Genomic DNA, 122526 nt, shown 5'->3' with positions numbered 1-122526 from the left:
ACTAGATTTATTGGTTTAATATCTTTAACATTATGATAAAAGAATGAGAGATATTATTTCACTTTTTCAGAAGAATAATGAGGGTCACTCCTGGGGACGTTGGTCCTCAGAGCCTTGATACAGCTACTCATCCCCATCACTCTCTGCAAGGCCAGAGGGAACACATCCCCTTACAGTAGAGTCTCTGTTGTATGATTTTTGTGTTCTTGTTTGTAATTTATGCAAGCCTAACACAATTATACTAACTTAACACATTAAAGATGAGAGTGGAAAGGAGGTGACATATGAGAGACATTGAGAAGGTAGAAATGACAGAATTTAGCGATCAGTTGATTTTGGTGGTAAGAGAGGTATACCTAGGAAGGTTTCAAGATCTGTTGTCTGGATGACTGTATAATAAAAGTATTCATTTCAGTATAATTATAACAATAATAGCAACTACTACCTTGGCAAATATAAACTGACGCTAGCAATGGGAGAAACGTCAAACTATTTTTAACATAATGGAATATTACAGTTTGTGAAAATTTTCAGATACCACTTGGGTATCTGAAAATGTGTCTATAGAGTTTGATAGTGAACAAGTTGCTAATAGTTATCATATTTGGGTGGTAAGATTATAAATTACACTTTTTATTTCCTTACTTTCCAATTTTATTTTCTTTCTTTCCTTCTTCCTTTCCTTCTTTCTTCCTTTCCTTCTTTCTTCCTTCCTTCCTTCCTTCCTTCCTTCCTTCCTTCCTTCCTTCCTCCCTTCCTTCCTTCCTTCCTTCCTTTCTTTCCTTCTTTCTTTCTTTCCTTCTCTCTCTCTCTTTTTTTCTTTCTTGTGTGGCTTGCAGGTCCCCAAAGAGGGATTGAACCTCGGCCACGGCAGTGAGTGCCGAGGCCTAACCACTGGGCCACCAGGAAATTCTCTTCAATTTTCTTTTTAAAACTTTATGAAATGCACTTGACCTACAATAATCTGCACATGTTTAAAGTGTATAATTTGATGGATTTTGACATATGTATACACTCATGAAATCATCACCACAAGCGAGATAATTAAACCTTGCCCCACAAAGTGTCCATGTGCCCTTTTGGAATCCTTCCCACCCATTCCTCTTTGCTTACCCTATCCCCCACCAATCCCCAGACAACCACAAATATAGTTTATTTAACTATGGAATAGTTTGCATTTTTTGAATTTATATAAATAGAATTATATAGTATGTACATTTTTGGTCTGCCTTCTTTCAGCATAATTATTTTGGGAATCATTCTTGTTCTTATGGCTGTCAACAGTTCATTCCTTTTTATTGATAGTAGTATTCCACTGTATGGATATACCAGATTCGTTTATCCATTCATGTATTGATGGACATTTAGACTGTTTCTAGTTTTTGGCTATTACAAATAAAGCTGCTATGAACATTCATGTATAAGTCTTTGTGTGGATATATGCTTTCATTTCTCTCGGGGAAAGTCCTAGCGGGGAATTATTAAATATACTATGAACCCTATAAACCAATAAAATAACAAAAGGAAGCACTATAGCTAATAACCCAACAAAGGAAATAAATGGAATTCAAAAAAAAAAAAGTAAAAGAGGAAAAGAAAACAAACTCAAATGGGACAAATAGACAATAAATATCAACATGACAGATTTAAACCTAATCATGTCTGTAATCGCATTATATATAAATGATCTAAGCACTCCAATTAAAAGTTAGGGATTATCGGATTGGATAAAAGAGCAAGACACGCTGCCAACCAGAAATGCACCTTAAATATAAACACACACATAGGTATACTAACACTAATAAAAGGAAAACTAGAGAGACTATATTAATATCAGACCAGTAGATTTCAGAAGAAAGAATATTACCAGGGCCAAAGAAAGTCACTGTGTATGACAATGTGGTCAATTCATCAGGAGGACATAATGATCCTAAACATTTATACATAATAACAGATTTTTAAAATATGTGAAGTAAAACTGATGGAAATAATAAAATGAGAAATAGACAAATCCACAAGTATAGTCAAAGATTTCAATACCGATACTCAGTAACTGGCAGAACAAGTAGACAGAAAATCACTAAGGGTATAGAAGACTTGAACAATTCAACCAACCAATTTGACATAATTAGCATTTATAGAACACTCCCATTCTTTTGAAAGTGCATCCAGAATATTTACTAAGGTAAGCCCATATTCCAGATTGTAAAACAAGTCTCAATAAAGCTAAAAGGATTCAAGTCAACTGAAAGAATTTTTTTGAATATTTATTTATTTGGCTGTGTCAGGTCTTAGTTGCAGCACACGGCATCTTTGCTGTGGCATGCAGGATCTTTCGTTGCGGCATGAGGGCTCTCCAGTTGCTGCTCTCTAGAGCTCTTGAGCTTACTTGCCCTACGGCATGTGGGATCCTAGTTTCCTCACCAGAGATTGAACCTGCGTTCCCTGCATTGGAAGGCGGACACTTAACCCCTGGACCACCAGGGAGGTCCCTGAAAGAAATTTTTTAAATTAACTTTTATTGGGGTATAGTTGATTTACAATGTTGTGTTAGTTTCTGCTGTACAGCAAAGTGAGTCAGAGTTATGAGTTTTATTCAAGGTCTTACTGAGGACTATAGCCCAGCAGACAGCTACTCAGTAGCTCTGAGTAAACTGCTCCGAAGAGGTGGGAGAGAAGCCAGTTTATATGTGATATTTTTGGCACTCAAGTATACATCTTGGTAAAAGATAGATATCTCATGATGTCTATATGATTTTAGTGCTTTCCTATGTGTGGGAAGATGCAAGAATCTGAGTTCATTAAAATTCTTCCTGAGATATACATCTAAGGGGCCTCCTTGTCAAAAGTGCAGAGCATCCTGATATCGTCATTTCCTCTGTCTGAAGCACGGACTGCACTGTCTATGAGTGTCTGCAGCAGGTTAATCCCTATAGAATTGGGTGGTGAGCAAAAATGCTCTTTTGTTTTTCTTTGTTTACAGTACAGACAAGGTTTATCTGACCACAGTGGAATTAAACTAGAAACCAATATCAGAAACATCTCTAGATAATTCCCCAATATATGGAAACTGAATAACAACACTTCGATATAACTCACGGATCAAAAATGAACTCATTCATACTTCCCTGGTGGCACAGTGGTTAAGAATCCGCCTGCCAATGCAGGGGACATGGGTTCGATCCCTGATCCGGGAAGATCCCACGTGCTGCCTAGCAGCTAAGCCCGTGCGCCACAGCTACTAAGCCTGCACTCTAGAGCCCACAAGCCAGGACTACTGAGCCCTCGTGCCGCAACTACTGAAGCCCAAGTGCCTAGAGCCCATGCTCTGCCACAAGAGAAGCCACTGCAATGAGAAGCCTGCATACCACAAAGAGAAGCCCGTGCACCGCAATTAAGCCCATGCACCGCAATGAAGAGCAGCCCCCGCTCACCGCAACTAGAGAAAGCCCGTGTGCAGCAACGAAGACCCAATGCAACCAAAAATAAATAATAAATTAATTTAAAAAAATGAACTCATAAACTCAAAAGGAATATTACATACATACATATATATATATATGTGTGTGTATAGGCCACTCCGCCCAGCTTGTGGGATACTAGTTCCCTGACCAGGGATCGAACCTGGGACCTCAGCAGTGAAAGCACAGAGTCTTAACCATTGGACAACCAGGGAAGTCCCCCAAATACTTTTTTTTTTCCCCAAAATACTTTTAACTAACCAAAGATGAAAGCAGAACATCTGTGGGATGCTTCTGATGCATACTTAGGGAAAACTAATAGCACTAAATATTAGAGAAAAAGAAAGTTCTCAAAACAACGACTTCAGCTTGCACCTTAAGAAACTAGAAAAAGAAGAGCGAATAAATCCCAAAACAAACAGAAGAAAGGAAATAATAAAGATCAAGAGCAGAGATCAATGAAATAGAAAACAAACCATAGAGAAAGTCAATGAATCTAAAAGGTAGTTCTATGGGAATTCCCTGGCAGTCCAGTGGTAAGGACTCCTCGCTCTCACTGCCGAGGACCTGGGTTTGATCCCTAGTCAGGGAAACAAGATCTCACAAGCCCCTCGGTGTGGCCAATAAATAAATAAAATGAGATAAAATAAAATAACATAAAAGGTAGTTCTAAGAGAAGATTAATAAAATCAATAAATCTCTAGCCAGACAGCTCAGAACAAAAAGAGAGAAGAGGCAAATTACCAATATCAGAAATAGAGAGATGCTATCACTACAGATTCCACATATATTAAAAAGACACTAAGGGAATAGTAAGACAACTTTACTCATTTAATAAATTAGGTAAGGGCTTCCCTGGTGGCACAGTGGTTGAGAGTCCACCTGCCGATGCAGGGGACACGGGTTTGTGCCCCAGTCCGGGAAGATCCCACATGCCACGGAGCATGTGAGCCATGGCCGTTGAGCCTGTGCTCCACAATGGGAGAGGCCACAACAGAGTGAGAGGCCCACATACCCCAAAATAAATAAATAAATAATAAAATAAATTAGGTAAAATGGAAAAATTCCTTGAAACCCGAACTAACAAGTTTCACTCAAGAATAAACAGATGAACTAAATACTTGTATATTTATAAAGGAATTGAATTTTTAGTTAAAAAATTTCCCACAAAGAGAACTCACATTTTCAAAAATGTGATTTCGTACTTTTATAAACATTTAAATTTATACATGAAATAGAAAATATTGTCTAATTTTTCCTTTGGAATTCTTCTTTGACCCATGGGTTATATAGAGTGTATTATTCAGTTTCCATATATTAGGGGATTTTCCAGAGATGTTTCTGTTATTGATTTCTAGTTTAATTCCACTGTGGTCAGATATAATACCTGGAAATATCTTGTATGACTTGAATTCTTTTACCTTTATTGAGACTTGTTTTACAATCTGGAATATGGACTACATTAGTAAATACACTTTAGTAAATGTTCTGAGTGCCCTATGAAAAGAATGTATATTCTGCTATTGTTGGGTGGAGTCTTCTATAAGTGTTAATGTACACAGGTTATGCATGTGGATAAGGACTGGAAATGAAATTGAACCAATATAAAAAAAATGTAGACTTTACTGTTCATTAGTGAGTTTTTTTCCCTGTGTAAATTGCTTGAAATCATATGAAGGGAAACTATGGTTTGGATTGGTATAACTACCCTCCTAGATGGTTCCCAAAGATCCTATTTCCTGTTTTTTATGGCCTTGTATAGTCCCTTCCCACACTGAATAAAGGCTAACCAAAAAAAAAAAAAGAATAAGGGCTAACCTCTGTGACCAGTAGAACAGTACAAAAGTGACAGTGTGTGACTTCAGAGGCTAGGTCATAAAAGGCATTGCAGTTTCTGCCTTGTCTCTTGAAACATTCACTCTAGGATGAACCAGCCTCTGTGGTATGAGGATACTCAAGCAACCTTGTAGAAAGACCCGTATGGAGAGGAACTGAGTCCTCCAAGCAACAACCAGCAACAACCTGCCAGTCACATCCAGGAGCCACCTGGGAAGGAGGTCCTCCATCCGGAGTTAAGTCTTCATATGACTACAGCCTCTTAAGAGACCCAAGCCAGAACTGTCTAGCAAAGCCACACCTGAATTCCTGACCCACAGAAATTGTGAGAGATAATAATTGGTTACTGTTGTGTTAAGCCACTAAGTTTTGAGCAATTTGTTATGCAATAATTTTAAAAACCTAATGCTCATATATTTTAAAGTAAACATTTATTCAAAGACCACATTCAAGCTTCCGCTCATCTCCTTTGAGAAGTTTTTCCTAGACAACCTAGCTGAAATAACCCCTGAACTCATTCTATCCCTTTGCTCTGCTTTTTGTTCTTTACATTTATACCCAGAAATTTAGAGTTGTGTGTGTGTGTGTGTGTGTGTGTTTGTGTGTGTGTCTTTCTTCTCCACTAAAATGGAAGCCCCATGAGAACAAGGACTATTTGTTCACTACTGCCCCTAAGACCGAGAGTGCTTAGAACGCTACCTGGTGTATCATAGGCACTCTACCAATAATTGTTGAAAGAATGAATAAATTAATAATAACAAAATCATTAATATTCTCATTTGCCTTAATAGTATACTTGGATTTTATTTTGGGGATGCAGATATGTATAGAGACTATGAGCAATGTGTGAATTTGTACTAACTACTTTTCTTAATGTTTGAATTAGGATCATTTTTACAGCAACATTTTTTGTTGATCCCCTTTTCTTAACAAGGCATTGTGGTAGGCAGCCTCTAAAATGGCTCCCAATGACTTTTGAGTCCTGGTATTCATGTCCTTGTACAGTCCCCTTGCACACTGGATAGGGCTGACTTGTGCAACCAATAGAATATTGCAGAAATGAATGGGACTTCTGATCATAAAAGACATTGGAAATTTTAAATGGAATATCTCATTCCAACTGAATTTCTTCAAACAATTTAAAAAATGAAAAAGAGGCTTTAACCCAAGTTTCTGAGTGACTCATTATGCAAGCAAGGAAAGTCATTGACTGATGGCAGGTTCATTACATCATGTTTGATTGTAGCAGCCAAAGAAATATATCCACAGAAAATAAACTTAAGATTATTAGCCTTTCTGTGAGAACAGTTACTCAGAGCTGAAGACATTGAGAGCAACATCAATAGTCAATTAAGACACAAGCTAAGTCATATCGACTGGTTTTCCTTGACTCTTTAATGTTTTTGTAATAGCTTCTTGAGATATAATGAACATGCCATACAATTCACCCATTGAAACTATACAATTCAGAGCTGTACAACCAACAACAGAATCTATTTTTGAACATTTTTATCACCCTCAAAAGAGACCTTGTACCCATTAGCAGTCCTTACCCATTTCGCCCCCAGGCACCCAGCCGTAGGTAACCACTAATCTGTTTCGGTCTCTGTAGATTTGCCTATTATGAACATTTCATATAAATGGAAGCATATTGTGTATTGTCCTTTGTGCTGACTTCTCTCAGTCAGCATAAAGTTTTCAAGGTTCATCTATAGTGTAGCATATATCAGTATTTCATTTCTTTTTATTGCCAAATAATATTCTATTGTATGGACATGCCACATTGTTTATCCATTCATTAGTTGGACATTGATGTTGTTTTCCATCTTTTGGCTATTATGAATAATATTGCCATGGACATTCATGTGCAGGTTTTTTGAGGACTTTTAAAAATTCTCTTGGGTGTATTCTTAAAACTCTGGGTTATATGGTAACTTTATGCTTAACCTTTTGAGGAAAGCCAAAACAAAACAAAACAAAACCTCTGTGCATTTTTCAAAAACTGGGTATTTGTCTTTTGTCTTTTCACTTTGTTGATGTTGTCCTTTGAAGCACAAAACTTTTTAATTTTGTTGAAGTCCAGTTTATGTTTTTCTTTTGTTGCTTGTACTTTTGGTGTCATATCTAATCTAATAAACCATTGAAGATTTATGCCTATGTTTTCTGTTAAGAGTTTTATAGTTTTAGCTTTTACAATTAGGGCTTGGATTCATTTTGAGCTGATTTTTGTATGTTGTGAAGTAGGAGTCCAATGTCATTCTTTTGTATATGGGTATCCAGTTGTCCCAGCACAAGTTGTTGAAAAGACTATTGTTTGCCAATTGAATTGTCTTAGAATCCTTGTTGAAAATCAACTGGCCATAAATATGAGGACTTATGTCTAGACTTTCAATCCTATTCCATTCATATATATGTACTTGACTCTTGATGAGTACACAGAAGTTACTGATACCAGTCAGTTGCTTATTGAAGAAATCAATGTTGAGTTTGAAGAATTACCACTAAGAGTAGTCTGTGTGGGACAACTACACATGAGAATATTTTCAAAGAAGTTGAGGAAACCCTAATTCAGTATAACCTGCCGTTGAGCTGAATAAGATGTGTTATAATTGATGGTGGTACCAATATGTGTGGAGGAGAAAAAGCTTAGTTGGACAGATTTACAAAGCTTTTGAAAATGTAAGGTGTTTAAAGCCTGTTGCAAATACTTGAATTTATCATGTGTCATCAGACCAACATTATCAACAGTGAATTTCATTTGCTCTTCTGGACTTAACCACCACGTGTCCCAGGAATTTTTTTAGAAATAAACCTGAATATTCTGACTTGCTGTACCACACAGCAGTTTGATGGCTTAGTAATGGTAAAGTATTATTGTGATTATTTGAGCTCTGGACTGAGATAGAAATTTTTTAAATTGTGGTAGAATACATATAAAATAAAATTTAACATCTTAACCGATTTTTAATGTACAGTTCAGTGGTATTAAGTACATGCACATTATTGTGCAACCATCACCACTATCCATCTCCAAAACTTGTTTCATCTTGCAAAACTGAAACTCTATACCCATTAAACAATAATTCCGCATTTCCTCCACCCCAGCCCCTGACAACTGTATTCTCCTATCTGTCTCTATGAATTTAACTACTCTTGGTATCTCTTATAAGTGGAATCATACAGTGTTTGTCTTTTTGTGACTGGCTTATTTCACCTAGCATAATATCCTCAAGGTTCATTCATGTTGTAGCATGTGCAAATTTCTCTTCCTTTTTAAGGTTGAATAATATTTTGTTAATGAATATACCACATTTTGCTTATCCATTCATCCATCAATGGACACTTGGGTTGCTTCCACCTTTTGGCTATTGGGAATAATGTTGTCAGATGGAAGTTTTTGTGAATAAGTGCCCTCAACGACTGTTGAACACTAAATGGCTTGGAAATTAACTTTTACTGAAGACTCAATAATGCTTATTAACAAGTTCAACCTAAGTTACAAGGCAAACTGTTTATATGTGAAATTTTACTGCAGACAAGTCATTTCAGCAACAACTTTTTTTGAATCACAATATCAAGTTGTTTTGTATACTTCCTGTGCTGTTCAAAGTTATAAGTAAAATGTCTATTACCATACAGATTTGCAGCATATATTTTTTCTAAGCTTGAACTACAGTGCCCATGGAGGTTTCTGGACTTTGTGGCAGTGAAAGCATGGAGTCCTAACCACTGGACCACCAGGGAATTCCCAGCAATGAATATTCTTAACTAATATCACATGCCAGTGTATTGATATCAGTATTTGGCAGTACCTATCTGTGTGAAAAGATGTTTTCAAAATTAAATACATAAAACTTTACAACAGATAAACATTAACAGAAGAATATCTGAAATCACACTTGATGATAGGAAATATTAACTTTGAATCCCAAGTAAGTGAAATGTTATCCCCGCTCCCTGCCGAAAAAGAAAAATTATTATTCTCATTAGTAGACTTGAATTACAAAGCTTAATTACTACATTTTGAATTTCATGAAAAATTGACAGAAAAAAATTTTAACCTATTATGTACCTACACGAAATCCTTGATTTTTGCCACTTGGCCTGTAAAGCCTAAAATATTTACTATCTGGCCTTTACAGAAAAAGAATACTACTCAGCAATAAGAAGGGATAAATTACTGAGACATGCAACAACGATAGATGGATCTCAAAGGCATTATGCTAAGTGAATGATCCCAGAAAGAAAGAGAGAGAAAAGAGCTAAAGATCAAGTCTTGAGACACCTCTATTCAGAAGTCAGGGAAAGGGAAAGGATCTCCTGCAAATGAGACTGAAAAGCAGCAGCCAGGAGGGAAACTTGGAGAGTGTGGCCTCTCAAAAACCAGGAGAAGAAAGTGTCTCAAACAAGAAAAAATGGTTAACTGTGTTAAACACTAGTAAGGTAAAGACAAAGATTCAACTTTTGGATTTGACAGTGTGGGAACTGATGGTGATCTTGGAGTTTCAGTGGCATGCTGGTAGCGGAAAAGATAGAGAGGAAAAGGTTAAAAAAATTAAATAATGCATCTGAAAATGTTTAGCTTTGTGCCCGGCACATAGTATGTACAGTAATTATCATTGAAGCAGACATGGATGTTGCCCGCCCATGTCCCTCACCTCTACCATTTCAGGAATATCAGTGTAACTCTGAATTATGCAGATGTTCCTGATTTTATTTGCCTGAAAAACGTCTCTGGCTGCTGTAGTTTGCTCTACTTACATGTAACAGGCCGAAGTTGCTAGAAAGCCCTCAACAGTGATCAACAGGAGTAGTTATATAAATACTCCAGGGACTTCCCTGGTGGCACAGTGGTTAAGACTCCGGGGTCCCAGTGCAGGGGGCCCGGGTTCAATCCCTGGTCAGGGAACTAGGCCCCGCATACCGCAATCAAGAGCCCGCATGCAGCAACTAAAAGATCCCGCGTGTCTCAACGAAGAGGCTGCACACGGCAAGGAAGATACCGCACACGGCAAGGAAGATCCCGCGTGCTGCAGCTAAGACCCAGCGCAGACAAATAAATGAATAAATAAATAAATAATAATAAAAAAAGTACTCCAGCTTCCTTGCCCCTCAGATGTGGTAACTGAGATGTGTTCTCCAGTGTTCCCCAGAAGGATTACGAATGGGAAAACCTGGTACTTGTGCAATTTGAAACAACCATCCCCCAGAAATTTGATTCGTAATCATGACACCTCATGTAACAGTGAAGATTTGGACTGATCATGGTTCTAGATGTTAATGTTCTCCAACTCAGGCTGAAAAATGGCTGCAAAGTCAGGCACTGAGAATTGAAACTGTCTGTATCCACATGGATTACTATCAACATTAAATATCTACATGGATTACTGTCAACATTAACATAATTTTATTATTTCATTGCCATCTTCAACATTACTACTATTCCAGGAACATTGGACCAGGAACAGAAAAATTGCAACTTTTCATTTCAGAAACTTCTCAAAGTCTCATTTAAATGAACAAAAACCTAGTCAACTTTTCAATAGATGACTTAATTTTACTTATTTATTTGGCTGCGCCACGCGGCTTGCAGGATCTTAGTTCCCCAACTAACTAGGGATCGTACCCCGGGCCTCCCGCAGTGGGAGACCAGAGTCCTAACCACTGGACTGCCAGGGAATTCCCTATTTATTTTTATTGAGGTGTAGTTGATTTACATTGTTGTGTAGTTTCTCCTGCACAGCAAAGTGATTCGGTTATATATATTCTTTTTCATATTCTTTTCCATTATGGTTTATTGTGCGACATTGGATATAGCTCCCTGTGCTATATGGTAGGACCTTGTTGTTTATCCATTCTATAGACAACAGTTTGCATCTGCTAACCTCAAACTCCCAACCCATACCTTCCCCATTCAACAGATGACTTTAAATGACAGTTTAAACTGTGTGGTGGGCAGAATAATGGCCCCTCAAAGGTGTTTACGTACTAATCCCTGGAACCTTTGAATATGCTATGTTACATGCAAAATGGAATTAAGGTGGCAGATGGAATTAAGGTTACTAATTCAGCTGACCTTAATATAGAGAGATTATCCTAAATTATTTGAGTTGGTCCGCAGTAATCACAAGGGTTCTCAAAAGCGGAAGAGGGAGGCAGAACAGAAGGTCAGAGGATGTGATTTAAGAAGGAGTCAACCAGCCCTTGCTGACTGTGAAGATGGATGAAGGGGGTCACAAGCCGAGGAATGTGGGCAGCCTCTAGAAGATGGAAAAGAGCCTCTGGAAAGGAGCAGTCTTGCCAACACTCTGATCTTAACACAGGGAGACCTGTGTCAGACTTCTGAGTTATAAAATTGTAAGATGATAAATTTGTGTTATTTTAGGCCTCTAAGTTTGTGGTAATTTGTTAAAGCGGCAATAAAAACTAACACACTCTCAAGACTCTTTAAAACCTTTACCTTGCTGTGTGTTCTAATCCTAACCTATTATACCATGATTCTTATCCAATCCTAATCAAGCCCCCTAAACTGAAAAACCCCCTTAGACCAGACCCCAAAACCTTATAAGTGTTCCAATTTCCCGTTGGAAATGCTACTGAAAACATCAAGGCACTGGTCTCTTTTATCAGTAAGTAATAAACTCAACTTTGCCTTATCAACCCACCATTTTGGGGCTATTTTTTTTGGTGCCAGCGTTTGACCATCGTTTTATCCATATGCCTAGAACAGTACCTGCTATATAGTAGATGTTTCATAAACATTTGATACATAATGAATAAATTATTTGAGTTTCTAAAATAACATAGAATAATATTTATGTAGATATATTTACGACAGTAATTCCTATGTCTAGAAGTGACTTTCAGAAAATCATTTTAAAGACTGAGTGAAACCTTGTACGTGGATGTTTATATGTTTTATTCATAATCATTAAAAACTGGAAGCAACCCAAATGTCCTTCAATGGATGAATGCCTAAACAGGCTATGTTATAGTAATAGAATACTACTCAGCAATAGGAAGGGATAAATTACTGAGACACGCGACAACGATAGATGGATCTCAAAGGCGTTATGCTAAGTGAACAAAGGCAGACTTCAAAGGCTACATACTGTATGATTCTATTCATGTGATATCCTGGAAAAGGTAAAAGTATAGGGACAGAAAGCACATCAGTGGTTGCCAGGAACTGGGGTTGAGGTGAGGCATTCATTACAGAGGAGCAAGAGTGAATGTTTGGGGGTAAAGGAAATGTTCTATATCTTGATTGGGGTGGTGGTCACATAGCTGTATGCATTTGTCAGAACTCATAGAACCATACATTGAAAAGGATAAATTTTACTGTATGTAAATTTTATTATTTTTTAATTTTTTATTGAACTATAGTGGATTTACGATGTTGTCTTAGTTTCTGGTGTACAGAAAAGTGACTCAGTTATATATATATATTCTCTGTATGTAAATTATACCTTCACAAAAATCTGACTTAAAAACACCCCAGAACTCTACTGAGAATTGCTGCTGTAACAATATATACTGAATACTTTGTTCAAATATTGCCTGTTAATAAAAGTCATATTTTTCTTTGAGATTATTTTCTCTTAAAGTTCTATGGTTTGTATTTTCTGATTACACCAAACTGTGCAGTTGACTTACATTGTTCTAGAACATGAAGTTAGAGACAGAAAAGTCACTTTGTTAAAATGGATGCGTCTGATTAAATAAAATGACAGAGTATTAAAATGTTACGAGTTGAGAAATACATAATTAGGAATTTTTTCTCTCATTGCTAAAAGGGAAAGAAATTCCTATTTGCAGAATAATTCCAAAGGAAAGTCTGTTTTTTCCAACCCAGGCCCCCTTTTGTTTTTCGTTTTTTTTTTTGGCTGCGTTGGGTCTTCGTTGTCGCGCACAGGCACTCAGTAGTTGTGGTGCGTGGGCTTCTCAATGCGGTGGTTTCTCTAGTTGTGGAGCACAGGCTCTAGGCACATGGGCTTTAGTAGCTGTGGCTCGTGGGCTCTAGAGCGCAGGCTCAGGAGTTGTAGCGCACAGGCTTATTTGCTCCGCATGTGGGATTTTCCCAGACCAGGGATCGAACCCGTGTCCCCTGCACTGGCAGGCGGATTTTTAACCACTGTGCCACCAGGGAAGTCCCCTCTTTTGGTTTTTAAGTAAGGTCTCATTTATATTGAAAAATTATTGTGATAATTTATGGAACCAAAAGCATATTATCTTTTGGTTAGCCAAGTAACATCTACACCAGAATAAGTAAAGGAATATTCTTGTAAAGTTTATGACATATCTTCAATGTTTTAATACTTCTTTAATTGTGTAAAATGATAATCTTTCTTGTTGTCAGTCTCCATCTTCCCTCCCTTCCTATACAGGCTTGTAAATCTTCCAAGGCAGAATACAAAAGAAAACACGTGAAATTGGCATTACATCTACGGAGGACAATTTGGCAATCTCTATCCAAACTGAAAATACCTTTTGATTTAAAGATTGCAGTCTAATGAGTTATTGGTATACTTATCCATTTTATGAGACTATTAGTTGCGGCTTAGTTTGTAATTTAGTAATGGCTTGGCAACAACCTAAATGTCCACCTGTAGGAGATTGGTTGAAATAGATATTTGCATACAATGGAATATTATACTGCCCCTAGGAAGAATGAGACAGTTCTTTACACAGTGATATGGAAAGATATCCAGGATATTTTAAGTGAAAAAGGAAGGAACTTAACAGTGTATATAGTACGTTATCTTTTGCATAAAAAGAGGTACATATAAGTGTATTTTAATATATATTTACAACATATCTTGGGAAGGCTACATTAGAAAATGTTAAGTGATTGCCTCCGGAACTGGAGTAGTTGAAGGGCAGGGATGGGACTGCCAATTATTTTTCACTATATTTTGTCACAGTTCATTTTGAGTTTTGCATGAAATCATTTCCTAATTTATATAGATAGATAAAAATCTATATAGAGTTTAGCTTAAAAGAATATGTGGTCACTTCAGAATTTTAAAAAGAAAAATATTATACTACTATTGCTGCTGATGAATTACCAGCTTTTAGGGCTAATAAAAACATTTTCATATGCACACTCTTTATAGTTTATCATAAAGTTCCTCAAAATCCTTGAATTTTATTTTAAAAAATCTTTTAAATGCTTGCTTCAAAATTAGTAGAGAGTGAAAAAAACACCTTCATGAGGCTCCTTCATGGAAAGAAAACAGATAAGAAGCAGGAAATTATAAAGTGTTTTCCAAAAAAATGAACCCAAAGTAGTTTCTCTGGACAGTTACCGTACTGGGTTCTATGAGACCCTTTGAAAATCCTGTCTAATCTATAACTATGGCTTTACTCTCAATTAAATTATAGTTTGCCCTGACTGGCAGGATGTTAAGAACTGAAGAAAAGTGTTCGGAATGATATCTTGAAAAGAAGTATTAACAGTAGAAGATGTTTAGATGATCAAGAAAAAGGGCTGGCTTGGCTTCGTCTGAGAAGTTCAAGCGAGGTTCTAGGCGGCCTCCTGCAGAGAAATTCCCAGCGGACTTCCTTTTCCGACCGGACCTGTCGAGGGCCGCCGCACTGACTCCGGTCTTCGACGGCAGCACCGCACCACCGGCCTGCGGGCTTCGACCACACCCTCAGGAGGGGCGGACTGCCTGACCTCCTGAGCCCCAGAACTAGTAGATCCGGCTCCACCCGGCCCCGCCCTTCTGAACCTCGCTAGCGGCTACGCGCTGGAGGGTGTGCGCGCCGAAGTGTGCGCGCGTGAAGCGTGCGCGCGCGAAGTGTGGAGGCCCGATCCTGCCGGTCCCGCCCTGTCAGACGCGGCCGCCGGGCTCAGGAGCTCGGACCTAGGCCACCTGGGCCAGTACCCGGCCAGCCCGGCGTCGTCGGAGCACGTCACCACCTCCAGCGTCACCTCCCGGCGCTGTAGGATCCGCAACCCTCCGCTTTTCTGACGGGGAGGGGCGCGGCGTCGCCACGTGACGCCTCGTCCCCGCCCGGGCCTGGTCACATGGGTGGCGCGGCCGCTGCGTCAGTCACTGTCCTGGTTGCGGGAGTCGAGCGCCGTCGCTGCCGCCGCCAGCGGACGGGGCGGGGGATCCCTGTGCCAGGTCCTCGTCAGCCCGCCCCTGCCTCCTCAGCCAGCCGTCCCGGTCTGGGCTCGACAGTCATGGAGCGGGGCGGAACCTCCGCCTGTACTGTGTGAGGTGCGTCGCCACCGCCGCCGCCTGCGCTTTTCGAGACCTGCCGAACCCCCGCCGCCGCCCGGAGCTCCTCGCCCTTGGCAGTTTGTCGCCGCCCCCCGAGCGGGTTTGAATGCGCGTCCGGTGAAGGTGCAGGCCCGGCGCCGCCTCTGCCGCAGCCGGGAAATGGTTCGGGCCTAGCGGAGCCGGGACTGGAGGTGAGAAGAGCAGACAGACGGACTGAGGGCCGGGCCCGGCCGCGGGGAGGGGCTGGGGGGAGGGGAGGACAGGGTCCGTTTGGGGGCCCGGAGAGACCCTTCGGGCTAGGGCTGCTCGAGACGGCTTCCCTCGTCTTCGCGTTCCACCCCCGACCCTCAAAAATACAAATTAATTAAAAAGGCTAACCCAGTCCTAACAAAAATTACCAGAAATCAGTCTTTGCACTGTTTTTCCTTTCCCCTTTCGTCCATTAATCCATTCCTTCCCTCAGAAATTCCATCAACTGATCTGTTACTTTTTAATACCCTTCTCAATTTCAAGTTATTTCTAGTTAAAGAGAAAATAGGCCTAGGTTCTGGCTATCATTACCCAACTAGTTCTCGCTTTCCTTCTCGCGATCCTGCGTACGTCCTCCTCCACCTCCTCCTCCACCACCTCCTCCTCCTCCTCCTCCTCCTCCTCCTCCTCCTCCCCCTCCTCCCCGCCCCCCCCCGCAAAAAAAAAAAAAGAGGAAAAAAATTTCCGCCTTCGACTGGCGAAGGGGGTTGACTAAAAATGGGAATGTGGGGGTGTAATACTTGAATACCCCCCCATAACTTCAGAATCGGTTAGCTAGTTACCCCGATACCTTGCATTTGGATATTGATGTGTAGGCCTTTTCTCCAGCTGCCTGTGCCCGGGGTTAATCTCGTAATTGACGTCAGTGCTTTGTTCCTTCCACTTTGCTGTTCCTTCCACTCTTTGAGGATGGATCATGGGATATAGGAGTTTGAGTTGTATCCTTATTGCCTTTTCTTTCACAAACGGTATCATTTGTAGGAATGATACAAAGGTGCAAATTTGTACAAAGATACAAATCTGAAATGCTTTTGTATGGAGTTCAAACTAAGACGAAGAGTTCGATTTAGGGTTCTCCCGGTCACTTGCAATTAAGAATTGTGCGATTTCTTTTCAGCTGGCCTGTTGGAGATTTTAAACTAAGGCCAGTCCCTTTTCCAGTTACCACTGTTTTTCCTTACAGAATCTAAGCGATAGTTCCTTGTGAATAGGATGTTTGTAAATGTGACGTTTAAAATGTCTTGTTTTTGAGGGTTCAGATGTTAAAAGCGCAAAGCTTTGTTTCCATATTGATTCTGCAAAGCTTTGTAAAGTGCTCCTTTTATTTAATTGTCCTTTAACTTATCAAAATTGAAATATGAGAACTTTCTTAATTTGACATTTAATAAAGAGCCTCTGTGGCCTGTGAATCTTGCCTAGAATCATCTTTGGTTTTACGTGTATGAAGAAGTGTTGGCAAGTGGCCATCTGGTTTTTAACAAAGCTGGCTTCTTTAAATTGCTCAGGTTTATTTTACTCATTCATCAATGCCTCCTTCAGTCTCCAAACATTAAAAAAAAATCTTAAGAAGTTATTTTAAATTATCTTTTAGCATTAACTTACCTGAGGCAATAAAAAAAAATTTTTTTTTTTAACACCAGCATTTTCATTCAGTTTGTGGTGGCTTGCAGGCTGACGGCTTTGGTTTTTGTTAGCTCTACTGGAACAGTAGGCAGATTTTGCTTTAAATAAAATTCTGTGTCAAGTGGAGGCAAGATAGGATGTTTGTGAGTGACCAAACTTTTACTGTTTGATTTAAAAAAAAAGAGCTTAGCTGTGATTATTCGAAAATGGTCTACAGTTTTGAGGTGTAAAGGTGATTCTACAGTGCTTTGAAGCTGTGTAATTAAGCATTCTTAAAGATAGCATATTTTCATTCAGCTTCAGTTTCTTCTTGTCAGATGATGTACATTCCCTTCTCTGTGCTCTTGAGATACTGTACCCCCTTTGTGACAGTTGATGCATTCTGCTTTGTATTGTAATTTTTTTATAGGTCTGTCATGTCTTTAGAGCAAGAACTATATTTATACCTCTTTGTGTCCTTCCCAGTATTTTATACAATTACTAGGTTGAATTTGAATGTGATATCCAACCCAAGATTTCACAAAAGGGTACTCTTAAAAAAAAAAAGCTGTATGAGCAAGTGATCAGTATTTATTTGTAGGGGAAAAAGTAGCTATCAGCTACAGAAGATGACAGAAGGTGAAGCCTTCTAAAATTATGTATCTTACATTTTTTTTAAGAGTTAAGGTAAATGTCATGGTTTTATGTGTACCTGAGAGGAACAAAGAAAACAGGTATTCTTTTGTGGCCACCTACTGGTTTAGAATGAAGTCCAAAATGTATGAGGCCTTCTCTTCATAGTATTTTTCATAAAAATCAAAGAGGTAGTCTTTTTTTTAATATAAATTTATTTATTTATTTATTTATGTCTGTGTTGGGCCTTCATTGCTGTGCGCGGGCTTTCTCTAGTTGCTGCTAGCGGTGGCTACCCTTTGTTGCGGTACCAGGCTTCTCATTACCGTGGCTTCTCTTGTAGCTCTAGGTGCGCAGGTTTCAGTAGTTGTGGCACGCGAGCTCAATAGCTGTGGCTCGCGGGCTCTAGAGTGCAGGCTCAGTAGTTGTGGCGCACGGGCTTAGTTGCTCCACGGCATGTGGAATCTTCCTGGGCCAGGGCTTGAACCCGTGTCCCCTGCATTGGCAGGCAGATTCTTAACCACTGCGCCACCAGGGAAGTCCCCAAAGAGGTAGTCTTAAATATCGAAGGCACACCTGGACAGTGACCCAGAAATGCAGTGTGTATTATAAAAATTGATAACTTAGATTTGATTTTATTTTACTTTTTTAAAATTTTTTATTGAAAGATAGTTGATTTACAGTGTTGTGTTAATTTCTACTGTATAACAAAGTGACTCAGTTATATACATATATGCATTCTTTTTTATATTCTTTTCCATTATGGTTTATCTCAGGATATTGAACATAGTTCCCTGTGCTATGCAGTGTGACCTTGTTTATCCATTCTGTATGTAATAGTTTGCATCTACTAACCCCAAACTCCCAGTCCATCCCCTGCCCCCCTGTCTGTTCTCTATGTCTTTTGAGTCTGTTTCTGTTTTGTAGATAGGTTCATTTGTGCCATATTTTAGATTCCATATATAAGTGATATCATACGGTATTTGTCTTTCTCCTTCTGACTTACCTTACTTAGAATGATAATCTCTAGTTGCATCCATGTTGCTGCAAATGGCATTATTTTGTTCTTTTTTATGGCTGAGTAGTATTCCATTGTATGTATGTACCACATCTTCTTTATCCATTCATCTGTCAATGGACATTTAGATTGTTTCCATGTCTTGGCTATTGTGAATAGTGCTGCTATGAACATAGGGGTGCATATATCTTTTTGAATTATAGTTTTGTCCAGATATATGCCCAAGAGTGGGATTGCTGGATCATATGGTAGATTTTATTTTTTATTTCAGCTCTCTTCTACAGATAACTTACTATAAAAACTTTCCTGTATAATGTAAAGGATTTCCAGCTTTTGAACCCCCAGTCTTCATTATGGTTTTCCCATTTCCTTTTTTATTTTCTCTGAAAAGTTGGAACAATTATATTGATTTCTGGGAGGGTGTTTGCTAGTCTCAGTTAATTGTGAAATAAGGTGTAGTCAGTGAGTAAAAATTGCTTAAAGCTAACCTGACCTGTTACCTTGCTACTTTTCCCTTTGGTGTAAGGAGAGCACCCCTACTTGCAGTAACTCCCCACACCCAGAGATTGACATGAATAGATTACTCTGGAAAGCCGGTATGGTTTGGCTACCCAGATACTGTCGTGATCTGTTCTGGAACTGGGCTTCCTCTGTCTGCTTTGGGCCTGAATGGGTCTCCCATGATTTTGTCAACTTGGAGCTGCCTAGTGGGTTATGATGTTTCACTTTGACTTTTCCTTTTCTTGTCATCACTAGGGTAGGGACAGTTTTATGGAAAGGTGAGTAGAGTCAATACTCTTCATAGATAGGCCTTCCCACCTCTTTCCAATTGCTATCATTTCTTCCATCTGGAATATCACTTTTCCTGTCTTGTTCCTTGTCTCTTAACATTTCATCATCTTTTAAGGCACAGTGCAAATACCATTGCCTTAAGTTTTGCTTGATTCCCTACCCCAATAGTGACTTATCTCCTTTGAATCCCTGTATCGCTTTGTATCTCTCTTAATATTTGTTATGCAGCTAACTATGGGACTGTAGCAGGCTGGATGACTTTGAGCACAATCAGTGAAGACTCACTAGTAGAATAAAGACTGTGTTATACTATTTTATTGTATATCTCTAAGAATTAAAATAATAATCCAATTTAAGATTTTACTAAAAAAATTAACACTAATTCCTTAATATCATCACATATTCTGGTCGGTGTTCAAATTTCCTCGATTACAGTTTTCGTTTTGTTTTAACAGTTTGTCTGAATTAGGATACAAATAAGGTTCATACATTTTATTGTGTTGATGTGTGTCTCAACCCTCTTTTCTTTCTGTCTTTTTGTTCTTGTTCCTATACAATTGGTTTGTGAAAGAAACCAAGCTTTTGCCCTATGAGATTTCTCACAGTCTGGATTTTGCTGATTGCATCCCTTTGGTTTCATGTAATATGTTCTTCTGTCCACAGTTTTTCCTGTAAATTGGTAGTTACCTCTAGAAGCTTGCTCCGATTCAGGCTTGAATGTTTTTTTTTCAATGGGAATAGTACTTCATAGGTAGAGTTGTGTACTTCCTGTGTATTCTTAAACCTTCAATCTGGCTTCTCATCCTAGCATGCCAGTGAAATAACTCTTATCAGGGCCACCTGTGACTTGTACATTGACAAATTGTATAATCATTGCTTACTCCTTTACCTCTTTCTATACTTGACATTGTTAACCATTGTCTCCTTGATACTGTTTTTTTTTCCTTGACTTTTGTGACTGTCCCTTTCCTGCCTTTCTTACTACTAGCTGCTTCTTTGCAGACTCTTAATTCTCTGCTAATCATATTGATACTTATGAATTTCCACCTTGACCACCTCTTTTCACTCTTCCTGGTGATTTCTTCCATTTTTGTTGCTGTAGCTACCATCCTTAAGTGTTTTAAACTCACCAGAACTCTTTGATCCAACTGAATATCCCTGTTTAGATTGTCCAGTAGGTACTCTGTTTTAGTTAGGAGAGCGACACATACCTAACTGAAGCAAAAAGAAGAATTTTTTGGAAACATACGGGTATCCTGTGAATTCTCAGAAAGGCAATCAAGCCATAGGAGGACAGCTGGAACTCAGGAACAGCTAGATCCAGGGACTCCATATGTGGTCAAGAGTATCTCTTTATGTCTCACAAGATACTCTTTTTTTTTTTTTTTTCACACAAGATACTCTTTGTGTGTTCAGTTAGTTCTTTCTTGCTGCAGGTCAGTTTTTAACACTTACTAATATCTTTTGAGTTTTAAATCTTATAGTTTCTGCCATCAGAGAGACTGACCTGATTCTCAGTCTCAAATCTCAGGAAAGGGACTCGTTAGGTTATAGGTCCAGCTCTGGACCACAGCTCTGGCTAGCGGGCTACATCCCAGAAAGAAGAGGAGTAAAGGACACTCTAAAACATAGTTGTCCAGTTCATTCATTCCATGGCTATTATTGAGCGCACCCACACAGAGTCCTACTTTTCTTATATATATTAAATATTTTCTTTAACATAATCTCACTATCTCTATATACCAGCAAACACTCTCATCTCTTCTATGGAAACAACCCAAATTCATATCTACTTACCACATCCAGAGGTCATTGTTCTCTGAGTCCAGATTCTAAAGGTGATGCTCTTTGTTAATCAGGCCTAGCTATGCTTTGTCACATGTTTGAAAATTGTGGACTAAGTACTGAATTTAACCATCCCCAGCATAACTGATACACAGTGGTAGGAAAAAAAAAAATAGCTAAAAACTCTTATGAGGGGAGGGAAGAGGAAGGTATCATTGTTCCGAAACTTAACACCGTATCTTGCTGGACAGGTACAGTAGAAGGTAAATGATAGAACCAGCAAATTGCATGGGGCTTCATTTGTTGACTTACTTCCTTGCAAATGGAGTGAGTTCTTTGGCAGCCAAATGAAGATTTTCAATTCTGTCCACTAGAAAGATTTTCCTTTTCTGACACTTAGAGGACATTTGAAAGAAAGGAGAGGGCAGTTCTGTGTTACCTTAGCACAAGGGTTGACACACTAAGGTTAGTAGGCCCAATGCTGCCTGCTTTTGTATGGCCTGAGAGCTAAGAATGGTTTTTACATTTTTTTAAAATGGTGGGAAAAAGTCAAAAGAAGAATATTTTGTGGTATGTGAGAATTATAGGAAACTCAAAATTCAGTGTCCATGAATAAAGTTTTATTAGAGCACAGACAACACACCCATCTGTTTATGTATTGTATGTAGGTGCTTTTGCTGATACACTGGCAGAGTTAAGTAGTCCTAACTTTATGGCCTGTGAAGCCTAAAATATTTACTTTGTGGCTTTAAAACAGTTTGTCAACTTTTGTCTTAGCAGATCAAATGGCCCTTAGTGGATATTTGAGTATGAGGATTGCCTTAGGGTTGAGCAGTTAGTTACAAGGTCCTATTTACTATGGTGGTTGTTAGGGGATTTTTTGTTTGATTGTGTGTGTGTGTGTATATATGTATATGTATATATACATATCTCTGTGTGTATGTATGTATAAATGTGGGTATACATGTGTGTATACATATGTGTGTGTACATACCCATTTACATATACATATAGAGATATAAATAAAACAGGTGGAGTCTGCATATTGGTGTAGCTTTAGTTAAGGATTCAGACTTTATCTGTCAACTGTACCCTGCAGGTAGGATCACACTATAGGTTACATTGTAACATGGTTGCTCTTAGTACAGCTATGTGAATGGGGGAGAGAATTTTGAGGAAAGCTGGGAGTGAGTGAGGTGAGAGTAGAAGATGATCAAATAGTCCCTGTAAGTGTTGATTCTGCTACTTCTCAATCCCCTCACCCTTAAATTCTGCTATTTTCCTTGCCTTGGAGGATGTACCACTATCATTGTTTTTTCTAGAAACCTGCAAGTTGTCCTTGATTCCTCCATTTTACATCTCACATCTGTCTGGCCCCAAGATTCTACCTCCTTAACATCTTTGAATCCAAACCCTTTATCTACATTATCAACACTCCTACTATTACTGCCTTAATCTAGGCTTTCATTTCTTACCTGGATTCTTCTCATTTGTTTCCTTATAATCTACTTCATCCTGTACCAAAGTGATTTTTTTCCCCCTCTAAACTGCAAATTCACTTCTCTTAGAACTCCTTAGTAATGTTGTATTTTCTGTAGTATTTTTCTAACTGGGCATTCTTGTACATTAATGAGTTTTATGTAACTTCTAAAGGACTGCTTTATAGCCAAGTAATCCCTTGGGAGTTTGTTGCTGTGTTTAGATTTTGTTTATTATTGTGTTTGTGCCAACTCATAAAGCATTGTACTGATGATGCTCAGACAGGGAAAGATGGTGAGTTAAATTAGATCATTTCATGGTATATGTTAGTATAGGCAGGCCAAACCCCGGCTTAGTATTTAGTATCATATTTTCACTGTGAGATGTATCTGGTAGATCCCATCTTGTAATTAATCAACGTGAAACAGTTTGTTTGCAGTGTGTGTGTTTTATTCCAAACTTCAGCAGTGATTATACTAGATACACATTTAATGTAGTTTTCATTAAGGTACTGAACCACAAATGAACAAGAAAGATTGCCAGAGTTAACAAGTTGGCCTCTTTAAAACTGACATATAAGGACCGCTAGCTGGTATGGTAGTATATATAAGGTTGTATTTCCCTAAATTAGCAAATAAACATTTGCAGTTATTAAATCTGTTTAGTTTTACATATTTATAAGCATTTTATGCACTACTGTTATTGAAGTCAAATTACAGAAGTGGTTTAAAAATATAGGACTATGAGAATTCCCTGGTGGTCCAATGGTTAGGACTCTGCGCTCTCACTGACAAGGGCCCGGGTTCAATCCCTTGTCGGTGAACTAAGATCCCACAAGCCACGCGGCACAGCCGAAAAAAAAAAATTGTGTGTGTGTGTGTGTGTGTGTATAAAACTAGACCTGAGACTACATATTTCCAGGATTGAATACATCATTGGTCTAGTTTATGTAAAACAACATAATCTGTTACATTAGCATTTTATTTATTTATTTATTTTGCCTGCACTGCGTGGCATGCAGGATCCTAGTTCCCTGACCAGGGATGGAACCCGTGCCTCCTGCAGTGGAAGCATGGAGTCCCAGCCACTGGACCACCAGGGAAGTCCCACTAGTGTTATTTAAATTTTTGTTTTGTATTTAATTTTTTAAAGTTGTTTTAGTGTTACGGTTACATAAGAGCTATATAACATAATGAGTTCATACGTAATTTTATATCCATACCAGATTCTTAATATTATAATTTTTAAAAGGTCATCACTCAAGATCTGGGAGATATTAATTTTCTCTGGAAAGGTATCCTATGTCTTTCAGATTTCAGAAACAAACCCACAGGTCTAGTCTGATCCCATGTATTTCAACAGTCTTACCTTTCATTTTGTACTCCCCCAATCCTATTTTCCAACTACTCTTGATCTATCTCTATTCCCTGGGTGTATGCTATGTTCTCTCTTCAGGGCTGTCCCACATGGTATTCTTTCTGCTCAGAACTAACTTCCCTCCCTTCCTCTTCTTCCTTCCCTTCCCTCCTCCTATCCTCCTGCCACCTTTCTGTAGTTGGTCTAGCTGCAATGAAATCTTGGAGATCATGGGTAATTTTTATTTTTATATCCTTAGCCTTAGTGCAGTGTGTGACACAACATATGCCCTGGTTAACTACAGTATTAACGTTGTACCGTATATATAATATTGGTCTATGCTGAAGAGACAGATTTTAAAATCAGAGTTATAAAGCCTTCAGAATCTTCTGAGTTCTGTTTAAATATGTTACAAGTCTGAATTAGAAAATAGTTTGACAATAGGTTTACTCTTATCACTTTATAAATTGATTTTTCAAAGTAAATATTCTCTCTGCCATAATAACTCATTTAATATATAAATTTGTATTCCGTGATTAAAGAGCAATAGCCTTAAATGACCTTAACTACCTTTTAAAGCAATATGCTTATTTACATTTTAATAGAACCTTATTAACAAGAAGTTAGGGTAATTAGGATAGGGGCTAATTTAAGTTCACAAGCTTTGAGTATACGCCTTCTTCATTCAGTACATTAACGTTTTCTCTCTAACCTTTTTTGTAATATTCTAAGACAGTAAATATATTTTAGGAAACCCAGATACTTTATTATCACTTGTCTTCCACATATGCAGATGAAGATGAAATTAATCAGAAATAATTCCTTTTTAGTGTAAACTCTAAAGAACCTTTGCTGTGTAATGCTTTTTAACTTTTGTTTAATTTGCTATATGCATTTTAAGTAATAAAATTGCCTTTATTTTGCCTTTTTGACGTGTGTTATTTTCTCTTGGCTTCCTCAGGTACTATAAATGAAAGCAGTCTTGAAGTACTCTTTTGAACAGATCATTTCTTTCTGGGTGTTGTTACTGAAACACTCAGTTTTTATACCGTCTCAGTTTGCCAAGTATGATTATGAGATTTTACAGTCTAGCACTTGTATTTGGTGAACATTTGAGAGTGTAGGTTTTAAGTAAAAATAGAAATTGATCATTTCTGTACAAGTGTTTTTTTTTTCTTGTACATATGTTGTTTTTTTTCTTTTAGATAAACTCTTTTAGAGAAATTGCTTTAAAAACAACCGAATTCATTTAGTATCAATATTAATGCTTTATTTGGTGATAATATATTGAACGCAGGAAATGAGGTAGTAAATGAGATAACCCCTAGTAAATGAGAGAACCTCTACTTTCTAACCAAGTTGTGAAGTTCATTAGTTTACTCATTTAACTGATTTTCTACTAGGTTATGTTCTAGGTATGCAATGCTGAAAAACAAGCACGTTCCCTGATTATTATCTTAATTGTGATCAGGTACTCTGAAGGAAACAGGAATTGTCTACATGAATTTTTTTAAGCTGGAAAGAGCGCCACAGTTCAAGAAGCCTAAAAAAGGCCCTTGGTGGGAGCTGGGAGGGGAGGGCAGTGAGATATAAAATAAATCTGATGAGATAGGCAGGAGTCACATCGGTAGAAAGTCAAATCCTGGCTTTGAAGGCCATGTTAAGTACCTTAAAGTTTATCCTAAGGCAAGTGGAAAGCTTACTAAAATTTTTAAAGCAGGGGTTGAGTGAAATGATCTGGTTTGTGTTTTAAAAAGATCACTTAAAAAAAAAAATCACTTTAGGGCTTTCCTGGTGGTGTAGTGGTTAAGAATCCGCCTGCCAATGCAGGGGACACGGGTTCGAGCCCTGATCCGGGAAGATCCCACATGCTGCGGAGCAACTAAGCCTGTGTGCCACAACTACTGAGCCTGCTCTCTAGAGCCCGCGAGCCACAACTACTGAAGCCCGTGCGCCTAGAGCCTGTGCTCTGCAACAAGAGAAGCCACAGCAGTGAGAAGCCCGCGCACCACAATGAAGAGTAACCCCCACTCGCCACAACTAGAGAAAGCCCACGCGCAGCAACGAAGACCCAACACAGCCAAAAATAAATAAACAAATAAAATAAATTTATTTTTTTTTTAAAAAGATCACTTTAGCTGCTGTATGAAATATGGATTAGAGAGAGATGAGGGGAACTAGGAGTCCCAATTAGAAGGCTGTAGCATTTGTCCAAGTCTGAGGTAAAATGATGGCTTGTTTTGAACAGTGGCAGTGGAGAAGGAAGGGAACTGATAAATTCAAAACATATTTTGGAGGCCATGGTTATGGAGTGGATGTGGAGAGAGGTTGAAGGGAGTGTTCAGCAAGAGCAGGTGGTTGGTAGGATGAGGATCACTAGAGCAGAAGTTGTTGGCGGTAGGGAAAAGAGATCAAGAAATCAATTTTGGATGTATTAAGATTGATATTCCTCAGTCAAAGGACATGATCAAACAGGCTTGATGTGGAGTATATTTTGGTATTTGTATTATAGACATATAGATGGTATTTTAAGCCATGAGAATGTAGGGAAAGAATGTAGACTTAATCAGAGTCTGAATAAGACCTGTGGCTGAGTGCAGAGGAGCACCAATTTTTAAGAAGTCTGGTAGATAGAATGGGAGAAGCCAGAGGTGCTAGGAAAACTGGGAGGGCTGGGGTTATAGAAGCCAAAAATATATTAAGGAGCCATTAGTGGCTGAATATGTTGAGCAGTAGGTCAACTAAAATGATAGTGTCTGTTGAATTTAGCAACTTGCAAATCAGTGTGATCTTGGCAAGGAGTGGAGTGTGGGAAGTTGGAAACAATGTTGGGAGGTTGGAAACAATGTGGAATAGTGATTGGATATATTTTGGAAAGCAGTTTGTGTATATCAATTAAAATTGAAGATGCTCATTCCCTGCAACCTGGCAATTCCACTTGTAGGTGTCTCTTCCAGGAAAACTCTCACTCGCTGGTACAAAGAGAAGTGTATAAAAATGATCATTACAGGGACTTCCCTGGTGGCATAGTGGTTAAGAATCCGCCTGCCATTGCAGGGGACACGGGTTTGAGCCCTGTTCCGGGAAGATCCCACATGCCGCGGAGCAACTAAGCCCGTGCACCACAACTACTGAGTCTGCGCTCTAGAGCCCACAAGCCACAACTACTGAGCCCATGTGCCACAACTACTGAAGCCCGCATGCCTAGAGCCCATGCTCTGCAACAAGAGAAGCCACCATAATGAGAAGCCTGTGCACCACAACGAAGAGTAGCCCCTGCTCTCTGCAACTAGAGAAAGCCCGCACACAGCAACAAAGACCCAACGCAGCCATAAATAAATAAATAAATTTATTAAAAAAAAAGATAATTACAGCATTGTTTGTAATGGCAGAGAAAGGGGAAACTACCTAAATATCCATCATCTGGAGAGTGGATAAGTAAATTGTGTGGATACACAGTAGTGAAAATAAATGAACTACAGCAACATGTATCATGATGGATTAACCTCAACATAATGCTGAGAATTTAAAAGGCTCAGAGTCTTTAAAGTGTACCCTTTTTAAAGGTTGAAAAATATGCAGAACAATTCAATGTCTTACTTAGGGATACATACATAGTAAAAGTATACACCAAAATCAGAATAGTGGCTATCTCTTGAAGGGGAAGGGAGCATAGGAGATGTGATCCAGGAGGGGTACACAGTAGCCTTCCACTATATTGGCAGTGCTGTATTTCCCAAGGTGGTTCATGGGTAACACAAGTGTTCACTATATTGCTCCTTACACGTTTTTGGGTCACTTTTTAACAAACAAATGGTTGCAGAGAGAGTGGGGAATCACCAAGAGTCCTTTTGGCTGTGAAGGAGAGTAGAGGAGAGATAGAGTAATAGCTGGAGAGATCTATGGGATCAGGGAAGACTTTTTTTTTTTTTTTTAAAGAAGAATATATTTGAATGATGATGGAAGGGATTCATTAAAGAGAGAAAAGTTGAAGTTGCTGGAGAGAAGGCAGTAACTGATAAAGATCTAGGAGAAGATAGCAAAATGGGCATAATTGTTCTTTGATAGAGAGATGCTTTTTCTTTTTTAGCCAGAGGAAAGAAGAGAATGGATGCAATGTTAATAGTTTGAAAGTTGATAGTTGATTTCTCTCTGGTCTTTAATCTTTGTAATCTTTGTTCAGTAAGATAAGGTCATTTGTGGAATGGAAGCTAGGAGGAAGAGTCATAGAACTCCATGAAAATACTTGTGCGGAATAGGAAAGAGCATTCGTCAGAGAAGGATAGTAAATTTCCAGGAAACTTTGAGGGCCTAGTTGAAAGTGATTCATGAAACATGATTATGAGAAATTAGATAATGTATAAAGATATGATGAAGAAAGCAAAAATGGTATGGAATTATCTTTGCTTTCATGTTTTTTACTACCTTTTTTTTTCTTGGTCACGCAGCACAGCACGTGGAATCTTAGTTCCCCAACTGGAATCAAACAACCCCCCCCCACCTCCCCACTGGAAGCACAGAGCCCTAACCACTGGACTGCCAGGGAAGTCCCTTTTCTATGTTATTTTAAACCTGAAGGCTATAGAAATCTCATGACTAACTTTGGGTGAAAGGTCCTTTTATGCAAAACACCATTTTGGGACCTGATGTTCTGTTATTGTTGGCTTTGATCTCCAGGTGTACAACCTCTGTTTGCCTACCTTGTAGGAACTGACCTCTTCAGACTCTCATGGGTAGAGAAATCCTGCCAAATGAGGCCAAGAGGGATTTCTCTACCTATAAGGCTTTTTGCTTTAAGATAGTGTATTTTAAAGTTACAGTTTAATAGCAGTTGTAATAAACTGGATTCTAAAATAATTGAAATCTTAGCTTAAGTCTCATTTTGACTTTTGGAGTGTAAATCATTTAATAATCTGGTAGCTGAATGGCTTCATTTTTCAGTAGGATAGTTCTAAGATACTAATTGAAAAAAAACCATTGTAACAGGTTCTGAACACTTGAAAGGGGCAAGTTAAAGGTCACATTTTACTCTTTAAACTATTTTTGAAGTTTTAAATTTTAAAAGGTTATAAAACTAATACATGTTTTTATTAAAGGGATTATAGGAGATGAATTTCTGGTTCATTGGGAATGCACACTTTTTTTTGAACTGTGAGTACTGTAATTTTTTTTATTGTGATATATGCATAACAAAATTTATCATTTCAGTCATTTTAAATGTACAGTTCAGTGGCATTATTTACATTCACAGTGTTGTGCAACCATCACCATTGTCCATTTCCAGAACTTTTTCATCATCCTAAACAGAAGTTCCATACCCATTAAACAGAAGTTCCATACCCATTAAACGATAATTCCCTATTCCCTCTTATGCCCAGCCCCTTGCAACCACCGTTCTACTTTCTATCTCTATCAGTTTGCCTTTTCTGCATACCTCATGTAAGTGACTGCTTCATCCATGGTAGCATGTGTCAGAATTTCATTCCTTTTTAAGGCTGAATTATATTTCTTTTATGTGTATACCACATTTTGTTTGTCCATTCATCTGTTGGTGAACACTTGGGTTGCTTCCACCTCTTGACTGTTGTGGATAACGGTGCTATGAACATGGTGTATACAACTACCTGTTTGAGTTCCTGCTTTCATTGGCCATATATACATAAGAGTATAATAGCTGGGTCATAGGGTAATTCTATGTTATACTCTTAGAGTGACCATCAAACTGTTTTCCACAGCAGCTGCACCATTTTACATTTTTACCAGCACTGCACAAGTATTCTAATTTCTCCATATTTTTGCCAACACTTTTTTTTGTTTGTTTTTTTAAATTTTAATTTGTTGATAATAGCCATCCTGATGGGTGTGATGTTGTATCTCTTAGTTTTGATTTGCATTTCTCTAATGACTAATGATGTTTAGCATCTTTTCATGTGTTTATCGGCCATTTGTATATTTTCCTTGGAGAAAAACTTATTCAAATCCTTTTCCCATTTTTTGACTGAGTTGTTTGTCTTGGCATTCTTGTGGAAAATCTGTTACAAATGTGAGGTATAGGGACTTCCCTGGTGGTCCAGTGGTTAAGACTCTGCTTCCACTGCAGGGGGCATGGGTTCGACCCCTGGTTAGTGAACTACAATGCCGCATGAGGCGTGATGCGGCCAGGAAAAAAAAAAAAAGTGTGGTATATTTCTGGACTCCCAGTTCTCTTTTCTTGATCTATAGGTTTGTAGTAAGTTTTGAAATTGGGAAGTGTGTGTCTTCCAGCTTTGTTCTTTTGCAAGGTTGTTTTGACTGTTCTGGATCCTTTGACTTTCCATGTGAATTTTAGTATCAACTTGTCACTTTCTGTGAAGAAGTCAGCTGGGATATTGATAGGGATTCTGTAGAAACTGTAGATCAATTAAGGGAGTATTTTCATCTTAATAAATTTTCCATTCTGTGAATAGGATTGTTTCCATTTATTTAGGTCTTTAATTACTTTCAGTAATGTTTTGTAGTTTTCAGAGTGTAAATTTTGCTGTTCTTCTGTTAAATTTTTTTCTAAGTATTTTATTCCTTTTGATGATATTGTAAATGGAATTGTTTTCTTAATTTCATTTTTGGTTTGTTTATAGCTACTGTACAGAAATACAATCCTTTTTTGTGTGTGTATCGATCTTGTATCATGCAATGTTGTTGAACTCGTTTATTAGCTCTAACAGATTTTCAGTGGATTCTTCATGGTTTTCTATGTACAACATCATCATTTTACTTTTCCTTTCAAGCTCAGATATCTTTTATTTCTATTTCTTGCCTAATTGACTGACTAGAACCTCCATACAGTATTGAATAGAAGTGGTGAAAGGACATCCTTGTCTTGTTCTTGATCTTAGGGGAAAAGTATTCAGTCCCTCACCATTAAATATGATAGCTGTGTTTTCCTTGTAGATGCACTTTATTAGCTTGAGGAAATTTCCTTTTTTTTTTTTTTTTTTTTTTGCGGTACACGGGCCCTCTCACTGTTGCGGCCTCTCCCATTGCGGAGCATAGGCTCCGGACGCGCAGGCTCAGCGGCCATGGCTCACGGGCCCAGCCGCTCCGCGGCATGTGGGATCTTCCCGGACCGGGGCAGGAACCTGTGTCCCCTGCATCGGCAGGCGGACTCTCAACCACTGCGCCACCAGGGAAGCCCCCTTCTCTTTTATTCATAGTTTGTTGAGTGTTTTTGTCAAGAAGGGATGTCGCAACTTGTCAGATGCATTTTCTCCATCCGTTGAGATGGTCATTTGGTTTTTGTCCTATATTCTGTTGTTATGGTGTATTACTTTAATTGATTTTTGGATATTAAGCCAATCCTGCATTCCTCACTTAGTCATGGTGTACAATCCTTTGTAATATTGCTGGATTTGGTTTGTTAATATTTTGTTGAGGATTTTTATGTATATGTAATAAGCTTTTTATTGATCTGTAGGTTTTTTTCTTGTAATGTCTTTTGTCTTTGGTTCTCATATCAGGGTACTATTGCCCTTACAAAATGAATTGGAAGGAGTTTCCTCCTTTCTCCATTGTTTGGGAAGAGTTTGTGAAGGATTAGTGTTAATTGTTCTTTAAACGTTCGTTAGAATTCAGCAATGAAGCCATGCAGTCCTGAGCTTCTATTTATAGGCAGTTTTTGGACTACTAATTCAGTCTCTTCACTTGTTATGGGTCTATTCAGGCTTCCTGTTACTTCTTTTTTTTTTCCCTAAATATATATATATATTTATTTATTTATGGCTGGATTGGGTCTTTGTTGCTCCGCGTGGGCTCTCTCTAGTTGCGGTGAGCAGGGGCTGCTCTTCGTTGCAGTGCGTGGGCTTCTCATTGTGGTGGCTTCTCTTGTTGGGAAGTATAGGCTCTAGGCGCACAGGCTTCGGTAGTTGTGGCACACGGGCTTAGTTGCTCCACAGCGTGTGGGATCTTCCTGGACCAGGGATCGAACCTGTGTCCCCTGCATTGGCAGGCGGATTCTTAACCACTGTACCACCAGGGAAGTCCCCCCTTTATTCTTGTATAGTGGGATTTATTTATTTATTTATTTATTTATTATGTTAGCTGTTTGCTGTATTTGGTTACAAGTGAGGTGTTTACTTTTTTTTTTTTAATATTTATTTATTTATTTATGGCTGTGTTGGGTCTTCGTTTCTGTGTGAGGGCTTTCTCCAGTTGTGGCAAGCGGGGGCCACTCTTCATCGCGGTGCGCGGGCCTCTCACTATTGCAGCCTCTCTTGTTGCGGAGCACAGGCTCCAGATGCGCAGGCTCAGTAGCTGTGGCTCACGGGCCCAGTTGCTCCACGGCATGTGGGATCTTCCCAGACCAGGCTCGAACCCGTGTCCCCTGCATTGGCAGGCAGATTCTCAACCACTGTGCCACCAGGGAAGCCCTCTTGTATAGTGTTAAATACTCAACTACATTCAAATAGTTCTCTCATCTAATCCTTACCATTAGATTAGTATGAACATTTTATAATAGACGAAACTGAGGTTTAGGGAGATTATTTGCCTAAATCATATGTCTAGTATGTTATATAATCACAACTAAACAGCAGGTATCCCTAATTGTCCCATTTATAAAATTATGGTGCCTCAGCTGTTTACAGCTCAATTGAAGTTTGGAAGTTACGTTACTTTGTTAAGGTATTTAAGAAGTTAATAAAGAGGTAATTGCCTGTATTGGTTTTTGGTTACTAGATGTTTTATGTTTGAGAGTTTTTATTAGCAAGGATACCACTCTACATCAAGATTATCCAATAGTCTTTGCTTATAACTAAACCACCTGAATCACTACGATTTGAAGAACTGTGTGTTAGGAAATAGAGGGTCATTTTGCGAATTAATACCTTAGCTTCTTTGATATTGATTATGGAGAAATAAGGGAGGACATCCCTTTTTCCCCCAAATATTCTTCCAGTATATAGTTACTGCACATGTACCATATGCTCTGAGTTATTTTTGATGCTCTTCTGAGATTGCTATTCTCTTTTTTTCTTTGCTTTTTTGGCTTCGCCGCACGGCTTGCAGTGTCTTTCCGGATCAGGGATTGAACCTGGGCCCCGGCAGTGAAAGTGCCGAGTGCTAACCATTGGACTGCCAGGAAATTCCCTGAGATTGGTATTCTTAACCTCTCTCTCATTTCCTTCCATTTTCTCCCCAGGAGGTCCCAAGGATCTTCAGAGAAATATAAATGACTGAGAAATAACCGCTTTCAAATTTGTCCAGTTCCGCTATAAATGCAGTTTCACTTGGACAGAGCTGCTAGTAGTGGGTGGATAAGACTTAGAATAACTGCAATGGGTAGCAGAGGCTGCCTATCAAAGCCAGCCCTTTCCTTCCTTTAGTACCTCAGTCCCATGTAGTCCATAGTATAATTCACTTTTAGTCTCTTCAGATACTAGGTAACTGAGAAGTAAAGATACAGATAGCACATTATCTGTAGTATAGACATTTAAAGTTATTTATTTAGATTGATTTTAGTTAGACCACAGAAATAAAGAATGGAAAACTCCAGAGAGGCTAAACAGATTCAGATCAAGGTGAAAGTCAAAAAGCCAGCCAGAGGGACTTCCCTCGTGGTCCAGTGGCTAAGACTCCATGCTCTCAATGCAGGGGGCCCGAGTTTGATCCGTGGTCAGGGAACTAGATCCCACATACCGCAACTGAACATCCCACGTGCTGCAACTAAGACCCAGGCGTAGCCAAACAAATAAATTAAAAAAAAAAAAAAGAGCCAGTCAGAAACAAATCAAGAGACTTGGGGAGAGCATTGACAAACTTTGAAAACCACAGTGTGAAGTTTGCATCTTAGATTGAGGAGAGTTTAGGCATGGCCTTCCCCTAGTTTGGGAGTGGTCCTGAAAGAGGAGGCAGACGACTTGAAGGAGGTGGTCAGTAGAATTAGGATGCAGTTTAGCATAAGATTTAGTCCTAACCTTATATTCCTCAGCTAAGATATAGGGCAGGTTGAGAAAGCATAGTTATTACATAATCAAAAGACTATCACTTTAATAGAAAAATGGGCAAAAGATGTAAATAGGCAGTTCACAGGAGAAGAAATATGAATGGCTAAGTAGGACATGAAAAAGATGTGTGGTTTAACTATCGGAGAAATTGACTAGAAAGCAGTTGACTATGAGCTTTATAAGGTCAAAGACCATGAGTCATTCTCCGTTTTATCTCTGGCTCCTAAGACAGTACCTAGACATAGTAGACAGGCTCATGTATTTGTTAAATGAATGAAATAAACAAATAACGTTGGAATAATTTTTTTTTTTTACTTCTCAGATTGGTGGCACAATTAAAAAAGACTCATAATGCCTGGGATTGAAAATGGCATGGTTAAAGGGCAGTTTCATACTCCATTGGGGCGCTGTCAGTTAACACATCTTTTCGAAAAGCAGTTTAGTGATATACGTTAAAATGGTATAGCATATATCCTTTGACTCAGCAATTTCACGTGGAGAAATTTATCTGAAACTGAAATAGTGTGCGGGTGCACACGTGCACACACACACACACAATCATTATAATGTTTATCATACTAAATTCTGGATACAACCTACCTATCAGGGGCTTTCTGGCTAAATGAAGACTATGCAGTCAATCAAAGAATGAAAATTCATATGTATTGATATGGAACTATGTTCATTACTTATTAAATGAAATAAGAACTGTATGTGTAACAGTTTTCTACACGACTAATGTGTGACTCTTTGCAATATTAAAGGGAAGTTTCACTTCCCTGAAACTATTGGTGACTTCTACTTTCTACTTTACGTTAATCATATTAGAGTTTTTGAGCAAAGAGCGAGTATTACTTGTGTAATTGGAAAAACAGACCCATCAAGGTTTATCTCTTTTGAAACAGGAAGCCTCTACACTGTTGGTGGGAATATAAATTGGTGTAGCCACTATGAAGAACAGTATGGAGGTTCCTTAAAAAAACTAAAAACAGAGTTACTATATGATCCAGCAATCCCACTCCTAGGCATATATCTGGAGAAAATTATAATTCAAAAAGATACATACACCCCAGTGTTCATAGCAGCACTATTTACAGTAGCCAGGACATGAAAGCAACCTGAGTGTCCATCAACAGATGAATGGATAAAGATGATGTGGTATATATACACAATGAAATATTACTCAGCCATCAGAAAGAATGAAATAATGCCATTTGCAGCAACATGGATGGACCTAGAGATTATCATACTAAGTAAAGTAAGTCATCAGAGAAAGACAAATATGATATTGCTTATATGTGGAATCTAAAAAAATGATACAAATGAACTTATTTACAAAACAGAAATAGACTTGCAGACATAGAAACAAACTTATGGTTACCAGAGGGGAAGGATAAATTAGGAGTTTGGGTTTAAAATATACACACTACTATATATAAAATAGGTAACCAGCAAGGGCCCACTGTATAGCACAGGGAACTATACTCAGTATCTTGTAGTAACCCATAATGGAGAGGAATCTGAATATATACATATGTATATGTGTATAACTGAATCCCTTTGCTGTATACCTGAAACTAACACAATGTTGTAAATAACTATATTTCAATAAAAATTGTTTTAGAAAGGTTTATCTCTGTTGGAAAATACAAAAGTGGAAGACTGTTCCTTATTAACATTTACAAGAACAGCCAAAATATTTATTAGGGACAAGAAAGAAGATTTACCTAAATAGAGAGACATCCTTCATATTATGTGTGAAAACTGGATATTCAGATTTCAGTTTTCTTGTGTTTAGCTTATGAGAATAGTAGTTGGCATATTTTGCTGTTAGTTGAGTTAGTTGTATCTCATTCTTTCTATATACTCAACACCTAACAATTCTACTTTTGAGTTTACCCTAAAGAAATAATGAGGTCATCAGTCATATGGCATACATTGTGTTGCATCTAGTTTTCCTCACAAAACAGCATTTATGGAAATTCCTCCAAGGTAACTGGCAATGATCTACCTCATTTGTTTTAAAAAACAATGGTTTATTTAAGCATTTCTTTGTTCTTGGGCATTCAGTTATTTTAAATTGTTTTACCGCTAAAAACAGTGCTGCAGTAAACATCTTCATAGCATATGGCTGTGCTTTTAATTCTGTGGAATATAGTCCCACGAGTGAGGTTACTGGGCTGAAGGATTTGTCTTTTTTCTGGCTGAGTTTGAAATGTCTTCACCATTTTATAACTGTTATCTTAGAAAAGTACGTGGTTTTTAACTGTTGTTATTAAATAAAACATTTATTTAAAAATTTTATTTATTTATTTAAAATTTTATTTATTTATTTATTTAGGCTGGGCCGGGTCTTAGTTGTGGCATGCAGGATCATTTAGTTGCAGCATGCTGACTCTTAGTTGCGGCATTTATGTGGGATCTAGTTCCCCGACCAGGGATTGAACCCTGACCCCCTGCATTGGGAGCGAGGAGTCTTACCCACTGGACCACCAGGGAAGTCCCAAAACATTTTATTATTGAATTGGTTTTGTTAACTATTAAAATCCCATATATCTTTGGGTTTATTTCTTCCCTCTGTTTTACTGATCAGTTTGTTCATTTCTGTGCACTACCATGCTATTTTGATAATGGTGATGGCTTATAGTAAGTTTTAATCTAGTGTGGCCAATTCTTCTTGTTCTCTCCCCAATGCTAAGTATTTAATAGATGCTTGTTGCATATTAAGTTAATAGTACACTTAATAATAAACATTAAATCTTGCTTTAGATAAATTTTGGATGCCCATTTACTTTAGGGAGCTGAGCTTGGCATGTGGATGTTGTCCCCTCCTAGCAGTGTAATAAATGTAATTTCTTTCTGAAATGTAATAAATTGTGACCCAGAGGAGTTGAGGAGAATTGGATATCGGTGTGAATTTGGAGACAGGAGTGCACCTTAGTCCTGAGAGAAATACTTTAAGCCCTAGAGAAGAGACAGTTTGATGGTAAATCCCAAGGCTGAAAAATGTTGGAAAGCACCCATAGTGCTCTAATATGTAAATTTTATCACTCTTATCCTTCCATCTTTTATTTTGAAAAATCTCACACCTATAAGAGAAGTATAATATACATCTGTGTACCCTTCACCTAGATTGTTAACATTTTTACTGCGAACATTTAATTGCTGCTGCTGCTGCTACTCTTCCCTCTCCTCTTCCTGACTCTTTCCCTCCCTCACCCTGTGTCTTTCCCTCCTTCCTTTATCCATCTCTCTCTGTCTGTCTCTCTGTCTGTCTCTCCCACCCTCCACACACATACTATCTATATACATGCTATCTATACATAATAAATATATATTCCAGTGGTCATTGAACCATTTGAGAGTTGGCAAACATGATGACATTTAGCCTGTGTGTTGTGTATGTCCTAAGTAAGAATCAAAGATTTTCTCCTGCATAAACAAATACAGTTATCACATTGCTATGATTATCTGAAATACCATTCATATTAAAATTTTCCCAAGTTTTCCATTAATGACCTTCACAATCATTTTTTCCTCCTCAGATCCAGGGTCTGGGGTATGAAGGATCATGCATTGCATTTAGTTGTGTCCTCTTTCTTTCTTTCTTATTTATTTATTTATTTATGGCTGCGTTGGGTCTTCATTGCTGCATGCAGACTTTCTCTAGTTGTGGCGAGCGGGGTCTACTCTTCGTTGCAGTGTGTAGGCTTCTCATTGTGGTGGCTTCTCTTGTTGTGGAGCACGGGCTCTAGGTGCTCAGGCTTCAGTAGTTGTGGCATGTGGGCTCAGTAGCTGTGGCATGTGGGCTCAGTAGTTGTGGCTCATGGGCTTAGTTGCTCTGCGGCATGTGGGATCTTCCTGGACCAGGAATTGAACCCGTGTCCCTGCATTGGCAGGCGGATTCTTAACCACTGTGCCACCAGGGAAGTCCTGTTGTGTCATCTTGAATGTAGAATATAGACATAATCTCCAGTGCCTGCCCCTGTCTGTTTGTCTCTCCTTTTGTTCTCTGACATTGTTTGAAGAGTCCAGGCCAGTTCTGAAGAATGTTTCTCAGTTTAGGTTTGTCTGCTTACTTGTGATTAGATTCAGGTTAAATATTTTTAGCAGGTAGAATACTGAGGTGGTGATATGTCTTTAGTGCATCACATTAGAAGGCACATGATGTCAGTTTGCCCCACTATTGATATAAGTCTGATCACTTGATTATGGGTAGTGTTTACTTCTCTACTTCAAAGATTTTTTTCTTTATACTTGATATTCTGTGGGGGTGATACTGAATATTCCATTGCCTCCCAAATTTTTACCCAATGGTTTTAGCATCCATTGATGTTTTTTGCCTTAATTATTACTTTAGTGGCTGCAGAAAAGCGATTTTTTTAATTCTTTCATTTCTCCTACATTTATTAGTTGGCATTTTTCTATGAAGAAGTACATTTGCTCCCTGACTTATTTGTCTTTTAATTTTATTCTTTGCTATTATTCTGCGGATTCAGGGATTTTTCTTTTGTTTTTAAGTATAGTTGATTTACAATATTGTGTTAGTTTCAGGTGTACAGCATAGTGATTCTGGCTTTTTTGAGGATTATATTCCATGATAGATTTTTACAAGATATTGGGTATAGGTCTCAGGGATTCTTTTTTCATTCAATTTGTTATATTCTGTTGCTTGTTCATTGTGATGCTCATGTTTTAAAATTTGACCGGTGAGAGCCCCTTCAAGCTGGATCTTGTGTCCTTTTGATATGTCTCCATCTGTTTTTGAGCATTTTCTTACTGTTACAACAAGATACTTTAGGCTCACTTTTTACCTTCCTTGCTGTAACTCTGGAATTCACTATTTCCCCAAGAAGTCCTATTCCATTTTAGCAGGGAATGATATTAGAAAACAAAATTTGGTTGCTGCGGGTGCTTCTTTCTACCAGATTGTCACTGCTTCTAGACTCTTTCAGTGGATGGAGCTAGAGACACCATATATGTGTGTGTGTATATATGTATATGTGTGTATATATACTTAGGTATAATTTATTTTATTTTTAATATAAGCATGAGTTCATAGTACTACCTCCTAATCCCCAAAGGTTCTTTTTCTCCTTATTCCACTCTATATTTGTATCTGTTTCCTCATAGTAAGGTCCCTGGTTCCCTAAAAGTTTCAGGATGTTTACATTTACTTATTTGTTCAGTCTTGTAGCAATAAAATTGCTACACCATTATCTTTACCAGCAACCAACCAACTAAAGTTGCAGATATTTCTCTGCATTTCTTTTTGTCCCTAGGATTTCATTTAAAACTGTTTTGAATTTTACTGAATTGGGAAGAAGTAGAAAATATGAACAGACGAATTACCAGTAATGAAGTTGTATCAATAATTTAAAAAGTCCCGGGCTTCCCTGGTGGCGCAGTGGTTGAGAGTCCACCTGCCGATGCAGGGGACATGGGTTCGTGCCCCGGTCCGGGAGGATCCCACATGCCACGGAGCGGCTGGGCCTGTGAGCCATGGCCGCTGAGCCTGTGCGTCCGGAACCTGTGCTCCGCAATGGGAGAGGCCACAACAGTGAGAGGCCCGCGTACCGCAAAAAAAAAAAAAAAATTAAAAAGTCCCAACGAACAAAAGTATAGGACCAGATGGCTTCACAGGAGGATCCTACCAAACATTTAGAGAAGAGTTAACACCTATCATTCTCAAACTGTTCAAAAAGATTGCAAAGGAAGGAGTATTTCCAAACTCATTCTTTGAGGCCAGCATTACCTTGATACAGACACGGACAACACAAAAAAAGAAAATTACAGACCAGTATCACTGATGAATGTAGATACAAAAATCTTCAACAAAATGTTAGCAAACTGAATTCAATAATACATTAAAGGAATAATACACCATGATCAAGTGGGATTTATGTCAGAGGTTCAAGGGGGTGGTTCCACATCTGAAAATCAGTGTTATACACATTAACAAATTGGAGAATAAAAATTAAATGATCATTTCAATAGATGCAGAAAAAGCCTCAGACAGAATTCAGTGTCCATTTATGATAAAAAGCTCTCCGCAAAGTGGGTTTAGAGGGAACATACCTCAACATAATAAAGGCTGTATATGATAAGCCTGTAGCTAACAACATAATGGTGAAAAGCTGAAACCATTTCCTCTAAGATCAGGAACAAGATAAGGATGTCTACTTTTGCCATTTTTATTCACCATAGTATTGGAAGTTCTAGCCACAGCAAACAGGTAAGAAAAAGAAATGAATCCAAATTGGAAAAGAAGAAGTAAAAACTGTCACTGTTTGCAGGTGACATGATACTATAAATAGAAAATTCTAAAGACATCACCGAAAAACTACTAGAGCTCATCAGTGAATTCGGTAAAGGTGCAGGATAAAAAATTATTATACAGAAATCTGTTGCATTTCTATACACTAACAATGAACTATGAAAATAATCCTATTTACAATTGCATCAAAAAGAATAAAATACCTAGGAGTAAACCTAACTAAGGAGGTAAAGGATCTGTATTTGGAAAACTATAAGACACTGATGAAAGAAATTGAAGATGATACAAATAGATGGAAAGAGATAAACATGTTCATGAATTAAAAGAATTAATGTTATTAAAATGACCATACCACCCAAGGCAATGTACAGATTCAATGCAATCTCTATCAAAATACACGTGGCACTTTTCACAGAACTAGAACAAATAATTTTAAAATTTGTATGGAAATAGAAAAGACCTTGAATGGCCAAAACAGTCTTGAGAAAGAACAAAGCTATACGCATCATGTCCCCTGATTTCAAACCATACCACAAATCTACAGCTATCAAAACAGTATGGTACTGGCACAAAAACAGACACATAGATCAGTGGAACAGAACAGAGAGCTCAGAAATGAACTCATACGTACATGAGCAATTAAACTATGACAAAGGAGACAAGAATATACAATGAGGGAAATATAGCCTCTTCAGTAAATGGTGTTGGGAAACTGGACAGCTATATGCAAAAGAGTCAAACTGGACTACTCTCTAACACCATGTACAAAAATAAATTCAAAATGAATTAAAGACTTAAATGTAAGACCTGAAACCATAAAACTCCTAGAAGAAAACATAGTATGCTCTTTGACATTGGTCTCAGTGATATTTTTTGATATATTCCTTCAGGCAAGGGAAACAAAAGCAAAAATAAACAAATGGGACTGTGTCAAACTAGAAAGCTTTTGCACAGTGAAGGAAATGATCAACAAAATGAAAAGGCCGCCTACTGAGTGGGAGAAGATATTTCCAAATGCTCTGTCAGATAAGTGGTTAATATTCAAAATGTAAAAGAACTCATACAGCTCAACATAAAAAACACAGCCCAATTGAAAAATGGCCAGAGGATCTGTAGACATTTTTCCAAGGAAAACATTATAGATGGCCAAGAGGCACAGGAGAGATACTCAGCATGGTTAATCATCAGGGAAATGCACATCAAAACCACAATGAGATGTCACCTCACACACAATAGCCTTTATCAAAAGAAAACAAATAAAAAGTGTTGGGGAGGATGTAGAGGAAAGAGAACCCTTGTGCACTGTTGGTGGCAATGTAAATTGGTGCAGCCACTAAGGAAAACAAGATGGAGATTCCTCAAAAAATTAAAAATAGAACTGCCATATGATCCAGCAATTCCACTTCTGGGTATTTACCTGAAGAAAACAAAAACACTTGAGATATGTGCACCCTTATGTTCATTGCAGCATTATTTACAATAGCCAAGATACGGAAGCAACTGAAGTTCCCATCAGTAGATGAATGGATAAAGAAGATGTGATCTATAAATATTTATAATGGAAAATTACTCAGCCATAACAAAGAATGAAATTGTGCAATTTGCAACAATATGGATGGACCTAGAAGGTATTATGTTAAGTGAAATAAATTAGAGAAAGACAAATACTGTATGATTTCACTTATATGTGGAATCTTAAAAAACAAACAAACAACAAAGCAGAAACAGAGTTTTAGATACAGAGAACAAACAGGTGGTTGCCAGAGGGAAGGGATTGGGGGGGAAGGAAAGAAACAGGTGAGGGAGATTAAGAGGTACAAACTCCAGCTGCAAAGTAAATGAGTCAAGGGTTTGAAATATACAGTGTGGAGAATATGGTCATAACTATGTAATATCTTTGTATGGTGACATACCTTAGCTAGATTCATTGTGGTGATCAGTTTCAAATGTTATAGAAATATCAAATCACTATGTTGTGTTACAGGAACTAACATAGTGTTGGAGGTCAATTATACTTCAAAAACAAACTCAGAAAAAGAGATCTGACTTGTGGTTACCAGAGATGGGGGGTGTTGGGGTCAGGGTCTGGGTAATCGGATGAAGGCAGTCAAAAGGTACACACTTCCAGTTATAAATAAGTACTAGGGAGGTACTGTACAACATGATTAATAAAATTAACAGTGCTGTATGTTTTATATGAAAGTTGAGAGTAAATCATTAGTTATCACAAGAAAAATAATTTTTTTCTATTTCTTTAATTCTGTATCTATATGAGATGATGGATGTTCACTCAACTTACTGTTATGATCACTTCATGATATATATCAAATCATTATACTGTACACCTTAAACTTGTACAGTGCTGTATATTAATTATACCTCAGTAAAACTGGAAGAAAAAATTTGTCATTAATATATCAACTTAAAATAAGTACCGGATGGGTACTTAAACAATGTACCTTAAGTAATTAAAAATTTTAGATGAAGAACCTCCTTTCTACTTGCTAATTTTCTTTTAAAAATTTTTTTATCTAGTAGTCACATATTGTTGTGATACAGCAATTTGTTATTTTTTACTGAATCCTGTTTCAGTACAGTTGCAGATGTCCTGAGGAATATCGTTTTGCCTCTACAAACAGAGATATACTTCAAATTGAGTCATACTTAAATTTCATAATAATTTTAGGGCAGCTCAAGTGGAATTACTGGAATTACTGCTTTGGGGAAAACTTTATTTTAGGCAGAGATACTGATGTTGAAAGACACAGGAGAAAAGAATAGAACTGACATATTAGATGTGAAAATAAGTCAAATCAGAAAAAAATTAGAGAATAAGAGCTACAACTAGAATATTAGTTTTTATAAGCTTATATAGTTCTATATAAGTTATTGTTCTATAAGCTTCTAGTTCTATAAGCTTATAGAACTTAATATTAGTTCGTATAATCATTTAATTTCATTATGAGCTTCTTGGCAGCCTTGTTTAAAAGAGGAAGTATTCAGTGTGATGACTTATTGTTTAAGAAAAGGTTTTTTATTATTGAATTATAGGAGGAATTTTGTTGTGGGAATCATCCGTTTTTGAAGTAAATGTTCACGTTTTTCTTGCATGATTATTTTAGTGCTGTTGAATACATAAAATTAAATCATAGTTTAAATAAGGCATTTCTGTTGTTTTCTGATCTTTCAAGAATTAAATTTAGGGAAACATAAGGAAATCGGTCGTTAACATAGACCCTAACAGATACAGATAAGTTTGTATGTTGCAGCACCATAGCCCTAGAGGTCTATTTGAAACCTGACTGTTGGTGATATACAGTTATTAGTTGGTTCAAGTGTGCTGGAGGATAATAAATGTTCTTTGTTTTTATTTTTGAGTACCAAAGTGTAGATGTTTTATGGTATTTATTAAAGAAAGAATCAAATACTTTTTGTGGTTCTGATGGGAGACCAAAGCAAGCACACACTATTTCCATAACCTCAAAATAGTTTATATTCTTTTATAAATTTATTAGAAAATTGTGCATGTAAGAAAGAACTTGAATACATATTTGGACACTTAGAACATTTTTTTAAACACTAAATTGCTTTATTTGCATGATATTAAACTGTGCAAATCAGGATGTTTTATCTTTGAATGTTTATTTGTACTTATAAAAGTCCTCAAGAATATATTGGTTTTGCTGTCCATTCTCATTTTATGATTATAGTTTCCCCCAGTCTTGATTGACTTTAATTTTCTGATTTGATTTGATTTATGAATCATAAGGCTGGAAATACTCCACAGTATAACCTGTTTTTTCCCTTTGGCCGCCAACAGGACTTTCAAAACAAAACAAAACATAATCAGGACAGATGATTAAATCTATCTCCTGGGAAGAGTGTGTTGACAACATTTTTCATTATCTATTTAACCAAAATTCCTGCTGCTATAAATAAAATATTTTCCTTGGTTTGTTCTTAGTGACAACAGTATGACAACATACTGTCATGATTATAGAAATGACACCCTCATTTACCCTTTCTCCCAAAAGACTTTTTCTTTTTCCATACAATTTCGACTACTGTTACTAACCCAAGTTAATTTTAGATTCTATTGCTGAAAGCCTCAGTTTTGCCATTTATTGAGGTGCTAATTGAAATATTAATGTATTTAGAGCAGAAATGTCGTTTTTTAGGGAATCTAGAGCAACAGCAAAGCTGAGGTCAAACTGCCATAAGGATGGACACCAAGGAAGCTGTGTTTGGGACAAAAAGAAATCAAGATAAGGTAGATGCAAAGTAGAGAAAAGCACTGGACCCTGGGGGGAGAGGGTGGTAGGTGGGAGTGGGTTGTATGCCTCTAATGGCAAAGAATAGCTAGATTTCTGAAGAGGAAACCACAGAAGGCTTATAGGAAATATTAAGAATTATGGGTTTAAGTACTACTTTCCCTTTGAATATAGAAGTTTTAGTTGACTTTTAGCTAGCAGAACATTTAAAAGTTCATAAGGTTAAGTATTTCAGTGGGGTGGATCCTAATATTCTGGGCTAATGTTTCCTGTCTGGATAGTTGTGGAAGACACTGTTGGTTTAGTTGATAAAACCGTTGCCAAAACCCAACTTCAGTGCTAATGCCTGTTATTACTTGAAAGTTGAAAGGGAATCTCCGATTGAAGCGTTAAAGTGACAAAATGAGTACAGAACATTTAATTTTTCCTTTTCTTCCTGTGATGTAAAGGTTGTGTTTCTCTTCATAGCAACATGAACCGTGAAGACCGGAATGTGCTGCGTATGAAAGAACGGGAAAGGCGGAATCAAGAAATTCAGCAGGGGGACGACGCCTTCCCACCTAGCTCTCCTCTCTTTGCTGAGCCATACAAAGTTGTAAGTTGTCTGTTGAATGTTTTTTCCCCTGTAACATAACATTTTTTGCTTTTAAAAATTTTAAACTTGAGTTTTTGTATTAGAAAGAGTTATTATGTTACACCTTTTAACAGTTTTTCCTTTTCTCATAATAGAATATACTTTTTTGATGTAAACTTTTCATTGCAGTATAACATACTATAGAAAAGTACACAAAGTAAGTGTTACAAATGAAAGAATTTTCACCACATGAGCATCCTCACATAATTAGTACACAAATCAAGAACTACAGCATCACTAGTACCCTAACGTCATCCTCACAACCCCCCATCCCTACCCCCATTGCTACCCTATACTCTTGAAATATGGTCTGGAGTAGCTCAAACATTCATATCTGTATTACTGGCTCTACCACTAACCCTGAGCAGGCATTTCACCTTTCTGAGCCTTGAATTAAATTAAAAGTTTGTGAATCACTATGCATTGTCTGCTGTTTCCTTGGCTGTTTGGGTATAACATCAAAGACAAATATTTCATAGATTCTTTTGTTTCTCCCTATTTCTTGCCATTTGCTTACTTAGTTTACTAAGTTTCAGTGATTATTAGTAAGTTTGAATAAATGTGTCTTCAGCATCAATCTGATTCTTTTTCTGTTATTATATACTAAATCCTGATTTTCTATATGTTTAATGCTTAATTAACAATATCAAATTTAGATTAAAGCATGTTATCAAACGTTCAATAAATTGAATTGCTTTTTTTTTTTTTTTTTTTTTAACTATCATGGTACTTGATTTGGGATTACATAAAACACTGAATCTGATGACTGTTGTAGCTGTAGTGGCCACAAATGTCTCTCTAATGTTTGATTTGGCTTTGGATTTCATTGGAAGTATTATTATAATTTAAAGGCTTGTACTGTGTATAATAGTTGTAATACTATGTATTGCAGCACTAGTGACCATTGTTGGCTTTATAGTATGAGATTGAGAGTGGGTTAGACTTTTTTCTGATGAAATATGAATGTAACGACATATCCTGGGTTTACCCTTATAACATTTGGTGTTTGTAGAAACCATTTGGGAGCTTTATAAAAACCATTTATTCAGAGCTTATAAGGATTGTCCAGTGACGGCCAGTTATACTAACATCATTTATGAGTGTAACACAAAACTTTGGGATAAAAGACATTTTGAAAAAAAACAGGAGTTTGGTCCAGATTCTTTGAATCATACTACAATTTATTTTGTAATTACATTGTAATGAATTGGATTTGATTTCTGATCTTGATGTTGTCAATAAATTGCTGTAGATTTACCTCTCAGACTGATTTTCAAATAATCTAAAGTCATTACTGATTCCTGCCAACCTCAAAATAAATAGTGGTGGTTCAGGCTTTTCTGTTTGTTTCAAAGTCTTGATTTCCCTTTTAATGTAATCAGTCAACTTTTTTCTTTCATGTATATGAATACAAAAGAGTCCTAAAGCTTGTAGACATCTTAGACCTTACTATTCAAGAATAATTCTTGAAACTTAAAGTATGTATTATTGACTTCAAAAGTTGGAGCATTTGATGGTCAGAATTAATAGTCAAGATTTAAAACTTTATTACTGGATTTTCCATGCTTAATTTGTTGTTGATTTTTATTAACTTCTTGAGTCACAGTAACAGAAGGAATTCTAAAAAGTCATTTGCGTATAACTTGTTTAACTAAGTTTTTATTTCTGCCTCTAACTATAACATTGAATTATAAGGAATATGATGTTTTCCTAGACTGCCAAAATGTGCGTATTGGCTAATCTGTGACTTGGAACTTAATTACATAAAGGCATAATTTTCCTGCTTTTCAAAAGATTTTACTACTGTTCCAATATATTTATTGGTGAATTTGGATTTTTAAAAAATCTCCTGTAGTCTATTGTGTATATTTCTCAGTGTCCTCTAGGACATTTGTGTTTCAACATGAAGGTTTTTCACTTTCAGTTCATTTTTTTATCATAAAAATATATACATTTGGAGTTTGTTTTGAGATTTTAACCTTAAGATATGAGATGAGACTTCCTTTTGAAAAGTTCCATTCCATTTGAAGTTTGTAAAGTTAGTTTAGAAGCATCTTTTATTTCTAGTTTTGCTAATTTTATTTTACAATTGTTTTTGTAGACTAGCAAAGAAGATAAGCTGTCAAGTCGTATTCAGAGTATGCTTGGAAACTACGATGAAATGAAGGATTTCATAGGAGACAGATCTATACCAAAGCTTGTTGCAATTCCCAAGCCTACAGTACCGCCGACAGCAGATGAAAAATCTAACCCAAATTTCTTTGAACAGAGACATGGGAGCTCTCATCAGAGTAGCAAATGGACTCCAGTAGGACCTGCACCCAGCACTTCTCAGTCTCAGAAACGGTCCTCAGGTTTACAGAGTGGACACAGTAGCCAGCGGGCCAGTGCAGGTGCCAGCAGTGGCGCTAATAGCAGTGGCCAGAGGCATGACCGTGACTCATACAGCAGTGGTGGGAGCAGTAGCCGGAAAAAAGGCCAGCATGGATCAGAACACTCCAAATCACGCTCTTCCAGCCCTGGAAAACCCCAGGCTGTTTCTTCATTAAGCTCCAGTCATTCCAGGTCTCATGGGAATGATCACCATAGCAAGGAACATCAACGTTCCAAATCACCTCGGGACCCTGATGCAAACTGGGATTCTCCTTCCCGAGTACCTTTTTCAAGTGGGCAGCACTCAAATCAGTCTTTCCCGCCTTCATTGATGTCAAAGTCCAGTTCAATGTTACAGAAACCCACTGCCTATGTGCGGCCTATGGATGGACAGGAATCCATGGAACCAAAACTGTCCTCTGAACACTACAGCAGCCAATCTCATGGCAACAGTATGACTGAACTAAAGCCCAGCAGCAAAGCTCATCTCACCAAGCTGAAAATACCTTCCCAACCATTGGATGTAAGTCACACATTTAGAGCTTTTTAACATTGTAACTATATGAAGCAATTCACCCTGAAATTATGTTTGAACTTGAACTGTCTCTTTGTCTTAATAGTAAGGAATGTAAAAGTTTAAGGAAAGACTTGTGATTGACTCCCAAGTGAATCTGTAGAGCTCTTAGCTGCCCCTCTTGAGCAGTAGAGAAAATGTCATTCATTGTTCTCAAATATTAAAATGACAAGTCAGTTACAGAATTAAAACATGGTCTATCAATACCTTAGATTACCTCGTTTTGATTTTATGGAATAATACATCTTGTGTTCTTTTGTTTTAAAAAAAATTACTTCTCTTCTCATTGTGATGCTCATCAATGAGATGTGGGCATGGTTCGTTGCAGTGAATGTTGGAACTTTTTTGGGTACATGAAGATGGTAATGTTTTATGGTTTGGAGGCCATGATCCTTTTCTCTGGTTACACTTAAAGGTTTGAGGCAGCTGCTCCAGGCATAGTAGTGGTTTGAAATTTACAGTAGTTATAACTATGTACCAAAACATGCTATTCAGAATAACCAAAGAAGTGAGTATTCGTTGTGAAATAGCTGAAATTTTATCTTTTAATCTAGTTTTTGCAATAAAAAATATTTTAAGTAATATCAGTAGCTGAAAATCATAGCTTAAAACGGTGGGGGAAGGGATCAGGAATAGGTAAAATGCTGTCTTAAGGACATTTAAAAATCTTTCTTGTGGCCTTGGGAAACTCATTGTTTGTAGCATTTGTCATATAATTACTCCTCTCAAGAGAACAGTAAAGTGGTAACTTGTTCTTTCTTCAAATAATATAACATGATCCTTAGAGTTAGACTTCACTGTAGCTCTCCAGTTCCTGTTTGTACTTCAGAATAAAATTAACTTTCGAGATTTAAGAAATACTATGTAAAATGTCCAGCATGTTCCAGACAACTAATCTTTCAATAATATTGGTTTTATTCTGTTTGTTATTTATGTGAAATGATGATCTCAGTACCATGGTATATTTTGTATATAAACCAGCTTTTAAATTTTTGACAAATTGTTCACCTGAAAAAAGTACATTTTAAAAATTATTTCTAATCCAAGTGTAAGAAAGATAAGATTCCTTTTTTGGCTGCGTTGGGTCTTTGTTGCTGTGAGGGCTACTCTTCGTTGCGGTGCACGGGCTTCTCATCGTGGTGGCTTCTCTTGTTTTGGAGCGTGGGCTCTAGGCGTGTAGCCTCAGTAGTTGTGGCACACGGGCTCTAGAGCGCAGGCCCAATAGTTGTGGCGCAGGGGCTTAGTTGTGCTGCGGTATGTGGGATCTTCCCGGACCAGGGCTCGAACCCATGTCCCCTGCATTGGCAGGCAGACTCTTAACCACTGCGCCACCAGGGAAGTCCTTAAATTTTTTTTTAAGGAATCTTATCTTGGGACTTTCCTGGTGGCGCAGTGGTTAAGAATCCGTCTGCCAATGCAGGGGACACGGGTCGAGCCCTGGTCTTGGGAAGATCCCACATGACGCGGAGCAACTAAGCTCGTGCACCACAACTATTGAGCCTGCACTCTAGAGCCCGTATGCCACAACTACTGAGCCCACCTGCCCCAACTACTGAAGCCTGCGTGCCTCAAGCCCATGCTCTGCAACAAGAGAAGCCACAACAATGAGAAGCCTGCGCACCTCAGTGAAGAGCAGCCCCCACTCGCCGCAACTAGAGAAAGCCTGTGCGCAGCAACGAAGACCCAATGCAGCCAAAGATAAATTAATTAATTAAAAAATTTTTTAAAAATATAAAGTTCTTCCAGTCATGTACAGCTTAGTGATTAAAATTTTTTTAGTGCTTGAGAATTTGTATTTAAGGAAATTAGTCCAAAGATTCTAATTAGTGTTCTGACTTAGAGTAGTGCGATACTAAATATGCCTTTAATTTTAATCTCATTTCTAATAATGTTAAAGCTGTGCAACAAATGATGAAAATCTAATAAGAAATGACTCCATATCTAACGTGTGTTTCTTTTCCTCTTTCTTTAGGCATCTGCTTCTGGTGATGTGAGCTGTGTGGATGAAATTCTTAAAGTAAGTTTTTTAAAAAATAGTTTTAGTCTCTTTAATTATGATGCTTTGCTACCTCTTACCTTCCTTCCCTTTGTATTTCACAAAGTGTCTGAAACTGCAGCAGATTGCTTACATGTATAACCTGATTATGGCCGTCAAAAATAATTGACTCTGTTTTACTTATATTCATACTTAAGTTCTAAATCACTTGGTTTGTTTACTATTTGCCCTCAAAAAGCTGGGGTTTTTTGGTTTGTTTTTTTGTTTTGTAAGTAAAAACAAACTCTAGTCTTAACAGCTTGCTTTGAAAAGAGGAAGAAACCAAATATAAACTGTACCTTCTCAGGTTTATTGGTTAATAATTTGAAGTACTTAAAAATCTCAGTAGTTATCAGTCAAACCATTGTGTTGAAAATAGCTTGCTTTGTAGTTCATCTGTATATACTGGTCAAATCCTACGATGAAAGATCTTCTCTGAATACTACACATTTTGAGTGTTTAATGGAATATGTTTAAACTTGACACATGACCAAAGAGTACATTCTTCTGTTGGGAAAAGAAAACGTTGTCCTTTGGAAGAAGAGAAAGTCCAGTGAACTGAGTGACAGTGACTGCTTTTGGCTCAATAGACAAAAAGCATCAGTCACATATTAATTGTATTTTTTGTGTACACTCTTGAATTTTTGTGTCTGTACTTGTATTTCACTATGGATACTTTTGAAAGACTACTTGTAATGGCTGCTTCCACTTCATTTTCTCCTTCCTTCCTTTAGCTTGCTAAAATCTCTTTTACTTCTACCATTCTGCTGAACTTGTTTCTCCAAGGTCATTATCTTCCATGTCATCAGAGGCTTCATTTGAGTTCTTTCTGCTGTTTTGAAGAATTTTTATTTTTTTCTTCAGAAAACATCATTCTTTCTTCCTTGACTGTTGTCGTGCTTCTCTGTTCTTATTTTCCGCACACCTTTCTTGTCTCACATTCTCTGCCCTTTGGGAACACTTGTGTCTTCTCTTATCTCTTAAATATGAGTGCATTGTCTAGCCTCTCCTCTTTTCTTTCTCCTCTTTGATGTGATTTTCCTCCATCCTTTGGGATTTATCTGTTAGACAACTATTCAGTCTTTCCTGCTTTGGCCTCCTTTGGGTTTTGGTTTGTGTCTCTTAATTGCTTCTTAGCTGGGTCTCCATTTGGATTTCTCCCTGCTTCTTCAGACTCAACATGTCTAAAGCCATATTTATCAGAGTTAACTTCTGTTAGTAGTATCTCCATTCTCCCTTGCTTATAAGTGTAGAATCCTAGTTATTTTCCACTTCTTTCTCTCATGTTCTATTTAATCACAAAAACTTCATGTAGACTTTGAAAATTCCTTGAAAATATTCATTCCTTCATTTCCATTTCTGCCACTTTGAGCTTCAGTAATTGTAATATACAGTCCTCACTCTGCCTGTCTCCAGAGTTTCCCTGCTCATCTGTCTTCTGTATTGCTGCCAGATTCTTTGCTTTAATCCTTTGTCTTCATAAAATGATATCCTTCTTAGAAGTTTTCAGTGGCTCTCTAAGGACCCTAGAAAGAATAGTGTGCAAATTTAACATTTTAAATGTTAGGCTGTCCACAGGCCAGTTTCACCCTCTCGCACTATTGATTTACCACTTTGCCAAACTGGTTTCCCTAAGCCGTACACTTTCTTGCTCTTTCATCTTTGTAAAGTAAACTTTCATGGAATGTGTTTCTCCTTCCTCTTCAGTTATACATAGATTCTGTTTTTTCTTAGAATCCCACTGAAATCCTTATTCCCCCTGTATCAGGCCATCAGACTACAGTGATAACTCATATTGCATTCATTTTTCAGTTGCCATGTACATAAAAAGTTTAAGGGAGCATATATCTTTACTCCTAAATCCTCAAAAATGCATGGCACTTTAATATCTGGAAGAAATCTTAGATTTTCTTATATTTAATTATATCTTTGATGTTACTGACCATTTATTCTACATTTTATGTATATGCAGGACTTGGCACGTGGCCTTGGGTATAATAGGTGCTCAGTCATTTGATGGTAGGGAGTTAAATAGATTTTCTATTGAGAGTATTTTGGTATTTGAGGTGTAAAATGCCAACATTGAAAACCTGGGGCATATGAGTTTCTGTTTCTTTTCCCTTCCCTATGTACAGCGTGCAAGGAAGTTCAGGTCTACATTCCCTTCGCGTTTTCTTTTTTTCTCTTCTTTTTTTTTGGCTGTGTTGGGTCTTTGTTGCCGTACGCAGGCTTTCTCTAGTTGTGGCGAGCAGGGGCTACTCTTCATTGTGGTGCGCGGGCTTCTCATTGTGGTGGCTTCTCTTGTTGCGGAGCACAGGCTCTAGGTGCTCAGGCTTCAGTAGCTGCAGCACACAGGCCCTAGAGTGCATGGGCTCTAGAACGCAGGCTCAGTAGTTGTGGCGCACGAGCTTAGTTGTTCCATGGCATGTGGGATCTTCCCAGACCAGGGATCAAACCCGTGTCCCCTGCATTGGCAGGCGGATTCTTAACCACTGTGCCACCAGGGAAGTCCCCCTTTGTGTTTTCTTGATATTTGTAGTCATATTGTTTCTGGGAACCCCATCACGAACTTAAAGGAAAAAAAGTTTTTCTAATCTAAAAGTAATACATGTTTATTGTAAAAAATGATGTATTAATTCAAAGCTTACTAATTGAGTACCTACTGTGTGTCAAGCACTAGGGACATAGTGGTGATAATAGTGATAGTGTTGCATCCTTTGAGCTGACATTCTCGAGCAGGATGTAGGAAATAATCAATTATATACAATTACTTCAGAAAGTGAAATGCTATTAAAAAATAAAGCCTTGTAAGAGGATAAAGAGCAAGTTTAGTGCAGGTGGCTGTTTCAGAAGATTCAAGTGGTAGAAGCTGCATCAAGTGCCCTTGTCTCTTCCTCCTTCAGTCATTCTGTTGTCCAGAGGTAGCCACTGTTAACTGTCTTCCAGAGATTTTTTCATCGATAAGCATTTACGAGGATATACACTATGATGTGTATTTGCCACTTAATAGTAACTGTGGATATCATTTTATTTCAGTAGGTAGCTTTCTCATTTTTCTGTCTGCTTGGTGTTCCCTTGTATGAATGTCTGGTAATCTAATCCTTTGTTGTTGGATATTTAGGTTGTTTTCATTTTTTAAAAGTGTGAACCCCTTGAATATGTATCTTTACATAACTGTGTGGGTATAGCTATAGGGTAAATTCCTAGAAGTTATATCACCTTTAATTTATTGTATTTTCTCAGACTACTTGATGGCTTACTTTGAACTAAATGCCAGAGATAAAACACTCCCTCCTTATTCTGATACCTCTCTCTTTCCTGCTTCTCTAACATATACATTGTGATTATATCCAAACCTCTACTTGGACATACTTGGCATATGATTAGACAGAAGGCATTGAATAAAATCAGACCTATGGCCTTTCTTGTCTGTTTTCCTCCTTGTGTGCTTTTGATAGCTCTCTTCTTATTTCCTCCACCTGACCAAAATATCCTTTCAGTGAATGGGCTCTGTAGCCAGACTACCTAGGATCAAATTTTGCGTCCATTACTTACTAAGTGTGTGACCTGGAGTAAATAACTTAATCTCTGTGCTTCAGTTTTGTCCTACATAGAGTCAGGATAATAATGGTATCTACTTCATAATGTCATTATGATGACCAGTTGAGTTACAAACATGTAAAATAACAGTATCTGGCCCATTAAAGGTACGCAGTAAATGCTGGCTGCTTTTCTTACTGTTAATCCCTTCCTCCCACTCCCACAGCAAGCTCTTCCTCAGTAGCATTTTACTAGCCTTGTGTTTGATTACAGGCTGATTTCTATAACTGTTCACAGGTCCTACCATCTTAACTCTAAGCTCCTTGAAGCTAGAGAGTGTAAACTGTTTATCTTCCTATTACCTACCCCATAACATACATAGTGCCTTGCACACACTGTGCTTAATTAATATTGATTGATTAAATATGTATACTTTTGGAGGAGCAATCACGAAACCAGCATTTATAATACAAATCTGGTTTTTAGTTGTGTAATTTTTATCCTTGACCTGCTTGAAAACAAACTGTAATAATTACATTTCAGGAGATGACGCATTCATGGCCTCCCCCTCTAACGGCTATTCATACACCATGCAAAACCGAACCTTCCAAATTTCCTTTTCCAACTAAGGTAAGTAAATGAAGTGTGTCTATATACTGTAAGAAAACTCTAAATGGCTTGACTAAAATCATGTGAATTCAGAATTATCTTGCCATTCTCATTCTAGTGGGAGATAGATAATAAATAAGTGAATAAATAGGTAAGTTTGGATAGTGATATTACTATGAAGAAAATAAAACTAGAACATAGAATCGAGATTAACTTGGATTGAGAGATACTTGGAAAATCTTTGAAGGCAACATGGGAAAGAGACTTAGAAGCTATCAATGTTTGTTGCAAACTATTATGATATGCTAGGCCACAGATGATAAGGACTTCCCAAACTGTTTGTATGAGGAACTCCTTTCCAGAAGACACAACAACCGTACTTACGTCATATGGTAAAGGTTCCTCAGACAACAGTTCCAAGCTCATCTAAAATCAGCAGATTTGGTTTTTTTACATTAATTTATACTTATACAAATAATGCAAAGATATATTCTCCTTGTGAAAGTTTGGGCAGGACCCCTAATAATAGTCTTCCCTATATTCTGTCTCCTACATCTCACCAGAGCTACTTCATACATACGTTTACAAGTCTTTTCATATACATTTACATACACATGTAATGTAATTGTTACATACTTGTATTTTCTCATTTGTTTAATTTCTGTACAGATACAGTCTACTGTATTTTTCATCAGTCAGCAATAGGTCTTAGAGATTTTTTCATGTTATTTTATGTGTGTATATATATATATAGAGAGAGAGAGAGAGAGAGAGAGAGAGAGAGAGATTATATATAGATAATATATTACATATAGAGGTATTTCAGTTCTTTTAACTGCATCCATTTTATAAGTATATCTTACTTTATTTAGCCATTTCCTGTTGGTATTTAACTTGTTGCCAAGTTAAATTGTAAACATTGCTATAGTGGATAACTTTGTTCATGCCTTCTTGTGTGCATATGAGTTTCTTTTGTGTAAAGAGCAAGAAGTATAGTTGTTGGATATTGAGGGTATATAGTTAATATATTCTCTCAAATCCCCTCCATAGTGATTGTACTAGTCAGTACTCCCACTTGTATTCTCTGTTATTCCTTACATGCACAGCACTATTTGTTATTTTAAGTACCAGTCTTTTGAGTGGGAAATGGCATTCCATTTCCTAGATTGCTAGTGAGCTTCATCATCTTTAGTCCATTTAACTTCTATGTGGATGAATTGGCCTATTTCCTCTGCCTTTTGGGCTACGTCTTTCACTGAATAAGTTTCAGCAGAATTTCTTGTTTTGTTTTGTGTTGTTTGAATTCTGGATTCAAATAATTTGTTCCATATACTGCAAATGTTTCTCCCAGTTAGAGCCCTTTTAAGTTTTATGGTCTAGAAGATTTTAATTTTGATGAATAAATTTATCTTTTTCTTCTATAAAGCTTTTGCTTTTTAATGTCTTGTTAAAGAAAGCTTTTCCTTCTCCAGGATCATAAACATATCTTCTTATTTTTCCTTTAATGTGATTGCAGTTTTGTTTTCTTTGTTTATATTTAGCCCAGTTTATTTTTGTAAGTGATGTGGGGTATATCACTCACATCTGCCTATATGTGTGCCATACCACTCTTTTACTTTCTTAAGTCAACTTTGTTTACACATAAAAAATGCACATATATTTAATGTACAGCCTCAGTTTTGATAGACATACGCACCTGTGTAACCACCACGTTAATCAAGAATTAGAACATTTCTGTCACCCCACAAAGTTCCCTCAAGTTCCTTTCCAGTCCCCCTCACCCCCACCACTGGCTGCACACAATGGCTGACCTGTTTTATGTTGCTATAGGTAAGTTTTGCTTTTTCTAGAATTTCATATAAATGTACTCCATACAGTGTATACTTTTTTGGCATATTTATTTGCGTTCTTTTGCTCAGTATATACTTTTGGAATTCTTCCATGTTCTTGAATATATCAGTAATTTTTTCCTTTTTATTCATAGTTCATTTTTATTTCTGTTGTATGAAAATACCAAAATTTATTTATCCATTCACCTGTTGATGAACATTTGGGTTGTTTCTAGATTTGGGCTATTAAGAATTAAGTATTTATAAACATTCACTAACAGTCATTTCTGTGTTTATATTTTCTTTTCTTATGGGTAAATACTGAGTCATATGGAAAAAAGTAGAATTGCTGGGTCATGTGTTAAGTGTGTGTTAAATTGATTGTATCACACTCCTACCTTATCCCACTCCCATTTCCCAGCAGTGTATGATAGTTTCATTTGTTCTACATCCTTGCCTACATTTTCTATTGTCATTCTGTTTAGTTTTAGCCATTTTAGTGGGCATGTAGAGGTATCTCATATTGATTTTAATTTGTATTTCCCTTATGACTAATGATGTTGAACCTCTTTATGAGCTTATTGGCCATTCTTTTTGAAATATCAGTTCAAACTTTGGCCTTTGCCGTGTGTGTGTGTGTGTGTGTGTGTGTGTGTGTGTGTATGTGTGTGTGTGTGTGGTGGTTGTGGTGATGCCAGAGTTGGGTGGGTGATGATTGTAGTTTTGTTTTTTCTAATAATGTCTTTGGTTTGATATCAGGATAGTGCTGGCTTCTTAAAAGGAGCAAAGAAATGTTCCCTTCATCTCTATTTTCTGAAATAATTTGTGAAATATTAGTATTAATTCTTCCCTGTATGTTTAATATAATTAATCAGTGAAGCTGTCTGTACCCCTAGTAGTCTATATTGGAAGGTTTTAAATTACAAATTAAATTTCTTTATTAAATATAGAGCTATTCAGATTTTCGATTTCTTCTTATGTCAGTTTTGGTAATTTTGTTCGTTTCAGTCAAATTTATTGGCACAGTTATTTATAATCTATACTTACTATTTAATGTCTGTAAGATATGTAGTGAAGTACTCTTTTCCCTGCTATTGGTGATTTGTAGTTTCTCTTTCTTTTTGTTTTCCTTGATTTGTCTAGCTAGACCTTTTTCAGTTTTGTTGGTCATTTCCAAGAACCATCTTTTAGTTTTTTTCAGTTTTCTGTTTCTTTGATTTTTGCTTTTACTGTGATTATCTTCTTCTTTCTACTTATTTTGAAGATTCTTTTTTTAAATTATTTATTTATTTATTTATTTATAGCTGCATTGGGTCTTTGTTGCTGCACGTGGGCTTTCTCTAGTTGTAGTGAGCAGGGGCTACTCTTCGTTGCAGTGCGTGGGGCTTCTCATTGCAGTGGCTTCTCTTGTTGCGGAGCACAGGCTCTATGTACATGGGCTCCAGTAGTTGTGGCCCGCAGGCTCTGGAGCGCAGGCTCAGTAGTTGTGGCGCACGAGCTTAGTTACTCCGCAGCATGTGGGATCTTCCCGGATCAGGGATCAAACCCGTGTCCCCTGCATTGGCAGGCAGATTCTTAACCACTGCGCCACCAGGGAAGTCCCTTTCTACTTATTTTGGGTTTAATTTGCTTTTCTCCTGATTTCTTAAGTTGGAAGCTTAGATCATAGATTGTAAACATTTCTTGTTTTAAGTATATAAAACTATCAGTTTCCCTCTAAGCCCTGTTTTAAATGTACCTCACAAATGGTGATATATTGTGTTTTTATTATCATTCAGTGCAGAATATTTCCTAATTCCCTATATGACTTCTTCTTTGTTTTATTTAGAAATATGTAGGGGGTTTTTTTGTTTTTTTTTTTTTGGTACGCGGGCCTCTCACTGTTGTGGCCTCTCCCGTTGCGGAGCACAGGCTCCGGACGCACAGGCTCAGCGGCTGTGGCTCACGGGCCCAGCCACTCCGCGGCATGTGGGATCTTCCCAGACTGGGGCACGAACCCGTGTCCCCTGCATCGGCAGGTGGACTCTCAACCACTGCACCACAAGGGAAGCCCAGAAATATGTAGTTTTATTTTCAAGTATTTGAGGATTTTCCAGATATTATTCTGTTACTGATTTCTAATTTATTTATATTCTTGTCAGAGAATATATGCTGTAGAATTTCAGTCCTTTTAAATTTATTCAAATGTTTTAAGGCCTAGTAAATGATCTCTCTTGGTGACTCTTCCATGTGCACCAGACACAGTATGTTCTATATGTGTCAGTTAGATATGGTTGGTTGAGAGTAGTTAAGTCATCTATATTTTTACTGACTTTCTATCAACTTGTCCTCTCAGTTACTGAAAGGAGAGTGATGACATCTACATCTGTATTCGTGGTTTTGTATGTTTCCTTTCAGTTTTGTCCATTTTGGGCTCATGTATTTTGGAGCTTTGTCCTTAGGTACATATATATTTAGGATTTCTGTGTCTTTCTGATGAATTGATCTCTTTTTTTCATTATAAGATTTCCCTCTATGTATCTGGTATTAATGCTTGTTCTGAAGTTTATTTTGTTTGATCATATAATAATTCTATTTTTAGTTTTCTGAGTAACCTCCACACTGTTTTTCATAGTGGCTGTACCAACTTATAGTCCCACCAACAGTATAGGAGGGTTCCCTTTTCTCCCCACCCTCTCCAGCATTTGTTATTTGTAGACTTTTTAAAAATTAATTAATTAATTTTTTGGCTGTGTTGCATCTTCGTTGCTGTGTGCGGGCTTTCTCTGGTTGCGGTGTGTGGGCTTCTCATTGCAGTGACTTCTCTTTGTTGCAGAGCACAGGCTCTGGGCACGTGGGCTGCAGTAGTTGTGGCATGTGGGCTCAGTAGATGTGGCTCACGGGCTCTAGAGCACAGGCTCCGTAGTTGTGGCGCACGGACTTAGTTGCTCCACGTCATGTGGGATCTTCCCAAGACCAGGGCTCACCCCGTGTCCCCTGCATTGGCAGGCAGATTCTTAACCACTGTGCCACCAGGGAAGTCCCTATTTGTAGACTTTTTAATGACGGCCATTCTGACCAGGGTGTGGTGGTACCTCATTGTAGTTTTGATTTGCATTTCTCTAATAATTAGCAATGTTGAGCATCTTTTCATGTGCCTGTTGGCCATCATCTGTATGTCTTCTTTGGAGAAATGCCTATTTAGGTCTTCTGTCCATGTTTTGATTGGGTTGTTTGTTTTTTTGTTGTTGAGTTATATGAGTTGTTTGTATATTTTGGAAATTAAGCCCTTGTTGGTCGCATTCTTTGCAATATTTTCTCCCATTCTGTAGGTTGTCTTTTCATTTTGTTTATGGTTACTTTTGCTGTGCTATTTAGTTTGACAATCAACTCTCCTTTGTCTGATATTCATATAAAAGCCACTCCAGCTTTTTAAGAATTTATGGTTAACATGGTTTAACATTTTCTATTCTTTTATTTTTAATCTTTTTGTGTCTTTATATTTAAAGTGAATTTTTTATAGGTGGCATATAATTGGGTCTTGATTTTTTATTTACTCTGCCCATGTAGTGTGTAATCTTGGCACATTCAAAAGATTTCCCTTGGGGCTTCCCTGGTGGCGCAGTGGTTGAGAGTCCGCCTGCCGATGCAGGGGACGCGGGTTTGTGCCCCGGTCCGGGAGGATCCCACATGCCGTGGAGTGGCTGGGCCCATGAGCCATGGCCGCTGAGGCTGTGTGTCCGGAGCCTGTGCTCCGCAGTGGGAGAGGCCACAGCAGTGAGAGGCCCACGTACAGCAAAAAAAAAAAAAAAAAGATTTCCCTTTAATGTAATCATTAGTGTTGTAGGCTTTAAATATTCCATTTGCTACTTGTTTTCTATTTGTCCCATCAGCTTTTTCTTTCTTTGTTCCCTTTCTTGAGATCCTTTTGGGTTAAATAATTATTTTTTAATATTCTGTCTCTTATATTATTTAATAACTATACCTCTTTTTTAATTGTAAGTTAAAGCTTGAGTTTATCAGAAGACTTTGAATATAAGTTTGTAATTCTGGCTAATAGCTACTTTTCCTTTTTTTCCGTAACTATTTCATTGAGATGTAATATACATACCATACAGTTCATCCATTTAAAATGTACAATTCACTGGGTTTTAGTATATTTAGAGTTGTGTAACCATCACCGCAATTATTTTAGAACATTTTCATCACCCCAGAACGAAACCTTGTACCCTTTAGCAGTCACCCGCCTGTTTCCTCCAGCCCCACTCCCCACCCCCCAGCCTCTAGGCAACCACTAATCTTACATTATATCTCTGTAGATTTGCCTATTCTGGACATTTCATATAAATACAGTCATGCAACATGTGGTCTTTTGTGACTGGATCTTCTTGTTTTTTGTTTTTTGGCTGCATTGGGTCTTCGTTCCTGCGCACAGGCTTTCTCTGGTTGCGGCGAGCGGGGGCTGCTCTTCATTGCGATGTGCAGGCTTCTCATTGCAGTGGCTTCTCTTGTTGCGGAGCATGGGCTCTACACACGTGGGCTCTGGTAGTTGTGGCATGCAGGCTCAGTAGTTGTGGCTCGCGGGCTCTAGAGCGCAGGGTCAGTAGTTGTGGCATACGGGCTTAGTTGCTCAGCAGCATGTGGGATCTTCCCAGACCAGGGATCGAACCCGTGTCCCCTACATTGGCAGGCAGATTCCAGGGATCGAACCTGTGTCCCCTGCATTAACCACTGCACCACCAGGGAAGCCTGCTGTCATTTATTAAGTTGAGGAAGTTCCCTTCTATTTTTATTTACCTGAGGGTTCTTATCAGGAATGAATTTTGGATTTTTTGAATGTGTTCTTTGAATTTATTGATATAGTGAGAGGATTTTCCTTTTTTTTTGTCTGTGAAATGGTGACTACATTGGTTAATTTTAAATTTTTAAATCAACATTACATTTCCTGGTAAAAACTGCACTTAGTCATTATGTATTATCTGCTTTATGTAGTGTTGAATTTGATTTTCAAAAAAATTTTTTTTCAGAATTTTTGCACCTATGTTCCTGAGGGATACTGGTCTGTAATTTTCTTTTCTTGTTGTCTTTGTCTGGCTTTGGTATCAGAGTAATGCTGACCTCATGGAATGAGTTGGCACATTATTCTCTCTTCTCCATTTTCTGGAATAATTTGTATAGAATTAATATTATTTCTTCCTAAATGTTTGCTAGAATTAACCAGTGAAGCCCTATGAGTATTGAGTTTCCTTTGTAGGACAGTTTTGTAAAAACTGAATTTATAATCATGTTATCTATTTCTCCTTGCATCTGCTTTGGCAGTTGTGTCTTTCAAGGGATTTGTCCATTTTATCCACTCATTGTCAAATGTTGTCAAATTTATTGATGTGAAGTTTTCAATAATTTTCTTTTATTATACTTTAAAAAATCTGTTGTGATGCCACTTGTCTTATTCCTGTTATTGGTAATGTGTTTCTTCTCTCTCTTTTTCATCTGTCTAGAGGTTTGTAAGTTTTATTGATCTTATTTTTAAAAAACTGCTTTTTTTCCCTCTCTCCATTGTTTTTCAATTTTGTTGCATTGATTTCTACACTGATCTTTATTACTTTTTTGTTCTGCTTTGTTTTGCTTTATTTTGCTCTTCTTTTAAAAAAATTCTTAAACTGGAAGCTAAGGTTGTTGATTAGAGATCTTTCTCACTTTCTAATATAGGATTTTAATGCTATAAACTACCTTCTAAGTAATGTTTTGTTTACATCCCAGAGATTTTGATATGTTTTCATTTTTGTTCAGTTCAACATAACTTTTTGTTGTTGTTGTGTTTATTTTGTTGTGTTTTGTCCACATCATGCATGGCATGCAGGATCTTAGTTCCCTGGCCAGGGATCCAAGTTGTGCCCCCTGCAGCGGAAGCACGGAGTCCTAACCACTGGACCGCCAGGGAATTCCGTCAACAGAAACGTCTGCTTTCTTTGATTTCTCCTTTGTTCTGTGGGTTATTCTGAAGTGTCATTTAGTTTCCAAATATTTGGAGATTTTTTCCATATATCTTCTGTTATTGATTTGTGGTTTAATTCCATTGTGGTCAGAGAACATACTTTGTGTGACTTGAATCCTTTTACATTTGTTAAGACTATTTTATGGCCCAGAATATTGTCTCTTCTGGTAAATGTTTCGTGTACCCTTGAAAAGAGTGTACCATTGTCAAGTGGAGTGTCCTGTAAATGTCAATTAGATCAAGTTAGTTATGGTGTTATTCAAGTTTTCTGTGTTTTTATTCTTTTTTATTCTCGTTCTGCCAATTATTAATTTATAGTTAATCTCCAGCTATTACTTTGAATTTGTCTCTTTGTCCTTACTTATTCATTCCTGCTTTTTCAAGTTCTGCTTTTAGGTGCTTAAACATTTGGGATTGTGATTAGCTCTAGATGAATTGGCCCCTTATCATTATGAAATGACCTCCCTTTAATCCTGATATTATTCTTTGCTATAAAATTTACTTTGCCTGATATTAATATAACCACTTAGCTTTCTTTTGATTAATGTTAGGTTGTATACCTTTTTCTATCCTTTACTTTTAACCTGTGTTCTTACATTTAAAATGCATTTCTTATAGGTAACGTAATTTTGTCTAGAGCTTTTTTGTATTCAGTCTGACACTCTCCTTTTTTGGGGGGTATTTAGTCCATTTATATTTAATGTGATTATTGATATGGGTGGGTTTATCTCTGCCATCTTGCTTTTTGATATCTACCTGCCCCATCTGGTCTTTTTTGCCTTCTTTTTGGATTGAGTATTTCTTATTATTACATATCAGTTTTGGCTTATTAGCTGTCATTCTTGTGTTATTGAATGTTTACTTCAGGGTTTGTAGAATGTATCTTTAACTTACTGAAATCTGTCTCAAGTAATACTAAGCCATTCTTTTCTATCATATAAAAATTTCTCAACATTATGCTTGTGTTTTTCACTTCTCCGCATCTGTTGTTGCATACATTTACTTTCATGTAAGTTATAAACCCCACAAAATTGTTAATCATTTTTAAAGTCTGTTATTTTTTAAAGAGATTTAAATAATAGGAAAAAAAGGCTTTTGTATTTCCCCATATAGTTACCATTTCATTTGCTCTTTCTTCCTTTGTGTTAATCCAGATTCCTCTCTGGTATCATTTTCCTCCTACCTGGAGGACTTCTTTAACTTTTCTTTATAGTGCTTATTTGCTGGTGATAAATGCTTTTAGCTTTTGTATGTCTCAAATAAATTTTTATTTCACCTTTTCTTTTTTGTTTTTAAGATACTTTCACTAAATATAGATTTCTAGGTTGAAGATGTTGATCCATTGTCTTCTGGCTTGCATTGTTTCTGATAAGTAATTTATTGTTGTTCTTTCTTCATCTGTGTATAATGTGTCTTTTTTTTTTTTTCTGGCTGCTTTTAAGAGTATTCTGGTTGCAACTGATTTTAAGTTGTTCATTTATGATGTGTTTTGGTGTGATTCTCTTCATCTTTCTTGTGCTTGGGTTTGTTTGATTTTAGCTTCTTGGAACTTTGGGTTCATAGTTTTCATCATATTTGGAAAAATTTTTCTATTACTACCTCAAAATATGTTTCTGTACTCACTTCTTTCCTTTTTTCCTCTTTAGAGACTCCAATTACATGTATATTGGGCCTCTTGAAGTTGTTCAACAGTGTAGCAATGTGCTCTTCATTTTTCTCAATCTCTTATCTTTTGTTGTTTCATTTGAGTTCTTTCTATGGCTGTATCTTCAGGTTCAGTAAACTTTTGTTCTGCATTGTCTAGTTTGCTATTAATCCCATTTGACATATTTTTAATCTCAGATATTTTAGTTTTCATCTCTGTAAACCTGGTATGTTTATGTGTTTTATCAAACAGATACTAAGTTCTTACTATGTTTCAGATACTAAATTTGACAATGTATTTTTTTTAAATTTTATTTATTTACAGTATTTTTGGTCACGCCATAGGGCTAGTAGGATCTTATTTCCCATACCAGGGACTGAACCTGAGCCCTCTGCAGTGAGAGCGTGGAGTCCTAACCACTTGGACGACCAGGGAATTCCCGAGAATGTATTTTTTATTGCAATGCTTTTTCTTTTTTTCCAGCTTTAAAAAAATTTTTTTTAAATTTTATTGAAGTATAATTGATTTACAATGTTGTGTTAATTTCTGCTGTATAGCAGTGATTCAGTTACACAAACATATACATTCTTTTTCGTATTCTTTTCCATTATGGTTTATCATGGGATATTGAATATAGTTCCCTGTGCTGTACAGTAGGACCTTGTTGTTTATCCATTCTGTATATAATAGTTTGCATCTGCTAATCCCAAACTCCCAATCCATCCCTCTCCCACCCCCTCCTCCTTGGCAACCACAAGGCTGTTCTTCATGTCTGTGAGTCTGTTTCTGTTTCATAGGTAAGTTCATTTTTGTCATATTTTAGATTCCATATACAAGTGATATCATATGGTACTTGACAGTGTATTCTTTTTTAAAAAAATTTTTATTTATTTATTTGGCTACATTGGGTCTAAGCTGTGGCACGTGGGATCTTCGTAGCGGCATGTGGAATCTTTCATTGTGGTGTGTGGACTCTTTGTTGTGTCATGCAGGCTTCTCTCTAGTTGTGGCTTACGGACTGTAGAGTGCAAGGGCTCAGTAGTTGTGGCACGTAGGCTTAGTTGCTCCGCAGCATGTGGGATCTTAGTTCCCCAACCTGGGATCGAACCTGCGTCCCCTGCAGTGGAAGGCAGATTTTTAACCACTGGACCACCAGCACATCCCTGAAAATGTATTCTTTATTGGTGACACTTTTAGTTAGAAAGGTGAGGGCAAAAGAACGATTGCAGTGGGCTCAAAAAGTATTGGAGGCAATGATTATATAAATGGAGATTTTCTTTTGAGGCATTGTCTGTAAAAGGGAGCAGAGAAATGTGGTGGTGCCAAAAGGGTATGGTGATATTATCAGGGGGGCATTTTTTATAAGATGAGGACATTTTATCGTATTTATATGCTGATGAAAATGATTTTGTAAAAAAGGAAAAACAAGTGATATATGGGAAAGAGAGAAGGTAACCTTAGGAAATCTCCACAAGAGGGATTGACATTCATGCCCAAGTAGAGAAGATTGGCCTTAGAATAGAGCACAATTAGGTCATTCTTTTTCACAGGAGGGAAAGCAGAGTGAATGGGTGTAGTTAGAGATAGGTAGGTAGATTTTCCAGTGATAGTTTCAAGCAAACTAAAGCTTTTGACTGCCTTTACTCATATTCACTGTATGTTCTGAACAATCCCTGGCAGTGTTCTAGGTGCTGTACACGCAGCACTGAACCATTTAGATGGCGTCAATGTGTAGAATAGTTCCTAGCACATAATAGCTATTCAGTAAATGTTTATTGACTGAATTTGGGTATATATACTCAGGTAACTGTGTTTAGATTTTTGATATTTATTAAACAGCTCAGTTAGCTGCTTAATGATTATTGCTTTGGTTGGGTTGCTTTTACAAGGTTTTGCTCTTTTATAGCTTGTCTCATGCTCTGAATTTTCAGTGAATACAGCTTCACATATAATATAGCTTAAAGCTTTATATGAAGCTTTAATAGGTATTTATTCTCCTTGTGCACTGACCATATGGACTAAGTCTAATGAGCGGACAGAGAAGGGACAAAGTTTTGATACTCAGGGAATTTGGAGACGGCATCCTAGAGAAGATGACAATAACCGGGATTAGAGCGGGAAGTGCAGGAGTGCCAGAAGCACATGGGAAGAAGAGGACCACAACAGAGAAGATTTCCTACCCATTAACAGATCTGAAAGAGCAGTTCACAGTCATGGGTGAGAATTTGAGTTTAAGAACATACTTGGAGAGCTAGTTTATTAGTGAATCACTATCATTTGCTTAACCATTCTTTATCTGTGCCATTTAAAAGCAACACAACAACAACAAAAAAATCCAGTCTGTTCCATGTTGTTCTCCAGCTACTCCTCCACTTTAGAGTTAATCTTATTAAAGAGTGGTTCATATTTGCTGTCTATATACTTTCCTCCATTTAATCCTCAGTGCAAGCTGATCTTGCTTTCACTCTCAGTGTCTCACCAAAAACATTAAGATCACCAGGGGCCCATTTTGGCAACTCCAATTAATGTTTTTCATTTTTTATCTTCATTGAGCTTCTCATGAGTATTGAATGTTGTTTAACCTATTTCTTCCTTGTCTCCCACTATACACTGCTCATCTAGATTTACTTTGTTTCTTCAGTTGCTCATTTTTCTCTTCTGTCTCTCCCTCTACCATTAAAAGTAAGTTTTCCGGGCATTGTGTTGAGTACTATAAGAGAATTCAAAAGAAGAAATGTGTTCTGCCAATGTGTCAAGCATTTGGTTGTGGAAATGAAGTAATACAAAAGAAAGAAAAAAGAATTACATGTTAGTGTTTAATTGGATGCACAGTTAAACATGAGGAGAAGTCATTTTTCTCCCAACCAAAAAGCAAAGAGAAAAACAAGCATGGTTCTCTTCTGCTGTTCCATATCTTAGTGAAGCTAGAAAACCTTATAGGAGTTATGTTTGGCACTTTGCTCTTCATCACACCTCATAGACTGTCACCAAGTCCTAATGATTTTAACTCCTTTAATGCATTTCAATTTCATTCATTTTTCTCCATCTTTATTGTTACCGCTGTGGTAAGTCAGTGGTCTCCAGAGTGGAAAACATATACCCCAGTGTTGTGTGCATTAGAGAATGGGGGATGGGGGTGAAAAGTTTATTCTTATTTTTTAGTTCTAAAAATCCCAATTTATTTGCTTTTTAATTTTAAAAGAAAAATCAAATACGTACATTTTGCTGTCTCTTGATCCAAATGGCAGATGGTCACATTTTATGTCTGGTATGTGAGGTATCCCAAGAGAAGTTTAGGTCTTTTCAATATGGAAAATTGATAGAGTTGTTTTCATTCATTTGTTCTTCCTAGCTGTGTCATATTGCAGTTTTAAGTGTGCTTGGTTAAGATGATTTACAGATTGTATTAACTGGTTTTAATTCAACTAATCTTCACTAATGCACAAATGGCTTAAAAGACCTACCTGCAGTGAAACTACTGGATGAAAGTAACACTAAAATGCATTTCTGACCAAACAAGAAAATGGCAGAGTTGAGATTGTCCTTCTCCTGTTATGAGCTCTTCATCTGCCACTACAAAGTAGAAACAAAGATGCCATAAGCAGAAAAAATGCATGTTTATCATTAACCTTGCCTTTAGTGTATATAGCAAGTGCCTTGAGATAGTAACTGATGAAACTGAAAGCATCATAATTTGTACTTAGTGATATTTTTGAATTATGTGGTATTCAGTTCAGTCGTTATACGTAGATCAGGCCTAATAAAATTTTATTAAAAACTTCTTTTGATGTTTCTCCCAGTGTTCTATAATCTTTGTTTAAAAACTCAGTCTTTTTACTCCAATGAAAATGACTGAAATCCACTACAGAGAGAACACAGAGAAAACATACTAAAATGCGTTCTTTTGTCAGGAAACACTATTGAAACAGGCTTAGAAAGCAAAGCTAAAGATTCAAGAAACAAATATTAGAATAAATCATGCAGTGTACAAAGTTAGCTATATATAGATTGATGAAGGTGCAGGTGCTTCTGGTAGTTTAAGATATTGTTAGATTCTTTTTTAGTTATAAAATACTTGAAAAGCAATTTTTTGTGTGTATACCACTCAAAGAAAGATATAACAGAAGTTAAATCCTAAAGTATAAATAATTTTTCTTCCTCCTTCCTTCATGGAGAACCTGTGTGGCACTCCCAGATACCTTTTATACTAATGCAGAAGTTCACTGATTATTTGTTTAATGACATAAGAAGTTAGCTCACTTATAAAAAAAAAAAAAAGAAAAGAATTCATCGAAAGGCAGTGCTTAATCCATAATGATTCTGAAGAATATCTGGCTCTGACCTAGTTGCCCAAACCACTACAATGTTAGTATTTTAAAATAATCACATCAAAAATAAATGTAGTCTCTGTACCTCTCTATCTTGAATTATATAAACGCATAATTCAAGCTAAAAAAACCATGAATTAGACATCTCCTTCCCTTCCTTTCTCTCCCTCCCTCTTCTCTCCTTCCTCCCTCCCTCCCTCCTTTCTCCCTCTCCCCTCTTCCCTCTCACTCTTTCACACACAAGTCCCAAATACATTAGATCTTTTCATAACATATTTAAAATAATAATAAATTAAACCCTCTTCTTAGAATAAAATTGATGTCTTAATGAGTGAAAAAGTGACTGCCTCAAGCTAGGAAAACAGGATTTAAAAAATAATGTCATTACTATGTATTTTTTATTGTTGACAGAAACTATGACGATTGTCATATGTGCAAACTTTAAAGACTTAGAAACAGAATTTTCTAACTTCAGTGGGTTTTGAACCTATTTCCTAAAAATATTAAACCACAACCGTTTATTTTCTTGAAAACCTGTTTTGTATCATTGAACATTGGAAATCTATTAGCTCAATTTCAACAGAAACCTTTGCATAATTAAGGTATAAATTGAAATTTTGATATCGTGATTTAGTAAGTATAGCACTTCCATTTGTATAGCTGTGTCTTTGTGATGTCCAATGAAACCAAATATCAAGCCAGTTTTGGTGTCAGACCTTTGAAGCACTATATATTTTGTGTGTGTGTAAGAAAAGTGTTGTTGTCATTGATAAATATAATTTTTAAATTACTCTAGAATATTATCTGAGCCCTTTAAAATTTCAGTATTTTGGTTTTACATAATATATACTAGTTAAATAACAATGCATACAGTATATGTATTTGGGAGATACAAATGCAAAAATTTCTTAGTGGTGGGAGGTACATGATCAAAAAAGCTTGGAGACCAGTTTGTTTAAGCTGTTGTCATCTCCTATTTGTACCACTGCAGTTATCTCCTAACAAATATCTTTACTTCCATTCTAGATTTCTCAAAGCTGTTCTCTACTTAATAGCCAAGGTAATCATCACAATATGCAGATGTGCTTGTATAATTCTTCTGCTTAGTAAATTGCACACACACACAAATCTTTAATATGGTCTATAAAGTCTATAAACTATGTGATCTAGCCTCTCTGGTCCTGAGTCTAGTTTCTTAACCCTCTTCCTTCTGTACTTTCTCCTCCCATGGGCTGCCTTTAAGTTCTTTATACTAGCTGTGCTTCTGTTCTTTCTTGCCTTTACACATGCTTTTCTCTCTACCCTAAACACTTAACCTTTCCCTTCGTTTCCCAGTTTACTTCCTACATAACCGTCAAATTTCATATTGAACAGTACATACTCAGGGAAGCCTTTGTTCATTTTCCCAATCAGGGGTGTGTGTGTGTGTGTTTGTGCGTGTATGTATGTATCTGTATGTGTCTGTTTCGCGTGCACACACACACACAATTGTAAGCTCTTTTATAATGCTGTGTAAGCATTTGCCCTTCATTGTACTTAACACAATTGCTATTTTACCGTGATTTGCATGAGTAGTTGCAAAGATATTCATTGACATTAAGCTCCATGAGGACAAGGCCCATGTTAGTTTTTGCTTAATTCTGTTTTTCCAGTACTTAGATATGTGAGTGAATGTTTTATCAAGGAGTTTGGGTTTCATCCCTAGGAAAAACAAAGAGCCATTGGAGGCTCTGTGAAAAATAGGAGTAATTATGACAAATACTAAGACTTGGGCTTTAGAAAGGTCAACTAGAGGCTATAGCTGAGTGAAGGAGAGAGAGACTAGAGCCAGGAAAATCCATTAGATGGCCATCGTAGATGAAGAGAGGTGAGGACCTAAAGTCTTTGCAGCGTAGATGGAGAGGAGAAGGTGTTGCATGTAGTAGATGGTCTGGAGACAGAATCCAGTAGCATTGGTAACTAGCTGACTGATTATTGTCAGAGCTGAGGGGACGGAGTCAGAGATTACTTAAAAGCTTGGGCTATTAAACTTTTAGGCCATTTACTAGGTAAATGAGTATAAGACAATTAGCCTTTCAAGGGGGGTGGAGAATTCTCTTCATTTTTAATAAGATTCACAGGAGTGACCTCTTGGCCACTGCTGTATTTAAAGAGTGTTTTAGAATAGCTTTATTGAGATATAATTCACATACCATACAAATTATCCATTCAGAGTATACAATTAAATGGTTTTGATTATATTTATAGACATATGCAACCATTACAACAGTCAATTTTAGAACATTTTGGAAAATCCGTGGTGGTCCAGTGGTTAGGACTCTGTGCTTTCACTGCCAAGGGCCTGGATTCAGTTCCTGGTTGGGGAACTAAGATCCCACAAGCCACATGGCACAGCCAAAACTAAACAAACAAACAAATAAATAAATAATTTTTTAGAACATTATCACCTCAAAAGGAAACTCCCTACTGTTTAGCTATCAACCTTTTCCCCTCTGTTCCCCTCCCAGTGCTACCCAACTACTAATCTGTTCTCTATAGATTTCCCTTTTCTGGACATTTCATGTAAATGGAATCATATCATATATGGTCTTTTGCAACTGGATTCTTTCACTTGGCATAATGTTCAAGGTTCTTCCAAGTTGTAGCATGTATCAGTTCCTTCATTATTTTTTATGGCCAAATAATATTCCATTGTATAGATGTATATCATTTTGTTTCTGAATTCATCAGCTGATGGACATTTGGGTTGTTTTGAGCTTTTTGTTTTGTTTTGTTCTGAGCTTTTGCCTACTATGAATAATACTTCTGTAAACCTTTGTATGCAAGTTTTTGTGTGGACATATGTTTTTGTTTCACTCGGTTATACACCTGGGGGCAGAATTGCTGGGTCATATGGTAACTCTATGTTTAATCATATGAGGTACTGCCAGAATGTTTTCCAAAGCAGCTAGCCGCACCATTTTGTATTTCCCATTAGGCTTTCAATTCCTCCACATTCTTGTCAACACTTGTGATTATCTGTCTTTTTGATTCTAGTCATCCTAGTAAGTGTGAAGTGGTTATCTCATTGTGGGTTTGATTTGTATTTCCCCCCAGTGACAAATGATGTTGAACATCTTTTCATGTGCTTTCTGGCCGTTTGTATATCTTTTTTGGAGAAATATATAGTCAGATCCTTTGCCCCCTTTATCATTGGTTTACTTGACTTTTATCATTGAGTTGTAAGAGCTCTTTATATATTGTAGATACCAGTCTCTTATCAGATATATGATTTGCAAATATTTTCTCCCAATTTGTGTGTTGTCTTTTCACTTTTTTTTCTTAGAATATTTTTGTTTTTATTGGCATTATTATTATTTTATGGTAGTGTCTTTTCACTTTCTTGATGGTGTCCTTTGAAGTACAAAAGTGCTTAATATTGTTTTTGGGGTTTTTTTGCGGTATGCGGGCCTCTCACAGCTGTGGTCTCTCCCGTTGCAGAGCACAGGCTCTGGACGCACAGACTCAGCGGCCATGGCTCACAGGCCCAGCCGCTCCGTGGCACGTGGGATCCATCCGGACCGGGGCACGAACCCGCGTCCCCTGCATCGGCAGGCGGACTCTCAACCACTGTGCCACCAGAGAAGCCCAAAAGTTCTTAATATTGATGAAATCCAATTTACCTGTTTGTTTCTTTTGTGTCTTGTGCTTTTGGTGTCATGTAAGAATTCTTTGCCAAATCCAAGGTCATTAAGATTTGGGCACTACATTTTCTTCTAAGAGTTTTGTAGTTTTATCTCTTATCTCTTACATTTAGGTCTTTGATCCATTTCAAGTTAATTTTTTTTAATATTGTCTGTGGTAAGCATCCGACTTCATTCTTTTGCATATGGCTGTTCACTTGTCCCAGAACCTTTTGTTGAAAAGAGAATTCTTTCCCTGTTGGATGGTCTTCACACCCTTGTTGAAAATCAGTTGACAATTGATGTAGGTTTACAGTTTTTTTTAACACCAAAACTATATTTTAGCTTAGATACTGTTAGGATTTCTCTTTCACAGATAATTCTGTCATTAAAGGAAGATTGTGCTTATTTTTAAGTAAGCTGTTACAGATGTTAGGGATATTTGTGTAATCTTAGTACTACATTGTGTACCACAGACTTCACCTAGAAAAATGCACAATTTGCACTTGTGAAACAGCTGTTCTGATCTTTAAAGTTGAGTTTGGAAAGTCATGTTTCTTTCACGGACAGTGACGTTTTGGTTTTCTTTTCTTTTTGGCTTTCTTTTTACGGATGCTTCCTGAATGCCAGGCACTGTGCTAGTAGGGCTTACAAAGAAGTATATAAAACGAGTATGGAAAATCTCTTCCTCAGTTTGCTAATTGTAAGATATTGGGAGCAGGGAGAGGAAGTAAAATGACATGGGAATAACATAGTAGGAGTTGCTAGTTCATAAAAGTGGTATATTTTGAGTCTATATAGTTTGTACAGCTATTTTCACTCTAGTATATGGTTATTAGTATTACTTTTTTAAAAATAATATTTTCTTAAGACCAAGAATTAAATTAGGATATGAGTACCATGGATGCTGCTGAATAGAAATGAATGATAAAGACTTACATAGCTTGATGCTTTTTGTATTAAGCTCTGGGAAACTCTGTTATTGACCACAAAATTGCTGAGGCTGATCAGATGGAATCATTAAATTCTTTTGGTGTTTTTTTCTTTTATGCATTCTTAGGAACTCAACAGGATCTTTCATTGAATTAGCTGGAATTGAATAGTTTAATTTGAAGCATTTTTCTCTAATGAACCTTTTTCTCTTAATGTCACTATACAATTTTATGTCCCTTTTTCTTAGGAGTCTCAGCAGTCCAATTTTGGCCCTGGAGAACAAAGTGAGTATTTCTTTTCCTCTTGGTTTTCAAATTAAGCTGTTTGTTGCACATTCATTTCTCATGGTCACATCATGTATTTCTTTAATAATTCTTTTGTATGTCGTATCCCAGTTTTTAAAATTTTTTTGGCCACACCGCATGGCATGTAGGATCTTAGTTCCCCGACCAGGGATTGAACCTGCATCCCCTGAAGTGGGAGCGAGGAGTCTTAATCACTGGACCACCAGGGAAGTCCCTTATCCCAGTGTTTATCTGATGATCAGTAATGGATTGAACTGAATCTTGGCTTGAAAGATGAAGAATTAAAGATCATTGGAGATCAAAATTAACTGTTTTTACTAAGTATTTGAACTAATAGTTCAGAGTTCATGAATTCAATTTGATGGGCACCTCATAACCCCAAGAGCCATACTTCTGTCTTTCCATCTCCTTCATGAAGATACTGGGTTCTATTATGGTAAAACTCCAGGCAAGAAGGAGTCATTGTAGCTTACCATGGCTCTTCTCTTCCCATATCTATATTTATCTATTCTTCCTGGGTGTTTTTGGCTGGGAAGAAAGTCTCCTGTCTGCTACACAACTCCCCTCCACCTCCACTCTCTTGGCCTCTCAAAAGAACTTGAGGGGAAGATAGCCTTGGGGAATTCAAGTGTGATTCAAAGAGTTGATGGCTGTGTGAATTGGTAATGGTAAGGTCAGGAACCTTGCAAACGTTTGGGCTTCACCATATAGCTCTTTAACAAAACAAATGTTCTTTTGCCAAGAGCAATAACTTTTCAGGTAGATTTACTCTGGTAATAAGCTATTTTGGGAGATTAATATGTGGAGCATTTTAATCCTTAGTTGTCTTTAGTTATCTTAAAGCAGAGACAAAACTAGAAGAATATCCATTTTAAGGTTAACAAACTTTTTATGTATCTGTTTCTTCGTTCTGCCTTAAAGCTGCAGTTACAGGAAAAAAAGGGCCCAACATTGTTGATATACAGCAAATAGCTAGCTGTAGGCCAGAAAGTTTACATTTTCTCTTAAAATCTTCTAAGAATGTCTCATCCTTACTTCTCCCCTTCCCCCATTCTCTCTCCCCAAAGCTCCCTATTGGCACCCGGGCTCATAAGCTTCACCTACTCTTTTATTACCTGTATATTTCACTTAATTTATTTTAGAACTGTTTTTATATCAGTATAAAGCTCTAGTTCATTATTTTTAAAAAGCAAAATTGTATTATATTGTTGAAAGTATTGTAATTTGTTTATCTAGTCCCCTGTAGATGGACATTGGTTTCCAGTTTTTGCTGTTGCAAATCATACTATAATAAACTGTGTGTGTGTGTCTGTGTGTGTCCGCGTGTCTGTGTGTTTATGTATTCCTCTAGATATACCTGTAAGGTAAATTCCTTTCCTTATAATTGCTAGGTCAGTGGATATGTGCATTTACAGTATTGGTAAGATAATATTATCAGATTGCTCTCCAGAAAGATTGTATGAGTTTAGAGCCCTACCAATGACATAGGAACATGCCTATTTCCACCAGTATTTCATATTATCGCATTTTAAGGTGTTAACCAAATTGATGGATGAAGAATTTTATCCCAATTTTATGATTTATATTTCTTTGAGGTTATATTGATAGATATTTAAAAATATAAATAGCCATACTATAGTTGCTGATTTCTGCATTCCTTTTTGTTCCAGAAAGATATAATCCTTCTTCTAAAACTTCCAGTGGGCACCAGTCTAAATCGTAAGTTTATGGCTTAGTAAGTTTAATGTTTGTCTTTTTTTGCTAAAAGTCTAACTGTAGTCTCGATATTTAGAACAACACTTAGAAATATGTACTTAATCTTTTAAGGCAGCGGTAGGCAAACTTTTATATAAAGGGCCAGATAGTGAAATAGTTTAGGCTTTAGGGGCCAAATGGTTTCTGTCTCAACTACTCAATTCTGCAGTTGTAGCATGAAAGCAGCCATAGACTATGGGTGTGGCTATGTTCCAATAAAACTTTCTTTACAAAATAGGTCTAGATTTCGCTTGTGGATCATAGATTGCCTACCCCTGATCTGCGATTGCGATTACACTTTTTTCTCATCTTTCAGAAGTGTGTGTGTGTTTGTGTGTGTTGATAGCTTGTTTTTAATTTTAAAAAAAACATGAAAAAGTATAGGATTCTTCTTAGTATGCCCTCCATTTGACCACTAAGTGTAGAATATTAAAGCAACATAGTTCATACTGTATAAGTTTTCCTGCTTTTATTTTGTAGGTAGACCCAGGAATATATTGACTTGACCAAAAAGTTCATTGGGGTTTTTCTATAACATCTTACGAAAAACCCGAATTAACTTTTTGGCCATCCCAATAAATCAAAATACGATAGGGTTGTATATTGGATGATAATAAATTCCAAGCTTAAAGAATGAACTAACTACTGAATTCCTGAGACCACAATTTAACCCAATGATTAAAACAAAATTCTAAAGAAACTGGCCACAGTGCTAGCTTTATACCATAACCACAGTCTATACTGATAACCTCAGCCTCTTCAGCTAAACATAGTGGGAGCTGAGAATGAAAATATATGAATGCAAGGAGATTAGCCTCACTGCTGAAGAATTCAAATTATGTAAATTCCTATTTATCATGTTTATTCATGGGCAGAAAACTGATGGGAGCTTACCATGTATGTGCATATCACTTTGGTTGCTGACAGAACAAAAGCATGAAGGACCTTGAGCGGTCTGGTAAAAGCTTTGACATATTCACATGTGTAAACAGGTTCACTGAGCTGCCATTATTAAAGCATAAGGGCTGAGAGAATTCAGAGTAAGTACATTTCTTTACAGGAAATCAGTCATAAAGATGCACTAAGCCCTTGTCCAAAAGAAAAAATTCTTTCTCTCTGTCCCACTTAATTGGTCATCCTTAGAACACTTTTCCTAATTCTGTAAGCATGTGGTTACTTTGTTTCAAGGTGATCTTTTATGTGGTACTCTGAATTTGGGATCAGATTTAGAAACTCAGGTTAAGCTTTGAGCGGGGAGTATAAGTAGTTGTTGGAGTGAAAGAAGATTTCCTTTCCGCTGATTGGAGACTGTCATGAAATTTTAAGAAGAAAGGTAAATGGAGCTAGTGGTAATGAGAAATTAAACATTTTCTAGTTGTAGTTCTCCCTAAGCTTTGTATTAATTTTTCCTTTCTTGTAAAAAGGCAAGGAGTGTTTTGTGGTTCATTACTCAGTTTTTAATTTTGGTCTTATGGCCTTAAGGAAAATTTAAATCTGTAATTTTACTTTCAAAAACTAATTCCAGAAACTATCAACTTATAGTATTTATTTGTGGTTTTTTTGATCAAGGAAGATTTGGAGACTGGAGTTTATTTTTAATTTATACATGGTTATTTCTCTTGTATAACCAAGGTTCTTACCCAAAATTGTTACATCTGCAAGGATCAGTCGTCTTTCATAGCAAGGCATTTATGAACTAGAACTTTGACTGTGTGTTCTGGTTTTCACAATCACCCAAATGTACATATCTCTTCATGAAACATTGGGGACAGTGAAAGAGAATTGCTGATGCTTTCATTTTATCTTCCTTCCTTTTAGGAGTTATATTTCTCTAGTGGACTGTTGGGTATGCATATGGTCATTTGTTTTAATAATGGAAGAGTTTGTGTGTATGCAATTGGAGAAAAGCTAGAGATAACAGAAGTGAGTATAAGAGTTTGTGGAAGGTAGCTTTTGTTTAATTAGAAAAGAAAGATGAATATTGTACTTATGGAAAAGTGAGCTTCCAAAACTGTTAAATTCCACCTTTCTTAATTTTTTACTCTAGATGTGCACCAGACCAGATAGAGTAAGACTTACTTGTTGTTTTCTTTATTTTTCAAGTAAATCTTTGGCTACCACAGTGATTATTCCTAGAATTATTGGTAGATATTTAATACTCTGGTATGCCATGATGAAGTTCCAAAAATAATAATTCTTTCTGCGTTTTCCTTTTAGTATGTTAAAAGATGACTTAAAACTAAGCAGCAGTGAAGACAGTGATGGGGAACAGGTGTGTCTACTACTATATAATTTTGCCAGTTTCATACAGTGTTTTCATTGTAGTTTATAAGAATTATAATTGAATAATACATTTATGATTCAGTTATTTAAAATAAGTTCCTTCCTGCTGTCTGACACTAGAATGTTATAGTTTTCCACTTTGTCTTTAAACCTCCATTTTTTTCTTATTTAAAAAAACTGGCTTTTCCTTAATACTTATCATATATCAGAATATACTCATGAAGCATGAGATTGTTGACAAGAACTATTAACACAGCTTTTAATCTTATCCTGGCAATTATTCTTTAGGTAAAAACAGTATTTTTGTAAGTGTTAAGTGACCATTGATGCATACATTAGAGAAGCCAGTTTTTCTATTAAGATTTCAGATATTGTTCACATCAAGCAGATAGAGTACTATTTATTCATTCACAGATTTCCTCTCATGTTTTAATTTTAGGATTGTGATAAGACAATGCCAAGGAGTACACCTGGAAGGTAGGCATCCTTTTATTTCTTGTTTTATTTAGACTGGAAGGGTCAGTCTGATAACAGTGTAGTGATAGAGTAATTGAATATACTTATAAAAGTAAATATTATCGATTATAAAGTAAATATTATCTATTGTGATGATGGTTTTACAACTCTGTAAATTAACTAAAAATCATTGGATTGTATACTTAAAATGGGTGAATTTTATGGTGTGTAATTTATACCACAGTAAAACTGTTTTTTAAAGGTAAGTACTAATGGCTGAGCCGCATTTCAGATATTTTTAAGGAAGTATTTATTTCATTTATAATGAAGTTTTAGATTCATAGAATTATAAGAGCTTAACAAATAGTAAACATTTTAAATAAAGTTCATTGTCAGATTTGAATGCTTACCTGTTGTCCCTCTAAAAAAAAAAACTTCTGGTCATTTATATGTTTTATCTCTTTTAGTAACTCTGAACCTTCACACCATAATAGTGAAGGGGCAGATAACTCCAGGGATGATTCTAGCAGCCACAGTGGATCTGAAAGCAGCTCTGGATCTGACTCAGAGAGTGAAAGTAGTTCCAGTGACAGTGAGGCAAATGAGCCATCCCAGAGTGCATCTCCTGAGGTGAGAGGGGGGCAAGGGGGTGCCTTCCATAGGCCCTCGGAAGGCCCCTGGTGATGGCCAGTAAACACTAGTTTCAAATATAAAAATGAAGGAAAGAAGATTACATATTCTGACAAAAAGAAACTGAACTGTGTATCTTGGAGGAAATTTAGATACTTCAGTGTCCTTGTTATGTGAACATATTTGGTCTAGAATAGGGACTATTTGCAGTCATATTTCAGGTCACTAAAATATTGGATTTATTTACTTTGGGTTTTATTTTTGTTTCAACCTGGTAATGTTATTTAGTTATGGTGGAAAAAAAGTCTTAAATAGTATAATTTCACTATAGGTTGATAAAATGTTGTTAAAAATCTCTGTGGTACCTACATCATTTGTTTACTTTCTGGAATTAAATGTACTGTATGGTCATTTGGATTCCTGACAGGGATATTCAGTAATTAAATGCTATATATAACATTAAGCCTTTTGCTTTGGTTCAGTCAGAACAATGAAAAACAAATGCCTTTGTGGCATTAGGCATTATGTTTTTCCCTCTTCCTCGAGATTTTAAAGGAAGGAGAAAGTTTCAGTACTGAAAAAGCATACTTCTTTCTCTGTTTTTCAGCCTGAACCACCACCCACAAACAAATGGCAACTTGATAATTGGCTGAATAAAGTGAACCCACATAAAGTGTCACCAGCTTCTTCTGTGGACAGTAATATCCCATCATCTCAAGGCTATAAAAAGGAAGGCCGAGAACAGGGCACAGGGAATAGCTATACTGATCCAGGTGGTCCTAAAGAAACAAGTTCTGCTACTCCTGGACGAGACTCCAAAACTGTCCAAAAGGGATCAGAGAGTGGGCGTGGGAGGCAGAAGTCTCCTGCACAGAGTGACAGCACAGCACAGAGGAGAACTGTAGGCAAAAAACAACCCAAAAAGACTGAGAAGGCAGCTGCTGAAGAGCCCCGCGGAGGCCTGAAGATAGAGAGTGAAACTCCTGTAGACATGGCTACCAGCATGCCCTCCAGCAGACACAAAGCAGCTACCAAAGGCTCAAGGAAACCCAATATAAAAAAGGAGTCCAAATCTTCCCCTCGACCTTCAGCAGAGAAAAAGAAATACAAGTCAACAAGTAAATCTTCCCAGAAATCAAGGGAAATCATAGAAACAGATACCTCATCCTCAGATTCGGATGAAAGCGAGAGCCTTCCTCCTTCCTCACAAACTCCTAAGTACCCTGAGAGTAATAGGACTCCCGTTAAGCCCTCCTCAGTGGAGGAAGAAGATAGCTTTTTTCGGCAACGAATGTTCTCTCCTATGGAAGAGAAGGAACTTCTTTCACCCCTCAGTGAGCCTGATGACAGGTATCCACTTATTGTGAAGATTGACCTGAATCTCTTGACTAGAATACCAGGAAAGCCTTACAAAGAAACAGAGACACCCAAGGGCGAAAAGAAAAATGTTCCAGAAAAGCACACAAGAGAGGCTCAGAAACAAGCCTCAGAAAAAGTTTCCAACAAAGGCAAAAGGAAACATAAGGTTTGTAAAGGGTTTTTGTTGTTGTTGTTGTTTTTTGAACATCAGCATCTAAAATGCAATGGAAATCTCAGTCAGCCAAAAAATAGCTAGTTGAGTCAGCTATGAGGGAAAATAGAGATGAGCCTAAAGCCCCAATGAAGCTCCAGACATGAGAGACTCTTGAAGACCATTCTGCCTCTGCCTGTCTCCTTTAGTAAAGAATTATAGTTTCTAATCAAATAAGAAATGAGCCAGTGCTTCTGTTCATGATGTGTGCTGGCCAGTATAGAGGCGAGAGTGAAGCAGAGATTGCAAACTGGCCTTCACAACATTCTTTAAATTTTGGTTTTCAATGTCTTTAGTTGGGATTATTTACTCTTCAGGTTGTCACAGTCCCTAACACTTTTTTCTCTCTTAACACCCAGACCAAGTCACACTTTTTTTTTTTTTTTTTTGCGGTACGCGGGCCTCGCACTGTTGTGGCCTCTCCCGTTGCGGAGCACAGGCTCCGGACGCGCAGGCCCAGCGGCCATGGCTCACGGACCCAGCCGCTCCGCGGCATGTGGGATCTTCCCGGACCGGGGCATGAACCGGTGTCCCCTGCATCGGCAGGCGGACTCTCAACCACTGCGCCACCAGGGAAGCCCCCTCACAGGTTTTTTATATCAATACCTATAAGTCAAATTTTGATTTTATAAAATGTATGTATATCACCAGGAAACTGGGTGATGATCCCGCATCTTGCGGGATCTTAGTTCCCTGACCAGGGATCAAACCCGGGCCCCGGCAGTAAAAGCACCGAGTCCTAACCACTAGACCGCCAGGGAATTCCCAGTGATGATTTTTGAGATTTGCTGCTTTGGTAAAATTAAGTGTCAGGGGCAGTTCCTGAAGATACAGCAGATAGTACTGAGAAGAGACCCAGCCAAGGATAATGAAGAATGTGGATTCCTTTTTCGCATGTTTTCACATGTCCAACTTTAATCATTTGTGTATGGGAACAAATTCTTTTGTTATGGCAGAAAGTTTGCTATATTCATGCCCTGATATTTAAGTCAATAGGAAATCTTAAATGCATCAAGCAAGTATCTTGGGGATTATAGACAGGCCCATAGGTTTTGTTTCAGCAAAAACGTTTTTCAAAAATCTTTAGGCTTGGCTATAAGCAAAAAGATGGACAGTAACAAGTATTGGTGAAGATATGGAGAACTGCAGTGCTGGTGGGAATGTAAAATGATGTAGCCACTTTGGAACATAGTTTAGCAATTCCTCACAAAGTAAATATGTAGTATTACCTTATGACCCAGCAATTGCACTCATAGGTGTATACCCAAGAACAGTGAAAACATGTCCATACAAAAACCTGTACTTGAAAAGTAGAAACAACTCAGTTGATGAATGGATAAATAAAATGTGGTATATCCATACCACCATATATTCAGCCATAAAAAGAAATAAAGTACTGACAAATCTTACAACGTAGATGATCCTTAAAAATATTATGCTAAGTGAAGGGAGCCAGACACAAAGGCCACACATATTGTATGATTACACTTTTTGAAATGTGTAGAATAGGCAAATCCATAAAGACAAAATGTGTAAATTAGTGATTGCCAGATCTGGGGGTGGAGCGAATGGAGAGTGAGTGCCAATGGAGAACAGGGTGCTTTTCTAGATAATGAAAATATTCTAAAATTGATTGTGGTGATAGTTGTACAACTTTGTGAATATGCTAAAAGCCATTGAATTGTGTACTTTTAAAGGGAATTTTATAGTATGTGAATTATATCTGAATTATAATCTCATCCCCAGCCCTCCCCAAATCATTAGGCTGAAAAGATGCCACTAAAAGGCTATTGCAGCATTTCAGCTCTTCTCATCTAAAATAGGAGGCTCCTTCTCAGACTTAAAACCGAATTTATTGAACATCGTTCAAATGAATTCTTTCACTTCACATTTATCTTCTTTCTGAAGTTTATCAGAGATAAACTGTTTGAGGGTAACTAGTACTGGAAACTGAAATTTGATGAATAGAAATCAAACCTAGCTGCTTTTTTTCTATTTTTCATGCAGAATGAAGATGATAACAGAGCCAATGAGAGCAAGAAACCCAAAACGGAAGACAAGAATTCGGCAGGCCACAAGCCATCCAGCAACAAAGAGTACGTTTGCAAAACATGTTACATGTGTGTCAATCTGTTATTTGCTATTGGGTACTTTCTAACATGCTCTTAGACTGTTCCTTTTAGTAAGTGTATGTCATACACATCTATACACAGTCATATACCAAATAGTGGGAGGTTTTGCTTTTAGCTAATTGGGATGAAAAGCAATTCAGATTCAGTCACATCTTCCTCTCTCCTTTTTTTAGTGGAATAGGAGGTATTTATAGGATAAGAATTAAAGTAAAGCTTTACCACTTTCAGGCTCGGTGACAAACTTAGGTATAACTTGCAGGAGACTTACGAGCATTAATATCATCATTCACCATTCATCTTTTCGTTAATTTATTCAACCACTATTTATTGAATACGTGTGTGGCAGGCCAAGGTTTAGGCACTGGGTATACAACCATGATGGGGGGAAACACCAGACAAAATGTCTGCCCTCATGAAATTTACAGTTTTATTTTGTTTTGCAGAAATCATGTGTTCTAGTAATCAAATAGGGAAAAACAAATTTGTCTTGAAAGCAGGCAAAGTCAAGTGGAAAAAATCCATCACTCCTGTATGACCGTGTGGAGAAATGAGGGCATTTGTTTGGTTTGGCAGGTCATCTAAACAGAGTGCTGCTAAAGAAAAAGATTTGTTGCCTTCTCCTGCTGGGCCTGTTCCTTCAAAAGATCCAAAAACAGAGCATGGTTCTCGGAAGAGGACTATTAGTCAGTCTTCTTCCTTAAAGTCAAGTAATAACAGCAACAAGGAAAATAGCAGCAGCAGCAAAAACAGTTCCTCCACATCAAAGCAGAAGAGGACTGAAGGGAAGACTTCCAGTAGCTCTAAGGAGGTCAAGGTAAGGCATTGGGGGCTTGAGCCTTTTGAAAAAAAATCTCCTTGCCATGTGACTTCTCCAAGGTGACACTGTGCTTTGAAAATTTCGTAAACATCTTAATTTTGTAGACCTGTGCATTTTTACTCTCAAAATGTCATAATCTTGTTAATAAACTTGTGCAGTGGTCTGAGACCATGAAAGGAATGAAGTCATCTGGCCATATGCATATTGGTTAGGGTAGAAACCCATAATTGGAAAAGTTGGTTATGGAAAAACAGTTGATTATGATCAAATTTGTAAATAGCTCCAGTTGTTCTGATTGGGTTCTTATCTATGGTTTTAAATGGACTTTGGATTTTTTAGAATTAGATTTTACAAGCAAGTTATACTACTTATAAAGTGATAAAGCAACCATTTGGTTTCATGAAGAAGAAAAAATTTCTTTAGCTGAGCTACCACTGGAATTATTTCTAGAGTATGATCATAATGTGGGGGAATACTGTTAATGTTTGTGGGTATGTAATTAGATCAAAGAAGGTTTTTCAAGGCTATACTTTAGGCTCTCACTCTGAATTTGTTTACCAGGTTATTTGTATTGCTTTCTAAAGTGTTCTGATCAGGAGCAAACTACCTGACAAAATTAAGAAAATACCTAGATTTTTAAGTATATAATTTACTGAATTATTTGTGACTTAAATAAACAGAGACTTAAGAGTTGAAAAAAATTGACTGTTAAAGGCAGTTAGTTGTGCTTATTAAATGTGGTAATTAAATATTTCAAATTTTGAGGTAATTTAAATGGTGAACATCTCAATTGAGATATACAGAAGATGTTTTCTCCTGCTGGACCCTCTTCCATAGTAGTTTAGAGAGTTAGTCCTAGTGCCCTCGAGGAACCTGTCCTCTTGGCCTCTTTCACTGTCCCAGTTCTCTGTCTACCTCCTGACTGGCTCTTTCTCCATTTCCCATCCTGGAACTGTAGGATTTCAGGCCTGTGTGCTTCTTTCTTTAAATCTCTTCTCCCTCTCTCTGTCTCTGTCTCACTCTGTCTCTGTCTCTCTCTCTCTCTCTGTCTCTTGCTTTCAATGCACTCACTAAGTGAGCTCACCTGCTCATTTGGCTTCTGTTAGCTCATAGGTAACACTCTGTGTCTCTTCCTTATTGGTTTGTCAGGTTCTTGAAAGCAGGGATTTGTATCTCACATGTTTTGTGTTTTATCCAGTGTTTAACTTACTGGATAATGAGGAAACATTTGGATCAAATGTAGTTATTTGGTTCTTTGTTGTTATCAACAAAATATAAAATGTATTGGCCCTGACCCCTTTGATTTCAAGATCTTATGGCACTTAACAGTTGTTAAAATTGTTAATGTTAGTCTTGGCAGTTTCCAGTTTAGGCAATTATATATGGGTTTATTAAAGAAAATTCTATAATTAACTTAGAAAATATGCTCTTTCTCATGTCAACTAAAGAAAAATTAGATAACATGAAAAACCAAAATTACATATAATTTTTATTTTGTTTTTCTAGATATTTGCTCATATCAAATTTTTGAAATATGCTGGCATAAATTTTGTTCATTATAGTCTCTTATGTTTTTAATATCTATAATATTGCTACTTATGATCCTTGTTTTTTTTTTTTTGCCGTACGTGGGCCTCTCACTGTTGTGGCCTCTCCCATTGCGGAGCACAGGCCCCGGACGTGCAGGCTGAGCAGCCATGGCTCACGGGCCCAGGTGCTCTGCGGCATGTGGGATCTTCCCAGACCGGGGCACGAACCCATGTCCCCTGCATCGGCAGGCAGACTCTCAACCACTGTGCCACCAGGGAAGCCCATGATTCTCTTTTATTTTTAGTATTAGTTTTCTGTGCCATGTTTCTCTTTTCCTTGATCAGTCTCATCAGAGGCTTATCACTTTTACTTGTCTTTTCAAAAAACAACCTTTCTTTGTCTTTATTCTCTGTAGTTTATTTTTGTTTTCTGTTTCATTAACTTACATGCTTTATAATTTCCTTTTAATTTCTTTTTGTTTTGCTGCTCTGTTTATTAACTTTTAAAGATGGATACCTAGCTCAAGTTTTTTAAAATTAATTTTCAGTCCTTTTTCTCTAATATTCTAATATAAGCAGTTAGACTATATATTTTCCTCTAAATACTGCTTTAGCTTAATCTTCAAGATATGGTATATAATATTTTTATAATTCAGTTTAAAATGTTTTTTAATTTCCTTTCTGATTTCATCTTTGATCCAAGACTTATTTAAACGTGTGTTACTCACTTTCCAAACATAGAGATTTTTCTAGTTGTCTTTTGGTTAGTACTTCTACCTTAGTTGCAATGGGGCTGGAAAGTGATCTGCGTGTAGCAGTCTTTTGATATTTGTTAAGAGTTGCTTTATAAAAGAGCATAGTATACGGTAGATTTTTGTAATGTTCTATATTTGTTTGAAAAGACTGTGTCTTCCACATGAATTGGGGACAGGGAGCTATATAATTCAATTAGATTAATCATGTTTTCACACCTATATGCTGACTGATATTTTGTCAGTTTGTCCTGTTGTCCACTGAGAGAAGTTCTTCTCGTTGTTTTTTAATTGAGATATAGTTGATATATAACATTATATTAGTTTCAGGTGTACAACATAATGATTACATATATGTATATATTGCAAAACAATCACTGCAGTAAGTCTAGTTAGCATCTCTTACCACACATAGTAATTTCTTTTTTTATTTTCAGAAACTTCAGTTTTCCATCAATAAACTTAAACTTAGGCATTTGTAGATCTGTTTATAAAACACAGAGGGAAAGCTGTCCAAGTAATGTTAGATAGCAACAGTATTTAGGAAGCAATTTCATAAACATGCAGACTGTGTAAAGAGCTTAGCATTTTCTCAAATCTCAGGGCTTTTATTTTCATTCTTGAAGGAAACTGTAATGGGTGGAACTGAAGGACTCTTTTACAAGAAAAGAAAAAAAAATGGTTACATGGTTTTTTAAAAATAGATTTTAAGCAGAAGTAATAAAATATATATTGTTGTGTCATAGGGCTGGATGGGGAAGCAGTTGGGAGGACAGGGTCATAGCCATTGCATAGAGGTCTGTGTTGATAGGAGACAGGATGGACATGTTGATAGAAGGCAGAATAAAATTTAAGAAAGTGTCCAGGCTCCTTTTTTGGCTGCGGTGGGTCTTTGTTGCAGCACTCGGGGTCAGTAGTTGCGGTATGTGGGATCTTAGTTCCCTGACCAGGGATCAAACCCGGGCCCCCTGCATTGGGAGCATGAAGTCTTAGCCACTGGACCCAGGGGGAGTCCCTGTCCAGGCTTTTGAAATCTGACAGATCTGGACTTAAAGCTGAGTTTCCAGGAATACTGCTTAAAGCTGTTTGAACTTGGACAAGTTACTCAGCCTCCTTGAGACTAATTTTTATTCTATCCTAATAGCAGTACATATTTCATAGGGTTGTTGAAGGATTAATGATTGTGCTAAGTACTTAGTTAACTGAGTGCCTAGTAAGTAGGAGGCACATAGTAGATGTTAGATATTATTGTTGTTTTCATCGACCAGTTATTACCAGTAAATTTTGTTTTAAGTAATACTGCTATATTGATAATAGTTTTGTGTCTTCCTTATGTTTTTACAAGTGCCAGGGTCAGTGCCTGGCACATAGTAGACCCCTGATATTATAAAGAATATTTTTGGTTATATAAGATGGGCTTATTCCATAAAAAGGACATTTACATTCTGAAATTTTAATATTTTATAACAAGGAAATTAATTACCAAAGGCAATGGAATTTTGTTTGCTTTTTAACCACTGGCTCAAATACTTTTAATTTTAATCTCACAATTTTCAACATAGTTATATATATTTTTTTGGTCAGGAAAAGGCTCCAAATAGCTCTTCTAACTGTCCTCCATCTACACCAACTCCTGATGCTTCTAAGCCTCGGAGAACGAAGCTTGCCTTTGATGACAGGTGAGATAAATATGAATTTTTATGCATTCAAGAAATCATTCCAGTCAGCATATAAAAAACTCATTTTAATTTCTGTCAGTGACCAGAAGAATTGATTGAGTTGTGATCAAAGAATATTCAGATTTTAATTTGAAAGGCACCTACTAGTCCAAGTATTGCTCCTTTACCTTATTAACTCCATGATTCTCATGGGGAATGTGAATAATGTACCTTCCAGTAGAATCTTACTGCTGCTGACTTTACTGTTTAAAATAAGGGCTTTCTTAAATAAGTAAGAGCAATGTTGCTTTTTTTCCCTCCATTTTGATAAAAGGTTATGTTTCCTACCCACACTTTGTTTACTCTCAATCTTTCAAACAACTTGGGTAAGTTAGCAGTTAATACTAGGGAGTTTGATTTCTGTTTTCCTAGTAGAAAATTTGCCAAGTTGGCCAAAATGATTTATGCTCTTAACCCAATTTAAACATTCATCAGAAAAAACTGAATTGAATGTTTAGTAATAGTTCATTTTCTTTACTTGAGGACATGAAAACTGAGGAATATTAGAGACTAAAGTGAACTAGTATCATGAAAATATTTACCATTTTACTTTTAATAAAAATTTACATTGCAGAAATTATTCAGCAGACCATTATTTACAAGAAGCAAAAAAGCTAAAGCACAATGCAGATGCATTGGTATGTAAATATTCTCCTCACATTTATATATTTAATCAAATTAACTTAAATCTTCATTTGTTCTCATAGTACATCAGTGCGGCTCTCATTTACCTTTATTCTCCTTTCTTCAGTCTGATAGGTTTGAGAAAGCTGTATACTATCTTGATGCTGTGGTATCTTTCATTGAATGTGGGAATGCATTAGAGAAAAATGCTCAGGAATCCAAATCCCCATTCCTTATGTATTCAGAGACAGTGGAGCTCATCAAGTAAGTGGGAAGACTTGCCACATCACTGGCAATAACATTTCTCTGGTCCTTCTAGGAAAAGACTAATATAGTTATATACAGTAAAGCTACAGAGGATCCTTAGTCCTTTATTGTCCTTGGATAAGGAGAACTAGACCCTTCAGTGCAGCAGTCTCCAACCTTTTTGGCACCAAGGACTGGTTTCGTGGAAGACAATTTTTCCACGGACTGGGGGTGGGAGATGGTTTTGGGATGATTCAAGCGCATTACATTATAGTGCACTTTATTTCTATTATTATTACATTGTAATATATAATGAAATTATTATGGAACTCATCATAATGCAGAATCAGTGGGAGCCCTGAGCTTGTTTTCCTGCAACTAGATGGTCCCATCTGGGGGTGATGGGAGACAGTCACACCCAAAGTGTGTTGCTTATGTCCCGTCTACTCTGTAAGATGCAGCTTAATTGTCACTTGACACTCACTGATAGGGCTTTATTTTGTTTATTTTTATTTTTTTATTTTTTAAATGATTTTATCTATTTATTTTTGGCTGATTGGGTCTTTGTTGCTGCATGTGGGCTTTCTCTAGTTGTGGTGAGCGGGGGCTACTCTTATTTATTTATTTATGGCTGTGTTGGGTCTTCATTTCTGTGCAAGGGCTTTCTCTAGTTGCGGCAAGTGGGGGCCACTCTTCATTGCAGTGCGCGGGCCTCTCACTATCGCGGCCTCTCTTGTTGCGGAGCACAGGCTCCAGACGCGCAGGCTCAGTAATTGTGACTCACGAGCCTAGTTGCTCCGCGGCACGTGGGATCTTCCCAGACCAGGGCTCGAACCCGTGTCCCCTGCATTGACAAGCAGATTTTCAACCACTGCGCCACCAGGGAAGCCCTACCGATAGGGTTTTGATATGAGTCTGCAAGCAATTGATTTATTATGGTCTCGGTGCAGTCAAACCTCTCTGCTAATGATGATCTGTATTTGCAGCCACTCCCCAGAGCCAGCATCACCGCCTCAGCTCCACCTCAGATCGTCAGGCATTAGATTCTCATAAGGAGCACACAGCCTAGATCCCGCACATGCATAGTTCACAGTAGGGTTCATGCTCCTATGAGAATCTAATGCCGCTGCTGATTTGACAGGAGATGGAGCTCAGGCGGTAATGCGAATTATGGGGAGCAGCTGTAAATACAGATGAAACTTCGCTTGCTCGCCCACTGCTCACCTCCTGCTGTGCTGCCCAGTTCCTAACAGGCCACAGATCAGTACCGGTCCGTGGCCCAGGGGTTGGGGACCTCTGCTTTAGTGGGTATTTTTGCCTTTATTTAGGTTTGATTCTAATGTTTAGAGGACTAAGGAGGTCATAAGACAGATGAAGTATTTCATTTTGTGTCATTTGTTTCTTATATTATCTCACAGATACACCATGAAGCTAAAGAATTACTTGGCACCAGATGCTACAGCTGCAGATAAAAGACTCACAGTACTTTGGTAAGTGTTATGTGTTTTAGCCTCTGCTAGATGACAAAGCAGTTTCATAATGAATTGTGCTATATTCTTCTGAAAGTTATCCTTGAATCTTCCTTCCATAACTCAGTCATAAATCTGTTCTTTATGGGTAAAGTAGAAAATAACTCAGAATTCCTTCAGAAATACTTTAGTTGCTGTGAGTCTCTGATCCATTGCCCTCTTGGCAAAAGCCTTGGTAGAGGGGGACTGATATGAGAACTTTCTGTTGTCTTAAGTGGTCACTTATTCAGGCTCTGGGGTTTTTTTTGTTTTTTATATTTAACTATAGTTTATTTTTATTACTCTCAGACTTCTGTTGTGTATTGAAGTAAAGGTGGACACCATAAAAAATCCAGGCTTTTTTTCTTTTGGTAGCCTCTCTCTCCATTTACATATACACATGCCTTACCTTAGGGAGCAAACATCTAGCTTGCTCAGGATAAAGAATATGGTTTGTTTGCTTGTTCCCAGAGGGATAGTTTATTTGTTGTGGGTATATACTTTACCTGGCACATGTTTAACAGCTGGGAGTGCAGCCTTGGGAAAAACTGTCATGGTCCTATTTGTCATGGAGTCTAGTGTCTAGTGTGACAAAACAGAAATTAATCAAATAACCACACAAGTATATGAATTAAGTACTTTGAAGCAAAAGTTTATGTAACTATAACAGTAAAATGTAGGGATACTTAATCCTTAGGTAGAGGAAACATGTACACAGCTGGATAGTGGAAAGAAACTGGAAACTTTCTGTCAAGGAACTAAAAGACAGGGAGAAGTAAGTGAAAGTAACTGGAGAGGTAGGCAGTGATGATCATGCAGGGCCTTTGTAAGCCGTGTTGGGTTTATATATGTTACATCAGAATTGTAATATTCAGAGCCAGGAGTCAAGATGGCGGCATGGGAAGACGCGGAGTTAGCGTCTCCCCACAACTAGGGCGCCTGCCGGACGCTGGCGGGAGACCTTGACGCCCAAGGAGACGGGAGGAACCCCCAAGCGACCGGGTAGGATGTGGGGGGACTGAGGGGAGAGGAGAAGTGGAGGCGGGACAGGACCATGCTGCTGAGGGGTGGCTGGGATGGGGGAGGGGTTCCCACACCTGGAGGGACCCTCAGGGGCTCGGATCAGTGGGGAGTGCACCTAGCGTTTCCCCTGCCCAGTTGGCCCGGAAAACCTGCCCAGCTCTCAGGCCAGATCCTACGCCCTCAGAGGCCCGCTGCGGGCTGTGTTGGTCCTGGGGGCATAGGAGGGACGGTGGGGGAGAACAGGAGAGGCAGGTGGGGGGACCCTCCAGGACCAGAGGAGCAGGAGAGGTGCAGAGGGCTTTGCCCTGCCCACTCAGCCTAGGAAGCCTGCTGGGCTCCCAGGCTGGGTCCCCAGCCCTCCACAGGCCCCTCCCAGGCCCTGTGGGTCCTGGGAGCATAGGAGGGAGGCGGGGGAGAACAGGAGAGGCAAGTGGGAGGGACCCTCCAGGACCTGAGGAGCAGGAGAGGTGAGGATGGCATTTGCCCTGCCCACTCAGGGCAAACCAGGGGCACGCCTGGACCCCTCTGTTTTGTTGAGCCTAGGCCCAACCCCGCCCCCCGCCAGGGCCTTTTCCAGCCCTGTGGGTCCTAAACATAGGCCCTGCCCACAGCCTAAAAACCCCACCCCTGCCTAAGCCCCACCCACACAGCCAAGGCCTTTTCTCCTTTTTTTTTTCCCCCTTTTTTACTATTGTGGTTCTGTTTTACCTTCCGATTGTTGTTTCATCTGTATTTTTATATTCTTTCTAACATATCTGTTAGTTTCCTGGTCTCATTTTATTTTTCACTCTTTGTTATTGCTCTGCTCTTTTTTTTCTTTTTCTTTTTTTGCCACCCTGCATGGCTTGCGGGATCTTGGTTCACGAGCTGGGGATTGGGCCAAAGCTCTTACTGTGGGAGCTCCGAGTCCAAACCACTGGACTAACAGAGAACCTCAGACCCCAGGGAATATTCATCAGAATGAGGTCTCCCAAAGGTCCTCATCTCGGCACCAAGACCCAGCTCTACCCAACAGCCTACAAACTCCAGTGCTGGAAGCCTCAGGCCAAACAACCAGTAGACAGGAAAACAATCCCAACCATCAAAAGAAAAAAAAAAGAGAGAGAGACAGCAAAAAAATATGTCACAGATGAAGGAGCAAGGTAAAAACCTACAAGACCAAATAAATGAAGAGGAAATAGGCAATCTACCTGAAAAAGAATTCAGAGTAATGATAGTAAAGATGATCCAGAATCTTGGAAATAGAATGGAGGCACGGATTGAGAAAATACAAGAAATGTTTAACAAAGATCTAGAAGACCTAAAGAACAAACAAATAGAGATGAACAACACAATAACTGAAATGAAAAATACTGATTCAATAACAGAATAATTGAGGCAGAAGAACAAATAAGTGAGCTGGAAGACAGAATGGTGAAAGTAACTGCCAAGGAGCAGAATAAAGAAAAAAGAATGAAAAGAATTGAAGACAATCTCAGAGACCTCTGGGACAACACTAAACGCACCAACATTTGAATTATAGGGATCCCAGAAGCAGAAGAGAAAAAGAAAGGATCTGAGAAAATATTTGAAGAGATTATAGTGGAAAACTTCCGTAACATGGGAAAGGAAATAGTCACCCAAGTCCAGGGAGCGCATAGAGTCCCATACAGGATAAACCCTAGGAGAAACACACCAAGACACATATTAATCAAACTAACAAAAATTAAATTCAAAGAAAAAATATTAAAAGCAGCAAGGGAAAAGCAAAAAATAGCATACAAAGGAACCCCCATAAGGTTATCAGCTGATCTTTCAGCAGAAACTCTGCAGGGGAGAAGGGAGTGGCAGGATATACTTAAGTGATGAAAGGGAATAACTTACAACCAAGATTACTCTGCGCACCAAGGGTCTCATTCAGATTCAACAGAGAAATCAAAAGCTTTTCAGACAAGCAAAAGCTAAGAGAATTCAGCACCACCAAACCAGCTTTACAACAAACGCTAAAGGAACTTCTCTAAGTGGAAAACACAGAGAAGAAAAAGGCCCACAAAAACAAACCCAAAACAATTAAGAAAATGGTCATAGGAACATACATATCAATAATAACCTTGAATGTAAATAGATTAAATGCCCCAACCAAAAGACACAGACTGGCTGAATGGATACAAAAACAAGACCCATATGTATGCTGTCTACAAGAGACCCACTTCAGACCTAGGGACACATACAAAGTGAAGGGATGGAAAAATATATTCCATATTTCCATGCAAATGGAAATCAAAAGAAAGCTGGAGTAGCAATACTCATATCAGATAAAATAGACTTTAAAGTAAAGATTGTTATAAGAGATAAGGAAGGACACTACATCATGATCAAGGGATCAATCCAAGAAGAAGATATAACAATTATAAATGTTTATGTACCCAACATAGGAGCACCTCAATACATAAGGTAAATGCTAACAACCATGAAAGGGGAAATCAACAGGAACACAATAATTGTAGGGGACTTTAACACCTCACTTACACCAATGGACCTCTCATCCAAACAGAAAATAAATAACGAAACACAAGCTTTAAATGACACAATAGACCAGATAGGTTTAGTTGATATTTATAGAACATTCCACCCTAAAGTGGCAGAATACACTTTCTTCTCAAGTGGATATGGTACATTCTTCAGGATAGATCACATCCTGGGTCACAAATCAAGCCTTGGAAAATTTAAGAAAATTGAAATCATATCAAGCATTTTTCTGACCACAAACTCTATGAGATTGGAAATCAGTTACAGGAAAAAAACTGTAAAACAACACTAATAGCTGGAGGGTAAACAGTGTGGTACTCAGTAACCAAGAGATTGCTGAAGAAATCAAATAAGAAATAAAACAATACATGGGAACAAATAACAATGAAAACGTGACAACCCAAAACCTATGGGACACAGCAAAAGCAGTTCTAAGAGGGAAGTTTATAGCAATTCAGTCTCACCTCAAGTAACAAGAAGAATGTCAAATAAACAATCTAACTCTATACCTAAAGCAACTGGAGAAAGAAGAACAAAGAAAACCCCAAGTCAGTAGAAGGAAAGAAATTGTAAAGATCAAAGCAGAAATAAATAGAAACAAAGAAAACAGTAGCAAAGATCAATAAAACTAAAAGTTGGGGACTTCCCTGGTGGCGCAGTGGTTAAGAATCCACCTGCTAATGCAGGAGACATGGGTATCCTTGGTCCAGGAAGATCCCACATGCCGCGGAGCAACTAAGCCCTGTGAGCCACAACTACTGAGCCTATGCTCTAGAGCCTGCAAGCCACAACTACAGAGCCCGCGCACCTAGAGCCCGTGCTCCGCAACAGGAGAAGCCACCACGCTGAGAAGCCCTCACACCACAACGAAGAGTAGCCCCCGCTCGCCACAACTAAAGAAAGCCTGCACACAGCAACAAAGACCCAGTGCAGCCCATAAATAAATAAATAAACAAATAAAAACTAAAAGTTGGTTCTTTGAGAAGATAAACAAAATTGATAAACCCTTAGCCAAACTCATCAAGAAAAGGAGAGGATGCAAATCAATAAAATTAGAAATGAGAAAGAAGTCACAACTGACACTGCAGAAATACAAAGGATTATAAGAGACTACTAAAAACAACTATATGCCAATAAAATGGACAACCACGAAGAAATGGACAGATTCTTGGAAAGGTACAATTTTCCAAGACTGAACTAGGAAGAATTAGAAAATATAAACAGACCTATCACAAGTAATGAAATTGAAACTATAATTAAAAATCTTCCAACAAACAAAAATCCAGGACCAGATGGCTTCACAGGTGAATTCTATCAAACATTTAGAGAAGAGCTAACATCAGTCCTTCTCAAACTCTTCCAAAAAATTGCAGAGGGAGAAACACTCCCAAATTCATTCTATGAAGCCACCATCACCCTGATACCAAAACCAGAAAAAGATATCACAAGAAAAGAAAATTATAGACCAATATCACTGATGAACATAGATACAAAAACCCTGAATAAAATACTAGCAAACAGAATCCAACAACATATTAAAAGGATTATACACCATGATCAAGTGGGATGTATCCCAGGAATGCAAGGATTCTTCGGTATATGCAAATCAATCAATGTGATACACCATATTAACAAACTGAATAAAAACCATATGATCATCTCAATAGATGCAGAAAAAGCTTTTGACAAAATTCAACATCAATTTATGATAAAAACTCTCCTGAAAGTGGGCATAGAGGGAACCTACCTCAACATAATAAAGGCCATATATGACAAACCCACAGCCAACATCATACTCAATGGTGAAAAACTGAAAGCATTTCCTCGAAGATCAGGAAGAAGACAAGGATATCCACTCTCACCACTCTTATTCAACATAGATTTGGAAGTCCTAGCCATGGCAATCAGAGAAGAAAAAGAAATGAAAGGAATACAAATTGGAAAAGAAGTAGAACTGTCTCTGTTTGCAGATACCATACATGATACTATACATAGAAAATCCTAAAGATGCCACCAGAAAACTACTAGAACCAATCAATGAATTTGGTAAAGTTGCAGGATACAAAATCAATGCACAGAAATCTCTGGCATTCCTATACACCAACAGCGAAAAATCAAAAAGAGAAATTAAGGAAACACCCCCCATTTATCACTCCAACAAAAAGAATAAAATACCTAGGAATAAACCCACATAAGGAGGCGAAAGACTTGTACTCAGAAAACTATAAAACACTGATGAAAGAAATCAAAGATGACATAAACAGATGCAGGAATATACCATGTTCTTGGATTGGAAGAATCAATATTGTGAAAATGACTATACTACCCAAAGCAATCTACAGATTCAATGAAATCCCTATCAAACTACCAATGGCATTCTTCACAGAATTAGAACAAAAAATCTTACAATTTGTATGGAAACACAAAAGACCCCAAATAGCCAAAGCAATCTTGAGAAAGAAAAACGGAGTTGGAGGAATCAGGCTCCCTGACTTCAAACTATACCATAAAGCTACAGTAATCAAGACAGTATGGTACTGGCACAAAAACAGAAATATAGATCAATGGTACAGGATAGAAAGCCCAGAGATAAACCCACGCGCATATGGTCACCTAATTTACGACAAAGGAGGCAAGAACATATAATGGAGAAAATATAGCCTCTTCAATAAGTGGTGCTGGGAAAACTGGACAACTACATGTAAAAGGATGAAACTAGAACACTTCCTAACACCATACACAAAAATAAACTCCAGATGGATTAAAGACCTAAATGTAAGACTGGACACTATAAAACTCTTATAGGAAAACATAGGAAAAACACTCTTTGACATAAACCACAGCAAGATCTTTTTTGACCCACCTCCTATAGTAATGAAAATAAAAACAAAAATAAACAAATGGGACCTAATTAAACTTAAAAGCTTTTGCACAGCAAAGGAAACAGTAAACAAGACGAAAAGAATGGGAGAATGGGAGAAAATATTTGCAAATGGAACAATGGACAAAGGATTAATCTCCAAAATGTACAAACAGCTCATGTAGTCCAATATCAAAAGAACAAACAACCCAATTAACAACTGGGAGGAAGACCTAAACAGACATTTTACCAAAGAAGATGGATGGCCAAGAGGCACATAAGAAGATGCTCAACATCACTAATTATTAGAGAAATGCAAATCAAAACTACAATGATGTATCGCCTCTCACCGGTCAGAATGGCCATTGTCAAAAAATCTAGAAGCAGTAAATGCTGGAGAGGGTGTGGTGAAGAGGGAACCCTCCTGCACTGGTGGTGGGAATGTAAATTGATACAGCCACTATGGAGAACAGTATGGAGGTTCCTTTAAAAACTAAAAATAGTACTACCATATGACCCAGCAATCTGACCACTAGGCATGTACCCTGAGGAAAGCATAATTCAAAAAGAGACATGTATCCCAATGTTCATTGCAGCACTATTTACAATAGCCAGGACGTGGAAGGAACCTAAATGTCCATCAACAGTGAATGGATAAAAAAGATATGGCACATATATACAATGGAATATTACTCCGCCATAAAAATAAATGAAATTGAGTTATTTGTAGTGAGGTGGATGGACTTAGAGTCTGTCATACAGAGTGAAGTAAGAAAGAGAAAAACAAATACTGTATGCTAATGCATATATATGGAATCTAAAAAATATGGTACTGATGAGCCTAGTGGCAGGGCAGGAATAAAGAGACAGACATAGAGAATGGACTTGAGGACATGGGGCCGGGGAGAGGGGAAGCTGAGGCGAAGTAAGAGTAGCATTGGCATATATACACTACCAAATAAAATATTTAGCTAGTGGGAAGCAGCAGCATAGCACAGGGAGATCAGCTCGATGCTTTGCGATGACCTAGAGGGGTGGGATAGGGAGGGTAGGCGGGAGGCTCAAGAGGGAGGGGATATGGGGAATATATGTATGCATATGGCTGATTCACTTTGTTGTACACCAGAAGCTAACACAGCATTATGAAGTAATTATACTCCAATAAAGATGTATAAAAAGGAAAGAATTGTGATATTCATAGTTGAGTTCCTAGTTTTACTATTTTACATTATTTATATTGTAATTTGATGTAGAGATTCTGCCCCAAAGTGATTTTTTTTTTTTTTTTTTTTTTGCCATGCCACGTGGCCTGCGTGATCTTAGTTTCCTGACCAGGGATTGAACCCAGACCGTGGCTGTGAAAGCACTGAGTCCTAACCACTGGGATGCCAGGGAATTTCCCCGCAGGGATTTTTTTAGTCCATATGTTATAATAACATGTTGATGTCCTGTAGGTGAGGTTTTGATTTTTGAATGTCAACAAATAGGAGGCTAGTCCTAGGTCTCTTCCCCTTCCTTCCTCTCCCTAGGGTATGTACCATAAGAAGATCACATCTTTTGGTTTTGCCTAAGAGTTAGTGTTGTTGTCCTTATGCCATGGTCTGCTCACATGAGCCAGTCATGTAGTCTGGCACGACGCAAAGGTTGTCTATACAGATGTGGCCAGAGTCTGTTGTCCTGGTAAATAAGCTGCCCTTTTCCATTGGCTAGCCTGCGATGCCAGTCTTTGCTGTACCTGAGGCTATTCAAACTGAAGAAAGAAACTGCTCTGAAGTATTCAAAGACACTAACAGAGCACCTGAAGGTAAGTGAGCAAAAGAGGAGTATCTGTTTCCCAGGGGAAAAAATTTATAAAGTCTCCTATCTCCACCCCAGAAGTGCCCTCATGTTTTCCCTTACCAGAGCAGGGGAGAAGCTACTATTTGGGAACTTTCAAATAATTTGATGTTTAAACTGCACACGTATCTGATTGTAGAACCTATGTAGCCATATTCAGTAGCTCTTAATAATATTTCAGTAGATGTAGCCTATTTTTATCACAAAACCTAATTTATACTTTTTAAATGGTCTTTTGTTTTCACTACCATCCTTCCTTAAATTATTCTCTTAGTTTCCTAAAATATCTTCATATGTTTTTTCATGATAGCACTACATAAGTCTTCCTAAAATTCTGCCCTGATTATGACTTGGAACCCTTTCATAGCTTATCATTCCCTGCAGAGTCAAGTCAAGTCAAAGATTCTTACCCTGACCTGCAAGGCCCTCAAGATTTCTCTCTCTCTCTCTCTCTCTCTCTCTGTCGTTCTCTCGTTCCTTTTCTAAACCTTTGCTGTAGATAAACTGTATGGGTCATATACATTCTCTTTTCTGCAGCCTTTGTACATAGTATGACTTACCTCCCTTTGCCTTCTCCCCTGTTCTTTATCCATCTGAATGTTACTCATTCTTTGTCTCTCCCTTTCAGTTTTCCACAACACCCCAGCTCCCATCTAAATAACTTCCTTCTGTTGCACATTTACACACACACACACACACACACACACACACACACACACATTTTGGTTTCTTAAGTTTGTAAACTTTCGTAAGATCAGTACTGGCCCAAAGCTTTTGAATATATTTAGTACCTCATAAGTAGTGTTTTTTGTTGTTGTTTTTTATTAAGTACGTTCTCTTTTCTCTACAGAATTCTTATAATAATTCTCAAGCACCATCACCAGGTTTGGGAAGGTGGGTAAATTTTATTCTATAAAATATTATGTGACAAGTTTATTTATTTTTATGTAAAAGTGGAATGGGTTTGGCCACTTTCCAAAAATGGAAAGATGACAACTTTAAAAAAAAATTAAGGCCATGTCTAATAATGTATTTTTTAAAGTATTTTTTTCTGTTTTTTTTTTAAGTTGAAAATATCATGAACATGATCTTAGAAAGATTAAAGAGGGGACATTTCACCTGCAGAAGTCTTAAGTTTTTTACAGCACCTCAACCCTTCTCACAGTTTGATTTCTGTGGCTAGCCTGGTTTTTATCACCTTGAGCTTATCTTTACTCATGTTTTGACACGAATTTAATAACAGTGGCATGATTACGGTTTCTTCTCCATTCCCACATCACTCCCAGCCCACCCACCCACAAAAAGGAGGAAAAACACCATGAAATCTTTTTTTCCTAAGTTTATTTGTTCAATTATTTTGTTTATGCTAATCGACAGTCTGTCTTTTGCCTTTATGTATTTTCTTAACCACATTTAAAGTGCGAAATGTGCAGATAAAAATATTCTTAACAAATAGCTTTTCTCCCCTCAACTACTGTTTGATTTTCCTTTTTTTATGGTCTTGGGCCTTTTCAGAAATTTTAGTACTGCTGAAATGAACCTGCCAGATTTCAACATGTGTTTTCTAGGAAATGCTTAATTGACAGGAAGCTTGAGATGATTGCAGTTGATTGAGAAAGCTGTTCTTCTTTGTCAGCTCTGAATAAGTTGGTTAAACTAGGAAAGTACCAGAAATTATGGAGTTCAAAATAAGATGTTTCCATCTACTACCACATTTTTTTGTGCGTTAGTTGTTAATCCAACCAGCTTTCTATGAAACAGTTGGAAAGTACCCAATTATTTGCCCAAATAGGTGGAAAGTGTGTTGAGCTGGGAGTGAGATGATGTAGCTTCTAGGTCTTGGAACCGCTACTACTAAGGTATATGACTTCCTTACTTCTTTCCCATCTTTTGTTCTGTTGCCGTTTGTTAAAGGAAAGAGTCTAGATAAAATGATAATTCGCAGTGGTCTTCAGTGAGCTAAGTATTTATTTAAAAGAAATTGTACTTCTCTCGAAACTCTTCTAGTTTAAAAGAATCTTTAAATTTTAAAAGTCTTCATGTAGGAAGAGCCAGTAGTACATTGATTTCCTCACATTCACCATATTCATATGAATAAACTTCCTATTTCTCTGTGTGTAGCAAAGCTGCTGGGATGCCTTCCCCTGTTTCTCCAAAGCTGTCACCAGGCAATTCGGGAAATTATTCTTCTGGGGCCAGTAGTGCTTCAGCAAGTGGTTCTTCAGTGACCATTCCACAGAGGATCCACCACATGGCAGCCAGCTATGTTCAGGTTACATCCAACTTCCTCTATGCCACCGAAATTTGGGACCAAGCTGAACAGCTTTCCAAAGAGCAGAAAGGTAGGGAGGTCTCTGGAGAGAATCTGAATGATGGAATTGTTAAAAAGAGCTTTTATGATATAATTAAGTATAAGTCTCTGGTATGCATTTAGTTTATTATCTAGTCTAGAGTTAATGACAATCAGTTTGCTGATTGCCATTGCTTATCAATCGTGAATATACTGAATTCAGTCAAAAAATACCTTGTACTATAGTGGTGACACAAACTAAACAAAAAATAGTTTTTGGTCTAAGACAAATATGCCTTTATTCAGGCAAATTTAATTACAGCTTATACTGTAAAAGTAATAAAATGTATATTCTACTCTGGGATAGTTAACAGTAAATTTGGCTATGGGCATAGGATTACATCCAGACATCTTGTACATATGAGATGTTTAATATATAAGAAAGCATGTTCATATTGAATTTTTAGGTATATTGGAAGAAACTTATATGATAAAAGAGACTACAAAATGAATAGACGTATAACATTCTTTAATATTAGGTCGTTTGAGGTCTTGCACCCTGTTTGTTATCTCCAAAACTAAGAACACTGAGAATTAGAAAGTATTAAGGATCTTTGGAAAAGAACAAGATAAACACCATCTTATTTTAGTAGATGTTTTTAGTAAATATGTGTGTGTAGCATCTATTCAGGCAGTTCCTTTGTAGAGAAACACTTGAAGTAGCAAATCAGTCAAGTGTCCTTTTGTCACAGAGTATATTTAAATACTTATAGCATGAACAGGTAATCAGATGAAAATGAAAAATTCCTATCCCTAAAGAGGGATAATAGTGGGAGAAAGGTAGAAGGGGAACCCCAACATGCAATAAAAAGTTGTGTTTTTGAAAACCTAATTTGTTTCTAAAATTTTAAATATTGTCAGTGCTACTCAGGAAAGGTTACAAAGCTGAAATTCTTCTTAAGTCATCCCTACTTTACATTCTTCTCCTTGATGCCAGTTTTCTGGCATCATTCTTCCTTTCCTTTCCCTCCCTCCCTCCAACCCTTCCCCCCTCATTTCTTTCTTCTCTCCCGGGCTCCTTGCTTACACACTTACTTGCCTGCCTGCCTGTCTGCCTACCTACCTATTGTGTGGCAGTTTGCAAACATTGACTAAAGGAAAGAGAATGGTATAATGAACCCCATGTACCTTTTACTCAAGTTCAGCTTCAGCAACATATTTTGCTAATCTTGTTTTATCTCCCACCCTTGACCACTCCCCACTGCCCCCCGTCCTACTTTTCTTTACCCTGTGTATTTTAAAGCATGTATCAGATACGACATTTCACCTGAACATACTTTGGTACGCATCCTTAGGTGATAAGGAGTTTTCAAAAACATGACCGCCATGCCTTTATCACAGCCACCAAAATTAACAATAACTCCTTTATGTCATCTAAGACATAGTCTCCCATCAGATTTCCCTATTTTCTCAAATATGCCTTTTTTTTTTTTAAACAGTTGGGTTTGTTTCAAACAGGATCCAAACATTCATTAATCAGTCTCTTAAGTATCTCCCTCTTCTCCACTTTTTTTTGGGGGGGTGGGGGGGCAGGCATGCCATTGATGTCAAGGAGAAACTGCAGCATAGCATGTGTCATAGTCTAGATTTGGCTGATTACTTCTTCATGGTACATTTAGCTTGCTCTTCTGTCCACCTCATTTCGTTCATGCTGATAGTTATATCTTGAGACTTGATTAGATTCAAGTTCATTATTTTAGATAAGAACTTTTCATAGGTGTTACTCTATATTTCCTATTACATCATATTACGAGGCATGTAATGGTTATCCCTTTTTTAGTGTCAGTAAGATTTGACCATTGGTTCATTCAGATGGTGTCGGCCTGACTCAGTTTGATGTTAAGATTCCCTATTAAACTTTAACTTAGGCTTTTAGCATCCATTGATGGTCATCACCTACATGTGCTATTCCATTAGGAAACAGAAAATTCATCAGGAATTTATTAGCTGGAATTCTATAAAGAAGATTCTTTTCTCCTCAACTGTTTGATTACTTCTTATCTTGTTTAAGTATACTGAGGTCTTTGTCATCACTGCACATGTAAAAACTCTCCTTACTGAGTCCTACATCCGTCTTCTTCCAAAATTGCATTGGGATCAAATGTCAGGATATTATCATTCCTTCCTCCTCTCTGCACCCTGCCTTACATGCACATCAGTCTGTATTTGTTTGCATAGGAAGAATCCTTTCATTTCTGTCTCTTACATTTTTAAACTACTGTCTAAAACATGAGATTTAATGTATCAAAGTTGTATGACATATGATTATAGCAGAAAGGTTGTCTAACCTCACAGTAGCTCTTATCGGGAAAAATGCAGATAACATCCTCCTTTTTTGTACCACTTGCTTCTTATACAAAAACAGTACGCAGAGAATGTTTTGAGTCATAGTACATTGTAGAATTAGGTCTCCATTTTAATAATGTTTGCTGCATACTAGCAATTTCCATCAGTGACATTTTGTTTATATGTGTAACTCTTAATTCCTGACCATATAGTCTTTTAAAAATGTTTCGTGACTTAGGGAAAAAATATAACTTGACAAACTATGGGATGATTTGTTTTAAAACACGAAGAGTTATTTTAGTGCAGGAGGGAGTGCTTTTTACTTTATATGAATAGCATTTTACAGTCTAGACTAAAAACTTTATAAAGCACTTATTTAAAAGAGTGTGCATCATTTAATAAGTGTTTTTGGTTTTCTAGAATTCTTTGCTGAACTGGATAAAGTAATGGGTCCTCTCATCTTTAACGCAAGCATCATGACAGACCTAGTTCGTTATACCCGGCAGGGACTGCACTGGCTTCGCCAGGATGCCAAGTTGATATCCTGAACTGAACACATTCTTGTTGCCTCTGATTTTCTCCACAACACTGTGTCACATCACGAAGGAAAACTGCCATAACATACCACCTAGTCGACACTAAGAATGAGGAATGGTTTTCTCCTCCCTGGTTCATGTGTTGTTTTTTATAACCCAAAGCCATCATGTAGTTTGACCCCTTCAATATTCCCAATATGAAAAATTATTTAAATGCTTTTAAATCTGCAGCACGTTGATAAGCTGGTTTCAATGATCTGTAATAAGATTGAAATTTCAGTTGCAATTCATAACTAATCAGTTGAAATTCTATTTATTTTAATTTTTTTAAGTGCCCAGATTGGGGCTAGTTTAAAACTTAGTTATTTCTGCCTATGAATTTACTCTGTTGAATATTTTGTGTAAATTTAATGTAGGCATTTTTATTTATATACTTTGGGAGCTTTGTTACCTAAAAATAATGTCTTTTTGTGGTAACTCTTCTAAGAGTAAGAGTTGGTTCATCTAGAATGTGGACATGTTCTTTCTACACCTACTACCTGATATTACTTCAGATCTTAAGTACAATTTTATTATTGCAGAATTTATACTTAGTATTAAGGATATTCTTCTACACATGAAAAATCACTTAAATATGAGAAGATGGCGTTCTACATGGATGTAAAAGGAAATGTGTCTGATTTGGTATGCATTATTTCAAGAACTGTGAACATGTGTTAATAACACTATAGCAATCACAAGGTGACTATAACTTGCATTTAATGCATTACAAAAGAGGGCAGGCAAACTTTCTAGGAGAAGCATATCATGTGAAGGGTTTCATAAAAGGACAATCTTGAACCTTATGGATTTTATTAAAACCATGTTTTTTGTTTTTTGGGGTTTTTTGTTACTAATAATTTGACACTTAACTGAAACAGAATAAGTTACTGTTGAACAAAGGATGATCTAACTCCTGAGCGTTGCTGCCTATATCTCTTGCATTGATGATGTTTGTAGGGTAAAATCTCTCTTCAGAATTCTAATTTAAAATTTTTTTCCCACACTAGATTGTGATGCTCTGATAGGAGCATTCAGTGACTGATGTAGGAATGGGCTGGAGCTTTGGTGTGTGTGCTTTTGCTATACAACTTAGAGCTCTAATGCCTGATGTAGAGATGATCAGTTTCTCCTTTTAAACCTGTCTTGTGTTTACTACCTTTGTATTATGAAGGCCCTCATCAATGATGTATGTTTCTGATGGGATCAGAAAATTCACACTAGAAAAGTACCTAACTTGGTTCAGTATGAATTCTCTTGGGAAGGGGAGGGAAGCAGGGGTAGAGCTTGAGAAGCCAGCTCTGTAAGAGTTGTATATCAAAGTACCTTTCCCTATAAGGTGCATATAGGAGTCAAAAGTGAGAAATATACCTTCTATCTTTTGTTTTTAGTGCCCCTATCATGTCTGGTGTGCCTTAAATCTTACCTTTAAATGAAGGGTCTATGGATTGTTTACAGATGAAGTTTTACACTAGTTGCAGATCACCCATATGGTTGGTATTCTGTAGTAATAATGTTAAATTCTCTTTCCTTTTCAATCGTCCTTTAGGGTCACATAAAGATTAATTCTTTCAGAAAAGCTAATGCTTTGGTACATGACTTAGTCTAACCTGTTGGGTAATGCTGCTTCAAAAAATAGTTTGTCCTTCTCCCAATTTCAAAAATGAATCCATCCAATCAGAAAAAAGGATTGCCCTGCTATTTATAGATGATTGCTAAGGCTTGAAATGGGAAAGAAGGGATAGAAAATCTCCAAGCCCAGTGGTATAATGACTCCTCTGCATCTGAGTCTACAGTTACGAAGCTAGTGAACTTTCATTGTCCTGTGGCCTCTATAGAGCTTCTTAATGGTTTTGTACCTCAAGTTGTTTTTGCAAAGCACTGAAGATTCAGATCTCCAAATTATGCTGAATTTAACAATTTTCCCTTGGAGAAATTGCCTCTGATACCTTGCTAACTTAATCTTAGTGTGTTTTAGGAACAGTTTTCCTTAAGAGGACAGCTTCTCAGTGATCGTTATTCAGTAAGAAACTTGCCACAGTTAATCAAGTATATGTTTGTCCTGTTCTTCTCTGATTTCTCTGACTCTGATTCCTTAATTTTCCATGATATCTTAGAAATGGAAAAAGTATCCTCTGAGCTTTTAGACTTCCAGCAACAGCAGCCAGTGGGGCACTTCTGAGTTCCAGTGTGTTCTAGTCTCTTGTGGGTCCTGAGAGGTAGCAGGAGCATTTCCCAGATCACAGTGATAATTTGTTAAAGCAGAATTTCCTGCATGTTTTTTGGTGCTGTGGTAAAGTACTCTCTCTCTAAAACTGTGTTAATTCTTGGAAAATGAATTTTTATAAGCTTTTCATTGTTGAGGGTTTTTCCCACCAGGTGGTAATGGGCAATGGATCAAAATCCTCTTCTAAATAATTGAATTTTCAGTGTAATAGTCTCTGGAAACACCACTCCCTCTCCTCTGTGTCCATCTCCTCAGAAGTTCTGTCTGTCTTCATCTGTTCCAGCACATACTTTGCACTCCTTCACAGGCGACCATTCCTTCTTCCTCAGTAGGTGTCTTCAGTGTTCTCTAACTATTTACAACTGATTTTGACAAATAGCTAAAAACTTACTTAGTCTGAGACTTGTATTTAATATAGTTAATTATAAAAATAGCAGCTATTTAAAAAATTACTCTGTTGACTGCTCTAAGACCACACTTGTATGCCAGGAGGCAGTAGCCTACCCCACTGGACTCTTTACAGGCAACCAACGAACATACTATGGTGGATGAAGTTGTCACATGGTATAGTCTTGCCCGGCCTAGGCTGGGCTGTGGGGAGCACTCCCCTCCAGGTGATTCAGGCTTCCTCAATCCAGCACAGGTCCGGTCTGGCTGGGGAGGATTCAGCCCATTTCTTGCCTCAGTGCCACCTTTTTCTGGGCAAGTAGTTAAGAACTGACTTTATAAGCAATGAGTACTTCAGATAAATTTACAGCTGTAGTTGCTGAAGAGTAGAGAAGGTTGAGCATCACTAGTTTAACTCTCCAATGTAAAAGCTGTCTAGAGAAATGTGTGCACGTGCCCACACATGCCTGTGCTCTGTGGGGCTCTCATGCTGGTGGATCCACAGGCATCTGGGTTGCACTTTGAGCGACACACTTAATGGCTTTATTAGGTTCGCTGTTGTTGTTGTTTTTTAATTGTTGTTTGTTTCTTTTCATTAAAGAAAGGTTTAATCAGCTAGATCAGACAGCATCATTTTTATATTTAATGACAGTAACTTCGAGAAATTACCTTATTGAATAAGCTTGCATTGTGAAGCAAGAGCCTACAAAACACACCTGTTCTAAGTGAAATCTCTGGCTCTGGAGGCCAGCAGCACTCTGCGGAGTTTCAGCACAGCCCGTGATCGCTCCAGTCAGTGATGCCTAGTTGTGTAGGGGAGAGGTACGCTGTGCACTCTTGTAAGTGTGAGGGTATGCGACTTTGGATTTTAAAATTATGTACACATACACACTTTATATATATGTATGTATGTATGTATGAAAACATGAAGTTAGTTTGTCAAAAATGTGTGTGTTTAGTATTTTAGCTTAGTGCAACTATTTCCACATTATTTATTAAATTGATCTAAGACACTTTCTTGTTGACACCTTGAATATTAATGTTCAAGGGTGCAATGTATATTCCTTTTAGATTGTTAAAGCTTAATTACTATGATTTGTAGTAAATTAACTTTTAAAATATATTTGAGCCCTTCCGTAGTATAATAGGGCTCTTACAGGGTGGGAAGGATTTTAATTTTCCAGTTGCTAATTGAACAAAAGGGCCTCATAATGTATTTTGAATTATAGAAGTTTGCCTCTGGGTCCCACGAACATCTACTGGGAATGATGCTTTAGGCAGATTGTGATGATTTTTTATTTTTCCTAAATAAATTGGGAAGCAAAACATTTCAAATCCATATAGATTCCTATAACTCATATTCCCTAATTATGTGGAACACAGATTTCATTTCAATTTCATGTATCTATCTATGTCTTGGAGAGGCAAACTTTTTTCCAATAATAAATAATATTGCACATCTAAGGTTGCTATTCAGTAAAATAAATAGAAGAGATAAGTATTGAATTACTTAGAATATGTAGTGACAAGAGGCCAAATTGTTCATGTTTGTGAGCATATCTTTCACATATTCACTAATAGAGAAATTCATTTTAGACCCCTAGACCCTGTAACTAAGCTGGCAAGTGATAGGAAGTAAGTTATTAACAGTTGGTAAAGCAGATACAGATTCTATTTACTCGAACCATATGGTTAATTAAAAAGAACTTACAGTCTCCAGAAAAGCGAATGGAAAGAATATCTCAGTCTCTTCTGTTTGATAGAATTTGGTCACAGAATAAGGCATTAGAGTTAAGTCTAAACCAAGTCTTACAATCTTTAAGCAACCTAAAATAGCAACCTAAGTAATCGTCATATAATGAAGTTGACTTTCAGGAATGTCAGCTTGGACCTCTCCTTGCCACCATTGCTCGGCTAAGCATAAATTCCCATTTTTAAAAAGAAACAGCTAAAAAGCTCTCTAAATGAGCATGGGGAAAAAAGCTCTCACCCAGAAATTCTAGTAATATTCAGTTTTGACCTCTTACTGCTTCCACATAGGGTTTCTTTTCAGGTTTTATCCATTGGAATTTTCTACCTGCTGTGTTCCTCTCTGGAAAATATCTATTTGGAAATGCTGCCTTTCAAATCAATGCCATGATTATCCATACTGTTGAGTTTGTTGTTGCTGTTCAAGAAGTGTCCCCATTTTACAACTTTATGCACACACCTGGCAAATCATTGACATGAGCATTCAGCAGTACTGGGGTCGGGGCGGGACGGGACGGGGCTCACCAACAGAGCTGGCCCAGGTGGTAGTGCCTGAAAAGGCATCACCTTTGAGGACCGGATGTAGGGTTGGTAAGCACAGTTATGAAAATTTCTATCTAGCCTCCGTTTTGAATGGTTTTAAGAAATTTTGTATATGGAGGATGGAAATACTTATATATTTATTGAAAATCCTTTTATTTGAAATTAAAATTATTTGGTGAATAATGGTTTGATATTTGGGGAGGGTTTTGGAGGGGAGGTAATGCCGCTGATAAAAGCCTTGTTGATTCTGCAGAAAGGTACTGTTAGTGTCTGATAGAATGCCTTTGTTTTGTACATGATCCAAATCTTTGTTTTACATTTCTTTTATCCAAAATATTTAGGCATCTGACATTTTCAACCAAAATTTCAATTATATACTGTGATTTTTATTTGTTGTAATACATTAAAATTTCAGAGGTACTTTGGGGCTCAAAAGCTAGGATTTCTAAGTCAGTATGTGCATTTCACATAACAAAGCTGTTAATGGTGAGCAAAGTATTATATACTAACTAGATTTTTCCACATCTGTATAGTATATTATATGTATTTTGTGGTATTGAGATTATAGAAAGTTTAGAGTGTCAAACATGCGTTTAATGTGTATTTTTAAACAAATTTATGGCAATTAAAATATTTGGAGACAAGGGTATCACATTTCAATTTGTAAAGATCTTTTTAACTCTACTGTGTCATTAAGATGCTTTGTATAATGCCAAACCATAGCTGGAGAAACGAAGTTTAATAAATATCAAATAGATTTTCTGTATTAAAGTTTATAAACACTGCTCTCTACACTTCTTCAAGTCCTACTTTGCCCTTTTCGTGTAATTTCTGTTTTGTATTTTAGGGTCCAGTGCTACTCTTCTTTAAAAGTCTGGTCCCATCAGTCCAGGTCTTAATTTCTGATTATAGAAATTCTGAACTGGCTGGCCATGGGTCCTTCTGCATAGATCAGAATTCACCCTGCTCCAACAGAAATCTCATACACATCCTTTTTGTTATTCTTCATGGCTTGGGCTTTTATTGTTTCATTTTCTTCCAGTTCTCTGTTCATAGACAAACTAGGGCACATCGTCAGGTACTGAGTGCCAGTATCGCCTGTCTTTTGACACCTCACTGAAATGTTCTTTACGTGGAGTGAAGGGTTAGGATCCAGGGCCATAGTTTATGAACTTGCCGAGGTTAATCACTAGCTATTAGTAAACTTTTGCCTTTAGCCTGCCATTGTGTTCTTTATTTCTTCAAGAAATGTTAACTCTCACTGCGCTTTCCGGATTGAGAAGTTAACACATTATTAGGCCTTGCTGGGTTTTCTATAGTATACAAAATAAATCCTTCTTCCCCTCAAAAGCATGAATTCCAGGCTGCCAGAATTTCAGTTTGAGACATTTTATAGTATACATAGAAAAATAAACTCTTAAGTTGACTAGTTATGCTTATCTGCATATCAACATTGTAAGAAGAAACGGAGACCAATTTAAAGCATACACCTGTCTTTAAACATCTAAAAACACAACATTGCTTTACTTAAGTGCCTCCAACCAAATGCAGTTAATCAATATTCCATAGAACGGAGCATTGTTGTAGGTAAGTGCTGTCCTCTTTTCCCCTGGTGTATATACATCATTCCTGGGCCACATTTAGGGAACAGCGTCTTTTTCTAAGGGAAAAGAAAAGGTGATTTTTAAGACGGAGGTCTAGCAGTGCCCAGAGCCACGTCTACTGCATTCCCTTCCTCTGCTTGATATCCAATCTCAGGGTAGAGCGAAGAAAGGAAAGGAACTACTCTTTCATGGTACCTGTGTGGAGCCGTTCTTGGCTTTTAACTCTTGAGGGATTCTCCCCCGTGGAGCTCCCACCTCAACCCAGGCACTTTTCCACCCCAATTTTATTTTTAGGTCTGTGTATGTGCTGATCTCTCCTTTGCGCAGCTTCCCAGGCCTCTTGGGCCCAGGTTTGTGGAGTACCTGCATAGCCTTGTGATACATTCAGAATCATCCCAACAGGAGGCTCCAATGGGCCTGAGGGAAACCCCTCTCCAAAATGGGGTCATTCTCCTCAGCCTTCTCTTTGCTGAACTCAATTCTGGTATTGGGGAGCCATATACCTGTAGGACAAAGACAGATTCACCTCAGGTATGGAAGAGTTGAAGCCTTGCTGTACAACTTGGAATAATGATTCCCTCCCCCCCCTCCCCCCCGCCAGATACTGTAGACTCAGAGCAGAGGGTCCATTCCTCAGGACTGAGTCTGGTGCTCAAGGTCTGCTTACAGTTCTTCCACCACCACTACCATCCCCACCCACCCACGTATGTATCCTTCCCTTCTTACCTGGCCTAACAGCAACAGGCAGACCAGGAGTACTGCAAAGAGTTTGAGGTGCCACATCTCAGTAGATGGGATATTGGATCATGAAGGCTGGGGACAGTTCCCACTCCCTTTTATAGGTAGATCTGCCTCTTCTGTGGTTGCCAAGTGAGATGGGGGCAAAGTTTATATTTGCAGTCAGGGTCAATTTAATAAGTTAATGTCTACCAGAGAGGAATGTGCTCAAGGCCTGCCTTTCAGGCATGTAGTATTTACTGATCCCTCATCTGGACTTTGAGTGATCTGTTGCTGGCGTGGACCTTTTCACCCATTTTGCCAAAAGTCAGCACTACCGCCTCCCCTTTGAAAAGCCATGTGAAGCCATTGAGGGAGACCAGACACCTAGCCACGTTTTGATTCCAAAATAGCTTAGTGAGATCACTTTAGTCAAAACAGAATTCTAATAATGAGGTCTTCAGAAATAGTGTTGACCCCTTTCAGCCTTGTCTAGGAAAGCACTGACCTATTTTGTTACAGGCAATTGGATAAGGCCCTTATCTCCCATCTGTGGGAGGATACTTCAGCAAGCATGGTCTACAAGTGCCCCAGATCCCCATTTGTATAGATGGACTATCACCCTAATTATTTGTTCCACATCATCTCTGTAAAGAATGGAAACCCAGTTGCAGAAAGTTCAAAGTCTGGCCTACCTGCCATCTCCCAGGGGAAGGGCAATCAGGACTGACTGGTTGTTTCAATCATGGGTGAATTGAATGAATAAGTATAGGTTGACTTTGTTTCCTTTTTTAAAATGTGAATGAGGAGATAGCAGGGGCCCCTAAATCAGTGAGAGAGCTTGATGGTGGTGATAAACATTGTCAACCTTGAATTACTAGCTTTCTTGCCAGTAGCTGACTGGGCCTTTTACAGAGCACATCCTTCCAGCAGCCTCAGGGAAGCAGGCATAGGGCTGAGATCTCTCCAAAGCCCAAAACATTGTCACCTTCAGTAGGAACCAACACAAGTTTCTAGACCAAGAAAGAGCATGTACCTAAACCATGAGTAGTTATGGGTACCCATTAAATGACATAGACATTTTAATAAATTTGTGTGGAAAGGTGTGAATTCTGAGTAAGATAAATAGGACTTCAGATTTTCCTATAACCTGGAAGGAAAAGCCAAGAAGACAAATGCAACAAAATTTTTCTTCAGCCTTGTGTCCTCCTGAACACCTGGCTGTTACCTCTTCCCAAAGCCCTTCTCATCTTCACAGGTTGGATATGTGGTGAGGGCCTGCCTGTTCCCAAGGAAAAGTGGAGGAGATGTGGCACAGCTGAAGGTGGAACAGGACAGTCACGAATCCTCTTGCCAAGGGAGAAGAGGGTGGTATGGTGGGCCTCAGAGCTGGGATTGGGCGGGTTGTGACTCCACAGATCTGTCTGCTTGGTTCCAGTCCTCTCAGGACCAGGCAAGGCCTGGAGGGAGATACCACTGCTTGCACTTAAGGAACATTGAGAAGCAGAACTATGCCAAACTCACCTAAGCAATCCTGCAATTTTGAGACTAGTCAGCTGTTCCTTCCCTTTACTCCTGAGCTTTGATACAGAATGACCCCAAGTAGGGGCTTAGCTAGAACTTTTGTGGGGTGGGGAAGAGGCTGTGTGGTGACCTAGTGAACACTGGGTAAGAACACAAATCTGATTAAGTGAAAGACTGAACAGCGTGATATCCTAGAGCCAGTTGGGTCTGTGGACTGAGTGCCAGCCTCCTGTTGAGCGTAGACGGATGTGCCAAATGGGATTTGGAAAGTGCTGATTCCAAAGACGGATACTTTCTCCTAATCCTCCATTTCTGCCTTCCTGTATTTCAAGGAAAATCAAAGTAGCCTTTTGTATTAACTTATAAAGCCAATACGACAGCCAAGGATAAGGGCCTGAGGCTCTGGGCCCCCTCTGTGCGCGGGGAGAAGGACTATTCATCATCATGGGTGTGACAACACTGCAGAAGCCTTTGTAGCTCAAGCCTCTTATTTTTTTTTTTGGCCTCACCGCAAGGCATGCAGGATCTTAGTTCCTCGACCAGGGATGGAACTCGCGCCCCCTGCGGTGGAAGCGCAGAGTCTCAACGACTGGACCGTCCGGGAAGTCCCTTAAGCCTCTATCCTGTATGCCATCCCTCCTCCCAAAAGAAAAGATGCATTAGTTACTGCCTGTGGAAGGAATCACTGTGAGGGAGAGTATTTCATGTGTCTACAAACTCTGTAGTTGTTTTATTTAAATATGGAGCAAAATCAAACTTAAAGCAGCATCCAAACAGCATTAAACTAAAGTGACAGAAGTTGTCCACAGCCATCCCACATCCCTTGAGTAGCTGTGGCCTGTTCCTGACATTAAAAAATAAAAATTGTAAAAGTCTAGGGGCTCTCTACAATCAAGTATTTTGCTGAATGAATCAACCCAAAGTACATGTTCCTTCCTCCAGCAGAAAGGTCTAGGCGTCCATAAGGAGAAATGCTTGGCTGGGAGGCAGGAGCCAGGGGCCCAGGTAGGGGAGCTGACCAGATGCCAGCCCTGCCCCTCTTTGGGCTTTAGTTTCTTGTTCTGTCAATGAGATGGGAGCATATCTCTGAGGCCCCTCAGGCACTGACATTTGGGGGTTCAAATGATTAATTTAGAAGAAGAAAGAGAGTGAAGCATGTTTGATAGCTTACAGCTTGGAAACTCTGAATACAACAATACAAGTGTTTCTGAGGTTAAGTGCCTAGGGTGAAATGGGAGACAGAGTGTGTAGCTACATGAGCAGCTATCTGAAACACATTCCAGGTAGAGGGGAAATCATGAAGGGCTTGACAGTAATTGGAAACTTTTGCTGCCCCTGAGCAGGAGATGCCTAATGAAAAATGAAAGCCTCTGAAATGGAAAGACTTTTCCAGGTAAAACTTCAACAAAGGGTCAAAGTGTATTTGCTCAATTGCTGGCTAGAACTGGCACGGACTTCTGGGCCTGTATCTCTGGGACTCTGTTGGCCGACGGAAAAATCCCCTTTGCCGCATTCTGCAGAGATAAAAGCCCTTGTGGGAGCAAGTGCACTGCTGGGGAAAAGAAGGGCTAAATGAACACGGGATTGTGCCCCAGCAGCAGATGAAGGAGCCACACCCTGGCTGGAGGCTCCAGGTGGGTGGGTTATAGGCACAGAGGCCCACAACAGTGATCCCTCGTTAAGAGACTTCACCCACTTTCCTTTTCTTTATGGATTTCTACAGATAGAATAAACCATAAAATGATCCCAGATCCCATACATATCATGTACAGGAGCACTGAGATATAACTCATATTCCACACCATCCACCAGCCCCACACCACCCCCGCAGGACCCTGCTACACAGAGCTCTGGGTCTCCAAGCGTAGAGAGGGAAGCCCCTTGGTGAGGGACAGGCTTAAAGCAGCCTTTAACAATTTTATCCAAAAGCAGAAGCTTAGCAAGGGCTTATAGGACAGTCGTCTCCGTAGAGCACTCCTGGGATAAAAGGTTTCAGACCAAGAGGCTCAGTGCCTGGTCTGGGCTAAGAAAGGATAAGTTTGATTTTGGGCTGATATCTCCAAAGGACTCAAAAGAACCAGAATAAAAGTCTAAGGGTAAAATGAAGCCAAGATATGGGATAAGGAAGGGTGGCCATAGTCCCTAGGAAGCTTGGGGCTAAAACTGGAGGGAAAAAAAAACCCAGAGATCAATGGCCTGTCAAGGCAGTGATCGATCCTCCCCTGGCCGGTGAACCTGTTCCAACTATGCCAGGTTAAGGATGCATTTATACCTTCTTCAGGCCCACAGCTTTCACCAGATTCTCAAAGGAGTCTATAACCCATATACGTTGCAGATCAGGCAGCAAGCCCTGGGAATAAACTTGGACAAAAAGCCAAACAGGAAAATTAGACTATGTTTGGTGAGACAAGAGTTTTCATCACACCGCTGTCCTTTGTTAAGCCTGTACCACCCTGCCAGACTCTTACACGCCACTCATTTCACTGTTAACCTCAGACCTATGGCTTTGTCTTAATACATCTATTTGATGAATGCGAAGCTCACAGCTAAGGAATGAGGGTGTGATAACACATTGAGGAAGCAACAGTTAAAGGCTATGGGCCCAAGTCTGTCAGTCTCAGCTGTACCTCCTTCTCCTGCCTCACGATCAGTGCCATCTTACTGATTTTTGTTTTGTTTTGAGGTAGTTTTGGTTCCTGAAAGGCAGAAACAATCATTAGAATAAGAAGGAAAGACACAGCCTGGGCCAGATGCTGGCTGCCCTGTGAAAGTTGCTGCTCTGGACCAGCAGGAAATCTCCTTCCATACACAGCTAAAAACCACTGTTAGCAACCTGGTACAAACACAGCCAGCTTGCTGACCCCAGCTCTAGAGGCAAAGGGGTCACCTCACCCTTTCCTTTCATAGCTGACTTCCTATCATGTGGTACAGCACAGCTCTAAGAGCACAAACTTTAGCGCTCTACCATTCACTAGCTGTATAATTTGAGGCAAATTACTTAACGCCTCTGTGCCTGTGTCCTCATCTGCAAAATGAGTGTAATAATGATACTTCAAAGGTAGTTTTGAAGGAAAAAAACCCAAAAAACCAAAGGTAGTTGTGAGGTTTAAAAGAACTTTTTTGTGTAAAGGGCTAAGAAGAGTACCTGACACACTGTAACTACTAGATTTTATTGTCAGTATGGAAATAGTGGGCAGGGAGCCAACATTACCCACAGTCGATGCCATCCACGACTGTTCAGCTACAGGAGTAGCTGCAGCTACATTCTTGTAGGTTATGGAACAAGGAGCGAGCTACAATCCTTCACCAAACTCAGACTAGCCAAAACCGTTCAGGACTCATGCTGGGGAGGGGAATTCATGAACTTGAAAAGTAACAGTCACATCCAAGGACTCTGCTCACACAAAACGCAAAATCATAACAGTGCAGCCTACAATAAGTTTATTGTGTCTTCAAGACACTGCAATGTAGACTCCTCTCCCAGAGAAGGGTCTTTCAGAGACAAGGAACTATTATCCAGATGAGTTGCTCATTTGTCATTTTCATAGGCAGCTGGATTCTTCCTCTTGGATTTCTCAAACTCCTGGGTTCCCCATGTGTAGACAAGATAAAACACTACGAATGCTATAAAAATAATAAATGAAAATAAGCAGTGAGCACTTACAAGACACATGGATCTCAGTCCTCTTTTCTGATTCACAACATATTCTGCCTTCCTGTCTCTAGTTTTTAAGAAACCACTCTTAAACGAGACGATCAAGAAAAGTTACATTACAAACCCATTTTTACAGGTGTGTAAAAGAAAGGGGTTTACCCAGGAAAATTGGTGACCAACTCTTCCCTTATGGCTCCCCTGTTGCACATTTTAAAATATTTTAATGAGATAACTGAGATCAAATTCACATAACATAAACTTCATCATTTAACCATTTTGAAACGTACACTTCTGTAGTTTTTAGCAAAGTCACAATGTTGTGCAACTATCATCACTATCTGCTGCACCTTTAACACAAAACAGTTCATCGCTAAGAAGTGGGTAAAGATGACCTCAGAGGGAGACGCTGGAGTCACACAAGTGACCTTGGGCCTGTCATTTAAGTTCTCTATGACTCACCTCCCTCGTCTATAAGATGGGGAGGATACGACCAGTTCAACGTCATTCAGGACTATTCAATGAGAAAACGTGTGTATGGCGAGCTGTAGAGTGCTCAGTGAGGGACCCGCAGTGCCCACTGTGGATGGGAGTCCAGCCCCCCGCCCGGCCAGAACACTCACGCGGCGCGACGCGAAGGATGCACGCCCGAGTGCGGCGCAGCACGTTGGGGATGCCCTTGCTGAAATAGTGCGGGAAGGCGCGCTGCTCAAAGGGCGACAAGCTGTAGGTGATTACATGCCGCATCCGCATCAGATGCCCAAACTCGCGGCCCATGGTCGCGGTGGCGCCTGCAGGACGGAGGGTGGAAAGGCGCTGGGCTCAGGCCCCGGACATGCCGCCCCCAACCCGAGGCTCTCCCCGGCGCTCCTCATCCCTCCCAGCCTAGACGGCGCCCCCACCCCGCCAGGGCCACCGAGACCGCACTACCGGACCCCACTCCCGCACCGAGGTCACCTCGCCCTCCGCAGCGCGGGATCCACCGGCTTCCGTCCACCACTTCCGGTAGGATCGGACGCCGCGCTAGGAGGCAGTGAGGTCACTTCCGGGAGGACCCCTTCTCGGCTGTCTCCGGAGGAAGGCGCCATCCTCACCGGGCGGGAGAGGAGCGCCCCGGCCGAGTGACGTGAGGTGGGTGGTGCCTGCTTGGGGGTGGGGCCAAGCGCGACTGAGTGGGCTCTGGGGGCACCCTCTCGAGTCTCTCAAACTTCTCCTCGGTTCCCGCCTTTCCCGGGAGCCGCACGGACTAAGAGTTGAAGAGCCAGGGCCCCGCCGGCCTCGAGGGCCTCGCTGGCCGCGCGCTTAGGGTCGGGTGTTCTCCCGTGGTGGAGAGCGCCCCTGAAGCCGCCGCCTGGCAAGCCGACGCGAAGTTTTGTAGGGTTTTGTCCAGTAGCTGGAACAGGAATCGGGTATGTTCAAGCTCTCAGCGACCTCAGGCCCCGAATCAGGGACACGGATCTGGGACTTCTCTTGGCACCCACCGGATTAGAATCCACTGGCAGGGTGTAGACTTTCCCAAGAGAGAATAAAAATGTTTCCTCAAATTTAGCCACAGGAGCCCTCAAGTAATAGTCCAGCAACTGCTGAACAGCTGTTAGTGGTGGTAGGAGGGAAGAAAGAAGCGACCTCCACAGCAGCCGGCTTCTCTCGGACGGGGTTCTGCCGCGGGCGGGATGTCACGTTGCCCACAGTTCACTCCACTTCCCAGGAGGGAAGCGATTCCATTTTCGGAAAAGTGCTGTCTGCTTAAGGATGCCGCTGTCCTGTACAGCTGACTGACTTTTCCACTTGATGCAGCATGTCTGTGAATGTTTTGTTCATGGCATTGCTGGCCATGTGTAATCTAGGACTAAGTTCTCATTCAACAGTTTGGCTGTGTTTTATAACCCTGCTTACCAGCCACGGGCCAGGGAGGCTTGGCAGGCAATGAACTTAAAATTTACAAATAGGGACTTCCCTGGTGGCGCAGTGGCTAAGAATCCACCTGCCAATGCAGGGGACACGGGTTCGAGCCCTGGTCCAGGAAGATCCCACATGCCGTGGAGTAACTAAGCCCATGTGCCACAACTACTGAGCCTGAGCTCTAGAGCCAGCGAGCCACAACTACTGACCCCACGTGCCACAACTACTAGCCGGCACGCCTAGAGCCCGTGCTCCGCAACAAGAGAAGCCACCGCAATGAGAAGACGGTGCACCACAAGGAAAAGCAGCCCCCGCTCGCGGCAACTAGAGAAAACTCGCATGCAGCGATGAAGACCCAATGCAGCCAAAAATAAACAATAAATAAATAAATTTATTTTAAAAATATTTACAAATATACCTGGGTTTTATCAGCCTGGGTACTGCATAGACTGGTCTGTATCTTATACCATGAGTATATTCAGCTCTTCATTGTGCACGCATCTCATTTTTTCTAAAACATAATCTCTAACCTGATTTTAGCTCAGAGGCAAGAACATAAATACTTATAACAGTTAAGAACAAAAATATCCTAGCAAATTCTACTACCATTAGAGTGATTAATAAAAAATAAAACTTTCAATTATTTTCTAGCACCTGAAAACACCTCTAAACCTTTCAACTAAAGTATGTATAGATGAATGTGCAGACCAAAGTAAAAGCATCAAGATAATTATATTTAAAAATGAGTCAGGATTAAAGGCGATGTCCTCCTTTTTAAAAGCATATTGCAGTATTCCAAGTACATATCCTTACTAAGCTACCTGAGAGAACTAGGCAACTTAATAGTTCTGTGCTCTCTGGAATTTCATTGCCAATTGTGACTTTCTCTCACCCTCCAAATCAACATGCAGTAAATTATTCTAAGCACCTGGAAGTGGGAGAGGTGATGAGAATAGAGAGGGAGAGTAAACCGAATACCATAAGTTGCATACCAACAGATCTGTGTATCATCATGAATAATTAGTTAGCCTTTCCATGTCCCTTGGAAGTTTCAGCAAGCACCTAAGGAACACTTTAAGGATGCTAATCTCTCTCAGAAAATGGGTGGTTTTATTTTAAGAGCCTTCCTCAATTCCTCTTAGCCTTTCAGCTACATAACTAGTCCATTAACTTAAGCGATTTTAAATAAATGCCAGGGAAAAGGAAAAGGAAAGCTACATAACCAAGTAAATCTGTATCTAGTTAGGAGAAATTGGATAAATAGGGTGTTATCAGCTGTTTGACATACAGCTGATAAAATTACCTTCAGCTAGGCATCCTTGATGTCTGATTACAGAAGTGAACCTAGCCCACGCACACACCTAACATTTATTTAAGAGACCAACAGAGGCTCTTCCTGGCTTTTAGGAAGAAGACTGGTATGGGGAAACGTGTTTCTTGCTAATTCTTCCAAGCCATGGCACTTCCCAGCAAGTTCTTCCTTTGTTTTTGCTGCTTTGCCTGGCTCTGTTTTCCTATTAGCCTTGGTTCTCAGGCTTCTAGGGGAGAAGCTCAGATTGCAGCTAGTGCTCCATTGGAAACTGAGGCTGAGCCTCAGTCCTCTCTGCAGCCTCTAGATGGGAGACACAGACCTGGCCTCCTTTCCCCTCTCTTTAAGGTTCTGTACAATGGGCAAATGGAGGCCCCCAGGCTGCAGCCAGATGACAGAGCTTTGCACTATATGAAGAGGCTCTATAAGGCATGTGCTACCAAGGAGGGGATCCCGAAATCCAACAGAAGTCACCTCTACAACACTGTTCGGCTCTTCACCTCCTGTGCCCAGCACAAGCAGGCTCCTGGGGACCAGGTGACAGGTGTGTAGGAGCAGACTGGTTAATGTGTGGAGGGAAGAAGATAGACCTTCTGCATTTCAGTTACAGAAAGGATCTGGCCCTTGCTCCTTGACTTACATTTTACTTTGCATGATACTCAATATCAAATTCCAGACAAATCTGGTACTTGATCTTATTGTTTCTTCCTAATGCTCTCTCATGGGTTAAGCTGCGCTAATATGATAGAAGAGACTTAATGGCCCTAAAGGCTGGGAAAGCGCTGCTGGAGGTTAGCATCTTGTCCAAGGTCACAAAATCAAGACTGGAAAAGAGGTATTTTGACTTCTAGTTGCATATTCTTCTCATTCTACCAATTCTGGCCTGGATATGTGCCTAAAGAATCTTTTTCAGTTGTTGGTGTGTTTTATGAAACAGGATATTTACCCATGTTTGTTGCTTTCTGTGAGAGGAAAGCTTAAGTAGCTACGTGGAACAGTAGATCCTTATAAGAACAAAGCATTAGTCAACAATTTTGTGTGTGAGAGAGAACAGAACAGCACTATTAAAAAACAGAATCTATATTCACTAGCTCATAACTTACAGAAAACCCTTCTAACTCAGCAGGTCCTTTGTGGCTATTTAAAACCCTTCCTCCTTCCTTGATGTCCTGTTTTGTTATAGTGGGTTTAGAGCCTCCATTTGTTGTCGGTCTCAAGTGTTCCAAATTAACTTAGACAATTATGTTTTCTTTATTGATTCTGTCCATAAGGACTTGAACGTTTTCTTAACAAGCCTGGCAAGTGTCTTTATTACATTTTTCCCCTTAGAGACTCTTCAAGAGAAAAATACTGCTCTCCTCCTTAGCTTCCTCTATGTTTGAAGCAAATTATTAAGATTCTGAAACTTCAGAATGTAGTGAGTCCCGGTTTTAATTCACCACCAGAGCTGTTCTGAATTGCTGGTGATTAAGTATCCAGCTGTAAGTGCTGGGACTTAGTTATGGTACTGGTTACCTGCTTTTTTTTTTTTTTATAACACCCATCCCACCCCAACTTTTGTTTTGAGACTTGAGAAAGTGGGAAAAGAAGGGTGGAAGCACATTCTGAGGTGCTAATTCCTTGATCTGACTTTGTGTTGCTTTCGATTTGTATTGAGCATTACTGGTGGCGTGTTTTTCTCCTCAGGTACCCTCCCATCATCAGTGGACCTGCTGTTTAACCTGGATCGTGTTACTGCTGTTGAACATTTACTCAAGTCAGTCTTGCTATACACTTTCAACAACTCCGTTTCTTTTCCCTCTCCTGTTAAATGTGTGTGCAACCTGGTGATAAAAGAGCCAGAGTTTTCTAGCAAGACTCTCCCAAGAGTTCCATACTCATTTACCTTTCACTCACAGTTTGAACTTAGAAAGAAATACAGATGGATTGAGATTGATGTGACGGCTCTCCTTCAGCCTCTAGTGGCCTCCAACAAGAGGAGTATTCACATGTCTGTAAACGTTACGTGTGTAAAAGACCAGCTGCAGCATCCTTCAGCGCAGGACTGTCCACTTAACATGACTCTTCTGGTAGCCCCCTCACTGCTTTTATATCTGAATGACACAAGTGCTCAGGCTTATCACAGGTGGTATTCCCTCCACTATAAAAAGAGGCCTTCACAGGGTCCTGACCAGAAGAGAGAGCTGTCTGCCTATCCCATGGGAGAAGAGGCTGCTGAGGGTGTAAGATCGTCCCGTCACCGGAGAGATCAGGAAACTGTCAGCTCTGAATTGAAGAAGCCTCTGGTTCCAGCTTCATTCAATCTGAGTGAATACTTCAAACAGTTTCTTTTTCCCCAAAATGAGTGTGAGCTCCATGACTTTAGACTCAGCTTTAGTCAGCTGAAGTGGGACAACTGGATTGTGGCTCCACACAAATACAACCCTCGATACTGTAAAGGGGACTGTCCCAGGGCGGTCGGACATCGGTATGGCTCTCCGGTTCACACCATGGTGCAGAACATCATCCATGAGAAGCTCGATTCCTCAGTGCCGAGACCATCCTGTGTACCTGCCAAGTACAGCCCTTTGAGTGTTTTGGCGATTGAGCCTGATGGCTCAATCGCTTATAAAGAATATGAAGATATGATAGCCACTAAGTGCACCTGTCGTTAACATAGGCTCCTCTCAAGTAAAACCGTGAGTCTCCTGGCCAAAGTAAATATCGTGCGGCTGTCTGTGCCTTTGGGAGAAAGTTTCATGTATCAAATCTCTAAATGTAATGCAGTGTGTTGTGTAAGGAGGAGCCTGTGTAGATTAGCACATTCTGTGGCATCTATCACTGTAAAGGGATAACAGCTGCCTTTCTCATTTCCAAATGTAAATAAAATGTACTTCTTTGGAAAGCTTTAAATTTTTTTCCCCTGAGTGATTATTTTTTTCTTTTGTAGGAGTCTTGTTTTTGATGTAAGAAAAAAAAGCTTAATTAGCATAAATCTTGGATGGAACTGCAGCTCTAAATAGACAATTCAGATTGCTATAGTCTTATTTAATGGAACCATAAATTCCTGTGAGTGGCATAAATTTTCTCTGTGTGTGGTTTTAATTAAAGATTTGCTTTTAAATGGTCATTTGAGAGGGAGAGGAAATGTGTCTAAAAGATAGTCTCAGCTCCACTTACTATCCCTTTTTCAGAGTGAGAGAGACTAACTTCTCTATATCCTGACGAAGTGAGAGTCATTAGACTAGAGAGTATGCAATATAACCCATATCTGTTGTATTAGTGATTGGTACTAACTCTGCTCCTTAGATGGCTTATATAAATTGGTTGACTCATGTCAAAGAATAACATTTGTCCCATTTATTTAAAGGAAATAGCCTTGCAAATTTTCCCAAGAAAATGCAGAGTTCAAGGTTTTTAAAACGTATTTTCTCCTTTATATATTTTAAAACTCTGACCCATTGCAAGGAGGTCAAGAAGCGTTTCTTCTTGGCTGGTTGGCTTGTTTTTGCTGCTTTCCCTCAGCTCCTATCACTCCACCCCGACAGGTTTTTTTTCCAGGTGGATATAGCACTGTTAGCACTAAATTAAGCTGGCAGTGACTAGGTTATATTACAGAGCAGGCCTTGTTTGGATATGAGGGCTTTTATGTGGGTTTTCAGTAAACCTACCTTGAGAAAGCCCTGGAGGCGCAGAGTCCGGGGCCGATGCAGTGATTTTTTTCAGAGTTTGTAAAACCCTTATCTACAAACCAAAAGTAACTCCAAGATGCAAGTACTTCTCATTCTTGTAAATGATTTTTGCTTGGTGCTTAGTGTCTAAAGAAGTCAGCTGGGATTTTGATAGGGATTGTGTTGAATCTATAGATTAGTTTGGGGTGTACGGCCATCTTAACAATGTTAAGTATTCCAATCCACAGGTGTGAGAAGTTTTTCCACTTAGTTAGATCTTTCATTTCTTTAGAAAGTATTTTGTAGTTTTCGAGTATGTTTTGCACTTTACATTATTAAATTTATTTCTAAGTATTCTCTTTTGATGCTGTTGGGAATGAAATTGTTTTCTTAGCTTTATTTTTGAATTGTTTCCTGGTGTTATCTTGTATACACCTTAAAAACCTGCACACACTGTCCAAAATGCTCTATCTGCTCATGATTTTTTCCCTCCAAAAAACATTTTTTCCAAAAAATGGGACTGAAAAGTTTTAGGTGGCCTAGTTTCCAAATAACTTTGCCATCTGTTGTATAACTTGAAGGAGTCATTACTCTTGGGTAAATGAAGCTGCAAG

The 122526-nt window shown here is 38.3% G+C and overlaps 4 protein-coding genes across 10 annotated transcripts; 2 read left to right on the top strand and 2 right to left on the bottom strand.

Annotated features, from left to right (window-relative positions):
* The first annotated feature begins 14675 nt into the window (after nt 1–14675).
* On the top strand, nt 14676–107514 carry AFF4 (ALF transcription elongation factor 4). Of its 2 annotated transcripts, XM_079918962.1 has the most exons (22): nt 14678–15720; nt 44657–44748; nt 45218–45344; nt 47485–48279; nt 50303–50347; nt 54449–54535; nt 73133–73169; nt 74861–74909; nt 77163–77217; nt 77668–77705; nt 78152–78314; nt 78922–79839; nt 81892–81980; nt 82590–82830; nt 86699–86793; nt 87407–87470; nt 87584–87720; nt 89121–89192; nt 97312–97405; nt 98288–98331; nt 99559–99779; nt 102494–107512. In XM_079918962.1, the coding sequence occupies exons 3-22, from the start codon at nt 45222–45224 to the stop codon at nt 102619–102621; spliced, it is 3495 nt and encodes a 1164-aa protein (XP_079775088.1). In that variant the 5' UTR covers nt 14678–15720; nt 44657–44748; nt 45218–45221; the 3' UTR covers nt 102622–107512. The 2 variants fall into 2 exon arrangements, with proteins under 2 accessions (XP_079775089.1, XP_079775088.1); XM_079918963.1 differs by lacking the exon at nt 99559–99779 and having other exon boundaries at nt 14676–15720; nt 102494–107514.
* Nucleotides 107515–108784: 1270 nt separating this feature from the next.
* Nucleotides 108785–110248, bottom strand: LEAP2 (liver enriched antimicrobial peptide 2). Its single transcript, XM_079918987.1, has 3 exons — nt 109885–110248; nt 109522–109661; nt 108785–109214 (listed from the first exon to the last, which is right to left on the bottom strand). Exons 1-3 carry the CDS (start codon nt 109939–109941, stop codon nt 109178–109180), a joined length of 234 nt encoding a protein of 77 aa, XP_079775113.1. The 5' UTR covers nt 109942–110248; the 3' UTR covers nt 108785–109177.
* Nucleotides 110249–114566: 4318 nt separating this feature from the next.
* UQCRQ (ubiquinol-cytochrome c reductase complex III subunit VII) lies at nt 114567–116066 on the bottom strand. 3 transcript variants are annotated; one of them, XM_079918985.1, is made up of 3 exons: nt 116009–116066; nt 115675–115842; nt 114567–115023 (listed from the first exon to the last, which is right to left on the bottom strand). In XM_079918985.1, the coding sequence occupies exons 2-3, from the start codon at nt 115826–115828 to the stop codon at nt 114929–114931; spliced, it is 249 nt and encodes an 82-aa protein (XP_079775111.1). In that variant the 5' UTR covers nt 115829–115842; nt 116009–116066; the 3' UTR covers nt 114567–114928. The 3 variants fall into 3 exon arrangements, with proteins under 3 accessions (XP_079775111.1, XP_079775110.1, XP_079775112.1); XM_079918984.1 differs by having other exon boundaries at nt 116000–116056; XM_079918986.1 differs by having other exon boundaries at nt 115987–116046.
* Nucleotides 116067–116070: 4 nt separating this feature from the next.
* GDF9 (growth differentiation factor 9) lies at nt 116071–121154 on the top strand (the record flags this gene model as incomplete). 4 transcript variants are annotated; one of them, XM_079918981.1, is made up of 3 exons in its annotated part: nt 116107–116182; nt 118611–118806; nt 119949–121154. In XM_079918981.1, 2 exons carry the CDS (start codon nt 118629–118631, stop codon nt 120914–120916), a joined length of 1146 nt encoding a protein of 381 aa, XP_079775107.1. In that variant the 3' UTR covers nt 120917–121154. The 4 variants fall into 4 exon arrangements, 3 of the variants coding, with proteins under 3 accessions (XP_079775107.1, XP_079775108.1, XP_079775106.1); XM_079918982.1 differs by lacking the exon at nt 116107–116182 and adding an exon at nt 116344–116460; XR_013827890.1 differs by lacking the exon at nt 118611–118806 and having other exon boundaries at nt 116071–116182; nt 119949–120086.
* Between the last annotated feature and the right edge of the window lie 1372 nt (nt 121155–122526).

Source organism: Stenella coeruleoalba, assembly GCF_951394435.1.
Source record: "Stenella coeruleoalba genome assembly, chromosome: 3".
Taxonomy (NCBI): domain Eukaryota; kingdom Metazoa; phylum Chordata; class Mammalia; order Artiodactyla; family Delphinidae; genus Stenella; species Stenella coeruleoalba.
Note: the sequence above shows the minus strand (reverse complement) of the source record. Positions and strands in the feature narration are given on the sequence as shown.

Bases quoted from the DNA above. Each gene is read 5' to 3' on its own strand.
- UQCRQ (XM_079918985.1), bottom strand. From the start codon at position 115,828: ATGGGCCGCGAGTTTGGGCATCTGATGCGGATGCGGCATGTAATCACC. The intron at 115,024-115,674 runs GTGAGTGTTCTG...TTATTTTTATAG, and splicing joins CATCCTTCGCGTCGCGCCGC to CATTCGTAGTGTTTTATCTT.
- AFF4 (XM_079918962.1), top strand. From the start codon at position 45,222: ATGAACCGTGAAGACCGGAATGTGCTGCGTATGAAAGAACGGGAAAGG. The intron at 45,345-47,484 runs GTAAGTTGTCTG...TTGTTTTTGTAG, and splicing joins TTGCTGAGCCATACAAAGTT to ACTAGCAAAGAAGATAAGCT. The intron at 81,981-82,589 runs GTACGTTTGCAA...TTGGTTTGGCAG, and splicing joins AAGCCATCCAGCAACAAAGA to GTCATCTAAACAGAGTGCTG.
- LEAP2 (XM_079918987.1), bottom strand. From the start codon at position 109,941: ATGTGGCACCTCAAACTCTTTGCAGTACTCCTGGTCTGCCTGTTGCTG. The intron at 109,662-109,884 runs GTAAGAAGGGAA...TTTGTCCTACAG, and splicing joins GCCTGTTGCTGTTAGGCCAG to GTATATGGCTCCCCAATACC. The intron at 109,215-109,521 runs GTACTCCACAAA...CTTTTCCCTTAG, and splicing joins TGTATCACAAGGCTATGCAG to AAAAAGACGCTGTTCCCTAA.